General features: G+C 44.6%; 1 protein-coding gene and 1 non-coding gene across 8 annotated transcripts; both read left to right on the top strand.

Annotated features, from left to right (window-relative positions):
• The first annotated feature begins 28,223 nt into the window (after positions 1–28,223).
• On the top strand, positions 28,224–109,911 carry INO80D (INO80 complex subunit D). Of its 7 annotated transcripts, none has more exons than XM_055120521.1 (12): positions 30,192–30,221; positions 45,068–45,149; positions 48,195–48,283; positions 48,396–48,642; positions 52,080–52,819; positions 68,151–68,259; positions 78,853–79,077; positions 86,366–86,475; positions 88,595–88,728; positions 94,347–94,564; positions 95,304–95,461; positions 97,854–109,911. In XM_055120521.1, exons 4-12 carry the CDS (start codon positions 48,425–48,427, stop codon positions 99,020–99,022), a joined length of 3,081 nt encoding a protein of 1,026 aa, XP_054976496.1. In that variant the 5' UTR covers positions 30,192–30,221; positions 45,068–45,149; positions 48,195–48,283; positions 48,396–48,424; the 3' UTR covers positions 99,023–109,911. The 7 variants fall into 7 exon arrangements, with proteins under 7 accessions (XP_054976500.1, XP_054976494.1, XP_054976499.1 ...); XM_055120522.1 differs by lacking the exon at positions 30,192–30,221 and adding an exon at positions 42,284–42,328; XM_055120519.1 differs by lacking the exons at positions 30,192–30,221; positions 45,068–45,149 and adding an exon at positions 28,283–28,511.
• A 4,616-nt stretch (positions 109,912–114,527) lies between these two features.
• Positions 114,528–114,634, top strand: LOC129400421 (U6 spliceosomal RNA). Its single transcript, XR_008627664.1, has one exon. It is a non-coding gene; the product is annotated as a U6 spliceosomal RNA (small nuclear RNA).
• Positions 114,635–144,179: the final 29,545 nt, after the last annotated feature.

Below are 144,179 nucleotides of genomic sequence, written 5' to 3'. Positions count from 1 at the left end.
CCATCTATCACAGCCTTCCTGGATTCATCTCCCTCCCCTCACCCACATGGTCACAAATTATACCATGACCGCATGAATTTCCTTTCATAGGAAGAAACCTGCCTACTTCTTTGCAGCCTCCTTGGAATCCCCTTACCCCAACTTCCTTAGAAACTGAACAGGGCCAGAGAGATAGTACATAAATTATGGCCCTGGTCAAATTTCCCCAGTATCACATAAAACCCCCTAAGCATTGCCAGGAGTAGCCCCTGAGCACCTCTGGGTGTGGCCCTAACCCCACCCCATAAAAATAAAAATAGCTCAAATGTGACTCCTCCACAAAATCCCTGTTCTCTCCGGAACAGGGCATATCTCCCCGGATATCCTGCGTAGACACACCACCATTTAATAGTTTCACGGTATATTATTTCTTGTGTAACATGTGTATAGTTCTGAGCTGGTTGAAGGCAGGAGTGTTTGTTGTTTACTTCTAAACGGGTAGTCATATTTTTGGCAGGTTGGCTCTCTGAGTGTTTTCAGAAAAAAATTAGTTTTTGACACTCATTCAGTTCCCACAGCCATGATTTATGTTCTCTCTAAGAGAGAAGGGAAAAAAATTCGCACTTTCTCCCTGAAAAATGCTTGTATCTTTGAAAAAGTAGTATTTTGACAAAAACAAAACATAAAGGGTCTTAAGTTTTTGTTTATGCTTTTGGACCATAACTGTTGGTGCTCAGGAGACCATGCAGTTCTGGGGATTAAACCTGGGGCTCCATTATGTCACGCATGCGCTCAAAGTTAGGATGCCTGCTCACTAACTCATTTTATCTCAACAAGTTAGTAACTAAGTAATTTTAAACTAATGATCTTAGGTTATCTAGTTGCATTTATTGACTAGTAACTCTTACTTTATGCTGTATAACTGATTGGTCCTTCAGATAACCATGTTCTATTCTTCTAAGTTATTGATAGACACCCCATTTATGAAAATCACCTGATTAGCAATTCAGTTGAAATTATGTGGGTATTCGCATATATGCTAATAAAACTCAACTTCAAATTATATTTATTTTGAATACAGTTTAGATTATTTAGGCTATGTAACTAAATTTTCTCATTTTGACTTCTATTTAGTCTAAAACTTTCTCTCTTTTGTTTATTTTTGGGGCCACACCAGCTGTGCTCCTAGCTTTATGCTCAGTAATCACTTCTGGTGGTACTCAGGGCCAAATGGGGTGCTAAGAATAGGACTTGGGTCGGCTGCATGCAAGGAAAGTGCCTCACCATATATTATCTCACTAGCCCCATTCTTTTATATAAGGTTCATTCTTGTCCATGTTTCAAAGCCATAAAAGCCTTCGAAGACATAAATAATTTGGGGGGCAACACCCCATGTCATTTGGGGGCAACTCCTTGTGTGTGGCAGGAAGAGATTCTTGGCAGTGCTCAGAACCAAACACAGGTTTCCCACACACAAAGCATAATGACTGGCCTTCCGAACTATCTTCCTAGACTGACATAAATGGAATATTTAGGAACTTCCACATGAAAACATTTTGGAATAGAGTATTTCCAGGACTGAAATATTTCAGCACTCAAATGTGGAATTAAAGCAAACAAGGGATCCATTCTTTTTTTTTTGCTTTTTGGGTCACACTCGGCAATGCACAGGGGCCATTCCTGGCTCATGCATGCAGGAATGACCCCTGGCGGTACTCAGGGGACCATATGGGATGCTGGGATTCGAACCCGAGTCGGCCGCGTGCAAGGCAAACGCCCTACCCGCTGTGCTATCACTCCAGCCCCACAAGGGATCCATTCTTTAGGATTAAGTGTGAGTAGAAAGCACACACACACACACACACACGTGTGAATTGTTCAAGGGGCTAAGAAGTGTCAGGGACAGAACCCAGAGCCTCTCTGATGAAATCATGTGCTCTATCCTTTTGAGCTATCTCTCCAGCTACTAGAATAGATTTTCAAAAAATTTTGGACTAGGGAAATTCACTGGACTGGAATGCAGGCTTTGCGTTGCAGAAGCCCTCCCACAATACCCAATATAAATATCCCACAATACCCAATCACTGCTGGGACTGATCCTCAAGTACCAAGCCAGGAGACCTTGAGTGCCACTGGGTATGGTTCAAAACCCAAAACTTTCACCAAACTTAAGCAAAGCAATCTACCACTGGGGTGCCGGTGAGATGGCTTGAAGGGCTGGCACAGATGCTCTGCACGTGGGAGCCCTGGGCTCCATCCTGACAGTTCCCTCAGCACAAAGTACTGGGTCAACAAACACACTGTCCTTGTTCCTTAGCCCTCTCCCCAAAACTAAAACTATCAGTAGCGTTGGGGAGAAAGTTCAAGCCCAGGGTTTGATCCCCAGTACCCTATGGTCACCAAGCACCATCAGGTGTGGCCCCAAAATTTAAAAAAAAAAAGAAAAAGAAATTAATCACTAGGCAAAAAAATTTGTTTACCCGAGTTTCCTTCCAGGATTTTTCTACAAACTGGAAAAATAGTATTCATTCAGGGTGTTTTAAATAAAATGCCACACTAGGTCACCTATAAAAAAGACAGAACTTTTTTCTGTGACCTCACATGGAGATGGGAGCAGGGACCACACGAGGTCTAAAAGCACTGATGTCCTTCACAAGGGCTCTACACTCAGGAATCAGGCACTTCCCACACGCCATCTCCTGCTACCATCACATTAAGCATTACTATGACAACACGGGTGCCAGAGAGAGAGGATATATGTATACTTAATTCATGGAGCTCCAGCAACATATGAGTAGATGTTCCTCAATTATAGAAACTGAGGCTTTGTTTTTTCTTTTTGGTCATATTCGGCATTGCACAGGGGTTACTCCAGCTCTGCACTCAGGAATTACTCCTGGTGGTACTCGGGGGACCATATGGAATGTTGGGAATTGAACCTGGGTCGGCCACATGCAAGGCAAACACCCTATCCACTGTGCTATCGCTTCAGCCCTCTGAGGTCTCTTTTTTTCCAGTAGAGTGATGCAGGATGGGCAATTACAATCATTGCTTTTGAAGGCTGGGGGGTAGGGGTGGGGGGAGAGGAGCATCCCTAGCTGGGCTCAGGGAACTCTGGGCCACTGCTGGTGCTACTCCCTCAACTGAGCTGGTCAGCTCAATGCAGGACCCAACGATATAGAGATGCTTGGACTCCACAGTGCTGGGGACCACCAGGGCCGCCCTGATAGTGATCCGGGGACTCCAGGGCTATGCTGGAGATGTTTAGAGAACTATGTGGTACTGGAGTTCAAACTTGGGTGCAGGTATATGCAGAGCACTGCTATCTCCCTGTCTCCAGTCACTGCCTTATAACTGGAAAGGTGTATCTTGTTTAATAGATATATTTCTTTTTTTTTTCTTTTCGGGTCACAACCAGTGATGCACAGGGGTTACTCCTGGCTCTGCACTCAGGAATTACTCCTGGCAGTGCTGGGAGACCATATGGGATGCTGGGAATCGAACCCGGGTCGGCTGCGTGCAAGGCAAACGCCCTACCCGCTGTGCTATCACTCCAGCCCCAATAGATACATTTCTTATATAAAAATCTGTGTTGTTGGAAACTACACCCCCACCCCTAAAAAAAAAGGAGGCAAACAGGCAAAACAGGCGATTTACTGTTCTGGAGGACAAGTGAAAAAAAGAAGCTTTCGTTCATGGGAGATTAATGAAATTTATTTTTATGAAGGATTTAGATAGATGTGCAAATGAAGAAGAAAAGGTAAAATGGGACACTTATTAAAAGGATATTTTGCTTTGGCCTGATTTATGTGGATGGATTGGCTCACTAATCCAATTATATTTGTGTGGGAGGCAGAATAGTGGCTCCCAAAGCTGTTCATGTCCTAATCCCCCAACTGTGAATATGCTGCCTTACAAGGCAAAAAAGATTTGGGGGATGAGACGCAGAACTTGAGATGGGGAGATGCTTCTTCTGGGGTTTCTAGGTGGGTGCAGTGCCATCAGCTGGCTCCTGCTAAGAGCAGCTAAAAGGAGCGGAGTCAGGGAATGAAAGTCACAAAACTGGCTTTCCAGGTGCACACAGGAATCAGGAGCTCAGGAAGGCAGGGAGAAGCTAGAGGCTGGAAAACTCAAAAGGACGCACCGAGAGCCATCAGAGAAGACAATCCCTGCTGATGCCTTCGTGTGAGCCCTATCACACCATCACACTCTGACCTCTAGAAATAAAAGTGTGTTGCTTCTAGCCACTAATCTGTAAGGGTTTTATTTTTAGGGGAAGTGAAAACTAACACAACTTTTATTTGTACCTATGGATACGCTAACTCTAAGCCAACACAAAGTGAAATTCATTTCTTACACTCTTGGGTCAAATGGACAGAGTTATTTTGGGTCTAGGGAGATGGCGCCAGGGGCTGGAGTGCAGACTTTGCATGTGGGGGGGCCCTGATTCAATCCCTGTTATCTCATGATTCCTGAACACCACCAGGCTTGCACCACAGGGAAAACAGAGTTACTCCTGGCACAGTTATTTATTCTGGGGCGAGAGCAGGAAAAAATACAGGACAAATCTATAGCATGTTATCATGCCAGAATGAAATGAAGTGCTCAGAATGAATGCAGGGATGTCTGAAGGGCACACAAACTGAAAATGACCAAAAGCGGCAACGATTAGAAAACAAGGTATAGACAGACAGTCGGGTCCCGAAAGATAGCACAGCAAGGAAGGCACTTGCCTTGTGCGGGTTTGGCCCATGTTTGATCCCCGGAACCACATATGGTTCCCTGAGCCTGCCAGGAATGATCTCTGAAGAGCTAGGAATAAGTCTCAGCACAGCCAGATGTGGCCCCCAAACCAAATCAAACAGACAAAAAATTAATGGTAGTACTGGGCAATAACTCTGCAGGTAAAATTGGAGTCTGTTCCAAAAGAAGTAAATTAATAAATGGAGGAAAGGGGCTGAAGCAATAGTACAGCAGGTGGAGTATTTGCCTTGCACGTGGCCAACCTGGGTTCGATCCCTGGCATCCAATATGATCCCTTGAGCACCTCCAGGAGTAATTCCTGCGTGCAGAGTCAAAAATAACTCCTAAGCATCATCAGGTATAACCCCAAAAGCCTAAATAAATAAATAAATGGAGGAGAGTAGACAGTAGCACTGAGGAAGTCTGAAAACTAGGGGAAGGTGTTTAGTAAGCAATACAAAGTAAATTATTGTGCTAGGGGGACAGGCTTGAGAGATGGTTGGGAAAACAGAGACAATGGTGGAGGGAACGTGACAGATCCTGGTGATGGGATTCATTATAATAAATGCTTGTACAAACATCATGAAGAACTTTGTAAACCATGGTACCATGGTGTTAAAATAAAGAGTGTGTGTTTGAGGTGGGGGGGAGGGGTTCAGGGACGGGAATTGTAAGCCTGAAACCTAATCATTAATAACTTTATAATTTCACGGTAGCTAAAAAAAAAGTTTATTTTTTAAAAGTAACAAAAAAAGTAATGTAAAGTACACAGTAATACTGTAGTGGATCACAGGGGCCGGAGCAATAGCACAGCGGGTAGGGCATTTGCCTTGCACACCACCAACCCGGGTTCGATTCCCAGCATCCCATATGGTCCCCTGGGCACCACCAGGAGTAATTCCTGAGTGCAGAGCCAGGAATAACCCCTGTGCAGTACCAGGTGTGACCCAAAAAGAAAAAATACTATAGTGGCTCAGAGTGGCTGCCTTCTAAGCACATGGTCCCAAATTCAAATCCCCAGTCCCCCAACCCAGCGGGACCCTGGCAGCCCTGCTGTTTGCGGTCCCGGTCCCCAGCATGGCAAGCCGCGCTGCAGGTAGGGGTAAGCCACAACTGAAAGAGGTGAGAGTGGCGAGCCAGGGAGAAGGACTGCTGCTGGGCATGTGTGAGCACCACGGTGGCCCCCGTGCATGCTGCAACCACCAGCACCTGTGTGGCTCAACTAGGGGTACAGGCTCTGATGGGCAGTGCAAGTACCCCAACTAAAGGGGTGCAAACCTTGGGAAGTGCCATGGCCAAGCGTGTGAACACCACAACCTGATGTGCTACCCTTGGCAAAGAACCACATCGCGATGATGAAAGGAAGGGGAGGACACTTTAAAAAATTATTACAGTGAGCTGCCAGAGTGGCAGCATAGCAGGGAGGGCGCTTGCCTTGTCACAACAGCCAAGCTGGGTTCCATCCCCAGCACCCTGTATGGTTCCCCCAAACTGGCCTGGGAGTAATTCCTGAGTGTAGAGCCAGAAGCGAGCTCCGAGCATCACTGGGTGTGGCCAGAAAGGAAAAAATAGAAAGACTTTTATGTAGGGAAGGAAAAGCCTCCTGGAGATGTTCAAAACAGGCATGTACGTCTCTGTGCTGAGGATTACTTTCAGCTGCCATCAGTCTAGTTCCTGGGTATTGGCTGGAAACTTTGTTTTGGCTTTTGGGGTCATACCCCAGCACTGGTCAGGGATTATTCCTGTCTTTGTGCTCAGGGAATCACTCTTGGAAGTGCTCAGGGGCTTTATGCGATCCTGGGCATGCATGAAGAGTCCTCTACCTGCTCTACTATCTGACTCCATTGGGAACTTTTAAATCAATCCCTAGCTACAAATAAGAATGAACTCAGGATCTCAGGGTCATTCAATTAGAAAAAAAAAAAAAAAGGTAGGGGGAGAATGAACTCAAGAGATTAGGGTTGTGGCCCAGTGGTGGATGAAAACACACACACACACACACACACACACAAACACAAACACACACACACATACAAGGAAAGAGAAAGAAAAGAATTAAGATTATTACCATAAAAAAGCCATTTCTGGGGAAAAGCCTATCTATATGCAGGGCAGGCATTGAAGGCATTTACGAAGCATCTGGTCTTAGTCGCCTTACCCTCTCTGAACGCGCGCGGAGTCTGCCTCCTCTTCCCTTGAACCTAAGATTCCTATCTTACTGCTTTACTCCTGACATATTATGTCCCACTGACTTTAGAATACATGGTCATGTAGATTCTCCATACAAAGGTAAGGAAGTTTGCTTTTCTTCTGTTAATAAGTTTGATGCTAATCTGATTGCTAGACCAGTTCTAGAAGAATCCAGAGTGCAAGGAGGAAATTTTCCTCTTTTTTCTTACACAAGGAAAGTTTGAGGTAAAACAAAGTGTTTGTTTTTGTTTGTTAGTTTCTGGGCTCCTTCTATCGGTACTCAGGGTTTACTCATGGGCTCAGGGTTTATTCATGGCAGGACTCAGGTACCACAGGTAATACTGGGGATCATACCCAGGTTGGCTGCATGCAAGGAAAGTGCCTTACTCCCTGTACTATCTCTCCAGCCCCCATCTGCATATTTCATAGGATCATAACCATATATTTAAAAATTACCAATGAAAAACAGTAATTTTTCAAAAATAAATATTTTCAGTTATTATTGCTGAGACAATACTATAGTTAGTAGGGTACTTGGCTTACACTCAACTGAGCCTGGTTCAATTCCCAGCTCCACAGAGCCAGGAATAAACCCTGAGCACCACTAGGTGTGGTCCAGAAACAAAACAAACCAAAATAAGAGTTAAAATATTTAACGTTTGCTCATTTTAAATAAATAGAAACGGAAGACACCAGATTTTATTTTGTTGTTGTTCCCTTTGAGAACTTTTGATTTTTTTTTTTTTTAAACCACATGTAGCGATGCTCAGGGGCCCATAGACAGAGGTGAGAACCAGGGTCAGATATATGCATGCCAAGTGCCTTAACCTCTGTACTGTCATCTGACCCAGAAGATAGCAGTCTAACCAAGTAATTGAGGTTAATAATCATTATGTAGGGACAGGGGCTGGAGCGATAGTGCAGCCGGTAGGGTGCCTTGCATGCGGCCAATCCGGGTTAGATTCCTCCGCCCCTCTCAGAGAGCCCAGCAAGCTACCGAGAGTATCTCGTCCGCATGGCAGAGCCTGGCAAGGTATTTATGGCATATTTGATATGCCAAAACCAGTAACAACAAGTCTCACATTGGAGACATTACCGGTGCCTGCTTGAGCAAATCGGTGAGCAATGATGACAGTGATACAGTGATATAGGGACAGAGGGAAAGCTCAAGGGGCTTGTGGTCATCTCTGGTTTAATTCCTGGCATCACATGTTTCCCCCAAGCATCCCTGAGCATAAAACTGGTAGCAGCGCCTGAGCACAACCCCCAAACAAACAAAAATAATGATTGTGTCACAGGTAGAAAACCAAGATATTTTCCTCCTCCCCACCTCCCCACATTTGTGATATATATATATATATATATATATATATATATATATCAGCCAGGCAGCGAAAATGATGGCTCTCAGTTCTGCTTGTTGTGGTAACGATGGTTTATAACACTGGATGTTTTTATGTGTACTGGTTCATACCTCTTCAAACGTATGTTATCATACCACACCCACCACCAGCAAAGTGCCAATAACCTTCCACCAGTCCACTGGATTACCAGTTGGGTGCATTTTAGTCTTGTGATTAGGTTATATTACGTAGCATGATTGACTTTAAGAAACAAAGATTATTGGTTTGCGTTTGATCTAATCATAGGAGCCTTTAAATCTAGGTTTACGAGGATGCAACTTGTGTCAGGGAAGTGTGTCAGGGACTGTATGGGAGGAAATTCCTCCAGCTGCCCTTGTGGAGGCAGGGACACTTGGTGAGATCTTGAGAGCAGCGTCTGACAGGGAGGTCTGCCTGGTAACCCACGGATGGGCTGTAGAACCAAGAAAATCCCTCTCAGTCAACCACCAGAATGAGGAGGAAGCAGGCTGCCAGCTCTGGGGAGGTGGCCTCTAGTATCTTGACTTTAGCCTCATGAGACTGAGCCCGCCACACTCCACCCAGATTTCTGACCTCCCAGAACTGAGATAAGAAGTGGGTGTTGTTTTATGGCCCTCAGTTAAGGCTGCCGTAGAAAACAGCCGTTTTTCCCTATAAAGAAAACGGGCGACCAGGGGCTGGAGCAATAGTACAGCGGGTAGGGCGTTTGCCTTGCATGCAGCCGACCTGGGTTCGATTCCCAGCATCCCATATGGTCCCCTGAGTACCGCCAGGGTTAATTCCTGAGTGCAGAGCCAGGAGTAACCCCTGTGCATCGCTGGGTATGACCCCAAAAGCAAAAAAAAGAAAATAAAACAAAAAAGAAAGAAAACGGGCGACCAGTCCTAATGCGAGCAGCAGCAGCAGGAACTCTCTGGGATGACGCTCTGAAAACGAAATACTGCAGTTGAAATCTCCATGACCTCAGAGAATCACAAGACAACATTAGATAATCCCAAACTGAGACAGTCTACAAAATAACTGACCCAAGGGATCGGGCCAGGAAAGAGCAGGAGAGGCCAAGTGTATGGAGAGGGAAGGAACATGGATGGGTGAAGGGGAAACCTGCATGAAGTCTAGTTAGTCAACACTGGCAAAAAGGTGCAGCAAAAGGGGGCCCAAGACAGAATACAGCAGGTGGGGCAACTGGCTGTGTGCAGCCAACCAGGTTTCATTCCTGGTACTGCATATGGTTCCCCAAGACCTGCCAAGAGTCATCCCTGAGCAGAGAGCAGGAGGGGGGCTGAGGGGGGGCAGGGGAAGCTCTGATTTTGAACAGGCCCCCCAACAAACAAATCATGCTATAAATCATTTCTCTCTAGAACTGAGCTATTTTTTTTTTTGAGGCGGTCCAACTGAGAGGGTGCTCAGGGGCCACCTCCTGGTTCAGCTCAAAGGTCACACCCAGCTGTGTTCAGGAGGCGGCGCAGTGCCAGGGAATGAACCCCGGCTTCCTGCATGCAAAGCACATGCACAGTCCGTTGAGCCTCTCTCAAGCCCCTAGTCTATAGGGTCTTAAGCAATTCACTTGCTACAACTTGTTCTTCCAATTGTTAGGTAACAGGAAAGTTTGTAACCTGCTTAGGCTTTTTTATTGTTGTTGTTGTTGAAAAAGAAACAGCTAGGGTGCTTAATGTTTCTTTTTAGTAAATGTAATGCTACTTTCCTCTAAGAGCCCTTGGAGATAGTTTAAGCATGCAGGTGCCCTGGGTTTGGTCCCTGGCACTTCATAATCTCCCAATCATCACGAGGAGTGACTCCAGGCACAGAGCTGAGCTGAGTACAGCCCAAGTAAGCATGGCCCCCAAACAAACAAAATCCAAAAGCTTTTGGGGGAAGACCTGGTGTACGTTGGTCAGGCCTATGTTTCAGTCCTTGGCCCTTTGGTGCATTTTAGAAAACAGTGTGCTTGAATATTGTAGAGATTTTGATGCGGTTAGCATGATTAATAAGGCAAAAACCATTCATGGGTACCAAATAAAGATAAAAATTTAGGTAACTTAGTTTAAAGAGGCTCTTTTATGCTGCTGATGTTTACTTCAAATTAAAGGAATTTCTATGTAAAACTACATAGAAATTCTTTTTTGTGTAGTTTTTGCATTTAGAGCCACATTTGGTGGTGCTGATTTAGGGAGAAGGAAGTGAACCCAGGACTTCACACATGCAAGGCAGGTGCTCTACTACACAGGCACATCCTTGGCCCCCTCTCTTTTTTGACACAATCTTTTTTAACAGCTTAAAAAAAATGTACATTTTATAAGTTTCCTAACTGCATCAGGATAAAAAGAAGGAAGCCGTTACAGAAAAGAGGGAGGTAGTTGAATACACTGAACGCATGCTTTGCACACAGGAGGCCTGGGTTTGATCCCTGGCACCACAGGACCACCCAAGCACTGCCAGGAGCAACTCTTTTTTTTTTTTTTTTTTTTTTGCTTTTTGGGTCACACCCGGCAATGCACAGGGGTTATTCCTGGCTCATGCACTCAGGAATTACTCCTGGCGGTGCTCAGGGGACCATATGGGATGCTGGGATTCGAACCCGGGTAGGCCGCGTGCAAGGCAAACGCCCTACCCGCTGTGCTATCACTCCAGCCCCTGGAGCAACTCTTGAACCCAGAGGCAAGAGTAGCCATGACTGAATACTGCCAAAACAAAAACAAAAGAAAAGGAAGAGGAAAACAGGGCCAGAGAGACAGTACAGCAGGTAAGGCACTTGCCTTGCTGACCTAGTTTGATTCTCAGTAGCACATATGGTTCCCTAAGCCCTACCAAAAGTGATCCCTGAGCACAGAGCCAGGAGTAAGTCCTCAGCACTGCTGGGCATGCCTCCCCCAGATAAGACAGGCAATACATAATTCTAATAGTTTGATTCATATAAGCTAGGAACCCCCTCCCACGATGGGATATGAAAAAGAACAATTGATATGTACGGAATACTTATGGGAATTCCAAGATTGAATGGCATCCCGGGTCTCTTTCCCTAGAATTGCTTTTCTTAGTTTTGTGTCAAGAGATGTACATATCCTCTGGGGACTGGATGATAATGTATCACACCATCTAGGGGTGTTGTGAGAAGTATCCAGACTTTGTTCCTCATTCATTTGGGGTAATGCAGTTCTCTCCTTCCTCCAGCTCCCGGCAGGACTAACAGGCCTCCTCTGAGTTTAGTGCAAGCATCACGAAAGACAGAGCTGCAGGAAGCAGTTATTTGCACTGCGAGGGTCCTTCTTTCCCCATCTAAAGTCTAAGTTCTGTCAGTAGTAGATTCCTTGATTGCTCTTGCTTTCCACATTTGAAACGAGATAGGCAATGCATAAAAAACCTGAAATGATTTATGACTATGTAAATATTTATTTAGTTCTTCCCAGTTGGTCAATATTGACTCTTCTTCTCTCTATAATTTAAAGGAAACTTGTATTAGGGAAGCTATTATTACAAATCCTTTGTTCTTTTGTGCTGGAAACAACTATAGTGACAGCAAAACTCAGGGACAATGTTAGTCAATTAACAGCTAGCTGCCAAGTTACCTAGAGGAGCAGATGGTATAATTGATCATGGCTTGCAAAATGGGGGAAGGGAATGCTCAAAGAGATTTACTCAAACATGCTGGAGTTTCCACACAAAAGGCGGCAGTAAAAACCCTATTATTTTCCTCTCCTGTGTTTGCGTCTACTTTGTGTGATCATTTTATATTCAATTATTTTTTTATCTTGTAGACATTTTAATTTTACTTAATTTTGGGGGCCAGGCCACATCTGGAGGGGCTCAGGGCTTATTCCTGGCTTTGCTCTCAGAGATCACGCCTGGTGGGGGTCTGGGAACCAAATGTAGGACCAGAGATTGAACCTGGGTTAGCCATGTTAGCTGGGTTAGCAGCAAGGCTAGTGCCCTTCCTGCTGTACTCTCTCTCCACGCCCTACAGACACTTTTATAGTGTTATTAGTTATGTAATGAGCTGGCCTCACAGCTGAGCCTCTGCTGTGTCCAGGAGGCCCAACAAGTTCAATACCTTGTTCCATATGGTCCCCCAAGCACCCCCAGGACTGATCCCCAAGCCAGAGCCAGGAAGAACCCCTGAGGACTGGCAGGTGGAGTTCACACACTTCAATTCATTAGTTTTAATTTTTAAATAAAATTAAAAGCATACATCTTAATGTGTATATAGCACAATGAATGTAAAACAGACATATGCCAATAGAGAAAAAAAAATTAGATTACTGGGGCTGGAGCTAAAGCATAGTTGGTAGGGTGTTTGCCTTGCATGCGGCCGACCCGGGTACAATTCCCAGATCCCATATGGTCCGTCGAGCACTGCCAGGAGTAATTCCTGAGTGTATGAGCAGGAGTAACCCCTATGCATTGCCAGGTGTGACCCAAAAAGAAAAAAAAAAAGTAGACTACCTAACACTACTTCTAGATTTTGTTTTCCCTTATGGGCCACACCAAGAATTGTGCAGGGTCTATGTGGCAGTCTGTTATGCAAAACATGTGCCTCAGCTCTCTGAGCCATCTCCCTGACCCTACTCCCTCACGTGTTTAGTCGACTACATACAATAGTCAATTAGAGTATCATGTGTAAGGCTGACAATGACAAATGAGAGAGTTTACTCACAATCTAGGATTCTTCATGATTGGATAAAAAGTCCATGCTTGCTTCCTCAGAACCTCTCTCATCTTTATTTTTTGTTTCTGGGCCACACCCAGTGATGCTCAGGGGTTACTCCTGGCTCTGCACTCAGGAATCACTCCTGGCGGTACTTGGGGAACTATACGGGATGCTGGGGATTGAACCCAGGTCAGCCGTGTACAAGGCAAATGCCTTCCCCACTGTTCTCTCTCTCGGGCTCCAGAGCCCTTTTCATCTAACCTATTTAAAAGCCACATCTTAACTGTCCAAAAGGCCCATAAAGATTGTATGGCTCAAGGATTTAACATCTCATATATTCATTAATTCAACAAATAGCAAATGTACCTATTTTATGCAAGGCATTGTTCTAGATGTCATGTGAACAAAACAGCTGAAACAACAGAAATAGGCAAACACATACCCTGGTCTTCATGAAGCTTATAGGTTTATAAGAAGAATCTGCATAAAACAAAACATCTCTAAAGCCATAATTCTCTTTCTTGTCAGATTTCAGAGCTGGAACTACTTGCTTCTCCAATCCCCTAACCCCAGTGCCAAGCACGCCTTGAATGAGTCATAGGGACTCCTTGAATAATTAAATAGCAGAGGACTCTTTTTTAAGTACAGTAATGGATCTTTATGGTCTGTTGTGTCTGTTGGAATTTTTCAGTGTGGTTTTCAAATTTTAAATTGGGCTCTAGCCTGCTTTATTTCCCAATGTTCTTCACCACACACCTTCTGGCATACTGAAGACCCACTCGATCCATCACATGTTGTTTCTTCTACCCGTTTAAATCAAAACTTAACTGAGGGGCTGAGTGTAAACTTTGCATGCAGAGGCCAGAGGGTGGGTGCAAAGCATCACGTGGTTGCCGGAGCACCATCACAAGTGACCCCCAAGCACTGAATTACTCCCAACCGCCCCAGTCCCCCCACAAAAAAACCCAAAGGAAGCCAAACCCCCCAAAATCTAAAAAATCAGTATTGGGGGAGACTGTATGGGATAGGGTGCTTGCCTTGCCCTTGGCAGACCCAGGTTTGACCTCAAGCACTGTCAGGAGTGGCCCAATCCCTCCCCCAAACAAAAACACCCACCTTTCTATTCAGCTGACATTTTTATTTCCCTTCTCTCTTTAGTCTTTTATTTTTTTAATTTTTTAAATTGAATCGCCGTGATACACACATTTACAAAGTTGTTCATGATTGGATGTCAGTCATACAATGTTCCAATACCTGTCCCTTCACCAATGTACTTTTTTTTTTTTTTTTTTTGCTTTTTTTGGGTCACACCCAGCGATGCTCAGGGGTTACTCCTGGCTTTGCACTCAGGAATTACTTCTGGCAGTGCTTGGGGGACCACATGGGATGCCAGGGATCGAACCCGGGTCGGCCGCGTGCAAGGCAAATGCCCTACCTGCTGTGCTATCGCTCCGGCCCCACCAATGTACTTTTAATTTTTTGCCTTTTGGGTCACACCCAGCGATGCTCAGGGGTTATTAAGAATTGCTCCTGGTGGTGCTCAGGAGACCATATGGGATGCTGGGTATCGAACCTGGGTTGGCCGCGCACAAGGCAAATGCCCTACCTGCTGTCCTATTACGTAGCACCCACCAATGTACTTTTCCCACAACCAATGTCCCCAGTTTCTGTCCCACCCCAGACGCTGTCACAACACCTGCCTGCCACCTTTACTCGAAACCCTATATAGTCATGTATTTTCACAAGCAGATCAGTCCTAGAGTTCCAGGTTTTCTCTTTCTCTTGACCAGACAGACAGAGGCTTCTTAGTGCCACTGAAGCTAAACTGCATGAACAAGCCGTATTTTGATGTGTTAACAAGGGTCCCATGCTCTCATCTGCCACAAATGTATCACAGACAGACATGTTCAGTTTGTCTGCAATTCACAAGGAGAACCTTCATAGTCCAGTTGGCTTAAGCTACACTCAGTGCCACAAGTCCTAGAGGCCCAGCCAGAGGGGCAATGAAGAGAGGAAGGTCTCGGTTAACTACTGAGTCATGGAGGGATGCAACAGATCACAGCCTTTTAGCCAGGGAGCAATACAGTGGGAGGGCGCTTGCGTCACATGCAGCTGACCCGTTTGATCCCTGGCACCCCATATGGTCTCCCATACCTGCCAGGAGTGATCCCTGAACCCCACCAGACCAGATTGGACAGTTGGCAGTAGATCCTGGGATGCCATGCTGCTGTGGTCCTGAATGCCAGGTCAACCAGAGTCCCATCTGGCACTCCTAGGGGTCTCCAGGGCTATCCCTGTAGGTTCTCTGGGGACCGTGCAGTGCCAGGGACCAAACTGGGTGCCTGTGCGTGCAAAGCATGTGTTCCTGATCTCTGTGCTAGCTCCCCGGCCATAAATTTCAGCTTTTTGTTAATTTTTTCTTTTATTTCCGGGCCACATATAGTGCTGCTCAGGGGAGCATGCTGCGTCAGGGATCTCTTGTAGGCAACGCTTGCACACAAGCCCTTTGGATGGTGTCTCAGACTTCTAAAACAGTTTTCCAACTTTCTGTGCATACCTGCCATAAAAATATGCATCCATGCAGATTTAACTGAAATGTGTTTTGTGAAATAATATTCTGACCACAGTGACTTGACATATTTCCTGTCCTATACCATTCTATTCTTTTTAGTTAAGTCAAGAACTGCTAAATGGATTCATTAAGCTCTCATGCTGCACAGGCAAAGTGGATATTCTTTTTTATTTTGGGGTTTGGCACCAGAGTTGGAGGTGCACGGGAGATCATGCAGTGCCGGGAACTGAACCTGGGCATTCGACTTGCAAAGCCCGTGCTCCAGCCCTCTGAGCAATCTCCTAGGCCCAAGGTGAGGAGTCTTGCACTGCATCCCTCAGTACCCCGAATAAGATCCCTGGATACTCTATCAGAGACAAATGTTAAGGTGATGTTCTAGCTGTTTGGCACACAGCTCAGAGAATAAATTTCTGGATTTGGTATTGGCTGAGCCTCTTCTATTATTATTATTAATTATTATTATTAATTGAGGATCTCACAGGGCCTCACACTGAGAGACATCCTGCTAACCCTGAGTCACATATGTGTGTGTGTGTGTGTGTTTAAACATGATCTATATCTATATGTTTTGGGGACACACCCTCCTGTGCTCAAGGTTTACTCCTCGCTCTGTACTCAGGGTTCATGCCTGGAAGGGCTCAGGGGACCTTATGGGATGCTGGGAATAAAGTCCAAGTCACTTATATCCAACGCACCACACTACCTGCCGTTCTATCTCTCAGCACCTCAACTGTAATTTTTTTTTTTGGAGGGATGGGAAGGGGGTGTTTGAGGGCCACACCAGGCATTGCTTAGGGCTTACTCCTGGCTCTGTGCTCAGGATTACTCTTAGTGTTGCTCGAGGGACCATATGGAGTCCTAGGACTGAACCTGGGTTAGCTGTGTGCAAAACAAGGGTTTTGACCTCTGTGCTATCTCTCCAGCCCTAATTAAAGTTCTTAATTAGGTACAAACACTTTCCATGACTTCAGTGAAAAGAAACAGAAATGGACGGTTACACAGTCACTGTTGTCCTGGGTCATCTATATGATTATGTATAATCTTATCAATCATCTTCTACAAGCAACTGTGTTAAAAATGAGGGCACGCCAGGCTGGAGCGATAGTGCAATGGGTAGGGCACTTGCCTTGCATGCGGCCAACCTGGGTTCAATCCCCGCCATCCCAAATGGTCCCCCAAACCTCACTAGGAGCAACTCCTGAGTGCAGAGCCATGAGTGAGTCTTGAGCGCCACTGGGTGTGGCCCCCAAACAAAAAAATCAAAAGAGTCCTAAGAGCTGGAGTCCTAAGAGCTAGGGTACTTTCTTTGCTTCTGCAGGGGCAAGCGAGCAGGAGGCCTGAGGCTGCAGTGCTGGGCGGGAACAAGGGCTGGCTTGTAGAAGGCCAGTGCCTCACGCCTGCACTATCCATCTGGCCCCTGGTGTGCTGATCTTAACCCTGCACCCTATTTCCTAACACGGCATGTGCATGTTGAAATAATAAGCTAGTTCCAGTCCAGTAAACAGTTAGATAGAAATGCTGGCTGTGTCAAGGGCCTATTATGCATGAGATGACCCCTTTTGAACATATTTCATCATTTTTTTATGCCCCATTGTCAGAAAAGTCTTATTTTTCATACTGACATTTAGGTGCATGTATTTCTTTAGAACTGCTAATAAAGGGGCATAAATGTGTCACAATATTCTCTCCATATGTTTTCTGTATGTACCCTTCCAATATCCCAATTTATATTTAAGGGCCATACCTAGAGGTGCTCAGGGGTTATTCCTGGCTGGCTGTGATTCAAGGACTACATGTCATGGCAGTAATTTGAACTAGGGTCCCTGGGGCCTTGCAAGGCAAATGCCTTATTTTTTATTCTATGCCTTCAGCCATCTAATACATATATGTATAAATATATATATATATGAAATAGGTTGAGATAGTTTCAGCCCCAAGATCTCTAATCATTCGCTTTACTGGATAAAACTGTGTGGGTGGTCGTGCAAGAGCTATCCTGAGGGAAACTTCAGAGGGAACCAGCTACTAGATGGTTCGATTAGTCTTTCACCCCTATACCCAGGTTGGATGACCAATTTGCATGTAAGGACCACTACGAACCTCCACCAGAGTTTCCTCTGGCTTCGCCCTGCCCAGGCATAGTTCACCATCTTTTGGGTCCTAACATGTGTGCTCGTGCTCCACCTCCCTAGCGCGGCGGGCGAGACAGGCTGATGGTGCACCCTCAGTGACTGGAGAGGCCTCAGGATCCCACCTCAGCCAGGCCACTGACCCGCCCCCCCCACCACACGCGCCCCCCAGGGACACAACGGGAGGGGGAGAGGGAGTAAAGGGACGGGGACGGCTGGGACCCTCACCTTCATTGCACCATGGAGGCTTTCGGAAAAGCCCCTGACTCACACATGTGTTACTCCTTGGTCCGTGTCTCTTGCCCCTGCACCTGGCTGTCTTCACTGGGGCCCCTCGAAGGGGGTGGGTTGAGTTTCCCTCCCTGCCCTGAGCAGAGCCCCTGTGGCTGAGGACCTCCAGCCACAGCCATGCTCAAGGCCCCTCTCCACACGTTCGGACGAGCCTCACGTATGAAGGAACTGGCAGAGGAACCCAGGTGTGTGGGACCCGGGGCTGAGATCTCTAAGCCTGCTCAGATCGGGACTGGGCCTCTTCCACCCAGATCCCCCATTTTCCAGTAGCTAGGCAGTCACACCCACAAACTGCCCCCAGCACCGTGTAATCCCACCAATGGCCAACATCCAGAGACTATAACCAAGCTCCCGGTAGGAGACATCTTATAACCTAGTTCTCCCTCTCGGAGAACCTGGCAAGCTACCGAGAGTTTCCTGCCTGCATGGGAGAGCCTGGCAAGCTCCCTGTGGCGTATTCATATGCCAAAACCAGTAACAATGAGGGTCTCATTCCCCTGACCCTGAAAGAGCCTCCAATGTGGCACCGTTGGGAAGGACGAGTAAAGAGAGGCTTCTAAAATCTCAGGGCTAGGACAAATGGAGACATTACTGAGACTGCTCAAGAAAATCGCTGTTCAATGGGATGACAATATATATGAAATATATATACATATGCATATATATTTTGGTTTTGTGGGTCACACCCAACAGTGCTCAGGGATCACTCTCGGTGGGCTCGGGGAACCATATGGATTGCCGTGGATTAATAAGACCTTAAGATAGGACACCAAAATTTTAGCTAAACTTGAAATTCTTTTCTCAGACTGTCAACTATCTAGGTATTTAAAACTCTCTAGGGGAAAAATGAAAATCAATGGTCTGTACTTCTGTTTTAATGCAGCCATTAGGTCCATAATAATCACCTTCCATCTTTTCTGCATCGGCTCCAAATAGTAACTCATGCAATTAAGTCCACAGTCTTGGTAGTGTTTAGAAACAAAACAAACCAAAACAGTACTCCCTGACCTTGAGCAGTGATGCCCTTAAAATGTTCATTGGAAAGCAACCAAAAGAACAGCTGAGCTTTATATAGCACTTACTATGTGCTGGAGGCCGGTCCTGTACCTTATATGCATTAGACCATTTAATCCTCACAAACCCAGACACGATCATTAGCCCTACTTTACAAATGAGCAAAAGGAGAGAGGTTAAGTAACATAAGTTATTACAGATCACATAACTGCAGGCTCAGGGTGGTATCAAAAGGTATCAAGATAAGATTTTGTTCTTTTTGGGGGATGGAGTAGGGTGAGGGTGGTGCCCACCTGGCAGTGCCCAGAGGCAACTGCTTGTAGTGGGGGTCACTTTCTGTTGTGCTTGAGGTTTGAACCGTAAGGTTCACCAAAGTGCAAGGGACTGAACCTGGGACTTCTACATACAAAGCATGTGCACCAGCCCTTGGGGCTGTCTCCTGAGTCCAGAGACAGGATTTTGACGAGACATCAAAGGGGAGTGGGACGTAGCCCGCTGAGCTAAGGAGGGAGGATATCAAGGCAGGAAAGACCGTGGCTTGCTTCTGTGGACAAAAAGGGCATCACCCTAATGAAGACTTATCTGAAGACTTATCTGCTGCTGACCCCCACTTCACCCTGGTTTTCTCCAAGAATGAAATAAAAAAGTCAAGGAAATGGCTCAGCGGGCTGGAGCACATCTTAGTGTGCAGGGGGCTGGGTCCAATACCCATCACTGAACGGTTCCCTGCACACTGACCAGAGAGCAGTTCTTAAGCACCACCGGATATGCCCCTAAATAAAAGAATACAGATATTTACAATAGAATCATGTTGTAACCAGATATTCATGAAAGAAACACCAGAGACTGGAGAGAACAGGGGTTAAGGCACTTGCTTTGCACAGGACTGACTCGGTCCCTTAAGCCCTGCCAGGAGTGACCCCTGAGAATTGCCCAAAACTAAACCAAACAAGAGTCAAGGGCCAGGATGGTAACTCAAAGAATTTAACATACACTGAGCATAAGGAGGTCCTGCATTCAATCCCTGACACTACAACCACCCCCATCCCCAATGGGGTACTTCCTCCAAGAAAATAAAAAGGAAGGAAGGAGGGAGGGAGGGAGGAAGGGAGGGAGGGAAGAAGAAAGGCAGGCAGGCAGGCAGGAAGGAAGGAAGACAGGCAGGAAGGCAGGCAGGCAGGCAGGAAGGAAGGAAGGCAGGAAGGAAGGAAAGCAGGAAGGCAGGAAGTCAGGAAGGCAGAAAGGAATCAAGGAAGGAAGGAAGGAAGGAAGGGAGGGAGGGAGGGAGGGAGGGAGGAAGGAAGGAAGGAAGGAAGGAAGGAAGGAAGGAAGGAAGGAAGGAAGGAAGGAAGGAAGGAAGGGAGGGAGGGAAGGGAGGGAGGGAGGGAGGAGGTCAGGAGCTGGAGAGAAAGCTCAGAAGTTCAATGGGCTGCAGCCTATGATCTGCGTGAAGGATGCTGGAATTTGGTCCCTGGCACCTCATGATTCCCTGAGCACTCCTTGGTTTGCCCTCCTGCCCCCCCCCCGACCAAAATCAACAAACAAAACTCAAGAGCCAATAGATTCCTCCCTAAAGGCTAATATGGATGATGTCACCTTGGCTTCCTGCAGCACAAGAAGGGCAGTGCAAAGGCTCCAGGGATGTGCCTGGTCCCTGTTGCTGCCCGAGATCATGTGCTCCTTGAATAAAACAGAACTCTCTTGAGTTTCTGCCTTGGTATCAAGAAGTAGTAATTCCCAGGTTTGAGTGTCCCTGGGTTAGGTCTGGCCCTTGGGATTACCATGACAGGCTGATTTTGACTGTCATGAAACTATAACTGAAACCAGTGAAACGTCATAGTTAGGGACAGGAGAGATCGCTCCACAGCCTAAATGTGTTTGCTTTTAGGGGTTACAAACCCCAAGCATCAAGCCAGGCACAGGTCCAATACAAAACAAAAAAGTTAAAAAACCAAAACCAAGTACAACCCAAATAGCCCAGAAATTTCATCCTTGGTCTAAAGGTATAACATGGATGTTTGTCAAATACAGTGCCAGTTTCCACAGGACTCAGCTTAGTGGTAGAGAACATCTGTGCCTCATGGATGGGAGGCCCTGGATTCAATTCTTGGGACCATCCCCAAACCTCCTCCCCTTCTCCGAAACTCCCCCATTCCCTCCTTCTTTCAGGGCCCAGTAGCCATAATCTTTGTTTTAACAGAAACATTACCACCAACACGTTTCCAAAACAGAAATGATTCAAAAGAATTAAATTGTGTCTATGGTCATCCTGGAAGTGATTGGAAAGCTTTCTGGCAACATGCCCCCCTTACTCACACCCTTTGACCTCCTTGGGAGTTGCGGCACTAGCTCGGCCTCTTGGTATGGGTGCCATCTGCTTTGGGAAACACTGGGAAAGGCTTGGGTATGATTGGTATGATTGGGAAAGATCTCTGATTCCACAGCTCTGCCCCGCCAGCACCCCATCCACCAGCACCTCGCCCTGCCTCCAGTAAATGTGTCTAGCCATGTCTGCTGTCAGCATCTTTTTCAACACTTGGTGATTCTGTCAGCAAAGATTTGTCAGTAAAGGCATGGGCTTTATCGCTTAAAGACATGTATATACTAAAGATGAATAAATCTTTCACTTCACATCCACAATCTATGAATGAGGCTTTTTTCTTTTCTGGTGGAGAGTCCTGGCAGTGCTCCGGGCTTATTCCAGGCTTTACGCTTAGGGGTCACTCCTGCTGGCCCCAGGGGACCAGATAGGGTGCTCGGGAACGAATGCAGGTCAGCCATGTGCAAAGCAAGTGTATGACCTGCTGTACTCTCTGGCTCCTGGCTGAGAGCTTTCTTGGGGTGGGGACAGAAACAGCAGAGAAGACATAGAGACAGAGCTAAGACAACCCAGCAATGCTCAGGGGTTATTCCTAGCTCTGTACTCAGGATTACTCCTGGTGGGCTCGGCGGACCATATGGGATGCTGGGAACTGAACTCGGGTCAGCCATGTGCAAGGCACTACCTACCCACTGTACTGTCTCTCCGGCCACTAGAATGAAGGTGTCTTTTTTTTTTCTTTTTGGGTCACACCCAATGATATTCAGGGGTTCCTCCTGGCTCTGCTCTCAGGAATTACTCCCGGCGGTGCTCGGGGGACCATAAGCATTGCTAGGAATCGAACCCAGGTCGGCCGCGTGCAAGGCAAACGCCCTACCCGCTATGCTATCGCTCCAGCTCTAAATAAAGTTTTTAGGGATATAAATTATCTTCTGGGAGCTGGAGTGATAGTGCAGCAGTTAGGGTACTTGCCTTGTATATGGCCAACCAGAGTTTGACCCCTGGAACCCCACATGGTTCTTTAAGCCTGCCAGGAAAAACCCTGAACACAGAACCAGGAATAAGCCCTGAACACTGCAAGGTGTGGTCCAAAAACAAACAAAAATTAGCTTCTTACTGATTTCACTAAGGTGTTCACAATAAGACGGTTCATTTTTGCTGTCACTGCAATGCTGGGGCTGGGGGTCCAGAGTACTAGGGACCAACCCCGGGCCTCATACATGCAAGGCATGTACTATATACTGTTGGATGACATTGGGTTTGTCCTTTCAGCCTTGCCGCAGGGAACTTAGTTTACCTTAAAGAAATGTCCCTTCAGTAGGGACACAGGAAGACTGTTAATATTATGCTTTGTAACTTGGGAGTTAATTGACTCCAATAATATTTACTCCTGGGCATCTGCTTTCTTGACTCAGTTGCCCTTAGTTCCTAGTACCCCCAAAGCAGGGTCCCAACAAGGGACTGAATGAACCCAGAGCAAGCTGTGAGCTACCCTGGCATCGAAATGGGCCAGGCAAAAGTGCTACAACACTCAACTATAAGTTGAGAACATGGTCATAGACAAATGCTGTCATGATCCAAAAGTAATGACAAGACTAGGACCCTGCTGGGGTTAGGAAGACTAACCTGGCCCGAGGACTGTGGTCTGGAATATATAGTGAATGTGCTCAGGAAGAACCAAACTTTAAGTCTGATATCTCTCTTACTGCGCACATACAGAATGACATTGCTAGAAATATTTGAAGTAGATTTACTACAACTATTTAAGTGGATTACTAGCTGAGGAAAGAAGAAAGTGACACACCCTGGATGGGATCCCACCCTTAAGCAGATCTCCTAGTAATCTGGAGTAATCTCCTTAGATGAGATTTTGTTAATCTCCTGGAGAAATGGTTTTACCCCCTTTGTTGATTTGTTAATGTTCAACCCACCTTTGTGTCACCACCCTACGTGATTGCTATATAAACTTAGACTGTAAGGGGAGAAGGGGCAGAGGGAAGACAGAAGCAGCAGAGAAGACATAGAGACAGAGGTAAGACAAAAGCAAGGAGAAGAGACAGAAGCGGAGAGAAGACACAGAGGCAAGACAGAAGACACAGAAGCAGAGGCAGAGAGAGGTTGGAAGAGACCAGAGGAGAGACTACAGAGACAGAGACAGAGACAGAGAGACAGACAGAAGAGAGCACAGTGGCACACACAGAAGCAGAGCACAAGGAGGAGCCATCCCGATCCGGTCTATACACAGCGGCTTGAGAGCACTGAATGCATGCGGGGGAGGAGGGAAAGAGAGAGAGAGAGAGAGAGAGAGAGAGAGAGAGAGAGAGAGAGAGAGAGAGAGAGAGAGAGAGAGAGAGAGAACGCTGCCCCAAGAGCCCATGAACACAATACAACACACACATCACCCCCTTCCGCATGCACGTTTTTATATTTTTTACACTATACCACTGAACCACCAACTCCAGCCCTATTTTTATTGTTGGGCCACATCCAGCCTACTAGGGGCTACTTCTGTTTGGTTGTTTTTTATTTTTTTGCTTTTTGGGTCACACATGGCAATGCATAGGGGTCACTCCTGGCTCTACACTCAGGAATTACTCCTGGAGGTGCTCAGGGGGACCATATGGGATGCTAGAAATCGAACCCGGGTCGGCTGTGTGCAAGGCAAACGTCCTACCCGCTATGCTATAGCTCCAGCCCCTACTTGTGTTTTAAGGGCTGGGAATGATGGTCACGGTCACTCCTGGTGGTGCTTGGGGGACCAAACAGAGCTGGGGAACCAAGCAGGGCTGGGTCTCCTGTACACGAACCATGTGCTCCAGCCAGTTTAACTTGCCTTCTGCCCTGCCCCCAATTTTTGCAAAGTTAAAATAAGAGAAGGTAGATTAACTAAAGTTTCTAGTAATAGTAAAAATGTTAGTGTTTCCAACTAACCTTGGAAAGCCAAACAAGCTACTTATGAAATTAAGGTTTAGGAATAAATGAAAGATACTGTTGCTACAAGCAGTACACAGGTAAAAACTCTGGCATTCATGGCTGCAGGTTGCTCAGTCACATATTGATTAGTTATAAAAAAATTTAGCATAATTTTTATATAACTACAGGTAATATTTCTAATGATGCTAGTGCTTTACAATGTAAACTTCATTTTCAGGATCAAGAAGTCTTTCTGAATCACAGTGCATTGTAGCCAACAAATATGTATATTGGTTTATTTACGTTTCTCACACAAGACTAAGGCACCAGACTTCATAGTGCTGAAACAAGCCACTGGCTGCCACTATTGAACACGAGAGTTCCAAATGCTGACCCAAGTTTGCTTCTGGCCCTGAGCAGAGCACAGGAATGTGACTCCGTGGACACAAGAACACTGAGCGGAGGTGGCACCTCAGAAACTCCCTAGCAGGAGGAAGATTTGAATTCTTACTGGAAAACTCAGGGTTCTGGACAGTCTCCCTGGAAGCCAAGACAGTATCAACTGTATTTGGAAGAAGAAAACGAGAGAGAAGAAGGGAAGCAAAACAGCTCTTTGGGGGAAGAAAGTAAGTAATAGCACCAACAGAAAAGTGCCCAGCCAGGTTACCAAGATGCATTAGGTACCCAGTAACATAAACCAAACTGAGCAGTGGGAATCTTGCTGGGCAAGTAAGGTCTGATTAAGGTCAATTATGTCGTTTTGTTAACATCAATAGTCCACAGAAATTAGAGGGGCAGGTTAGCAACGTACCTGCCTATAGAAACTTAGAGATATAGTACTTGATATAAATACAATTTTTTGGTATGTTTTTTGATGACACCCTGTGAGGCTCAAGGGTTACTCCTGACTCAGTGCTCAAGGGCCATAAGGTGCCACTGATCACCCCCAGGCTTCCTGTATGTAAAGCATATGTGCTAGCATAGTAAAGTCATCTCTACAGTCCATGAATGCAATTATTCACTAAAATTAACAATGCCCAATGAAAATCATTAAGTTCACAAATTTGGTAGAATTTCATCTGACAATTCATCTTAGCTAGTGGATAAACATGGATCAGAGCCAACTTAGAGTCAAACTTTTACCAGGAGAAGGGTGCGGATGCTAAGTAAGGCTCTGCACCATAGCCCTATCCCTTGATGGAGCCATGCAGACAAGGTTTATTACTCACAGGAAGGATTTCATGAAAGGGTGCAGCAGAAGCAAACACATCTCAATTAGTTGAAAAACTCAAAAAGCATATCTATAAAAGCCATGTTAAATGGCACAAGTTGTCCAAAACATGTTTTTCGACTTGAGATCTAACTGAAGGGAAGTAATTTCCTTGTAACAATGTATTTAATCTTTCCAAGTGAAAAGAAATTGTCAAGGGACCGGAAGGACTATGGAGTTGAGGCTAAGAAACTCCGCTCCAGCTCCACTTATGGTCCCAGAGGACCATCAAGAATGAGCCCTGACCACAGAGCAGGAGGAGCCCCCAAACACCAGTGGATGGGACCCCAAATCCCAATCTTCCTACACCCCCACCCCCCAAAAGAGAAACTGTAAACAGTACATGACTTTATAACTAAAACTTTCAGCATAATAATAAGTTGATTTTACTTTAAATACCTTAGACTTTTTTTATATTAAAAAGAAAGGAGTCAAAAAAGACATACACAAAATGAAACCTATTTGGGTGCTGCCTTTACATTTGAAAGACGGGGGCCTGAGTGATAGTACAAGGGGCAGGGTACTTGCCATGCACGAGGCCCGCCCTGGTTCCATCCCCAACATTCCATCTAGTTTCAGGGCACTGTCAGGAGTAGTTCTTAAGTGCATAGCCAGGAGTAACCCACTTAGCATGGCCCCCAGACAAAACAAATTTAGATGATAAAGAGAGGGACTAGCATGAAAATAATAAATACCTGAAACATGCATTATCTGAAATCATGTTACAGTTTGGTCATATTTCAAAGGTAAAAAAAGAAACATCTCAAGGTGGCATGAGTTTTCTGAAAATTTTGTAATCTGGAAATTTTAAGTGAAAGTTAAGAATTCTGATTTTGGTTTTGTTTTCGTGGGCCACACCTGGCTGGGCTACCGATCAGTTCTGTTGAGTTTAGGGTACCATACGGGACGCCAGGGATCGAAACTGGGTATGCCAGGTACCAGGCAAGCACCCTTACTCGCTGTTCTATCTTTGCAGTTCCGTGTTCTACTGATTTAAAACATTAACATTACACATTCAATTCATTCTTGCCATGTGAGCCCAAGTGTGGCAGGAGAGTGACTTTCATTTTAAGATTCAATTTATCATTCTCTGTTGCCCATACACAACTATCCTCTGGTCATTTCCTCGAATCTTCCCTGGTTTCACACATAAACAGAAAAACATCTTGGCAAACCACTGTCCTCCAGTGAAAGTTCTATCAGTTGTTGCTAGTGGCCAGCATCCCCGTCTGACTTCACTCTGGCTGCCTCGGCTAGGCACAGAACTTGATCCCACTAATATTCTCAGATGTGCTCATTCAAATACTCATGAAACCACGGCCATGGATTAAAAAGTCATTACACCCACCAGCACACTGAAAGTTCTAAACCAACAACACTTCAACTCAAATGAAATCCTACATGTCTTAATGCTGTAACAGAAAAGAGTGGATAGCAACAAGCATCCATGGTTTCCACCGGAAAAACTAAATACATGGAAAAGATTCAGGTACATTCTTATTCTGGAATTCCCTGCATCCCAATCTGAGATGTGTATTTATTTCCTCTCTAACTTTATGGTATTTCTCTGTCTCTGTCTGCCTGCCTGCCTCTCTCTCTCTCTCTATCTCTCTGTCTACACACACACCACACTCCAAAAGTAACACTATTTTACTTCAAAACAATGTTTTTAAAGATTCAATGCCTGGGTATAATTCTTAATAAGCAAAATGACTTATACAAAAATCTAAGGCAGTCTTAAAACACGGATGCCAGTTGTGGCAGTTGTAGAGTAACCCTTCTTCCTGGGCAGACACCATAAGGAAATGAAGATTATTTCCAGAATGGTGGTCAACTGTACTCAACTTGCATTTGACCCCGCAGTCATCTGTCCTTATCTGCCCTGTGAAAAATAAACAGCTATATCATGCCTTTCTGGACACTCAGTGGGTTTTATTTACAATGCTTTAAGATAGGAGACAAAAGACATTTCTTTACAATTCTTTTTTTGGCAATCTGTTTGGAGAAGGATAGAACACATACATCCATATACAAGCAAAACATAAAAACCTCCCTACAAAAACATACAAAATAAGTAGACACATAAAGCCTCCTTAACTCCAAACTCATCAACTGACATCAGCCTGACACAGAACTTAGCTCTGCAAGGAAGAAAAGGAAAAATCAGCATCAGCCTGAAAGAAGAAAAAAAAAAAGAAAAGAAAAGTCGACCCCCCACTGTCACCAACACGGAAACCGAGGCAAAGAGAAAAAGAGCAAAATAATAATCACCGGAAAAACCTGTGTCTTGTAAAGATTTCTTCCCATCAGAAGATGCAGAAAACAGTTTTGCCCCCCTGGTGCAAATGCAAATGGTCTCGCAGGCACCCCCAAGATGCTTCCTCGCTCTCGCACCCCGCCAGGCGCCGGTGTGGACGTCCCGGCTGGACTTTTCCCCCACGACGAGAAGTCCAAGTGTGTACTTTTCTCGGGCAGGGGTGCACTTTTCCCCCCGGCCCCCCTCTCCTCTGCCTCCAAGATGGTAGGAAAGTTGTCGTTTCGGAGGGCAGAGGAGCTGCTCTCTGGTGTTATGTCCTCGCGGTGCCTGTAGTGGTGCTGTAGGAGGCTGCTGCCTCTTCTAGTGCAGCCCCGGCAGCCCTGCCTTCTTGGCTGGAGAGTATATTCAGGGATTTCCCCTTAATAATCACCGACCCCGGGAGCACTTTTGAGTTTCCAAAATAAAAATATGATCCTCACCCCTCTTGCTTGACCGGGAAAGGCTCTCGCCGGAGCCCGGGGGGAAGCAGTTTAGCCGCGGCAGCCGAGCTTCCTAGTCCATTGGCAGCGCCTCTCACTCTGATCTGTCAGCCCGGCCGAGGGAAAAGGGGGGAAGGAGGAGAGAGGAGGAAAAAAAAAAAAAAACGCAGCTGAAAGGTAAGCAGAGGCGGCCCCAGGCCCGGCCCACATCCCCGGGCTCCCGTAGGGCGGCGGGCTGGGCCGCGCAGGCAGGGCGGGCGGCGAGCGCGCTTACGTGAGGCCGGGGATTCGCCGGCCCGCGCCAGGCCCCGGGCGGAGAATGAAAGGGTGAGAGGGGCCGGCGCCCGGGGTGGCGGGGGGCCGGGGGCCTCGGGGGGCCTCGGGGGGCGCCCGCGGGCGGCCGCGGCGGGGCGGGGAGGGGAGCGCGGGGTGGCGGGCTGGGGGGGGGGTCCCGCCCGGGCGGGGGCGAGGCGGACGGCGCGGCCTGGCGCGGGCCGGGTGGGGGTGTGGGGCTGAGGGGGGTGGGGTGGGGGGGGGCCCGGGCTAGGCCGCGGGCGGGTGGGGGGGCCCGGCGGCGGCCCCGCGGGCGGCCGCCCCTCGGCCCTGCACCCCGGGTCCCCCCCTCCTCCCCCGCGGCCCCCACTCCGAGGGGCTCCGGGCGGGCCGGCGGCGCCGCGGGGCGGAATCGTGCGCGGGCCCGGAGCTTCTCCCCCGGCGGCGGAGCGCGGCCAGGCCCGGGCCTGGGAGTGGGGGGGGTGGGCGCCCAGCCCTCCCGGCCCACCGCCGTCTCGCCCACCCATTTCGGTAACACTTCAATTGATCCCCCCCCACTCTTCGCCCCCCACACCCCTAACCCCCCCCTCCGACACCCCTCCTCCCGTGCGCTCCGGGCGGCCCTGGCCGGGGCGGGGCGGGCGGCCTGGCGGGCGTGGGGTGCGGGGTGGAGGGGCGGCGTGGAGTCAGGTGCAGCCGCGGCCCGGAAAGTTTCCTTGCAGGCCCCGATTTGGGGGGGGTTGCTGCCCGCCTTTCGGGGGACGCCTCGGTCCTAGCGCTCGGGACCCCCCCCTCTTCCCCTCCACCCGAGCAGGCGCGCGAGGGGGGTGGGGTGGGGTGGGGGAGAGCACTCGGCTATTTGGAAACTCCGGGCCAGTTCCTGTCCATTGAAGGTACTCCGCCCCTGCACCCCGCGCCCGCGCCCCACCCCGCGCCCCGGCTGCAAACTCCGGCCCCCCACCCCCACCCCAGCCCCTCCAGCCTGGGGGACACCCGGCCTGCTCCTGCCGTTGGAAAAGTTTTCCAGGCTGTTTTTTTTTTTTCTCCCCTGAGCTCATTAGTTCGTGACTGGCCTTTTTGCGGTGGGAAGGGAGGAGGTACGTTCAGGTGGGATTTCTCCCGGAGAGGCTTTCCCGATCGCCTTTTTTTTTTTTTTTAAAGCCCCAACCCCAGAATCGCAGGGTGTGCTTTGCCACTTTGCCCCCCCCCTCCCGCCTCCCCTACACCCGGTTGTCACCCGGGGACTCCTGGGGAGAGGGAGGTGTGTGTGTGTAGTGGAGGGGGTCGTCTCCAGCGCCCCTCCCCCCTCTGGGCACTCCCCCCCCACACTCTGCTCCCCAGTAGGGGAATAGATGGGGGGAGCAGGGAGGAGGGAGAGGGGAGGGGGCCGGATTTCAAGAGCACTCCCACCCCGACAGAGCAGTTTCCTGTCCTGTTTGGTCATTCTCCGGTAAAAGAAACACGTGAACGGAACCCCGGGGCGGAGGGGGTGTGGAGGGACCCCGGTTGTCAGAAAGCTGGAAAGCCTTAGAAATTGGGGGGGAGGGAGGGAGGGAGGGCGAGAGGTGGGCAGGGTAGCCCTGAAACCGGGTCTCCAGTCTGAGGACCCGGCGTCTATTTTATTCTCATAATAAGGACTCTTGTATGAGACCCTAGAAATAAGGAAACCGGGTTTTTAGGGAAACTTATTCTTGCCATTACTCAGGGGGTCCCCCCCCACGGGAGGAGCCCCCAGGGAGCTGAAAGCTGCGGACTCTGGTTGGGGTATGTGCCCTCTCCCTCTGTGTATTCCTTTTTAGTTAAATTTGGGGTCCTTGAAAGTCAAACATAACTCTCTTTCTCTCTCTCTCTCTCTCTCTCTCTCTCTCTCTCTCTCTCTCTCTCTCTCTCTCTCTCTCTCTCTCTCTCTCTCTCTCCCCTCTCTCTCTCTCCCCTCTCTCTCTCTCTCTCACCCCTCTCACCTCTCACCTCTCTCTCTTTCCCTCTCCCCCGTACCCCGCCTCAGGCACACACGCGTAGAGCACTGAAAATTTCAAATCTAGGTTTCCTGATTCTCAGGGATGTTTCCTGTGGCAACACTTCCCTCCTCCCGGTTGTCCGTTTTGTGTAGTTTGGAGTGCTGGTATAGGAGCGACCTGAAATGTACTCTGTGTTCCCCACCGGTGTGCGCCTTTTTGCAGCGGTTACCTTTCCTCTCTCATGGGTTTGCTTCCTCTGTTTAAAATTTGTATTTATAGGGGGGACGGGCAGGTTTGGGCCACACCTGATCGTGCACATGGGCTATATCTGGCTCTGGTGCTTAGGAGTATGCCCCTGGCCACGCTCAGGGGAGCAACCATGTGCAGAGTTGGCTTGCACCAACAGTGGCAGCGTGCAAGGCAGGCGCCTTACCTCTTGTGCTATCTCTCCCGCCACCTCCCCGCCCACTTTCTTTTTGTAAGTGGTCCTGGGGCAGAGTGGGGGTGGCTGTTTGTCCTGCCTAGACAGCAGGCTGGAATCAGCTGGCAGAGGTGTTCTACCACCCGGACGGGACATGCTTACTGAGGAAAAAGCTGTCATTGGCAGAGCAGTGGCTAGATGACCCCAAGACTTGGTCAGTGCTAACTAATGCCCAGGGTGGAAGTGAGACTCCTTCTGTGATTCTTATTAAACTGCCTTTCTTTCCCTTTTGTTTGCCTAAAATGAAACTCCTTCTGTTTCTCCATGATATATATTCAGCTTTTAGCATTTTGCTTAAGGAAAACTTGAATTTAAAATTGTGTGGGTTTCATATAAGATGCAGATTCCATTTAATGGTGGTTTAACTTTATTGATTAATTGAAATTACTTATTGACTTGGATGTTTTCTTGTACTTGCATACCAAAAATTGTTAACTTCTATTATAGTCTGCCCTTATTTTTAGATCATATTGGATGGAAGTCATCCAAAAGCTTTGTACATTTTTTCACCCTGTCCCAAACACATACTACTTTCCTCATCGAATTGCCTTAGAGGTTACTTTATTCTGAAAGAATGGTGGCTTCGGTTTATTCTGTTCGGTTGTTTGGCAGGGGAGGGAGGGGCGTACCTGGTCTGTGCCCAGGGATCCCTTTTGGTAGGACTCGGGGGACCTTATAGGGTGTGAGGGGATCAAACCCGTTTCAGCTGCGTGCAAGGCTAGCACCCTGCATGCTGTACTATTCCTCAGGCACCTAGGTTTGTGATTCTTGAAGCCACATTTTATTTGAAAATAGTAAAAAAGACTTTCAGGGATGTTGAATTAATTGTAATCGCTAGAGGAAATTCTTTTTCACTATTACATATTTAGTTTCAAAATTAGATGTTCCTTTTAATTTGTAAGTCTGAAATCATCTAGTTTCCTTTTTTTTTTTCCTGAAAGATTCTATACAGAAATTTGTGAACAAGGCCTTCAACTATTTTTCTCAACGAACCATTTTGGTATTAATTTTAAAGAATGGAAGCTTTAGTTTAGATAGATTAAAAGATGTATTAAGTCAGAGAATCCCCCCTCCCACCCCCACCCAATTAGATGTCTTTTCAAAGAAATGCCAATTCTGGGTCTGGAGCAATAGCACAGCGGGTAGGGCGTTTGCCTTGCACGCGGCCGACCCGGGTTCGATTCCCAGCATCCCATATGGTCCCCTGAGCACCGCCAGGGGTGATTCCTGAGTGCAGAGCCAGGAGGAACCCCTGTGCATTGCCGGGTATGTCCAAAAAGCAAAAAAAAAAAAAGAAAAGAAAAGAAATGCCAATTCATTCATTCTTGGTTTTGTTTGTTTTTGTTTTTGACCACACCCAGATGCTCAGGGGTTACTCCTGGCTCTGCCCTTAGGATTTGCTCTTGAGGAACCATATGATCCATTCATTCCTATCTGAGATACTCTCTGGGCGAGCCACTCTCCTCTGTCAGATTTTGGAGCAGTAGTGCTGGCTAATGAGTCGTCACCTGTATCTGAATACAGCAAGAAAACAGTGTTCTCAGCCAGGAATCTCCCGTCAACATCCACCTGGTGGTTTTCAAACACTGAATGCGTAGGTGAAACTGGGTTGGAGGGTGCGAGTGGTCCCCAGCAAACTGGCCCCGCAGCAGACACTCCTCTGCGTGTCCAATGGGGTCAGGCCAAGTCCACTTAACTCACGCGAATGCAGCCTGCCTGTGCAGCCAACTGCAATGGAGGCTTCTTCCTGCTTCACATACAGGTTCTTCTGCAGGCCCTGGCTCCTAATAGCTGATCTTAGACAATGTTGACAATGTTCCTGGCTATTTTTGTTGTTGTTGTTGTTGTTGTTGTTGTTGTTCCTGGCTATTTTGAGACACTTGCAAAATACTCTTGAGTAAGATTGATGTAAAACCTTAGTTTTCTCTCTTCCCTCCTTGCATTGAAGATGTCAGGCTACTTCTTACTCTTTTCCAGGATGCTGGTTTTTTTATTTGGGGGGGGACAGAGAGGGAGACACAGTTGAGGGGAATGTCCTGGCTGTGTTCAGGGCCTACTCCTGGATCTGTGCTTAGAATCATTTCTGGCAGGGCTTGGACAATATTGGGGGTGCTGGGGACCAAAACCTGGTGGGCTACGTGCAAGGCAAGTGCCTTATCCTGCTGTACGATCTCTCTGGCCCCATGTTTGTTTTTTAAAACAGCTTTTAGATTAAATTTTTCTTGTAGCATGGAACCTGCAGTCAGCTACATTAGGACTGGACTTTGGGGTTGATGAGCACTCTTGGAATAGTCACTTTACTCAGTCTCTTTTATTTCTTTATCTATGAAATGGAAGAAATCCTTTTTTTTTTTCTTTTTAAATTGTGGGAGGACCAGGCACACTTGCAGGTACCATCCAGGACCTCCCACTGTAGGGTGTATGCTCTACCTTTAGGCCTCGGAGCGGAGCAGAAAGAAACCTTTCTGATTTAAGGATTGAATGAGCTAGCTTAGTGCTTGGCTCATAGTAGATGTCCTAGTCTACACATACTTTACTCTCAACACTATCTAAATGCCATTTGTCTTATCTGTTCCCTCCCTCCCTCCCCCCTCCCTCCTTTCCTCCCTCCCTCCCTCCTCCCTCCCTCCCTCCTTCCTTCCTTCCTTCCTTCCTTCCTTCCTTCCTTCCTCCCTCCCTCCCTCCCTCCCTCCCTCCCTCCCTCCCTCACACCTGGCAGTGCTCAGGGCTATGTTGGCCTTATCCAGAATAAGGGGAGTGCTCAGAGTAATCCTGTCCATACTTGGGGAACCACAGGGGCAGGGATTCGAACTAGCATTGGTCACATGCAAGACAGGTACGTAACCTCTTGTACTCCAGCCACTGCTTGCTCTTTTTTTCTAACTAACAGTAAAATGTGCTCATATTGAACTATTCAGGAGATAACCTTTGTTAACACTCTGTTGTGTTGTGTTTCCATGTGTGACTATATGTGCAGGCACTAGACAAAATCTTCCCTTTAATTGTAGTTAATTCATTTTGTATTGATCAAAAGCTTTAGTCCTGGGGCCAGGGAGAATATATGTTTTCCTTTAAAAAGTTTTAATGTTCTCCATGTGACATTTTCCAACCTGAATGAGTTCCTGGCTTGGTGTATATTTTTAATACTATTAAGCATTTGAGTACAGATTGAGTATTATAATTACCTTCATGATACAAGTAAATAACTTTTGTTCCTGTGAGAAATTAGCAGTTATCTATAGAAAGTTGTAGCAACCTGGATTTCGATCTAGTCTCTGCTGTTGAATTCTGTAAAAGGACAAATGTAAAGGAGTTGGAGCTAACCTACGGGCAAAGACAGTCACTCTCTTTTACCTCTAACTCCTTCCCTTCAACTTTTTGTTTTGTTTTTGGATCACACTCAAGCAGTGTTCAGGACATATTCCCTGCCCTATGCTCAGGGGTCACTCCTGGTGTGACTTGGAGGACCACATATGGTTCTGGGAATTGTACCTGGGGTCAGCTGCAAGCCAGCCTTACCTGCTGTACTATTGTACTATCACTCTGGACCCAAACTCTTGAAGTTAACAATCTGAGTGTGTGTGTGTGTGTGTGTGTGTGTATACGTGTGTGTACGTGTGTGTACGTGTGTGCATGCGCACACGCATAGGAAAGAACTGAGCTGTCTGTGCCTTTGGTGGGCTCACCTGAGTCAGGAAGATGTCTTCCCAATGAATCTGTTAGAGTCACTAATACTTTGTTGTTTCTTTTATTTAACTGATAAAACTTCCTGTGTTCCTGGGTTTTTTTCAAAATTACTTTTATTTTTTTTAACTAAGATGCCAGTCTTGTATTACAAAGACGCATTTTTCTCTGTCCTTGAAGAGTTTATACTCTAGTATAGTGTAAAAAATGTTTTTTAAACAAAAGAGAAAAAAATATTTTTTAAAAAGTTGCCGACACTTATTTACTAATTGAATGACAAGGGTTAGATAAGCCTCAAGAAAGGAGATCTATTTATTGTGGCTTAGGGGCAAGCCTTAAAGTGTGGGTTTTTCTGGGGGGAATTCTGCCTTAGAGGAAGGAAAGACTGAAAAAAAGTATTCCCAGAGGTAGGATCTATTCTGTAATGGATAATGATAAATTTTGGGGGAGTAGAACTAAACTAGGGGACGAAGAGAGCTACCTGGCTACATCCTAAAGAGTTTGGATGCCTTGTTCATCTCGGGGACTCTGAGACCATTGGCCAAGCCAGTTCCTAGCACTTGAGAGGACTTGAGTTGTATCCAAGAGTGAAAGAAAGGAGTTAAGACTAGAAGGCGGTTAGCAGGACCGGAGTCAGACCACAGAGGCTGCTTCTGAGAAGAGTTGGAAGGGTTCAGCTGGGGGTGGACAGCCATGGTGGTGGGGAAAGGCTGGTAGAGAGGCTGGTCTTTGAGGTACGGTAGTGTGCTTAGGTTGGCCAAAGGTAAATTGGAAATCATCCTTATAGAAATGAATAGTAGAAGTAAAAAAAAAAAAATGGCCGAGTCAGTGCTTATCTTTTTTTTTTCTCTTTAAAACCTGGCCCTTTTGTCCATCCATTCATCCATCCTTCCTTCTTCCTTCCTTCCTTCCTTCCTTCCTTCCTTCCTTCCTTCCTTCCTTCCTTCCTTCCTTCCTTCCTTCCTTCCTTCCTTCCTTCTTTCCCTCCCCCTCCCTCCCTCCCTCCCTCCCTCCTTTCCTTCCTTCTTTCTTTATTTCCTTCCATGGGCCTTTCTCCAGAAAAATCCACTTATGTATGCATGTTCACAATTTTGTATATTTGGTTGGAAGCCAGGAATAATGACCTCTGTAGTCTTAGGAGCTATAGAGTAGAAATTAAAATGAAAGTCTCTAGTGGAATGTTTTGACTCATCCTTTTTGTATATTTATGTGACTTAATCACTGCTATTTCATAGATGCAAACAGCTATTTATAATAACTTGCTCAAGGTCACGCATTTTGTACTTCAGTTAAAATGAATTACTAACAAGGAAACTTAATGGAAGAATTTGAAAATTTATTTCTTAACAAATTGGAATAGCTGTAAACCTTAGGGTGGATTTATTTATTAAATCACAATGGCTTGCTGGGACCGGTCTCAATCAGATATCTTTTTATATAAGCAAAGTTTGCCTAAGTCTTGCCTCTGGCCCACCCCTTCAGCCCATTTCATCTTGCAGTTCTGTAAAGTAAGATTAAATCTATCTAGGGACTCACTGACATTTGAATATTGAGACTAGAAAAATCAGCCAATGGCTAAGTGGACAGAAAGGAGAGATTATTCACAAAGAAAAAGTGGTTAGCATGTCAGATGCTACAGAAGAAGTCAAGATAAAGATAAAAAAGTGGATGTGAAATTTAGCAACAAAAAGAACATGAGTTTAAGGTTTTAAAAAGAACCTTGAGGACTGTAGCTGCAACTTAGATTTTCTTCTTGCCCTGCCATAGTTTCTGTAACAATTGTAAATGATACGGATAGGAATTCAGAGGGCACTTCATGTAAAGGAGCGTTAACTGGTGCTAATGGTGCTATACAACGAATCAAACACTATTCATTCTGCAAGTATTTTTCTTGACAAGAGCATCGTTATATAGATACTATAGAGTGGAGAGTTTTTAAATATGGATTATAGGAAATAGTTCTCAATGGGGTTATGTTATCTTCTTGCGAAGACAGTGGCAGGGACTGACTATGAATTACAAATCTCCACTAGCAGCTGGAGATTTTGTCTAGCAGATTCTAGACTAAAATTATGAGACCAGTGAGTGACTATTGCTGCTTCTAATAGCAATTCATAATAGGGACACTGAGCTGGGAAGTATGCTAAGCACGTTTCATGAAATATCTAATTTAATTCATCAAAGGACTCAGTGAAGTACATACTACTACAGTCCTCTCTTGACTGATGGGAAAACTGTAACCTAAATAACTTGCCCAAAATCATACACTTAAGGAGTAATTAGCAGAACTAGAGTGAGCACCTTCTTTGTTGCAGGAGCCAACACCCTCAGTTGTTACATAAAAATATTCTTACTTTTCTAATAAAGTAAGGAACTCAGCAAGCATAAAGTAATTTTAGTTTAAATGCATAATGCAGGCTTCTTTGTTTAGTTTGGGCACAGCATTGGCTAATAACAAATTTTTTATTTTTTGCTCTTTGGGTCATACCCGGCAATGCACAGGGGTTACTTCTGGCTCATGCACTCAGGAATTACCCCTGGTGGTGCTCAGGGGACCATATGGGATGCTGGGAATCAACCCAGGTCAGCCATGTGCAAGGCAAACGCCCTACCCATTGTGCTATTGCTCCAGCCCCAGCATTGGCACATAAGAGACATCCAAGAAGCATTATTTATTAGTCTTAAGATATTCTAAATTGAACCTCAGTTATCCTAAATATTTATATGTGGGGATAATAGATCATTTTTGTCACTGATTTTTTTTTTCTTCAAATCACACTGACAGTTTTCATCATTTCATAACTGATAATCTAATGTTACTGCTTTTCACATTGTTAATGAAGGATTTTAGGGTATTCTGTTTATTTTCGTTTGGGGGCCATACCTGGCAGTGCTCATGGTTTACTCTGGTTCTCTGCTTGGGATCAGTCCTGGCAGTGCTCAGGGGACCACATGTGCCAGGGATTGAACCCAGGTCACCCACATGCAAGGCAAGTGCCCTACCCACTATAGTAGTGTCTCTCTGGCCCCAGATTTTTTTTAAATTTATTTCATTATATTTTAGTATCTTGTTACATTTGGGGGCTTAATGAAGTAGAGTTAAAACTTATTTCAAGACTAGAGAGATGATTCAGTGAGTTATAGCACATGCGTTGCATATAAAAGCCCAGGTTCTATCCTGCCATCGCGCTTCAAAGGAGTGACCCAAGCAGTGTGCTGGGAGTAGCCCCTGAGTATTGCCTATTGTGGCCCCAAACCCACTTATTTCAGAAAACGCTATAAAGGATGAGAAAGTACCAAGTATTGAACCTCGGTCCCATGCACGCAAGGCTTATGCTTTGCCAGTGAGCCACTTTCTCAGCCCCAAGGGAAAGTTTTTTCCTAATACTTGAACATGTGTGACTATGGGATAAGTAAGTATTCTTAATTTGCATTGACTGTGTTGAAAAGTAACATTCTGAGAAAATAGGTTCATGCTGGCTAGGAGAGAATAGTAGGTATGTTGTAGGTCTAGCCTCTTTAAAGGTGGTGGAATATAAAGTTACAGATGGTAATTAGGGGGAAATGCTGTGGCAGTGAAATGAACATGCTTCTGAAACATGAGAATCAAAAGAACAGTAATGACATACAGAGATTCCACATGGAGGTGATAGAGCAGCGGTCCCAAAGAGAATAATGTTCACATTCTTGTCAAATTGGTTTTTATAGTTGCTGTTGGAAGACAAAGCGTGTTGGTTGCTTTTGTTACAATCTTTCCTTCCTGACTTTTCTCCCTGTTCGTGTCATATTCTCCTTACTTGAAAGAAGAAGCTATGCAAATGGATTGTTTTATTTCCCAGTTAAAGCCAGTATACAGTATCAAGGAGGATTTAAAAGAAGATTTTGCCACTTGTGCATATTTCCTACTCTTGAATTCCAGTATATGGTTATATTTACTGTGGAAATATTCTTTCTATGAGACTGTTCTCAGAGATAGTTATTTTTGCATTTTTTTTTAACTTTTTGAGTAATGAGTGTATATCCTGCTGTTGCTCTGAAGTGCTTAATTACTTGCATTCTCTTTGAGAGAGCATAGATCTGTATATATAAATTTAGTTATCTGGACAGCTGAATATAATGTTTGATAAAATTATTAATAACTTTAGTCTGATTAAGGTTTTCTTTTGAAGAAGGGCTTGATGGTCACACCCAGAGCAGTGTCCAGGGGCAGCTCCTGACTCTGTGCTCAGGAGTGACCTCTGGCAGTGCTCTGGATGCTAGGGATTTGAACTGGGGTCAGCTGCATGCAAGGCAAGCACCTTATCTTCTGTATTATCATTCTGGTTTAGATTTATTTTTATTTATTTATTAGCTTTTTGGGTCACACCCAGCGATGCTCAGGGCTCGGCACTCAGGAATTACTCCTGGAGGTTCCTAGGGGATCATATGGGATGCCTAGATGGAACCAGGTCCCGTGCAAGGCAGGCATCCTGTCCGCTGTACTATTGCTCTGCCCCCAACTTTTTTTTTTAAAGAAATTATACAGTTTATTGTATAATAAAGGCACAGTTTAGGTATTGCCTTTCTTCATGAATTAGAAAGTGAGATAATTAAATCTTACGGTCTATGTAATTAAGATTATGTGAATTTTACTTATATATATTTTTTCTTTATAACTTACAATGAATCTAACAGTAAAGGCATGTGAACCTCACCTTAGAAGAGGTTCAGGATAAAGAATTTGACAAGTGGTGGTTAGATATAAAGAGTGAAACAAATGTACAGATTTTCTTAGTGCTTCATGATTTCTTTAATTAAAAAAGGTAAAGCTTATGAACATAGAGTAGACAAGTTAAATTTTTGTTTCCATGATATAATGACATTGGTTTTGATATTTGCAATACTCAGAATGAAGTTAGATTTTGAAGCAGAAGGCCATTTGCACTCAGCATGCTTTCTTACTATACCTTAAAAAGGTGAGTGACTACATCAGGATGTTTCTAGTATAACTATAAAGATTAGGTTGAACTTTCATTTATAATTTATTATTATTATTATTATTATTGGGAGGGTAAGATTTCTGAGCCACACCCAGCTGAGCTTAAGACTTACTTTGGCTCTGTGCTCAGGGATCACTCCTGGCAGGGTTCAAGGGACCTTATGGAGTGATGGAGAGTGAATCTGTGTTATTCAGATGCAAGGCAAGCACCTGATCTGCTGTACTATCTCTCCAGCAGTTGAACTTTTAAAAAGGGATTTGAGGGGCTGGAGAGATAGGACAATGGGTAAGGCACTTGACTTGTAAGCAGGGAACCAGGGCTCAATTCTTGGTGCACCATATAGCCACCCTGAGCCTGCCAGAAGTAAGCCCTGAGCACTGCTGGTATGTGCCACCCTGCCCCCCAAATAAAAACCCAGAAGAAAAAGGGGTGATGGATTTGGAAATGAAAAACAGTTGGTTACTTGTAGGGTAACATTAGCCTCAGATTGTTTAGGTTTATTGGGTTACTCTCATCACAGTGCTCCCATTGCCCTGTGTTTATTTGTAACTCTTTGTGTTCTGTTGACTTGTAAATACTGTTTTTCTCTTCTCCTTGAGTCCTTTGCCTAGTTTATTCAGAGCCATGTCATTTTGTATGGACACAGAAGAGATGCATTAAGCTTATAGAATTGCTCTCCTGGGGCCATCTCGATCTCAGAGTACAGTGCTCAGGCCAGATTAGTTTTTCCTATCCCTAGCAGGATCCCAGTCTCCTCGTTACTTTTGAATCATGACAACATTTGTCCATGATCAAGCTCTTAACTTAAAGTTAAGAATTAGGCACTTTGGCCAGGCCCATCTCGATGCCAGGGTAGTTACTCAAAAAGAAAATGCAAAGAATTATATGAAGTTGGCAACTATATGTAGAAAATTAAGGTGGATGAGAAGTTGTTTAAAAGATGTTGAAATTAAACACCTTTTTGTAATGGCGTAGAAGTGATTATCAACACCTTTGATATCTTGTGGCAAGTGGCAAAATAAGACTGTTAGATGGATTAATGAATTCGGAGAGTTCGAAGGAAATAAGATAGACAGATTTAATAAATTCATTCTCTCTCCCTCTTTCCTTTCCTCCCCCAGTCCCCCCCCCCGCACCCCAGTACAGGGCTGGGAGTATAGTACCCCTGCTTCCCCGCTGACCCCCAGCTCCAAGCATAGTGTGTACGACCACCTGAAATAATAAAATAGAAGCTAAACATGGTAGCTGATCTTTGGGTGAATGCAGTAAACTTTAGGTAGGCAGACAACCCCAGGAATTAAGTCATTGCTGCAGAAGCTAATCATGCAGCCAGCATCTATTTGTTGAACATTTATTAACTGCTGAGGTCTGTGCTAGGTCTTGGAAAACAGGAAAGTTGTTTGTCTGGAGCTTATTTCCTAGGAGGGGGACTGCAGAAAAGTGGGCAGTTAAAGTGGATGACAAAGGCCCACTGGGGAGGTGCAGAGCAAAGAGGAGGAGGAGGAGGAGCAGGTGTCCGCCCATGGAGAGCCCAGTGTGCTCTGGATGGGGGGGAGCATGGCCCAGGGCAGGGGGCACATAGGGCAGCCACCTGCTGATTTACTCTGGACTGCTCTAACTTACTTGGCTTATTACCCTTCTCAGAAAATTAGTCGCTCCGCACCCCTGGAAATCTGCCTTCTGTTTGTTCCCCCACAATCGCACCTGAAGCTACTCTAAGCCCACCTCTCCCAGGAGCAGCTGCTTTAAGTAGCAGGAGCAGCGGGTCCTAGACTTGGTGGCACCACAGGAACCCACGGGGGTTGAGAGCCTCCGACTGTTCACATCCTTTCCTTCCAGTTCATTTCCTTTCTACTTTATCATTTTCAAGAGACAAAAATTTTGTCTCTTGCTATTATATCTCAACTGGGGAAAATGATGGTCTTTTCTTTCGTGTTTAATAAAGACATACATAGAAGCTAAAGTCATTGTATTTGACAGTGAAAGTGAAGGGAATCGAATTTCATCACTTCCTTAACAGCCTGTTGATTCTTTAGAATGAAAATAGGAAAGCTGGGGCTGGGGATGTGGCTAGTGATTCAGCACTTGCCTTGCTTGCATGAGTGGAGTCCTGGGTCTGGCTCTCAACACTTCATACTCCCCTAGCATAGCCAGGTATGCTCCCCCCCCCAAAAAAAAAAATGGAAAAGAATTACAAAAGTATTATGTTCATTGTGAAAATGACTTATTTGCTTTATAGCTTTTTGTTTGTTTTGATTTTTAAGTCACACCCAACAGTGCTCAGGATTACTTGTCTGCACGTGGGGATCATTCCTGGGACAGCCCAGGGAACCTATAGGTGCTGTGCTGGGGATCACTGTGCAAGGCAAGCACCCTACCCACTGTGCTGTCCCTCTAACCTCATTGCTTTATGTTTTTATTTGTTTTGTTTGGGGGAGATATGACTGTATAATTTTAAAAGGCTTTTCCTGATTAACGATGACAGAGTACTGACATCTCTGTTTTCTCTCAGTTAGCTACATTTAGAGAATTTAGCTAAAATTTAAAACTTCTTCGTGTAAAGACCTCTTGAGCGATAATCAATAATCATTTCCCAGAAACTTTCTGTGCAAGTGAAAATGATGAGTAGTTCGTTTGTGACGGTGGAAGGTGGTGTGTGGACTGGGGCTGGTGACATGGCTCCTCCGACACAGGACCTTAGGGGATGATTCAAAAACTCAAGAAATAAATGACAAACAGCAGGAAGAAGAGTGAGCTGAAAGGATCGGGGTATACATTTTTGTTTTGTTTTCTTGGGGGGGTCATACCCAGCGATGCTCAGAGGTTACTCCTGGCTCTGTGCTCAGGAATCATGACTGATGGTGCTCTGGGGACCATATGGGATGTCGGGAATCGGACGTGGGTCAGCTGCTTGCAGAGCGAGGGCCCTACTCACTGTACCATAGCTCCATCCTGCAGGGTATAAAATCAAAGAGAAAAATGTTGTCATTCCAGAACAGAGTCTTCCAAGTTGCACATATGTATAACAGCTGAGTATAGTAGAGGTAGGTTTGAGCAGTTTGAGCAGTTCAAAATGAAAAAGGTAAAATTTAAAACTAGAGAGAGTGACAAGGAAAACAGTGAATTATTATTAAGATTATTTGCAGGTTATTATTAATAGTTATTAATAGTAATTTGAATTTAATGATTGATGCTTATTAATTAAAATAAAATTGTAAATCCATCACTAAGTAATTTTTTGTAAATCTAGCACTAAATAAATCAGGTTATTATTATAATTATTATCCGACCCTGCTTTTAAAAATTTTTTTTTATTGAATATTCATGAGATAGACCATTATGAAGCTGCTCATGGTTGGGTTTTAGTCATACAACGATCCAACACCCATCCCTCCACCAATGTACATTTCCCACCACCAATGTCCCTTTTTCCTTCCCACTATCCCCCAACATCCCATCCCTACCCCCAGCCTCCTTCTGTGGCAGGTACTTTTCTTCTTTCTCTCTCTCTCCTTTTCCTTTTGTGCATCATGTTTAGCAGTATAGCTACTAAGAGATTATTGTATTTGTTCAGGACATTCAGTATTTTTATTGGGACAGTAAGGCTGGAGTAACTTTTAACTGGATGGCAGCTTTGGGGTGTGGATATGACTGTCAAGGCTTCCAGAAGTACAGGGAGGTGGGGGGGGGAGCTAGCTCATCTCAACCCCAAGAAGGCCTGGAGATTTCAGTCACAACACCCACATATCCGAATTTTGAGCAGACGGACCTCAGTTAGGTCCGTCCTGAGATGGTGGAATCAGGCTAGGGGTAGTGGCAATTTTGGCAATGGCAGCAAGTGGCTGCTGGGGCTCTGCTTGGGTGGGCACCAGGCTAACCTGTGCCTCTTCGATTTACCCTGGTGTTCTCAGCCTTTTGTGGGTCTGAGATTAACTGCAACTTTTGATCTCTTTTGAGATTTATTTATAGGTCTCTGAAGCAAAGCCGATAAATGAGCTTGCATAGCTGAGCCAGAGGTGTTTTGTGGGCATGACTCCCACATACCTGACTTTTGACTGTTTAATTTCTAAGGAAATTTGTTCCCAAGTTGTTGGGTTCCGGCCAGAGGCACAGCGACAATTTTGGGGTTTCAGGAAGCCTGAAGGCACTGTCAGGCTGCTGATGCACTTGCCCCACAGGTACAGGTTGATCTACTGCTGGCACTGTACCCTCTCCACTGATCTCATTTAAATCCCAGATACCAAATCTAGTCCCCCAAAACTGCCAAGAAGCAAGGAACCAGGAATAGCCCCTAGCATACTGGGTCGTGATATACAGACTATCTGTATCATTAGGGGGACTAGGCCATACCCGCCCCCCTGCCCATGGAATCACTCTCTTTGGAATCACTCCTGATAATGCTTGGGGGACCTTGCAGTGCCTGAGGTAGTACTCGAGGCTCCAGCATGCAGTGCACGTATCCCAGTCCCTTGAGCTCTCTCCACAGCCTTTTAGTTTTTAAATATAAAAATTTATGTTGGTGGGGCTGTAGCAATAGTACAGTGGATAGGGCATTTACCTTGCATGTGGCCAGCCCAGATTTGATCCCTGAACCCCATATCATATCCCTGAATGCAGAGCCAGGAAAAAGCTGTAAACACCTCTGAATGTGACCCAAAATCAAAAACCAAAAAAAAAAAAGTTGTTAGGGCAAGATGGGGGGAAATTGACTGGTCTTGCTGGCCTTGATTACAGAAATTAGTAGGGAAAAAAGGGTATGATTCAAGGAATTTTCTGTTCAGGCAAACTACAGTTTAATGTTACCAACTTGATGTATTTATTTCCAACAGAAAGACCATGCTTTAGTTCCTACAAGTCAATCCTTGTGGGGATGGGAAGGGAGATGACTATGTTATATAATTGATGAGCTGAAAGCCAAATTAAAAGGGTTAATGCTTAATATTGAATAAAGTTTAGTGTAGAACAACCCTGGAATGTTATAAACTGTGGTAATATAAGAACATAGTGCTTAGAAAAATGGAATATGTTTTTAATGTGAGATCAACTACAGTAATGCTAACTATATTAATTTTTGTATTATGAGGCTAGACTAGTTCTTTGAAGAAATTCAACTGTCTTTCCAAGTTTTTGTGACTATCTCACACACATGAATATATAGAACACTCATTCATAAAGACACACTCTGTTCCCACTTATGCTTTTTTTTTTTTGAAGGTTATAGATTTACTTCAACTTAATTCATCAGAGATTGATATTTGCCAGGTTGATATTGCACAGGCCAGAGATAGTCTAAAAGTGAAATAGCGGAGGTTGACTTTGAAGCATTTCCTCTCCTGAACAGTCCTCCGGGGCAACTAAATTTAAGAATTTGGTGTAGCCATTTTTCCTTAAATCCTACCGAGTGCTCTTATTTTTGTTTCACATTGTTGTGCCACTAGATTTACTTAGTAATGAATATTGTTTTTATTAGCTAAGTTAATATTTCAGGTCTGTTTGTTTTTGTACTAGAGTAAGCGAAATGTGTTTCAAGAGCAACATAGAGGCTGGGGAGATAGTAGAAGAGGCAGAGCGTTTGCCTGGCACATATGAGGTCTGTGCATCATTTGCCCTCTCCCTTCGCTTCCCGACACCCCCCAGAACTGCACGGTGTGCCTTCTGTTTGGAAAATGGACGGGAGGCCGGGGAGGTGGCTCAAGGTGTGAGAGCACATGCTTTGCATGTGGGAACCCCAAGTTAACTCATGGTCCCCCAAGTTAACTCATGGTCATCCAACAGCCCAGAAGTGGCCCAAGACAAAAACAAAAACAGGAGAGAAATGCAATATTCTACCCCCTTTATCCTGGAAAGGTTAGAACGTAGGAGAATTAGAAATTGACATCTATGAATAGTAACTTCTCTTTGTTCCACTGCTTTACTGGGCATCATTCCTAGTGCGCTGCACACTCCCTAGCTTTTGCTTTTGTTTATTTTGGAGCCACACCCAGCTGCTTTCAGGGCTTACTCCCAGCTTTGTGCTCAGGGATCATCCTGGTGGTGATTGGGGGGATGGGGTGGGGATGACCATATGTGGTGGTAGGGATCAAACCTGGTCAGCCACATGCAAGGCAAGCACCCTGCCGACTGCGCTATCTTTCTGGCCTGCTCTGTAGCTTTTGACCCTCAAAGCTTCTTGATGTAAACATATCACTGTGGCGTATTCAATATGCCAAATACAGTAACAATGATAAATCCATTCCCCTGAATGGTAACCCTGAAAGAGCCTCCAATGCGGCACCACTGGGAAGAATGAGTAAAGAGAGGCTGCCAAAATCTCAGGGCTAGGACGAATGGAGATGTTACTGGTGCCTGCTCGAGCAAATTGATGATCTACGGGATGACAGTGATACAGTGATAGCTGCGATTATTGTTGTTGTGATTATTTTTCGTTTGGTGGTTACCTCTGGCAGTGCTTGGGTTCTCGCTCCCAGAAGCGCTTGCATAAAAAAGTGCTCAGCTCTTGAAGGTGTCTCCCTGGCCCCATAGCTGCTGTGCTTCACAGGTGAGAAACTGGAGATGCAGAGAGGTTAAGTGATGGGCTAAAGGCGGAGCCGTGAGTGGCTGATTTCAATCTGGGTCCCTCAAGCATTAATGGATCTTGTCATTCACTGCTGTGAGGAACTTCATACTCGCTTTGGTAAAAGACAGTTTTTCTTGTGTTTTTCTGGAGCTAGTATCCACACTGTTCCATCAGCATTCAGGATGCCTTTTGAGGTATGAAGGAAGGTGGGTAGTGATCAACTCACTGCCAGGCTGCCTTTACACATTAATCTTTTTAGTTTTATTGTCGACCTCATGTGTTATAGTATATACATCTTAGTCTTGACCTTTCGTGTATAGAGTCTACATGTAGTGAATACTGTGTGGTACCTTCCCCTTCTACTTTTTAATTAAACCTCCGAAGGTGCATAAACCATGGTTCTTACCCTGCTTTGTAAGGGAGCTCCATGTGACATAGAACATGGCTCTGGATGCTGGGCATGTGGTTAGGTGACTGCTTTTAGACTTGGGTAACTTTAGTCTGGATGGGTCGATGTAGAGTAATAAGAGAGGGGGGACAGGACCTTTCTCTGGCCGGGGAGATAACCTCAACAGCATGTGGTGGCAGTGTGGTGCTGAGGCTCAAACCCAGGTACGAGTTTTGTCATTAGAGCCAAATCCTCAGCCAAAAAAATGACTTGTTTTGTTTCATTGGTGGGCTGCAGGGAACACACTGGGCCATGCTTCGGAGCCATTCCTCAGTGCTCAGGAGTGATCCTGGGTGGTGCTGGAGGAATAATATTTGGGGATTGGAACTAGGGTGGACTGTATGCAAGTTAAATACCTGTTCATTTGCTGTTGTGTTCTCTACAGCCCACAAAGGAAACAAAGCAATCATTTTTTGGACTAGGGATTTGGCTCTAATGGAATAAGCCATTAGAAAATGACTTATTTTATTTTGTTTTGGGGTCACCCCCAGAGACGCTCAGTGCTTACTCCTGTCTTGGCACTCAGGGATCACTCCCAGTAGGCTTGGGGGGACCATAAGGGATGCCAGGGATTGAGCCTGGGTCAGCCACATGCAAAGCAACTACCCTACCCATTGTACTGTCACTCTGGCCCCTGAAGATGATTTTTTAAAAACAAGAATTTGTTCTTTAAAACTTTCCCCCCAAATTTTCTGGAAGCATTTGTGACAAAATTTTTAAATATTTTGCTGCCATTGAAAAGAATAGAATTTTCGGGCTGGAGAGAGTACAGTGGGTAAGGCTCTTACCTTGCATATGGCTGCCCTGAGCTTGATCACCAGCACTACATATGGTATATAGTTCCGCAAGCACTGCCAGAGGGAAGGGGGCAGGGGGAGAGAGAGAGAGAGGGGGAGAGAGAGAGAGAGAGAGAGGGGGAGAGAGAGAGAGAGAGAGAGAGAGAGAGAGAGAGAGAGAGAGAGAGAGAGAGAGAGAGAGAGAGAGAGAGAGAGAGAGAATGAGAATTTAGAGTGGTAGAATACTTGCACTGCAGATGTGAGACCCGAGTTTGAACCCCAGCACGACACATACAGAAAGTGTAGACTTTCTTAAGGAAATTCTAGGGCTGCCCTTCTTTCCCGTGGCATTGTAAAGGGAGTTGGGTTCTAACAGTACATATACCATGCCCCTACCAGTAATGAAATGAAAAGATGTGCCACCTTACGATATCCATTTGGTGAGGAGCCCTGCTGCTTTGAGGTATTCTTAACATTTAACTAACGTAGAAGTTATCTGTCGCGGGCCCGAGAGATGATAGCTTGGATAAGGGAGAAGGCACAAGCCTTGCGTGCACCTGACGGAGGTTAGCTTCCTGGCACTCCCTAGCCTCCCAACCCTGCCAGAGTAAGCCCTGAATACTAATGGGTGTGGTCTCCCCCCTCAAAAATGTCGCTTCCATTTGGAGGGGTAAAGTCACTTACTATATTATGCTGCTTATTTCCTTCTTGAATCCAGTTTTGGGGTGTTGCCTTACAGTGAATGTGTGGTGCCCTTGGGAAGGGGCGAAGGGGGACATCCCAGTATTTTGATTCCCAGGTAAGCCAGCTTTGCTAATTTCTGTTTGTTAACTAGGCCTTTTGATATTTTTGTAGACAGTCTGCCTCATCTTGATCTTCAGCATTCCAAACTGGTACTCTTGGGTTCTCTTAACATTGCTATGGTGCCGAAGATTTAAAATCAGGTATGGCTGGGGGGCCAGAAGTCCCTCAGTGAAATTCTCAGCTTGAATCTGCTTTCTGTTCTCTGATTTATCATTTGGGTTTCTTTTCTTTTTCTTGTGCTGATCTTTTTAGCTGATGTTCACAAGGAATAGAGTCACGTGATGTATGAAGGGAAACATATACACTTCTCTGAGGTTGACAATAAGCCCTTGTGCTCATATAGCCCCAAACTGTGCAAGCAGCGGCGACTCAACGGCTACGCCTTCTGTATCAGACACGTTCTGGAGGACAAGACTGCCCCCTTCAAGCAATGTGAATATGTGGCCAAGTATAACAGCCAACGCTGCACCAACCCCATCCCCAAATCAGAGGATCGTAGGTAAGAACTTACTGCTAAAGGAAAACAGGCTTTGATTCCCTTAGCTGCCTATGTAAGTAATTCCCCTCTTCTTTTGATACAGTGAGTTTGAATGTTGAGCTCGGGAGGTAATTAATTACAGGGTGGGTAGGGGGGGTGGGATGAGGAATGCTTCTGTAGATGGGCTGTGGCAGCCTATACAATGTATAAAGAAAGGAGTAGTAAGTTTGGGGAATTGTTTAAGAAGCGTAAGTGTCTTTTTGTTGTTTAATACACTTTCGAGAATTATTGTAAAAATTTCTTTCTTTAAATTTTTGCTATAAGTCTTAGCATTGAGATACTTGGTTTTCAGCTTCTCTGCTTAAGTTTGTAATTTGTCTCAATGAGAGAAACTTTAGGAAGTAGTTAGGTATCATGAATAATAATGGTTTTGGAATTTTAAAAATGTATTTGGAGGAGAGCAAAGGTTATATGTATATACTTAGTGAAAAAGATTATTTCAAAGATTGTCTCCCTGAATCAGAAGACTTCTAAGCAGTGTTTGACTTTCATACTTTTGATTCTTTTGTTAAAAAATAATTCCATATAGAGTCTACTTACTCTAATTTAGAACCTAGTTTCACAGTAAGATTCAGTTTTATTACTAGAATTGTGAATTTATGCTATGTTGAATAAAAAAGCAGATTTTTTTGTTTTTGTTTTTGGGCCACTTCCTGCTGTATTCAGGGCTTACTCCTGGCTCTGTGCTCAGGGATTTCTCCTAGCAGACTCAAGGGACCATTTGGGGTATTGGGGGTTGAACCTAGATCAGCTGCGTGCAAGGCAAATACCTTATGTATGTGCTGTATTATCTCACTATCCCCCAAAGAAGAGATATTTTAAAAGAAAGTAAAGAAGAAATCTTAGGGTGATTTTATAGCATTCATTTGGGGTTAAATTCTTACTGTGTTTCCATTTAATCTCCTTTTCATGTCTCTTTTTCACCATTTCTCCAGCAACCGTATAGATTTTGGTTAAACATTGCTTGCTTTCTCCAAAGTTTTAAGTATTTTTTTTTATTTAGAAAATTTTAACATTTTTACTTCTGTCTTTGAATATGTATATGAAACTTATACATAAGCAGATGTTACCTACATAAATTGGCTGAAAGGAATCATGCATTTTATATGTCATGTTGAACGATTTTTTACACTTTCATGGTGAAATAAATAATTTATGTTGATAGAGTTGCTACGAAAATGAGTTTAGTATAATGTAATTTGGGAATACTCACTTAGCATTTCTAATGAGCACGTACGGCCTCAAATTACAATACCTGAAAGGTAGAAACAGCTGCTTAGTGAGGCAAGAAATAAAATTTTAATCTCAGATGAGAAAAAGACCAGTGTATTATGCTAAATATTTGTCCAGTTGGTTTTAGCAGACTGGAAATGGTAATTACTTAGTCCTGTTTTTTTTTTTTTTAAATTTGAATTCTGGGTAAACTTGGATTATTCCTTTTTTTAAAAAAAAAATTTCAACCCCCATTATAAACACAACTATAATTTTTGGTTTTTGTTTTGATTTTGGGGCTGTTTCTGATAGTATTCTTGGTGGTGCTTGGGGGACCATGCTGGCATGGGGATTGAACCCAGACTTCCCATAGGCGAAGCACATGCTTAGTTCCAGCCCCTCTATAATAATAATTTAAATTTAGTTTATTGTAGTTTGTCAACCTGGATTTTTTTTTATTTCAACTGAAGCAAGTATTATCATAATATTTCACAGCAAGAAATAAAATAAGAGTTACTCTGGGTATCTCGTTTGTTTGGTTTTGTGCTTTGGATCATACCCAGCTATGCTTAGGGCTTTCTCCTGGCTCTGTGCTCAGGGATCACCCCTGGCTGAGTTGGGGGACCATATGGGGTGCCAGGGGATCAAACCTGGGGCTCCTTCATATAAAGCATGCACCCTTGCTCTTTGAGCCATCTCTTTGATCCCTGTAGTGTTTTAAAAATAGCATCTATATTATAAAAGTAACTTGCTCCTTATTGATGGCTAATGAGTTTCCATGAGCATTGTTTTAAGCCTTTCTCCTTCCTTCTTTCCTTCCTTCCTTCCTTCCTTCCTTCCTTCCTTCCTTCCTTCCTTCCTTCCTTCCTTCCTTCCTTCCTTCCTTCCTTCCCTTTTTTAATAGTTTTTGGGCCAAACTCAGCAGTGCTCAGGGGTTACTCCTGGCTGTACTTGGGGGACCATATGAGATGCCAGAGATTAAGCCCAGGACCGTCATGTGCATGTGAATGCCCACCCCACTGTTCTGTCACTTTAGTCCCTCTTTATTCTTTTGGGACCACACTTGGCTGTGCTTAGAGCTCACTCCTGGATCTGCACCCAGGTGTCACTCTAGTTGGCTTTGTGGGTAGCTTACATGGTGCTAAGGTTTGAACCTGGGTAGGGCACATGCAAGAAAAATGCCTTTTCTATGCACTCTCTTTCCAGCCCTTGATGATGATGATGATGATGATGATGATGATGATGATGATGATGATGATGATGATGATGATGATTATTTTTAAGGTCACTTTTCAGTTCTTACTACTTTCCAAATGGATTGTCTGGGGCAGGTTTTTTGTTTGTTTTTTTGTTTTTTTTAAATTTCTGCAAGCTTAGTTTTCTCATTTGAAGTACATTTAATTTATTTATTTTGGTTTTGGGCCATACCCAGGAGTGCTTACTCCTGGCTTTGTGCTCGGTGATCTCTCCTGGTGGGCTCAGGGAACCATATGGAGTACTGGGGGTTGAACCATGGTCAGCCATATGCAAAGCAAGCGCCCTGTCTATTGTACTGTCACTCCAGCTTCACTGAAGATATTTAGTAAATGCCTGCCTACAGGTAGGCATAATCTGTATGCTGATAGCTCATCATCGAGAGATTCCTTTTTATCTATAATTTCTAGTTTTTATCAGTTTGTTTCTCTTTTCTGTAACTTTCTCCTCCTTCCCTCACTGACAGAAGACATTTACTATTATTAAGGGTTATGTGTAAGATCTTTCTGTAGCCAAAATGCTTCAAAGGCATTGGAAAAGACCCTCTTCCAATCTGCCCCCCCACCAAGAGAATTTTAAGTGACCCTTGAGATGGGTGAGGAATTACTTTGTATATGCTACGAATAGAGAAAAAGTTGTGTAAGGAAGCATTGGCTGGTCTGTTACCCCGGGCCACTAGGAAATTGGATGGTTTGCCTCAATACACAGAGAATTCACCTATTTGCTGTGGCAAATCGCTCAGTCTTTGAGGATTACTTGAGAGTAGAGGGAGTCGCATCTATTAAGCCCACAAACAACCAAAGTTACATCAGTCATCCATTTTTAGCATCTTGGGACTCTTATTTTACATAGTTCTGCATGCTGTTCTTCCTGCTATGTGCTGCGACCATTTTCTCACGCATGTGTGTGTGTGTGTGTGTGTGTTTTCAAAGGTACTGCAGCAGCCACTTGCAGGTACTCGGCTTTATCCCGAAAAAAGAGAGGAAGAAAAAGAATGATCCGATAGAGGAGGTGAAGGTCAGGCACCAGATGGATACCATGGCCTTCAGCCTGACGGTGCCCACGTTAGCCTTGAAGATGCCCAACGGACTGGATGGGATGTCCCTCTCTCCACCGGGGGCCAGGGTCCCCCTCCACTACCTGGACACCGAGTTGGAGGACCCCTTTGCTTTCAACGAGGAAGACGATGACCTGAAGAAAGGGGCAACCGTGAGGAAGAAGCTGCAGAGCAAGCTGGCCCAGAATCGGCAGCGCCAGCGAGAGACTGAGATTTTGAAAGTCCGGCAAGAGCACTTTAGTCCCCCTCCTGCACCTTCGCAGCCGCCGCCGCAGCACGCCCACCTGTCACCATTGTCCACTTCTCTTAAACCTCCAGCACCGCCGCAGGGTTTAGTCTGCAAGTCACCTCAACCTCAGAACACCAGCCTACCAATGCAGGGAGTGGCCCCCACCACACACACTATAGCACAAGCAAGGCAGTGGCCTCACAAGAGGCCGCTGCCCCTCCTGCCATCCAGTCGGGCTCCTGTCGGGGACCCGCCCCGGACTGACCGGATCCTGATGAAAGCCACCGCCTTCTCGCCCCACTTCTCTTGTATAAGTCGACTGCAGAGACTGGTGAAACTGTGCACCCAAAAGCATCAGCTGGACACCGACCTGTTTCCCCACTTGGGTGAGTCGCTGCACTTTTACTGTCACCGTGGTGACTTTGGGCACGGGGCTTGATGCTTAATACTGCAACCGAGACAATAAGGGTGGAAGAGCTCCCAGGACAGAGCGGTCCCATTAAGGGTCCTTGTTTCCATAGACCACCTTAGAGGACATGTAATGTTGGAGGGATAATGTAATGGGTGATGAATAAGAATGCAGAAGTAGGAAGTAGGAATTCAGAATTCCCATCAGAGCTCCTTTTAGTAGTAGCAGCAGTATATACATGCATATATATTTTGTGGAGGGGAGGGGAGTGTGTATTTGTGCTCTGCCTGGCATTAGTCAGGACTTACCCCTCGCTTTGTGCTCAGAGGTCACTTCTGGCAGTGCTCCGAGGATCCTGGATGGTGCTGGGGTCTAGATCAGGGTCTGCCTCCAACAAGGCCAGTGTCTGAACCCCTGTACTGTCTCTCCAGCCTCCCCAGTGGCATTTTCTACATATGTTATCTTCTTTGGAACAGTAATAGCATTGTTAATAAATGCTTAGTAATAAAAACTTCATTATTTTTTCTTTCAATTCCCAGTGAATCTAATACCCCATTTTAACGAAGGACTTCAGTGGGGAAAAAGTAGGGGGTGGAATTATAGTATAGTGGGTAAAGTGCTTGCCTTGCATACAGCCAGTCCCTGTTCAGTCCCCACTACTGCACATTTGTAGGGTCCCTGGAGTCCAGTCAGGCGTGATCCTTGAGCATAGCCGGTTATAACCCAAAAGTAAAACATGGAGAAATGCAGCTAAGAACTTGAATGGAATCCTGTGACAGTCTTTCCTTCTGTCTTGCTTGAGAAAATCTCCCTGATGCCTATTAACTGTTTTATTTTTAAAAATTAAATTTTATTATGGGTTTTGTTTTGGGGCTCAGCACTCCTGGCTCTGCACTTAGGGGTCACTCCTGGCAGTGGGGGACCATGTGGGGGGGTGCCAATGACCAAATATGGGTTGGCCATGTACAAGACAAGTGCCTTACCCTCTGTACTATCTCTTAACTGCTGATTCCTTTAAACATTTATTTGGGGATAGAAAGAGAACTCAGTGGCCTCTAGCACTGAGCACCACCAGGAGCCACCCCTGAGCACTGAGCTGAAAATAGTCCCTAAGCAATGTAGGGTGTGGCCAGAAAACATAAAACAAACATTTTTTTTAATATCCCCTCAGGGCTGGAACGATAGCACAGTGGTAGGCGTTTGCCTTGCACACAGCCGACCCAGGTTCAATTCCTCCATCCCTCTCAGAGAGCCCGGCAAGCTACCGAGAGTATCCCGCCTGCACGGCAGAGCCTGGCAAGCTCCCCGTGGCGTACTGGATATGCCAAAAACAGTAACAACAAGTCTCACAATGGAGATGTTACTGCTGCCCGCTCGAGCAAATCAATGAACAATGGGACAACAGTGCTACAGTGCTAATATCCCCTCCACTCTTTGTTGTTGCTATGTCAGGGAGTAGGAACTGGGCTGTGGTTTGCTGAGGGTCACACAGGCCTTAAGGCTCTGAGGATCCCAGCAAGTTGATTGCATGCAAAGATGCAGGTGGTACTAGGGAGCCAACCCTCTCAGCCTCACACCTACGTGCCAGGCACTCTGCCACTCAGCCATGTCTCCATGCCCCTGGCTCTATTTATTTTATTTATTTTTTAAAACTGTTATTAAAGCACCATGGTTTACAGAGTTACTCATCACTGGGTTTTAGACATATGATGTTCCAGCACCAGTGTCTCTTTCCCTCTACCAGGGTTCCTGGCTTCCCTCCCGTGAGAATGGAGCATTACAAAATTGTTCATGATTGCGTTTCAGTCATACAGTGTTCCAACACTCATCCCTTCACCAGTGTGATTTCCCAGGACCAGTGTCCCCAGTTTCCCTTTCTCCGGTTCAAGTCACCTCTCTCTCTCTCTCTCCCCCCCCCTCTCTCTTTCCCCCCCTTTCTCTCTCTCTCCCCCCCCTCTCTCTCTTTCTCTCTCTCTCTCTCCCCCCCTCTCTCTCTCTGTCTGTCTCTTTCTCTGTCTCTGTCTCTGTCTCTCTCTCTCTCTCTCTCTCTCTCTCATTTAGGCATTATGGTTTGCAATACAGATGCTGAGAGGTTATCATGTATATCCCTTTACCTGCTTTCAACATTCTGTTCTAGTCCAGAGTGATCATTTCCAACTAATATTGTCACAATGGATTCTCCTCTATTGTTTGTTGGTTTTTGTTTTGGGCCCACACCTGGCGGTGTTCAGGGATTACTCTCCTGGCGGTGCTCAGGGTATCATATGGGGTTCTGGGGATTGAATCTGGGTTGGCCACACGCAAAGTGAATGCTTCACCCTCTGTACTATCACTGTAGCTGCCTCCACACCTCTGCCCATGCCTGTCACCTTGATAAGCATCTTTTTAACTTTGGCTTATTTAGTTAGTTTTATTTTTAATTTTCATCAAGGGCTGCTCCAGTGGTGCTCACACATAAGGAACATGTCCCCCTCTACCTGATTGTTTTCTTTTTGATCATCTAAACCTTTTATTCATTTTTAACTTTTTAACTTATTCTTATCTTGGGGCGCCATACTTGGTGGTGCTCAGGGAACCATGCAGTGCTGGGGATAACCCTCTGGCCTCCTGCATGTAAAACATATGCCCAGTCCTTAGAGCTATCTTTCCGCCTCTGGAACTTATTTATTTGTTTAGCTTTTGGGCTACTCTCAGTGGTGCTCAGGTCTTACTGCTGGCTCTGCACTCACGGATCATGCCTGGTGGGACTCTGGAGACCATTTGAGGTGCCAGGGATTAAACCCAAGTTGGCTGTGTGCAAGGCAAGCACCCTGTCCATTGTACTGTTGCTCTGGCCCCTGACCCTAGAATTTATTCTTGCATGTGGTATGGGTTATAATTGTAATTTTAGGAAGAATTATTTGCGTGACCTAACAATATAAGCGTGGGCAGTGTTGTGAATAGTGGAAGAAGTATAAATGGTCAGCTAATGAAAACTTCAACCCCCATAGCAGATGGGCAAACACAAATTAAAGTAACAATGAATTACCATCAGATTGGCAAAGTTATATAAAAATTGATGAGGCGCTCATAAATTGTTTTGAGCATTGTGATAGTGTTAACTAATTAAAAGCATACATTGCCTTCAAAATCATGTTTGGACATTATCCTCGGATGAAATAAATACATCAGACAGACTGAACATGTGTTCACAAATGTTTATTGCAGTCTTGCTTGCAATACCAAAAATACACAGCCAGTGACTTGGGTGCTGCCTCTGGGAATCTCCTGCGGTCTCAGGGTCACAGATAGCAGGGCCCCTAGACTTAAACAGGAGAGCTGCCTGGATATGCTTGGGGGCCTATGGCACACTGCGGATTTGAACTCATGACCATATGCTTGCAAAGGAGACATTCTAAGCCTCTGCATCACCAGGTTATGAGAGGGCTTTTTTTTTTCTTTTCTTTTTTTTTTTTTAAAGTAATTGTGAATGTTCTATTTGAGTCTGCACCAAAATTTGACAATTGATATTTCTTTTTTTGTTTGATTTTTGGGCCACACCTAGTTAGTGACAGTCAGAGATCACTCCTGGTGGTGCTTGGGGCACCATATGTAGTGTCAGGAATTGAACCCGGGTTGGTCTTCTGCAAGGGAAACAAGCACCTTTTCCCTTTTACTATTTCTCTGATCCTGACTAGTGGTACTTGCTTAAGGATTAGTGACACCACAGCTTAATGTACAAGTACCATAACCAGGCACCTCTGTGACCCCATTTATCACAGTAACAATGAAGAGAGTGGGGGTAGAGAAACAGATTTAGTGACAGTGTGAGCTCTGAAACCACATCCAGGAACTTGGTATATTTTACATCCAAATCCTTCCTTCCTTCCTTCCTTCCTTCCTTCCTTCCTTCCTTCCTTCCTTCCTTCCTTCCTTCCTTCCTTCCTTCCTTCCTTCCTTCCTTCCTTCCTTCCATCCCTCCCTTCCCTCTCTCCTTCCCTCCCTCCCTCTTCCATCCTCCTCCATCCCTCTATTTTCTCCTTCCCTCCCTCCCTCCTCCATCCCTCTCTTCCTCTTTCATGGTTCTGTGCTTGGGGATCACTTCTGGCTAGGGTTATATGGTGTCAGGAATTGAACCCAGGTCAGCCACATACAAGGCAGGTGCCTTACCTGCTGTACTGTCTCTACTACCCCCAAATCCATTCTGTTTTTTTTTTTTTTTGTACTTACTTAGAATGACCCTTTTACTTGCAGTGAATGATCTTATATCATCAGGTGTTGGACACTGGAAAATGTTGGCTTATTGAGTTACACTGAATCTTCAAATGATAAAATGTAGCATACACATAAACATTTTGAAGGGGTCTAGATGACACACAGCAGTGCTCTGGGGCTATTCCTGTCTCTGTGCTTAGGAGTGACTCCTGGTGGGGATTGAACTGGGGTTAGTGAGATGCAAGATGAGAGCCTTAACCCCTGTGCAATTTCTCTTGTCCCTTAAAAAAAAAAATCTGTTTGGACTATACCTGATTAGTGATCAGTGGTTACTCATGGCTCTTTGCTCAGGGGTTCCTTTCGACAGTGTTGGGGGACCGTGCAGTGTCAGGTATCAAACTGGGGTTAGCTGTATGCAAAACAGGTGTCTTAATTCCTATACTTTCTCTAGCCCTTACTATAACCTTGCATTATAACACTGTATTTATGTGTACCTCATTGAAAATCCACCTAAGTATATATATTACATAGCTTTTTTTTTTTTTCTTTTTGGGTCACACCCGGCGATGCACAGAGGTTACTCCTGGCTCATGCACTCAGGAATTACTCCTGGCGATGCCCAGGGACCATATGGGATGCTGGGAACTGAATCCGGGTCGGCTGCGTGCAAGGCAAATGCCCTACCTGCTGTGCTATCATTCCAGCCCCCGCATTTTTGTTTGTTTTGTTTTGGGGTTATACTTGTGGTGCTCAAGGGCTATTCCTAGCTTTTCTCCTAGGCAGAGGACCATGCAGTGTGAGGGCCCGAACCCAGGCCTGCCACATGCACCTGACCTGTTGAGTTTCCCTTTCTGGCTCTGCTTTGCTTCTTTATATACAGCCTGTGAGTGTGTACTCCTTTATCTTCACTGGAAGTGCCGTTTTATCTTTCATATAATTGTGCCCATTTTTCCTGCTTCCTTTTTTCAACACTCCCAGTGATTGAATGTAAATGCCTTAAAGTTCATTTTTGTCTATTTAGTTTGTCCGCTTGTGTTCTCTGTATACCACACACGAATGAAATTATACTCATGTTTGTCTTTCTCTGTTGGTCACTATGCCTGAGACCATCTAGGCCCAGCCATGTCATTGCAAATGGCAGGATCTAATCTGTAATTTGTTTCTTGGTCACACCCAGCAGTACTCATGACCTACTCCTTGCTCAGTGCTCAGGGGGCACTTTTGGCAGTGTCTAGAGAACCAAGCCAGTAACCGCACCTCAGTCCTTAGACATGCAGAGAAAGTGCTCTCCCACCGGCTTGCCTCTCCAGCCCTAATGTTTGTTCTGTAGCTGATTAGCTTCCTGTTATTGATAGATGCCTCTTTGTTCATTCATTAGCCAGTGGCCACTTGGGTTGTTAACAGTTCTATTCTACATCTTGTTACAAGTTACATGCATCCCTTCAAATTAAGTTCCCTGTATGTTTCAGTTAATGTCCAGGAGGAGGATAACTGGATCTTACAGGGTTTTTGTTCCAAATCTCCGGGTCATTTCCATGCTGCTTTCCATAGCAGCAGTGCGGGTTTCCATCCCGCCAGCACTCTGAGGCCCCCTTCCCTCCGTATCCTCTCCCACACTTGTTTACTGTCTTCCGTATGACAGCCATTCTCCCAGGTACTAGGTGATAGCTCATTTTGGTTTTGATTTGTGTTTTCCTAATAATAAGACGAGGAGTGTCTTTTCATGTGTGGCCACCTATATGTACCCTCTGGTGGAAATTTCTACTCAGATCCACTCCCTATTTTCCATTTTGTTTTTATTTTTTGTGGAGGAGGGTCACACCCAACTGTACTCAGGGCTTACTCCTGGCTCTGCACTCAGGAATCACTCCTGGCGGTGCTCGGAGGACCCTTATGGGGTGCTGGGGATCAAGCCCAGGGTGGCCACATGCATGGCAAACACCCTACCTGCTATATTATCACTCCACCTTATTCGATTTATCCATTTGCAAGTTGGCATTTTTTTATGCTTGAGTTTTATGAGTTCTTTGTGTGTTTGGGATAGTAACCTCTTGTTGAACATATATTGTACAGATGTCCCATTCAGTACAGTGTCTGTGGGGGGGGGGGGGATTGTTGTTGTTGTTTCGTTTGGGCGGGGTTTCTTTTTTCAATTTTGGGACTACACCTGACAGTGCTTGGGGCTTCCTCCTGACTCTGCACTCAGAGGTCACTCCTGGTAGGATGGGGGGGGGGGGACCACATGTGGTGCCGGGGAGTGAAGCTGGGTTGGCCATATACAAGGCAAGTGCCTTACCTGTTGTCCTGTCTGTCCAGCTCTGGTTTTTTTGGTTTTTTTGTTTTTGTTTTTGTTTTTGGGGGGGGTCACACCTGGTGTTGCTCAGGGCTTATTCTTGGCTCTGCACACAGGGGTCACTCCTGGTGGTGCTCAGCGGACTATATGGGGTGTGGGGGTTGAATCCGGTTGGCCATGTGCAAGGCAAATGCTCTGCTAACCTACCTGCTATACTAACACTGGTCCCAACTCCAGTTCTTGAAGTAAAATAGTTTGATTTAGGAAATATGAAAGAAGGGGCGGAGGGGAGTCCTATAAGAGGAAAAAAGAGCTGCCGGAGGAAAAGGAACCACAACGGGATGGCTTAAATAAATCATTTTTACTTAATTAGTAAAAAAGAAAAAATCCTGCAAGAGATTTTGATGAGATTTTGAAGAGAAATGATGTACCCCAGCTGGGATACTGGCAAGTGCACCTGTCGGTTTTTTTCCTTGATTTTCTTTTTGACTGGGGAAGTGGGTTGGGGGAGGAGATATGTGGGTGGGGAGGGGGTGGGGGGAAGAATACAAGTTTCTTTTTGTGTGCAGGCCTCCCAAGTGAGGCTCGGAGCACCTGGGGGAAACTTTTCATGCTATTTGACCTGGCTGTGTGGGTCTGGTTGTTTACTGCTTGAGCACAGCAATGCAGTCCTCTTGCTCTGGTGGTGCTTCCGGGAGCTTCCGGATTCTATGCAGTGGCCGGTAGTGCCAGTGCAGGGATCAGACTTGGGGCCCTAAGCCTGCCCGGCGTGTGTGCCAGCCTCTTGAGCCATCCCTGGCCTGAATGCTAGATACGTAGGCAGTGCTTCGGTAGTTTGCTTCTGTTTCCCATATCAGTGGAATTGAATCTCCGAGCACTTCTCTACATTGACGTCAGGTTATGCATCTCCTATGTTTTCTTGTATGTTTGTTAAGGACTCAGAAAAATGTTGACATATTTCACCATATAAAATATAGAAGGTATGTGCTTTAACATTAACAGCAATCTCAACAGTAAAAAAAAAAAAAAACCACAAAAAAACTGGCCATTGGGAAGTTGTCATCATGCTATCAGCAGTGAAATCAAGTTTTCCCAAAATGGAGGTTTCAAGTGAAAATCTGGATTTCTATCATTAGCAACCAATAGTACCCACTAGTGGGGTGGAGGTGCGTGTTCGGGCCACACCCAGCAGTACTCCCGCCAGTGCTCCATGGGCCTGTGTTGCTGGGGGAGGAGAGCAGAGCAGCCGCGGGCCGGGCAGCTGCCTTAGCGCCTGTGCTCACTCTCCAGCCCTGGAAACTTCAGTTGTTTAAAAAAAAAAAGACTATTTATTTTATTGTTACCCCCCACCTTCCCTTTCTGTTGACGCTGTTGTTGTTGCAGTGGCCGGGGCTTGCCCACGCGCCTGGCTGTGCCGCGTGTCCGTTTGTTTTCTCAGCTGCGGTTCTCACTGGGGGTTGCGTATCAGGTTGCGGAGCGCGCACGCTGGTGGTGCTTCTCAACCGGGTTTGCGCTTCTCTTCTCACCGGGGTTTGCGCTGCGTTGGTTAAGGGGCTCGCAGTCAGGTTGAGGCAATCGGTCATGTTTGCGGCGCCCTCCTCATCACCTGATGGCCCAGACAGAACAGCTGCATGCCTCGTGCTCCACGCACGCGGGGCAGTGGAGATCTGGAGCATATATAAATGTGTGTGTGTGTGTGTGTGTGTGTGTGTGTGTGTGTGTGTATACACACATATGTTTTCTTTTTAATCCTTTCAGGGTGGACATTTTAATCATCTTTTTGGGGGGGATGGTTGGGTATACCTGGCTGTGCTCAAGGCTTACTCCTGTCTCTGCTCTCAGGAGTTAACTCCTGGCAGTGCCGGGGACCATATGGATATGGGATGCCAGGGTAAGCCACATGCACACATGCAGAGTAAATACCCTACTCGTTAACTATCTCTTCGGCCCCTATTTTGGAACTCCTTATGTGTGGATTTTGAGACAGAGACTTGTTTTCCTGTAAGATATGTAGTGGTTATTTATTTATTTGTTTATTTTGGCTGGAACAATAGCATAGCATAGCATAGCATAGCGGGTAGGGCATTTGCCTTGCATGCGGCCCACCCAGGTTTAATTCCTCCACCCCTCTCTGAGAGCCTGGCAAACTACCAAGAGTATCCCGCCTGCACGGCAGAGCCTGGCAAGCTGCCCGTGGCGTATTGGATATGCCAAAAACAGTAACAACAAGTCTCACAATGGAGACATTACTGGTGCCTGCTAGAGCTAATCGATGAGCAACGGGATGACAGTGACAGTGATTGATTTTGTCTTTTTGGGGTCACCTCTGGTGATGCTCAGGGATTACTTCTGGCTCTGCACTCAGAAACTACTCCTGCCAGTGTTCAGAGGAACTAGGATGCCAGGGATCGAACCCGGTTCTTTCACATGCAAGGCAAACGCTCTCCCTACTAGACTATCATTCTAGCCTCAAAATATATAGTGTTGAGGGCCATTTACCTATCATTTTAAGCAGACTGAATTTTTTTTTTTAATTAAAACACCATGAGAACAGTTACAAAGCGTTCAGGTTTAAGTCTCAGTCATACAATGATCAAACACCCATCCCTTCACCAGTGCACAAGTTCCACCACCAAGAACCCCAGTGTACCCCCCTCTCACCCCCCACCCTGCCTGTGTGGCAGATGATTTTCACTTTACTCTCTCTTTACTTTGATTACATTCAGTTTTCGACAGAAAACCCACTATTATTATTTGGAATTTCCCTCCAACAATCAGACCTGCCGAAAGGCATCATTAGATAATTTGTTTTCTATTGCTGATAATGAAGAGCATATGATGTCGCACAGCCGCAACAGCGGCCGCACAGTTTTGGAATTCTGGTATTTTAGTAATTAAGTTCCGAGGTATTTCTGCCAGCAGCTGCTGCATTCCGAGATTGGTTTGTGTGCCTCTGGGATCGTGGCCATTCAGGAGTGGAGGAGCTGTTCATGGGTGGCTGCTTGGGGTCTCCTTTGGGCGAGGAGCAGGGCCGGTTCCGCCCTCCCCCCCACTCAGCCGCCCATCGCAAGATTTCCCACATGCCCTGTCACATCTCTCTATCCAATTGTCTCTGAAAGGTGGCAGTCCCCATGCTGCCGCAAAGGGGAAAAGGCCGAGGGACAAAGACCCTTCCCCTCCCAGGGTGGCATGGGGCCATAGCTTAGCTCACAGTCCAGAAGCATTTCTGTCAGCAGCCGCTGTGTTCCAAGATTGGTTTGTGTGCCTCTGGGATCATGGCTGTTCAGGGGTGGAGGAGTCATTTCTGAGTGTTTTTTTGTATATCAGGAAAGGTCGCACGGCTGCGTAAGTGGCTGCGTGGTTTGGAGAAGTAGTCCTGGTCCCCACATGCCGGAGCCACGTTCGTAGAAGCACATGATCTCCAGGATTCCATTTGGAGAAGGCGGGGAGACTGCACCTGCTCCATCTGGGGCACCCCGGTATTATCAGCTCAGTTTGGGGTCCGGAGCATTCCCCAGTGTGGGGGCCCCCTGGCTAGGATTTTTTTTAAGTATTATCTAATTTTTTTTTTAATTAAGCTTTCAGGGAACCCATTAAAAAAAAAAAAGATTATCTTGAAGAAACCAGACATCATAATGTACTATTTTGACCAAGCATATTCTTGGTTCCTGGCAGCAAAAGAATACTTAAAGAAAAATGTAGTCTTGTAATTAGCTTTTGCAGTCTTGTTGGGACTGGTTATCTCAGTTAGGTACATTAACACTCGTGATAATGACCCTGGGATCAAAGGTTTGCTTTATTAGACAGTTAATTTCACAACAGGAAAAGGTCTTGCATTTTACATTCTTTCCTTTAGATCTTGACTTTTTTGGAGAAAGTATAGGTCTCTTAGAAACAATTATTTCTATAGAAGCAATAAAAGATAAATCATGCTCTATATTTTTATTTTATTAATATATATGTGCATATATATTTATGCCGTGCTGGGAATCAAACTCAGGGCTTTATACATGCAAGGCAAATCCTGTACTGCTGAACTGTTTCCCCGCTCCTTGCTGTAATTTCTTTTTCTTCTTTGTTTAGGGGCCGTGCTTAACGGTGCTGGGGGTGACTTCTGACGTGTTGCTCTGGCCTTGCTCCTGGCCGTGCTGGGGCCAGAACTGGGGGTAGGCCTGCTGTGCTAGGATCTTGCCCTTTGACTGTATTATTTTTATTTTTTGAAGTCAGATCATTTCATTCAAAGGAGAAGGAGAAAAGATAATGAGTTTAAAGAAAACACTGGCTGCTCCAGAGGCAAGAGCCCTCGAAGTGAAAGAAAATTATTATATACCTACCTCAGATTTGGATAGGACTCCTTCCAAAGTGGACTGCTTGCTCTGCTTTTTAAAGTTGTCTTGGATGTCACTTTGTATTTGATTTTTTTGTTTGTTTGTATTGTTTTGGGGTCACACCCGGCTCAGGGATTACTCCTGGCTCTGCACTCAGGAACTATTCCTGGTGGTGCTCTGGGGACTGACCATAAGGGATGCCTGGGATCAAGCCCTGGTTGACCACATGCAAGGCAAGTGCCCTACCCACTGTATTATTGCTCTGGCTTCTTTTTGTATTTTTGTATTTGAAAGACCTCACCTTTCAGCATTCTGAAGTTGAAATGTTGTTTGGTTTGCATTTTGTTTTATTTAACAAATGCATTTTTGTTTTTAAATTTTTATACTTTGTTATTGTTTCTTTGCTTTTTTTGGGGGGGTCACACCTGCCGTGTTTAGGGGCTACTCCCAGCTCTGTGCTCGGGGATCATTCCAGGGGACCAGGTGGTGCCAGGGATAAAACTCTCAGCCTTCCACAGTGCAAAGAATGTGCTCAGCTTGTTGAGCCTCCTCGTCAGCCTCTGATTTTGTGGTTTTGACTGGTTTGATTTGGGGCACTACCTGGAGACACTCAGGGCTTACTCCTGGCCCTGTGCCTAGGGATCATTTCCTGCTGGGACTCGGGGACGATACGGGGTGCCAGGAGCTGAACCCAGGTTCAACTGAGCCTGCCTGGAGGTGCTCAGGGAACCATATGTGGTGCAGGTGGGGTGAAGGGGTATGAGTGAACTATGGTCAGCTTTGTGCAAAGAGACAGTGTCTCTCTCATCCCTAATTTAAAAAAAATTTTTTTTTTTTTTTTTGGTTTGGAGGCCATACCTGGCAGTGCTCAGGGCTTACTCCTGGCTCTGTCCTGAGGGATCATTCCTTGATTCCATATGAGGTGCCGGTCTTTATTTGAGACCTGCCTTTTTCAGTCATCATCTGGAACCAGATTTTGTTTGCTTGTTTGGGGGCCATACACCAGTGTCTGGAGCTGCTCTTAGCATGGTGCCAAAGCTGTGGGTAGTGCCCAGGGGACCAGAGAACTGGATTTGAAGTATGTTTATGCCACTAGTGACAGTGTGTTGCTTAATTTTAAGTGTTTATAATTTCCATTTCAATTAACTTTTCCTTAATTTCCTTACATGGTACATGCATGTATCACTGTCACTGTCATCCCATTGCTCATCGATTTGCTCGAGCGGGCACCAGTAAATGTCTCCATTGTGAGACTTGTTGTTACTGTTTTTGGCATATCGAATATGGGTAGCTTGCCAGGCCCTGCCGTGCGGGCGAGATACTCTCGGTAGTTTGCCGGGCTCTCCAAGAGGGGCGGAGGAATTGAACCCAGGTTGGCTGTGTGCAAGGCAAACGCCCTACCCGCTGTGCTATCGCTCCAACCCACGTGCATGTATACTCATTCAAATTATAGAAGAAAATATTTGAATTCCCTTTTAATATAACTGGTGATGACGGTGGTCTTTTGATTTTTTTTAAGTCTCAAGCAGGAATGCATAGAAAACTAGTCCTCAAGGTATCTAAAATTTCACAGTATGGGAGTCAGAGTGATAGAAGGTGGGGAGGGCGTTTGTCTTGCACGTAGCCAAGCTGGGTTTGATCCCTGGCATCCCAGATAGTCTCACAAGTGCCACCAGGAGAAATTCCTGAGCGCTGAGCCAGGAATAACCCCTGAGCATTGCTGGGTGTGACCCAAAATGCCAAAAAAAAAAAAAAAATTAAAAGTTTAAAAAAATAAATAAAACTTAGCAGTATGTTAAAATTCTGTAGTTACACACCTCATGTATTTATAAAAATTATCTGATTATTTCCTGTTTTAAGGCCACATGTGTGCTCGGGGCTGCCTCTTTGCATTTTGCTCAGAGATCACTTCTGACTGTGCCCAGACATTGTATGTGGTGCCAGGGAGGGAACCTGGTGGGGCTGTGGCAGGGCAAGTGTCCTTAACTGCTGTATTATCACTCCAGCCAATTGCATTTTAAACTGTGCAAGGTCAGTATTTATTGAAATCTTTTCAAGGAGCCAGAGAGATAGTATAGGGTTCAGACCTAGTTCTATCCCTAGTCCCACGTGGTCCCCTGAGCATAGAGCCTGGAGTAGTCCCTGAGCACTGTGAAGGGTGACTTCCTCCCACCCACCCAGATATATTATCAAGATATATATATATATATTTTTAAATGTAAGTGCTTTTCCTCCGTCCCCTTCCCTTTGTTGCAGTGACCCCTGTGTGGGGTTCACACTCTTGGTTGTATATGCTGAGGGCTGTCCATTCGGGTGGCATGCTCGCACACTTCAGTTGTTGTACTAAGGCACACTGGGTGGTGCTCTCCGGAGGTTGCGTTTGTTGCAGTTGTGGTGCTCATACCCGGGAGGATGGCAGACGTGTTGGGGGTGCTACAGGTCAAGCTCAACATGTGGGGTGGTGCTGGGGTCAAACTTGCAGCCTCATACCTACAAGGTATGTGCCTTCCCACTGGGCTATCTAGCCAGGCCCCTAAGATAGAAAGCCCCTAAAAGGGCATAAAAAGAAAAACCCCAACAGGCGTCCTGGAGGGGAGCAGGTGAGACCCCTCCTCACTCCAGGGGACCCAGCCGCTGAAAACCTCTAGAGCTCAACCACTGCCATGCTCATGGTGCTCTGTGCATGCTCCGGCTGGGCTGCACCCACGGGTGAACCTATTCCTGGACTGCACTGCCGCATTTGTGGCCACGCAACAACTCATACCTCACACCACTCATACTCCAAGAGTACCGTACCACATTTGACGGAGTTTAAATTAGGAGGGGGGGCTGGAGCGATAGCACAGCAGATAGGGCGTTTGCCTTTCACACGGCTGACCTGGGTTCGATTCCCAGCATCCCATATGGTCCCCTGAGCATCGCCAGGAGTGACCCAAAAAGAAAAAAAAAAGTATGAGACAACCAATCTCAGAGGGAAATATTTTTTTACAGATATAAATATATATATATATATATACACACACGTATGTATACATATATATATGTGAGCACTAAGCACACAAGGTTCAACCTTTAACAACATGTTAGTGATTTCTTATAGAAGAGTTTAATGGCCCCTGAGTGAAATACAACAATCTTCACACTTTCTCCTCTAAGGAAACTTTTGTAGCATTTTCAGTAGTTTTTCATATCAGAGAATAGAAAATAAATTATTTCAGTTCTGCTGTGGGGCAGGGGTTGGTTCAGGATGGAAACATCTGAAGTATGGTGGTGGGAAGGTGTAATGGTGGTGGGATGGGTGTTTGAATATTAAATGTAATCAAATATTGTGAACTACTTTATAAAATTAAAAAAAATTTAAATGAAAAAAAAGAAACCCCAACAAAAGCCTTTATATTGTAGCTCATAATTGTGTAATGATTAAAACTTATAGCAGAAACAAAAAAAAATATTGTTCCTATAATATTTCTCTACTTTTCCCTTTGGGCTTCTTTTTTTTGCGGGGGTGGGGGTCACACCCAGTAGTGCTATAGGGTTTACTCCTGGGTTGGTGCTTGAGGGGGAACCATAGGGAGACTGGGGATCAAAGGCAGGGCTTCCAGCATGCAAAGCAGCCGCTTCAGCCCTCTGAGCCCTCTCCTGGCCCCCAAACTTGTTTTTCAAGATGGAGCACAAAACACGCCAGCTATTGGTGAGAAGAGTTAAAAGAAAGCCCAGGCCCTATTCAGAACAGAACATGGCTTTCCTAGCCCTCTTTCTTCCCCAGAGGACAAACAAGAGGGCGCGGCCTGGCAGTGGAGAGAGGCCTCCCTACACTTCCCCCCCGGCCCTCTTCCCGGGAGTTTGGGGTGACTTCATGGCCCCCCGGCCCTCTTTCCGGGAGTATGGGGTGACTCCATGAGCCCTGGCTGGTGGCTTGTAGGAACAAACATATGAGCCTCCCTCCACCGTCTTCAGATGTTTTATTTTATTATTTTATTCTGGGGGGGCTAGGCGGTGTTTTGATCCATACCTGGCAATGCTTTGGCATTGCTCCTGGCTCTGCACTCAGGAATTACTCCTGGCACACCTCGGGGGACCATAGATGGGATGCCGGGAATCGAGCCTAGTTGGCTGCAAGCAAAAAAGCAAAGTGCTCTACCCACTGTACCGTCTCTACAGCCCCTACATATTTCATACTTTTATGACATTATTTTAGCATGCAATATTTTGATGCTTAAAATTTGGGGGTGTGTGGGGGAGGGAGAGACAGGAACATTATTGCTTTCTTTGTGTGGTTTTTAATCCATTCATGATGTATCTGATGAAGTTCACCCTGCAATACAGCTGTTTTGCTATCGGATCACTCACTGGTGAATACTGAGGGAGGGGTATACCCATGCTGTGGTAGGACTTGCTGTAGGCGTTGAGTTATGTATTCTGGGTAGCTTTTGAGCTGTATTTTGGCTAAAAGTGCATTTTTTCTAACACGTGTTCTTCTTGATCTGCCCCAGGGCTGGACTGGTCTGAAGAGAGTGGGGAGGAACTGGAGGACTCAGAGCAGACCTCACCCTACCAGGTTGCGTGGTCCATCCGAGAAACGCTCAGATATGAAAGAAACATGTGAGTCTTTTCTTTGGTTTTGTTCTTTTGATCTATGGATCTCTCTCTCTCTCTCTCTCTCTCTCTCTCTCTCTCTCTCTCTCTCTCTCTCTCTCTCTCTCTCTCTCTCTCTTTCTCTCTCTCTCTCTCTCTCTCTCTGGAGAAATAGGTGGAATGTAGTACATTTTTTGAGGAAAGCTACTCTTCTTTTAATGAAGGTGACATTCGTTACAACTGTTATGAGTTTTCTATAGTTTTTTACTTCAGCAACTGTATGTATCACACCACACTCATCAGCAAATGTTCAGTCATTTTCCACTGACAACCAGTTAACTCCCCTTACTTGTTCTAACCTTGTCCCCCCTTGCCTTCCGGTAAACATCCAGCTGTTGTTAGATTGAAGGGTTTGCTTTGTTTTAGTTGTGCTTGTGCTTGTGCGTGCGTGTGTGTGTGTGTGTGTGTGTGTGTGTGTGTGAGAGAGAGAGAGAGAGAGAGAGAGAGAGAGAGAGAGAGAGAGAGAGAGAGAGAGAGAGAGAGAGAGAGAGAGGGGCTGACTAGAACAGAGTGAGAGGTAAGAGTTGCCTTTTCCCCCAAAATGAGTGAGCCACAGGGTACTTGCCTTTCTCCTTCTAATTTCATGCAGCCTAATTCACTTAAGGTCTTCCATGTTACCACAAATTGTAAAAGTTCATCTTTTTTTGAAAAGGAGTGTCGGGCCACACTTGACTTTGTTTGGGGCTTACTCCTGTCTCAGTGCTTAGAATTGCTCAGTGCTACATGGGGGAACCATGTGGTGCCAGGGATCAAACCCTCGGCCCACCATGCAAAGCACTTCAGCCCTTTGAGCTGTCTGCCCAACCCAAGATTATATCTTTTATGGCTGGAGTATAATTCCGTTATGTTTATATATCACATCTGCACCACCTGTCATGGGGCAGTGTTGGACAGTTTCTGCAGTGTCTTTTAATTTCCTGAGGTCAGCACTGTTCTCCATAGGGGCCACACCAGTTTCCATTCCACCAATAAATAGTGCATGAGGTTACATTTTCTCCATTTCCTTGCCAACACTTCCTGCTTCTTGACTTATTTCCAAACATGTATTTAATTTTTAAAAAGTGTAAAGGTGTGAATTACTAGTAAGTCATATTTTTCAATAAATGTTTTAAAATAAATACTCAAAACAATTTCAAGGGAGGGAGGCAATTTTGGGCTCATACCTGGCTGAACTCAGGGGCTTACTCCTGGTCTGTGCTTAGGGATCATTCCTGGTGGATCTTTTGAGGCTCATATCAGAGCCGTGGATCAAACCTGGGTTGGCTTCGTGCAAGGCAAACACCTTTCCTGTGGTCCGATCTCTGTGGCCCCACATATTAATATTTTGGGGTTTTTATTTTGGGCCACCCCTGTTGGTGCTCAGGAGTGTTTGAACTCTCTGCTTTGGAGTGCTACATCTGGCAGTGCTCCGGGGACCATGAGGTACTAGAGATCAAACCCAGGGAGGGACCTCCTACATGTGAAACATGGATGCAGCCTCTTGGAATTCTCTCCAGCGCCATATTTTGTTATTTTACCCTTTGCCCCACTCCCCTTGTTGTAGTAATATTTTGATGGGTGGGAGTTGCACAAACTTGCAGCTCTTCTCTTTACTGGGGGCTGAGGTACTCACCAGGTGCTCACCAGGTGTGCTCGCTCTTTAGTCGTAGCATACATGGGGGTGTTGTGGTGCTCGTATTTGTGTTCACCAGGGCTCAAACTTCCTGGCAGTGCAGTTGGAAATTACTTGTGGCACCCAGGGTCACAGGATCAGCACATAACGGTGGCACCGGGCAGGGAACTCAGGACCAAATGCTTGGCAGATACAGATTCCAAGACACTGAGTCACCCTTCTGGGCCCCCAAGTCTTTATTTTCTTCAACTCCACTCCAGTCCATTTTTCTGGACGAATTGGATTTTGTACCTTTCTCATTTATTGCTGAAGGGATCAATTATAATAGAGGAGCCGGAGAGATAGTACAACGGGCAGGGCCCTTGCCTTGCACATGGCCAACCCAGGTTCAGTCCCTTGCACCACATACAGCCCCCTAAGCCTCACCAGGCATGATCCTTGAGTGCAGAACCAGGAGTAAGCCCGGAGCACCAGATTGGTGTGGCACGGAAAAACAAAAAAATATAATTTAGAATGGAAAGGGGCCATAAACTTTTGATTTAGTTTCCTTATTTAACAGGAGAGAAAACCCTGTTGATAAAGGATCTGTCAGTCATTCCAGGGCTACTGGGAGTCCCACTGTTTGATCTCTCCATGTCTCGTAGCCCCTTCCCAGCTGGAAATAGTGTTTTATTTTCATCTCTATCTTCCGCAGGATTGAGCAGTTCTTTAATATTCCTAATGCACCAAAAATGCTTTTAAAAATAATTACATTAAAGGTTCTGATACCTATCTTTTAGAAAGTTATTTACTTATAGCCTTCTTCAGTGTTTTTTGAATGTCTTGGGAATGTAATTGCTTTTCTAAGGTCTGTAGAAGGTTAATGCATAGTGCCCCTTCGGTGTTAGTGAGAAAGCTAATTTTCTTTTTTTTAAAAATCAGTTGCCTACTCTTCTAGACTGGCAGTGTGACAGTGCTGGATAGATCTTGTTCTTCAGGGCCCAAAGATGACGGACAGACTCAATTATTCCTACTTTTACAATATTGTGACTTAAGCAGTATTTTGTAAAATTGAAGGGAGATTAACTATATGCCCTAGGTTGACTCCTAAAAGTTTATAGTACCCCGTACCATTGTACATTCTAGGGTATGGTTTTTCCATTTATAGACCTTAAAATGTGGTTTATTTGTTTCCTCGAGGTCATATTAGGCTTAGAAATTGATTCACAAGTCTACTTTGTAAATCAAAATGCCTATGTATGGTAACAAATAGAATCATCAAATAGTACAAATGATCACTGAGCAAATAAAAAAATTGTTTGGTGACAAAATTAGAATAAGAATTGGTGAGATTTATTTGTAGCCAGTGAAGTATGATGGCCTAATGATGTATCTCTTTCCTCTCTCGGAATTTACCTCCCCAATAGTTGTCTCTCCCTTCCATACTATGTAATATTTGTTCTCTCTCTGAAGTTCTACTTTATTTGTCATTTAATACTATTTTCTTATCTTGATGCATTTTTCCCTCCTTTCAGCTAAAGTATAGTTGAGCTTAAGCTATTTTATTTTATTTTATTTTATTTTTAAATTTTATTTTATTGAATCACCATGTGGAAAATTACAATGCTTTCAGGCTTAAGTCTTAGTCATACAATGCTGAAAAAACCATCCCTTCACCAGTGCCCATATCCCACCACCGAAGACAAAAAAAAAAAAAACAAAACCACAGTACACCTCCCATCCCGCCCACCCCCACATCCCCCCGCCTTGTAACTGATAAATTTCACTTTACTTTCTACTTACTTTGGTTACATTCAATATTTCAACACAAACCTCACCATTATTATTAGGAGTACCCCACTAGAGTCAGACCTGTTGTGAAGAGAAATGAGGTCGCGCGGCCGCAGTAGCGGCCGCACGGTTTTGTATTTCTGCACTTTAACAACTAAGTCCAGGGAGATTTCTTCTGTATATTCGATCATTGCAAGCTTGTAAACCCCATCTGTGGTCGTCAAAATATGGCGGCCCCCACGCCCTTCATCCCCGGGAAGGGACAGGCAAGAGAGAGAAATACCTTTCCCCTCCCGGGCTGGCATGGGTTGCAGCTTAGTTCTCTGGCAGGAAACAATCTGCTAGGAGCAGTCCATGTTGTAGTTGGTTCAGCTGGGTCTGGATTCACGCGGGTGCAGCTGCGGAGGAGCCACACACGCATGCGGCCCCCGGGGTCACATCTCGGCAGCGGTCGAGCTTAAGCTATTTTAGTTGTAAGTACTAACAGTAATGCTTCCTAATGAGATATTCCTATCAGCTTAATGGGATTGTTTGGGTTAATTTTCTAATTTTTTTTAATGTGTTAATACAAATAAATGCTAGCACCATACTTGCTACATGGAAATAATAAGTGATGACTTCTATTTTAATTTTTAAGAAGGCTTGCTCAATATTGGGAGAATTTGCTATTCATTAGAAGTAATGTATGTTTCATTTCTGCTTCCTATATCCAGTTTCTTTTTTTTTCTTTTTTGCTTTTTTGGGTCACACCCAGCGATGCACAGGGGTCACTCCTGGTTCATGCACTCAGGAATCACCCCTGGCAGTGCTCAGGGAACCATATGGGCTGCTGGGATTCGAACCCGAGTCGGCCGCATGCAAGGCAAACGCCCTACCCGCTGTGCTATCACTCCAGCCCCCTATATCCAGTTTCTAAAGTATGTGTTTTGTTATTTAGGATTGTGGCTGCTTATTTTTTTTTTTTTCATCTTTGTACCATTTGACTTTGCCAATTTGTTTTCTTGTTGACTACCATGGTTGATTGCTTTCCTGGGTTTTCTTTCCTGTCAGTATAGCCAGTATATTTTTCTCCTTTTTTGTTTCAACAAGTAATTACTCATCTCCTAGCTATCACTTGAATCTTGTCCCCTTCATTCTTCTCTCTTCATTCATTCATTTACTCACTCAGGCATCCTTTTTGATTGAACTCTTGTTATGCCCCAGCCATCAAGCACTTGATTCTTTCTTCATTTGGGTGGAGCTGGGATTGAATTGCTTTATCAGCCCTTTGGCACTACAGCCAGTGTCTGTTACTGTGCTGGAACCTCTCTCTGTTTCTTAAGCTAACAATACAACAACCTTATTCCATTTCCTACTTGTAGTTTACTCTCCTGTAGTTTTTTTGTTCGGGAACCATACCTGGCAGTGCTCAGGACTTACTCCTGCTCTCAGGGATCACTAATGGCAGTGCTCAAGGGACCACATGGGATGCCAGGGATTGAACCCTGGTCTGCTGTGTGCATGGCAAGTGCCCTACCCATTGTATTTGGTCTCCGGCCCTGACTATCCTTTATTGTACCTTATCTATTGTGCATAAGTATCACAGAAAGGGGAGCTGTAGAAAATTGGCCTGACGTCACCTGTCCATTTTATCTTCAAGAAGATTTTGTCATTAACATTTTTTCAGTGAGTTAATTGGGTTTTGCGGGGGCGGGAATGGAAGCTGAGAATGCTTTGATCACTGTTTTTTTCTCCCTCAACGAATCTTTTCATGAGTTTTCTTGTACAATCAGGATTGTGCTTCAAGTATTAGAAGAAAGTTTGGCCAGTTTTCTTGTTTTTTTTTTATTTTTTTATTTTTTGTTTTTTTGTTTTGTTTTGTTTTGTTTTTTTTTTTGGTTTAGTTATAGATGCCCGTGTCACAGAATCTCTCAGGCTTTTGTACCTGTGCCTCTCATAGCAGAAACAAGCTTATATCTTAAAAATATTACTAAGAAGCAGTTATTTGAAAAGAAAAAGTTATTTCTCCCACTAACGCCTCAACTTTTCAAATTTCTAGTGGTGTCTTTGATAGAAAAAAAGTTCTTAATTTTTGTGGGTGTTTTTGTTTGTTTTGTGGCCACACTTATCTCCTGGTGGTGCTCAGAGGGGCCATATGTGGTGCCTGAGATTTGAACCAGGGTCAGTAGGATGCATTCAGCCCCTGTTCTTTCTTTCCAACCCAAGTTTTCTTTCCTTCCTTTCTTTTTTTCTTTTAATTTTCCCATTTGGGGGCTTGTGGGACATACTCTGCAATGCTCAGGGCTCACTCCTGGCTCTGTATTCAGGAACCACTCCTGGCAATGCTTAGGGGACTATTTGGGATGCCAGGGATCAAATTTAGGTTGGCTGCATGCAAGGTGAACACCTTACCTGCCGCACTGTCACTTTGCACCCCCCCTCCAAGTTTTCTTTTTAAAGAATCAGCTTTTAATTTCATATGTTCTCGTTATTTTATTTATAAAATTTAATTTCTGTCCTTTGTTATTTCTTTAGAGTTTGTGTTGACTCTATTTACTTTTGTTTTGCTTTTGTCTGGGGGTCACACCTAGTGGTACTCAGGGAGTACTGCCAGACTCTGCTCAGGGATCATTCCTGGTGGTGCTGAGGAACCTGTATGTGGTCGCAGGGATCAAGTCCTACTTCCTGAATTTGAAGCATGTGCTCTAGCCCTTTGAGCTGTGTCCCCTGTTATTTTATTAGAGTTTTTTTTTAAGGTGATGGCTTAAGCTAAACCTAAGGTTAAGCTTAACCTGAAGTATTTTTGTTTGTTTGTTTATTCGTTTTGGTTTTTAGGTTACACCCAGTAATGCTCAGGGCTTACTTCTGACTCTATGCTCAGGAATTACTCCTGGCAGCACTTGGGGGACCTTGTAAGATGCTAAGGGTCAAACCCACGTTGGCCACTTGGAAGGCCCTAACCTCTATACTATCTAACCCCCAAGTTTGAGGTTTTTTTTAAACCAATTAAATCTGACCTTTTTTTCCTAACATAGATACTTGTTACATTATATCCCTATATAAGCATCAGTTTATTTGTTTGTTTGTTTGTTTACTTAGTTTGGGTCACACCTGGTGATGCACAGGAGCTACTCCTGGCTCTGCACTCAGGAATCACCGCTGGTGGTGCTCAGGGGACCATATGGGATGCTGGGAATCAAACCAGTGTCGGCTGCATTTAAGGCAAACGCCCTACCCGCTGTGCTATTGCTCCAGCCCCTATAAGCATCAGTTTATTAGCTGCACCTTACAATTTTGACATGACATGTTTTTGTGTTTTCAGTTTGTACGTGTTTTATTTTGGAGCAATTCCTGGTAGTGCTTCAGGGGCCTGGGGACCATGTGCAGTGTCAGGGATGAAACCCTGGTAGGCTACAAGCAAGGGAAATATTCTACCTCCTGTACTCTCTCTCCAGCCCCTAATTTTGTCTTTGTTTGGGGCCACACCTGGTGGTGCTCAGGGGTAATTCCTGGCTCTTACTCGGCAATAACCCCCGGTGGTGTTTAGGGGTCCAACTGTGGTGCTGGGATTTGAACCAGGGTTGGCTAAATGCAAGGCTAGTGCTTTAACTTCTGTACTGTCTTTGCCCCTTATTTTTTTTCAATTATTCTATGGGTTACTTAAAAATGATTTTTAATACTTGTTTCCAAAGATTTCATAATTTTCAAAGTATCTATTGGTTTCTAATTTAGATCTACAGCGATGGGTCCAGAGAAATAGTACAGCTGACAGGGTGCTTGCCTTTCATGGGACTGACTTGGGCTCATTCCCACACCACATATGATCCCCTGAGCCCTGCCAAGAGTGACTGCTGAGCACAGACCCAGGAGCAAGCAGCTGAGCACTGCTGAGTGTGGCCCCAAATCCAAATTAAATGAATATATAGATAAATACATCCACAGTGATCATACAACATTTCAATTTTATCATGTTCTGAATATATTAGGTCACGTTAAATAGTGTTTTTCAAGTCTTCTATGTCTTTTTTGATTGTTCTGCTTGTCCTGTCAGTTATCTAGAAGACGATTCTGAAATCACCACTTGTAAAGATTTTTCTTTTTAGTCCAGTCTATTTAAGGTCAGACACTTTCTAGATATTAAATGCATAAACATTTAATATTGTTCTGTTAATAGTGTTCATTAAAAATCACTATCTCAGCAATAGTATTTGCTCTAACACCTTATTTTATGTGACATTAATACAGATACCTCCGCTTTTTAAGAAGAAACTTCAGGATGCATTTTGATTTATTTTTAACTTGTAAAGTTTTAGACCACATGATTTACAGTTATGTTCCGATAGTGTTTCATGCCCACAGTGCTCCTGCAGCACCACCACCAGAGTCCCCTCACCCCCTCTTTCCTTAGCCCCTGCCCCCACCCCGACTCCCATTTCTGTAGTTCTGTAGATCAGTTCTCAGATTCTGCTTCAGCTTTCTTTTGATTTCTGTTAACTTGATCTTTTCAGTCATTTCACTTTTAACCTATTTCCATCTTAAAGTGAGCTTTGTTTTGTTTTGTTTTGTTTTGTTTTGTTTTGTTTTGTTTTTGAAGTGGCAGCTCATAGTTGGTTCTGCTCCAGCAGCTGTCTCTGTTATTTGGATTGCCCAGATCCTGTTGATCTGTCTCTTCAGCCATGCTCTCATTTGTCGTGTTTTTAAGAGGGGGCAGCAGTTGGGTAGGACGACTTGGGCCATGCCTGGTGGCACTAGTGGGCTATTTATAGGCTCTGTATTTAGGAGTATGACCCCTGGTAGTATGATCATACAATCCCCTGAGCCAGTGCCCTGGGGGTTTGAATGACAGTTGGCCACATGTAAGGAGCTTTATATTTATTTCCTAAATATAGGAACCTTTATTCCTGTAGTATCTCTCCAGTCCAGCCCCGTGCCTTTATTTTAATTTGTGTGGGGCTTTTTGTTTGTTTGCTTAGGTTTTGGCCACAGCCACACCTGGCAGTGCCCAGGCTTACTCCTGGTTCTGTGCTCAGGAATCACTCCTGGTGGGACTTGGGGGACCATCCAGGGTGCCTGCGATAGAACCTGGGTCAGCCGAGTGCAAGGCGAGTGCCTGTCCTCTTCTGTATTATCACCCCTCATGCCTTCATGCCTTTGTGTTTTTTTTTTAAGATAATTATGCTGACATGAAACCCTTTTCTTTCAGGTGGGGGGTGAAGGGGACACTCCTGGCAGTTCTTAGGGCTTACTCTTTTTTTTTTTTGCCTTTTGGGTCACACCTGGTGATGCACAGGGGTTATTCCTGGCTCTGCACTCAGGAATTACCCCTGGCAGTGCTCAGGGGACCATATGGGATGCTGGGAATTGAACCCGGGTTGGCCGCGTGCAAGGCAAACGCCCTACCCGCTGTGCTATCGCTCCGGCCCCCAGGACTTAGTCTTGACTGGGGGATCCCTCCCGGGAGTGTTCAAAGGGCCACCTGTGGTGCTGGGGATGGAACAGGGGCTGGTTGTGTGCCTTTCTATCTCTGACTGTCCTTTCAGGGCTTTTTGTTTGTCTGTTTTAAATTTGTGTGTTTTTCCCCCTAGTCTAAAGATTTTAGGCAAATGCTGAAAATAAAACTTCTTTATCCTCAGCTAATTTGCCAGTACCATCAATCTCTTCTCCTCTGCTACCTATTTCTTTTAATCTGAATTAAATGTGGTGGTAGTTTACTTGATAGAAACACAGAGAAAGCTTCTTTTCCAGCCAGAAGTTATCACTCCCTTCCTCTCTGTGGACTTACAGGTGCAGGTGAAGTTCCATTACTTAAGTTTTGGGTTTTGTTTGTTTGTTTGTTTGTTTTAAATTTTTAAACTTTATGTTAGGCACCTGATTTACAGTATTGTCCATGGTAGGATTTTAAGCATACAGTGTTCTAACATCACATCTCCACCCAGGTGTCCTCTTAATTGCCCTTTCCTCGATTTCCCTCTTTTTATTTCTCAATCAATAGCTTTTTTGCATTATTTCCAAGGGGAGGTCTGCTGCTCTCTTTGAATTACTTGATTCTTGGCATATGTGTATCTTGTCTAAATTTCATTGCAAGCTCCTTGAAACATTTGTTTGTCCTCTAATAGTAATTGGCAATATAGACAGAATAAATGATGACTGTAGAATAAGTGAAAACTGAAATGAAGAGGCTTCAGTAAAGGTTTTTAAGTTAGTAGAAGCTATCCTAAAAAGAATCCAGTGCTTGGGACAGATGCCATATAGAAGCTTCCAGAATCTACTGGAAGGGCTGTTCTGATAGAAACACTTGGGCTATTCTGATAGAAGCACTTGGGCTATTCTGACAGAAACACTTGAGCAAGAAAAACCAAGCAACGATCTGCAGAAAAGTACCTGTGTTCTGTAATGGCACATGGTTGCCGTTGACTTGTTGTAATAGAAGAGAAATAAAGTAAATAACACAGGTCTGTTTTCAAGGAGACTAAAAACTATTCCTCACAGTGCAAAGTGAAGTCCCAGTTGGTCCAGATGAAAGTGCCTTGTAGAACTGCACGGCTGGCATTTTCTTGTTGATCCTCAATGAGCCCTTCCCGTTCTGTATTGTAGTAGCCAAACTCAAGTTTCTGTATACATATACAGATACACAAGATATGTTACGTAGGATATTTCATGTCGTTATAAAAGATAACATGCTGTAGCATGAATGTGATATCTACAGTCAAAGTGGTGAGACTTGGGGTAGTGGAAACAGTCCATCTGACAGTTCAGTCAACCCTTCAGTAACCCTCCCTGTGGGTCATACCAAAAATAGAGCAGTTGGATCTATCTTTTATGAAATTATGCCGAGTGTCTCCTCATAACTGCCATGTCATTTGCTTGGACATTTTTATAAGAAAAGGAAAAGAAACTGTATTCTCCCCAAGAATCCCATGTCACTCAAAATGTAGAAGACACTGATACATTCTGTGTCTAATTATGACTGGCTAAGGTTACGCTGCTGCTTCTGTTTTTTTTTTTTTTTTTAAGGTTAAAATGTGTCTGTCGCCTAATTGTTGAAATATTGGGCTTTTCACGCCACTGGAATTCTCTGTCTTTAATTTTGCCTAAGTGTGTTCTCACGTTGCCGCCACCACCCTTCCTTGCCCACTTTTCTCTTTCCAAAGTGATCCTGAGTTGTAAGAAGTGTTTCACTTCTCTCCTTGCATTTGCAGGTCAGATGATGACGATACAGAGAGTAGGAGCTCCAGGGTGACCCAACTTTGCACTTACTTTCAGCAGAAATACAAGCACCTCTGCCGCCTGGAGCGGGCAGAGTCTCGTCAAAAGAAATGCCGGCACACGTTTCGGAAAGCATTGCTGCAGGCGGCCAGTAGGGAGCCTGAGTGTGCCGGGCAGCTGATCCAAGAGCTGCAGAGGGCTGCGTGCAGTCAAACCAGGTGAGAGTCCCCTGCCACCGGCTGTTCACAAGACCCTCTCTCCACCTCCTTCTGCCGTCTTTTAAGAGAATAGTTGAGACACAGCGGACAGTGTGCATTTAAGCATTGTAGTTTGCTTTTGTTCAAGTGAAGTTCTCTAATAGTAGCAACAACAACAACAACAACAAAAAATAACTGCCACAAACTGATGGTAAAATTAAGATATTCTACTTTTGCCAATACTCATACTGCTATTAGTTTTCAATTTGATTAACATTTATTCAATGAAGATTTGACAGTGTTGTCTGTCTTTGAGCAACGACCATGCTGAGGATGGGAGATGGCTCAGAGGGATGGATCGCAGGGCTTGCTTTGGGAGGTATGGGCACTCTGCCCAGCACTGCATGGTCCCCTGAGCATTGCCAGGATACACACCCAACTACACAACTGAACACAGTTCCTGAACACTACTAGATGTGGTCCCAAAACTTTACTGAACACCTTTATTGCAAACCTTTATTGCAAACCACTGAACACCTTTATTGCAAACCACAACAGCTAATTAGAGAGAGAGAACAGAAGGGAATGCCTTGCCACAGTGGCAGGGTGGGGTGGGGGGGAGATGGGATTGGGGAGGGTGGGAGGGACGCTGGGTTTACGGGTGGTGGAGAATGGGCACTGGTGAAGGGATGGGTTCCCGAACTTTGTATGAGGGAAGTATAAGCACAAAAGTCTATAAATCTGTAACTGTACCCTCACGGTGATAAAAAAAAAAAAAAAAAAAAATAAAAAAAAAATCACTATAAAATGTATTAGAAAGAAAAATTATTTATTTATTTATTTGGTTTGGGGGCCATATCTGGCAATGTTCAGGGCTTATTCCTGGCTCTGTGCTCAGGGATCACTCAGGCATCTCATCCAGCAGTGCTCAGGACTTACTCCTGGCTCGGCTCGGGAATCACTTCTGGTGGGCTTGGTGGACCGTATTGGGTGCTGGAGGTCAAACCCGGGTTGGCTCTTTGCAAGGCAATTACCTTCCCTGCTGTATCAACTCTTTAGCCCCAAATAACATGACATTTATAAGCACTGTACTTTTTGTTTTGATTTGTTTGGGAGCTGCACCCAGCAGTGCTTAGGAGTTACTCCCGGCTCTGCTGAGGGGTCCCTTCTTACAGTACCTGGGGGGCTGTGTGCTGCTGGAGCTCAAACCCAGACTCCCTCAGATCCTTGAACTATTTCTCAGGCCTCTAATAGTTGAAATATGTGTGTGTATGTATATATATATATATATATATATATATATATATATTTTGCTTTTTGGGTTACACCTGGTGATACACAGGGGTTACTCCTGGCTTTGCACTCAGGAATTACTCCTGGTGGTGCTCAAGAGGCCATATGGGATGCTGGGAATCAAACCCAGGTCAGCCACTTGCTAACTATACTATCGCTATAGCCCGACATGTATTTTTAACAAAAAGTAGTCTTTTCTGTTTTTTAATTTTCTATTATTATTATTTTTTTTTAGCATTAAACATTGTCTTTCTAGGTGTCTGAATAGACAGTATTATGGGCAGGGAGCTTGCTTTGCAAGTGGCCAACACAGATTCAATTCCCACTTCCCCAGTGGTCCCCTGAACCCTGTTACGAGTGATCCCAGAACTCAGAGCCAGGAGTTAGCCCTCAGCACTGCCTGATATGGCTCAAAAACCAAATATTCATTTTTTTTGCTAGTACATTTTATATTAATACTTGCATCATCCCACCTATTACATGTACAAAGTATTTTGTCGCACTGAGGTATTTCAGGGGAGAAAGGAAATCATGTGTTTTTATAATACAGATACTTGTTTGTCGTGCAAAATTTAGAAAAATAAAGAAGTGGCGAAATCAATATGATGACACCAAAACAAAACAAGCACTATGAACATTTTGAATCTAGTCCTTTTCTTGTGGGGTGTGTGTTGATGTGCCTAAATCTTCAGTGAACCATGTGTTTATATTAAAAACAAACAGCTGGAGGGGCTGGAGTGATAGCATAGCGGGTAGGGCGTTTGCCTTGCACGCGTCCAACCCGGGTTCAAATCCCAGCATCCCCTATGGTCCCCTGAGCACCACCAGGAATAATTCCTGAGTGCAGAGCCAAGAGTAACCCCTGTGCATCGCCGGGTGTGACCCAAAAAGAAAAAAGAAAACAGCTGGAGGGCCAGAGAGAGAGTCTAGGGGTTAAGACACTTGCCTTGCATGCTGCTGACCTTGGTTTGAATCCTTAGCACCACATCTGGTCCCCCAAGCCCTGACAGGAGTAAACTATGTGATCCCAAAACAACAACAACAACAAAAACTTGAGATTATGCTATATGTATTTTTAACATTTTCTGTTTATTTTCATTTAACATTGAATTATGACCATATGCTCACATTAATTCTTTGAAGGGCTTTATACTGGAGAGGTTGGTTTAAGACTTTTTCTATTTTATATATGTATTTAGGTAAAGCTTGAGCTATACTATTGAAGTTATGTCTAGTTCCTTTTTCTTTTTTATTGAATTTTACTTGGCTTATAGTACTATAAAATATCAGGAGTTCTAGGTCTGTAAGACTCACAGCACCCACCACTATGTTGGGGTTCCACTGGACTGTCAAAATGACCCCTCTGCCCGCTCCTCTAGCCCCGCCCCTTCCCTCAGGAACCGCTGTGCTTTTCACAGTCTGTCACTTTCATTTTGCCAATTTTTGTCGATTTTTTTTCCCCTTTAAAAATATCGTAGCTGGTACCAGAGAGACAGTACAGTGGGTAAGGCACTCGCCTTGCATGTGTCTAACCTAGGTTCTAGATTCGATCCCTAACACCACAGATATGGTCCCCCAAGCACCAAGCACCGCCAGGCATAAACCCTGAGCACAATTGGGTGTGGCCCCAAAACCAAAACATATTTATCTATAAATAAAAAAATAAATAATATGTGTAGAGATATATCTGTATATATACACCTCTCTCCCCTCTCCAATGTGTGTGTGTGTGAGAAAGAGAGACAGAGACAGAGAGAGAGAGACAGAGAGAGAGAGAGAGAGAGAGAGAGAGTCATCTATGTTCTTAAAGAATGCTTTTTAAAACATAATTTGCCATTTTTGTTTGTTTGTTTTGGGGCCACAACCTGTGGTGCTCAGGGGTATGACTGGCTCCGTGCTCGGGGATCACTCGTGCTGGGGCCAGGGGCAGGGCAACCATCAGTGATTCCAGGAATTCAGATCAGGCTGCAGCGGTCACAACCACGTACCAGGCAAGTCCTTAACCTTTGTACTGCCTGTTTGGTCTCGAGCCTGTTGCTTTCCATACCATTTCATTGAGGGAAAGACCCATGTATTGAAATTGTAATATTTTCTGATAGTTTGATAAGAAATACTGATGTATTGCCATTTGGGAAGTTTGTGTATCTAGGTATTGAAAATTTAAATAGAATCATAATTAGACTATGTACTTATTGAAATTATTTTAAAATGCAACTATATACTCTAAGCTAAATCACATGGAATTCAGTTACATATGTTTTTGAGCAGTAGCAATTACCATTTAGTTTGAACTAAACCATATAATTAAAGCTTTAAATTGAATAAAACATTTCTAAAACATCTCTTTTTAACTAAGAAAGACTTTCTGGTGTTGGACCATATCCTGAGACAGCAAGCAGCGATCCCTGGCTCTGTGCTCAGGGGTCACTCCTGGCAGGGCTTACCGGACTGTATGTGGTGCTGGGGATTGAATCAGAGTCGGCTGTGTGCAAGACAAATGTCTGACCTGCTCTACTGTCTCTCCAAGAAAGTAGTTTAAAAGGCTTAGTTCTGTATCGAGTTTATTTCATATTTTTTGCTTACATTTTTAAAAATGACAACCTTAAGTGTGAATGTATTTATGTGTGAGAAGTTTATACTCCTAAATATTAGCAGTGGTATCTCTAGACACTGGAATTAATGGTAAATTAAAAGTCAAAATAAGAGGGTTGGGATGTAGCTCAGCAGTACAGCATTCATAGTCAAAATAATTTTCTGTCTGTAAGTCTAATGTTTTTGTTTGTTTTGGGGTCATACCCAGCTGTGCTCAGGGGTTACTCCTGACTCTGCCCTCCGGGGTCACTCCTGGGGGTGCTTGGGTGAGCATTTGCAGTGCTGGGAACTGAATTTGGGTCAGACGCATTTAAAGCAAACAGCTTACCTGCTATACTATCTCTCCAGCCTGTAATTCTAACTTTTTATGATAAACCGAGTCACTTGAGGAAAAAGGAGTTTAAACAAACATAGCACTGTAGCACTGTTGACCCATTGTTCATTGATTTGCTCGAGTGGGCACCAGTAACATCTCCATTGTGAGACTTGTTGAAACTGTTTTGGGCATATAGAATACACCATGGGTAGCTTGCCAGGCTCTGCTGTGTGGGCGGGACACTCTTAGTCGCTTGCCGGGCTCTCCGAGAGGGATGGAGGAATTGAACCCAGGTTGGCTGCGTGCAAGGCAAACACCCTACCCGATGTGCTATCGCTCCAGTCCTAAACAAACATAAGTAAAAAATAAACTTGTGCTTTGAGGTTATTAGTCGTATTTCTTGTGTTACTTTTTAAATTTCATTTTAGTTCTGTTTATTTAGTTTTTATTATATTTCCTATAAGAAAGTAACTAGTAATAGTACAGTGGGTAGGGCATTTGCCTTGCACAAAGCAGACCTAAGTTCAATCCCAGCACCACACATGGCCTATAAGCACCACCAGGAGTGACCCCTAAACCCAGAGCAAGGAGTAAACCCTGAACACTGCCCAGTATAGCCCAAGTACCTTCATCCCCCTGCTCTTACCACCACGACTGTCCCCCCTCTTAAAAAAAACAAACAAACACAGGAAGCAACATATTTGGGCCAGATAATGCAGGGGTTAAGACACTCACCTTCCATGCAATCAATCCCAATTTGATTCCTGGAAGCACGTGGTACCTCAAGCACGAAGCCTGCAGTGATTTCTGAGCACCGAGCCAGGAGTAGCTCCTAAGTATAGCTGTGCCCCCGCCCCAAAAGAGAAAGACACTTATGGCCAGGGAAATGATTCAAAGGGTAAAGTAGGCTGGAGATGTGAGATGATCAATACTGCGTGATCCCCCGAGAGCTGCAGGACATAGCCCCCGAATATTACCAGGGTGTGGCCCAAAAGCCAGAAAAAGAAACCCGATTTTCAACTTGGTATCTCAAAAACAGACAAGCATTCTCCCTGGGGGCATGTTGTGTGAAACTGTGCATCAGCTGTACTGTACGCAATGGCAAAAGCCTGCGGTGACCAGGCTCAGCTTTGGAGCCTGGTTCCTTTCCTAGGGAGGGGACAGTGTCTGTGGCACAGAGCCTGGAGGTCGCAGCTTCCTTACTTAGGGACTGAGAGACGGTGTCAGCTACCCCAGTTCTCTGTGTTTATTGTGCTGTGTACTCAGCTTCATTGTAGAGTTTTATCTTTATTATAATGCCTGTCCTTCACGCTAGACAATAATTTCTGTGAGGGCAGAAACAGTGCACAGTTTGTTCTTAAATCTCCAGTATCTCCAGTATCTTAAATCTCCAGTATCTTAAATCTCCAATATCTAATTATTTAACAATAATTAGGTAGAATGGATAATTAAAGGTCCATCCCCGACCCATTGAAAGAATTCACTCAGTTTGACACAGGCTTTAAAACAGTGCTATCTAATATTTAAGCCAGATCCTACTTCTGGTTCTTTTATTTGCATTTTTGCTATTGTTGGAATTGAACCCAAGGGCTCCCAGCTGTGAGGCATGTGCTGAATCCTGAGCTACATCCACAGCTATTATGCTTTTAAGTGTATAAATTTCGGTTGAAGCTTTAGTTTTGTCCACCTGAAGCATTGTATACATCGTATACATTGAGTACACCATGGTGTTATGTTTTTGTAGAAGATGTAAGAAGCTATACTACTCAGTGTGGGGCCGTACACAGTTTGGTGTCGTGTCTTTAGAAATAGAAAATTATGTATGATTTTTAATAGAATTATGCTTCTTTAGAACAGGTATCAGGTCACCTTTAGTTTAAAAAAATTACAGTGATCTGGGAAAACAGTTCAAAGGCGGGAGTCCGTGAGTTTGATCCCTCGCCCAGCACATACCCCAGGCACTGTACTGCTACAGGTGAGGAAGCGACTCTTCAGCTGGTCTAAAGTATTAAGTCAAAGGTAGAGCTGAGATTCACAGCCAGATCTGCCTTATCCAGACTCGTTACTTTCTCTACTGCATCTCTACGGAAGAGAAGGATCCAGAATATCACTTAGGGGGCTGGAGCGATAGCACAGCGAGTAGGGCGTTTGCCTTGCACTCGGCCGACCCGGGTTCGAATCCCAGCATCCCATATGGTCCCCTGAGCACTGCCAGGGGTGATTCCTGAGTGCATGAGCCAGGAGTGACCCCTGTGCATCGCCGGGTGTGACCCAAAAAAAGCAAAAAAAAAACAAAAAACAGAATATCACTTAGATAACAACAGGTTAGGACTGGAGAGATAGTATAGGGGTTAAGGGGCTTACCTTGTATCCAACCAATCCTGGTTTGAATCTCTGGCACTACATATGGCCTCCTGAGTACCATCAGGGGTCACTCCTGAGTCAGGAATAGCCCCTGAGCACCATTGAATGTATCCTAAACCCCCTTTCCAAGAAAACCGAGGAAGCAAAAAATGTAGACCTCTGACAATGTAAATATAATCAAAACCAAGATCTTGAGGCCAGAGCTATAGCCTGTAGGGCACATGCCTTAGATGCTTAGAACTCATTCCAATCCCTGGCAGCACCCCATATGGTCCCCTGAGGCCACCAGGAGTAATCCCTGAGCACAGAACAGGAGTAAGCCCTGAGCACCATCAGATGTGATCCACAGAAGCAAAATGAGAAGTCAGAACCTCTTAACCGTTACAGTTTTTAATTTTGTTAGTAGCTAGGGTAGTACCTGAAGTGGTGCTTATAATTCACATTCCGTTTTTGTTTAGGAGCCGCCCCAGCAGTGCTCAGGGCCTACCAATGGCTCTGCACTTGGGAATTGTTCCTAGTGCATTCTGGAGACCAAACCTGGGTGCTGGGGATCGAACCCTGGGTGGCCGCTTGCAAGGCAAATGCTCTGCCCCCTGTACTTCTCTCTCCAGCCCTCACATTCCATTTTATTTTGTGATTATATATAGGTAGAGCTTTGTTGTTGCATTGTAGTAACATGTTGAAAAACTGTCCTGCATTTTTAGAGCATTTACTTAAAATTAACTGTATTTTCTCCTTTTTTAGCATAAGCCGGACCAAGCTGAGGGAGGTGGAACCAGCAGCGTGCAGTGGAACGGGGAAGGGCGAACAGTGCACTAACAAGGCCCTGCCATTCACCAGACATTGTTTCCAACGTATCCTCTTGTCTAAATTGAGTGCTCATTGAGAAAGTAGGGAGCACCTGCTGGACATTATATTCTTTCATTCTCTCATTCTCTCTCTCTCTCTCTCTTTCTCTCTTTCCTGTGTTTTGTTCTTGTCTTTCTTTTTATTTATTTTTTGATCCAAATACCTAACAGTGCTCAGAGGCTAAAGTACTTAATGGTTGAGACTATGGGTGCCGGAAAATGTGGGTGAGGGTGACATAAGGCTGATATCCATCCTCGTCCTCTTTTTTGGTCTAGGGCCTCCCTGTGCAGGGCAAGTGCTCTCCCACTGAGCTACACCCCTGTTCCTGAACGATGCTCCAATTTTAATAATGAAGTTTGTATTTTTATTTATTTATTTATTTATTTATTTATTTGGGCTGGAGCGATAGCACAGCGGTTGGGTGTTCGCCTTTCACGCGGCCGACCCGAGTTCAATTCCTCCACCCCTCTCGGAGAGCCCAGCAAGCTGCCGAGAGTATCGATCCCGCATGGCAGAGCCTGGCAAGCTACCTTTGCGTATTGGATATACCAAAAACAGTAACAATAAGTCTTACAATGAAAGATGTTACTGGTGCCTGGTCAAACAAATCGATGAGCAACGGGATGACAGTGACATTTATTTATTTAATTTATTTAGTTTTGTTTGTTTTTTTGGGTCATCCCTAGCAGTGCTTGGGGCTTAGTCCTGGCTCTGCACTCAGGAATTATCCCTGGCAGTGCTCAGGGAATCATACGCGATGTCGGGGATCAAACCCGGGTCAGCCACGTGCAAGGCAAGCGCCCACCTGCTGTGCTATTGCTCTGGCCCCTGAACTTTAAATTTTAAAATAATTTTTCATAAGTTTAAACTTGGTGTTTGAAATGTGAAATTGAAAAAAAAAAAAAGATCAGAATCTGCGTGGTTGGTTTTGGGGCCACTCCTGGTGATGCTGGGGTTACTCCTGGTTTTGTGCTCTGGGTTGCTCTCTTCCGTATGCAGGAAACCTGTGATGCAGGGATCAAACAAACCCAGGCCTCCTGCATGCAGCGCCTGTGCTGAGTTCTGTTGAGCTGGGTCCCAGTCCTTGGAGTTGCATACTTGCCCCCGTACTAAGCTGGCAGTAACTCCTGAGCATCATCATGCGTGCCTTCCCCCGCCCCCCCAGCTAAATTTACATAAATGAGGTTTGTTTTGTTTATTGATTTATTTTTAATTGTTGTGGTTGGGTTTTTGTGGTCTGCACCCAGTAGGGCCTCAGTGGCTGCACCTGTGCTCTGGGCTTCCAAGTCGTTCCTGGCAGTGGTTTGGATGCAGCCCAGGTCCCACACGCAGAGCTTGTGCTCCAGCCCTTAAGCTCTCTCCTCACTCCCAGAAAAGGGATTTTTTTTCTTTTCTTTTCTTTTCTTTTCTTTTAATAATCATAATTTTCCTTGATCAGTATCATTCGCAAAAGTTTGCTGTAGTAGAAAGTTGACTTTAAAATTTACTGTTGTGGAGCCTGTAGCAGTTAGGACGTTCAGATGGGAATATGACCCTGCCTCTGGAGATAACAGACCTCAGAAGGGCCCTGAAGGAGACTCCTGCTGGCAGCCAGGGAAGCTCCTTCAGAAGCTCCTTCTGATAAATGATGGTGACAGATCCACTTATTACTGTGCCCCCATATCAGTAATTGGTTTGGCGCTTCAGCCTTAATGGATAATACAACTTACAAAATACAGGTGAGGGGAGAAGCAAATCATATATATATATATATATATATATATATATATATATATATATCACTCCAGCCCCACATATATATATATATGTGTGGGGCTGGAGCGATAGCACAGCGGTTGGGCGTTCGCCTTTCACGCGGCTGACCCGAGTTCAATTCCTCCGCCCCTCTCAGAGAGCCCGGTAAACTACCGAGAGTATCAAGCCCGCTCGGCAGAGCCTGGCAAGCTACCCGTGTGTATTGGAAATGCCAAAAACAGTAACAATAAGTCTCTCAATGAGAGACGTTACTGGTGCCTGCTCGAACAAATTGATGCGCAACGGGATGACCGTGACAGTGATATATATGAAAATTAGAAAATTCCATAGAATGCTCAGTGTCTTTTATCCCTAACTTCAAATGAACAGATATCCTCTTGAACCGCTCTCAGCAGCTCTTCTCCAGTTGCACGGCCAGGTTTGCAGACGGACAGCAATGCTCTGTGCCGGTGTTTGACATTACACACCAGACCCCTCTGTGTGAAGAACATGCCAAAAAAATGGTAAGTTCAGAGCCTGTTCTCTGCACCAGATGTAGCCAAGGTCACTGGGCAGTATTTTGTGACTGTGTCAACCAGGTGTCTGTCCATCACTGAGACAAGTTTAGAAAACTGGTATTTATTGATCTGTTGTATTTTACTCAACAGAATGTTGACGTGGCTTTGTATTCTCATGTTTTAAACAAATGCTATCCTACAAGATATTTATTAGTTAAATTTGTACATTTTGTTTATTATCTATCCTATTCTTTACCTGATTTCTCCAAAAGATAGTTTCTCTTATAAAAGGTAGATTTACCCACCTCTTTCTTTGCTTTTATTTTGCTAGGGTTTTTTTTTTTTATGTCTTAATAAAATTCTGTGTGTGTCTTGAATATTTCATAAGCTTTTGGCCAGCAGCTAAAACTTATAATTCTGTTGAGTTTTATTTTTGCTTTAGTTGATAATTGCTCTAATATTCTAAGTTCTGATTAATTCAGAGTAATTTGGAGGAGAGAGAAGTCTGAACTAGTGTAGTTTAGTTTGGACTGAGGTGAAGGGTCCAAAGTAGTGCTCAGGGGACCCAGGTGATACCTAGCTCCTGTTGTGTGGCCCTGATGGTTCAGTGCTTAAGCCCATGCAATGATGGAGACCACCAGGGCCAGATCCAACAGTGCTCAGGGAACCATGTGGTGCCAGGGACTGAACTCCTGGCCTAGTGTACACATGTATTTCAGCTCTTCAAGCTATCTCTCCCCAATGCTTTTTTTGTTTTTGGTAATTTTTATTGAAGTAACATTGGGTTTTTGCTTCTTTAGCATTATATGCTGCAGTCAGGTTTGCAGGGTTATAATTTAACATCTCTAGATACTATTGCGATCATGATTAAAAGTCTAGTTTCTGGCCAGAGAGATTAACAGGTTAAGCACATGCTTCTCATGAGGGAGTCCCAGGTTGGACACACCGAATTGTCCCCCAAGAACCTCTGGGAGTAGCCCCTAAACATCACCAAGTATGGCCCAAAAGCCCAAACCAAACCAAAGTCTAGTTTCTATCATTCTGCAGGCATTGGACCTCTTTAGCCCAGTTTTCCCACACTAATACCCCTTCCCTGCTTATAGCCACTGTTCTTTTCTTACGTCTAAGACTTTCTGTGTGTTCATTTTGTTTCTTTATCATCCTACATATGAGTAAAATAAAATCATACTTGTCTTTCTTCATTCCGTTATTCCATCCATGTCCTCACAAATAACAAGATTTTATTTTTTAGAAAGCTACATAGTACTGCCTCCCTTGTATTCAGGTACTGATTAGCGTTGTATAAGTATACAGGATAAATATTTTTGAAAGTCTCATCTTAGGAAAATGGCCCTGGCAAGGTTCCTTAATGGAGTGAAATGAAGGGATTGTGTTTTTAATTTTTAAACTTTTCTTCTGTATTTTTGGGTCACACCCAGAAATACTCAGAGATTATTTCTGGTGGTGCTCTGGGAAGTAATTAAACCTGGTACAAGACAATTGTCTTACCTGCAGTCCTATTTCTTTGGCCCCTACTGGAAACAGTTTGAATGAACTTTACTGTGTGTAGAAAGACATTTGAAAGGATGGAAGGGGCCTTTTGCATCAAATATCTGACAATGTTAGGAATAAGGGTGAGCTAGCTCCCCACATCCCAGCACTCGCCAAGCTCCCCACATCCTAGCAGGCCGTTCCGTTTACCTGTGATTACTCACAAGGTTGGTCATGTTCCTGGATCCCATCCATCATTCAACAGTATCAGACCAAAAAATAAGTATCGCATTTGGAATTAGCAAAGTCCCATCAATCTAGTAGTCACCAGAATGATGATTCTGTTGAAATAATCGGATTTCAGATCTGTTGAAAGGCCAAAAAAGGCTACAAGGTGACCAGTATGGTTTGCTGCCCGTTAGCCTCCATTCTTAGGGTTGGAATATCCTCTAGGTTTTTATATGTACATACATGTACATAAATATAAAAATATGTCCCTCGCAGAGAGCCTGCAAGCTACCAAGAGTATTCCACCTGCACAGCAGAGCCTGGCAAGCTCCTCGTGGTATATTTGGTATGCCAAAAGCAGTAACAACAAGTCTCACATTGGAGACGTTTCTGGTGCCCGCTCAAGCAAATCGATGAACAACGGGATGACAGTGCTACAGTGCTACATAGTACCAAAAAAAAAAAAAAGCTTCGTAGTGCTGGGGTTGGAACAATAGTACAGTGGGTAGGGCGTTTGCCTTGCACGCAGCCAACCCAGGTTCGGTCCCTGGCATCCCATATGGTCTCCCAGCACTGCCAGGAGTAATTCCTGAGTGCAGAGCCAACCCCTGAGCATCGCTGGGTGTGACCTAAAAAGCAAAAAATATAAGCTGTATAGTACTGTGTGTCGAGACATCATGTCTTCTTTATTTTCTCATCCCTTGGCAATCAATTTGTTTCCAGATCTTGGCGATTATAAATAATACTGAAGTGAATATAGGGGTGCATGTACCTCTTCAAATTACTGTTTGCTTCTTTTTTGAATGAATACCCAGCAGTGGAATAGCTGGGTCATAGATTTCTAGTCTTAATGTTTTGAAGACATGCTGTTTTCCATAGACTACACTCTTTTATTCCCACCAACAGTGTGAGAATTCTCTCTATAGCATCATCAATACCTGTTATTTCTTCTCTTTTTGATAATAGTCACTCTCACTGGTTTTAGTGCTATATTATGGTGGTTTTGATTTGATTTTACTGATGAGAGATTATATATATCATTACTTGTGCCTCTTGGAACTGTGTATCTTATAGTCATTTTAAATTGGTGCATTTTGGGGGCTGGAGAGATAGCTCAGAGAGGTGAAGTACATACTTCACATATTCAGGACCCCAAGTTCAGTCCCATACGCAGCCCACCCTTGCCACACCCCCTGCCACCCCGCACTGCTGCTGGATGTAGCTCTCTGTGTTCCCTGGGTACCACAGGCCTCTAGTAAAATAAAGAAATAGGTGTTTCTGTTCGAGAATGTAGGTCAGTGATAAGGTTCAGGTTTCACATGTATGTGACTCTGAGTTTGATCTGCAACTCTGATAAATAAATAGAATAAATAAATAGAATAAATGTGTTTTTATTGTTTTTATACCTCAGATACTTACTGAGTCATTCTACTATTTGTCTATTATTGTTCTGCAGACCGTAAGTGCAAAAAACAGCAAGTAAGACAATGTTTACCCCTTGTAAACATTTAATAATTCCAGACATGTGTCAGAGTGAAAAAATAGCCTACAGATCAGGACTTGGTAGCATAAGGTTGAAATTCTAGCACAGTGCTCAGGGTATATGTATAAAGATTCAGCTAACAACTCTTACCTAAATACATTTCTATATGACATATGTATATATGTGTATATATGTATATATATATATGACTTTACATGTCATATAGAAATGTATTTAGTTAAGGGTTATTAACTGAATCTTTCAAATTAAAGGCAACATTAGTTGTAAGAAGCACTTTGTTTCATGCACCTCCAGGTATATTTTCTGAGATTTTAAGCTAGAATGCAGTTTTGTCTGCTTTGTGGTTTTTTTCCTTTCTCTTATAGTGTTGCTGTGTAATTGGGGAGAAAAAAAGGAATTGTAGTCAGATCTTCAATAATGAATATTTGCTTCACTAATATCAATTTTATGCTCCACTTCTCATCGTGTTTGTGCATATACTAGTTTATCTTCCCAATGCAATCCCAACAATGCACATACCTTTATCCAGACAATACCTGTTCAGAGAGCTACAACCAATTTTTAGCAAGTGTAAGCAGTGCCAATACAATGACCATCTTCTGTCCACCATCATTATTAATTCTCCCCAGTTGCATAGATATTAAAATGTGCATCTGGAGTTAGGAAATACAGCATTTAGGTTTAAAGATACTGCCTGAAGAAAGCTAAGTATATTTCCTGTTCCTTATTGTCCTTCTTCCTTTGTCTACTCAGACAGTTGGAGCAGTTTTTATTAATTTGTTTTTTCTTTTTCCCATAGTCTTCTCTTTTTGCCTTATCTTTCCAGCCCTTAAAATTACTGGAGAGAATTTCACTGTGTTGTAATTTCCAAACCTCTGTCTTTATCCTTTTTCATTCCTGTGAGCCAAAAAGTTTTCTCCAGACAGTTCATATTTTGAACACTATGTAAGCCATGCTAATTCTTTTTTTTTTTTAATTTTATTTATTTATTTATTTATTTAGGCTTTTTGGGTCACACCCAGCAATGCACAGGGGACCATATGGGGTGCTGGGAATCGAAGCCAGGGCGACTGCGTGCAAGGCAAAAGCTGTGCTATCGCTCCAGTCCCCTCCATGCTAATTCTTTAACTTTTCTTTTAAATCTATTTTATTCTGCTGTTGTTCTTTATTCTAATTGTATCATCCATCTAATAATCACCCAAATGAGAAACCCTAGAGTTTTATATTCCTTTCACCTCTCAACATTCAAAAGGCTATCAAATCTTGATATTTCTATCTCAACAGGCCTTTGCTTTTTCATTCCTACTGTCTTTGCCTGTAAGTCATTTTTCTCATATTGACTATTGAAATAGCCCTATGTTTTACTGCCTCCACTTACCATTTATCCGTTAGCATTGCTAACCAAGGTACTTAATCCTTTTAAAACATTTTTTTCATGGTACTTCTCTCATCAAAAAGCTTTTCCCATTGCCTATAAAATAAAATTTAAGATCCTGAATGGGATAGTTATAGTCATACACGATGTGGTCTTAAACATCTTTGTAGCTAACTTTTATATTTATTCCCTATTAAACAAAAGATTCGACTATGCTAATTTTTTGTCTTGTTTGTGCAATTTCTTTTAGCCTAGAGTGATTATCCCCTTTATCCCAATCATTTAGAATGCTACTTATCTTTTAATCCCACAAAACAAGATAATTGATTGTGCATGGGTAAACAGAGAGTATTTGTATCATGATTGCCCAATTTTCATTTGTATATTCTCACATTTTTCTCAGAGAAGAGTAAATTCTTTGAGAGCTCAAGTTAAAATTTAAAACTTTTATGACCCATGTCTTCAAAGGTGGGTCATTAATTATGTGACATTAACTCTTTCAAATTGAAATAAATATTTGTTCATATAGGTATCGTTGCATGTACATGTTTAGACACATAGTATGTTTGTGCATTATATAGGGAATGAAGAGATAAATTTTAGGCATTGGATGTAGCTCTGTGTAGAGTGAATACCTTGTCTGTATGATGCTCTGGGTTTGTTCCCTGGCACCGCCAGAAGGGAGAGTCAAAGGATAATTACCAGCTGGTTTTGCTTTAAATGAGGAATATGAACAACTGAAGCAAGTGGACTGTGTCAAAACTACGGGAAAAGAGTTAGATGGAAAGGAGTTAGAGGAATGGGTGCTGGCCATAGAAGGAGTGAGTAGAGGGTCTCGTTGGTTGTGGAGTGGCACTGGACCTTGGGTGGTAGTAGTGGTGAGAATTCTATAAAGGTGTGAAGTGAAACTCTAAACCTCCAAAATATTGTAAGCCAACAATAAGAGATTTGTATTTAAATACGTGTTAGAATCTTCTTTTTGAAAAGAAAAAATCAGTTAAAAACACTCATTTATTCATTCCAAAGGATAATTTCTTGAGAGGAGACAGCTCCCGTAAAGTTCAGCACCAGCAGCAGAGGAAACCCAGGAAAAAAACCAAGCCTCCTGCACTTACCAAAAAACACAAGAAGAAGAGAAGGCGTGGACCTCGTCGACCCCAAAAACCCATCCCCCCTGCTGTCCCCCAGGGCAACCTCAGCATGCCCACCAGCGTCTCACTGCCAGTGGAGGCCTCTCAGATCCGGTCAGTAACGGCCCCAGAACTTGCCTTTCCTCTACCTGTTCTGAGGGTTCTCTAGACATCTAGCTCTACCAGCTTGGCTGGAGCTCGAACCAGGCTACAGAAGCCACTTGGTGGGTCAGCCGAGGCCATTTAGTTCCTAGTACAGATTTTACCCTAATACCTAACTCGGTTAGATCTGTGAAAGCACTTGATTATATCAAAAAGAGCAGGTGCGAAAATGAAGAATTTAATTGTATACTCTCAGAATGTTCTATTTTAAATATACTTCATATACATGTACGTATGTGTGCATCTTCCGCCACAGATATATCAGCAGAAATCTGTTGCATTATAATTTTGGCAGGAGTACGCATATTCATTTTGATCAAATGAATGAAGTTCTGTTCAACTAAAGTTTTGTGTGCTTACTTAAAAATAATTATTAATGGGCATATTTGAAATTCTGCTAGAATGCATTAAGACCACTTGATTAGCCGAATTGTAGTTCCTTCTACAAATCTAAGGTGAGACCCTCACCAATAAGGAGTTGTCCTCCCTTCGTGCCTGGGGAAAGGTCGCGGGCAGAGTGGCCAGAAGGTGTACATCCTTCTTGCTGCGGTCAGATTTCCTTTGCATAGAATAGGGAGGGAGATTTTTGGGAGTTAGAGTTTCCCAGCTTTCTCTTTGGTGTGCTGGTCCTGGGGGGTGTCGTAGTGATGGTGCAGGGGAAGTGGGGGAGTCACCGTGTCCTCTTCCCCAGGAGCCCGTCCACGCCAGAGCTGAGTGCTGATGAGTTGCCGGATGACATTGCCAACGAGATCACTGACATTCCACATGACTTGGAACTGAACCAGGAGGACTTCTCGGATGTCCTGCCACGGCTCCCTGATGACCTACAAGTGTTTGATTTTTTTGAAGGTAGGGTCAATGTTTTTATCCGAGACACCCGGATTTTGAAATGAGGTTTGTTTTTTCAAATTTTTTAATTTTTTTTTTTTATTTCTAATACCATGATTAATGGTTTCTCATGGACATAATTCCAACACCACATGCATCACCCATCAGCATACCCATCTCCCTCCCCTGAGGAACCCGACCCCTTCCCACCCCCCCACCCCCAACTCAATTGTGTGGATCAGTTCACTCATTATGTTGCCTTTAGATCTTTTTTGCTACCTCGCTGTGTATCTTTAAGTCCCAGATATAAGAGAGATCATTTTGTTTCTGTTCCTTTCATTTTGACCAATTTTAGTCAGCATGATATCCTCTGCTTCCGTCCATGTTACTGTAAATTGCATGATTCTGCATAATATTCCATTAAGTTTTTAAGAAGGAAACTAGTTGTCATTTTTGAAATGTGTTTGCAACATCCCTCTTCATAAGTTAAGATTTTTCACTTTAGTTAGAAAGTATAGCACTGCTCAAACTAGTTTAGGGGTTAGGTTTAGGGTTTTCCTCTCCTTCTCAGAAGGGAAGAAGGTCTAACATCCCAAAGGCTATATAGATCAATTAACAGTGAAACTTCTTTGAGTAATTTTAGCTTTTATTTATTTTAAAGAGAATTTAAAAAAATTCTTACTTCCAGGGGTTGGAGCTACAGTATGGCAAGTAGGGTGCTTGTCTTATATAAGGTCAATCCAGGTTCAATCTCCAGCATCCCATTATGGTCCCTCAAGCATCACCAGGAGTAAATCCTGAGCATCTCTGGGTGTGAACAGAAATCATTTCCATTTTACGCATGCAAGCCCGGTTTCTCCATCTCTGCCAAATCAAGTAGTCTCTTGGGAGTAGCTCTTTGATTATCTCAGACTTAAAAGCCTCTATCCCCTCGGAAGGCCTCCAGCTCTCCTCCCTAAGAGGAATGTGGAGAGAGACTATATGCAGCCATGGCACGGGGGCAGCTGGAAACGCTGGCCTTAGACTAGGGTAGCCCATACTTGCTCGCCCTGGACCCTGCACACTGTGTGCTGAGCAAAGGACACTTTGAAAGTCGAATTTACTGGAGTCACTCAGGACTTGTCCTAATTTTTGTCGTCATGGTGGTGGTAGTGGTTCTGCAGACTGCACCCAGCAGTATCGGTGATGTGAGGGATGCTGGGGTCGAACCCAGGGTCTCACATATGCAAAGCATGTCCTGTCCCACTCAGACACATCCCTGACCCTATGCTTGTTTTTTTGTGTGTGTTGTTGTTTTTGTTGTTGTTGCTTGTTTATTTGATCAAACTTGGGTTGGCAGGCAAGAGCCACTGCACTATCGCTCCCGCCCCTCTAACCTATGCTTGTCCTGATTTTAACACCTCATCTTGTACTTCTCTAAAAAGTACATATTTCCAAATCCAACCAGTGTTTTAGTGGGTTTAAACAAAATTGTTTTTACTCTTAGAATGTCCCTTCCCTTCCCTTCCCTTCCCTTCCCTTCCCTCCCCTTCCCTTCCCTCCCCTTCCCTTCCCTTCCCTTCCCTTCCCTTCCCTTCCCTTCCCTTCCCTTCCCTTCCCTTCCCTTCCCTTCACTTCCCTTCCCTTCCCTTCCCTTCCCTCCCCTCCCCTCCCCTCCCCTCCCCTCCCCTCCCTTCTCCTCCCCTCCTTGCCCCTTACTCCTCTCCTCTTCTGATCCCTCCCCTCTCCTCCCTTTTGTGCCAGAGATTGAATCCAGAGCCTCACACATACAAGGTCAGTCCTGTATCACTGAACCACATCCCTGAACCATAAAATTTTTTTAAAAAAATGAAATCAGCCCATGGACATCTGTTTTCTAAAAATTAGGAATGGGAGAAGAATGAGCCGGAAAGGGTTAGAGAGCAGCTCAGAAGCGTTTGCCAGGTAACCTGTGAGCTGAGTGGAGTATCTGTCCAGGCCTTCCACAGTGGCCCCTGCTGCCGGAGCAGGGGGACCCAGGGGGATTTCTCTCCTCTGGCTCCTCTGAAAAATGAACTGACAGGTTTTGGGGTTGCCAGTTCAGTGACTCCAGGCGGCAGCTCATGTAATCCCATAGTCACTGGTTCAAACTGTAATTCTATAGTTCAAACTGGTGGGCCCCTAACACTTTGACAGGGGTGGGGGGCGGAATTTGCCAACACTGGGATACACCAGCATTAGCAGCCTGGGGACAGTGTGGCATCTCGGCGCTGTCCTGCAGACCAACATTCCGCATTTCCCTTTCCGTCCTGTCCTTCCCCGCCACTTCCCCCCCTCTCCCCCAGACTCTCTTCCCACAGAAAGCTGTGCAGGGTCATTCCAGCGGGTGATCTCTGCGCGGTGGGACGGGTGCATGCCCCACTGACTTGTCCCTCCGTGCCTTGTGTCCACTCAGGAAAGAACGGAGACCTCATCCCGACCACCGAAGAGGCCGAGGAACTCGAACGGGCCTTGCAGGCCGTCAGCTCCCTCGAGTGCCTGAGCACCATCGGGGTGCTGACCCAGTCCGACGGCGTGCCGGTGCAGGAGCTGTCCGAGAGAGGGATCGGGGTGTTCTCCGGCGGCACCGGGGCGTCGGGAATCCCGTCCTTGAGCCGGGAAGTCAACACGGACCTCGGGGAGCTGTTGAACGGGCGCATGGTCCCCGACAATTTCTCCAGCCTCGAGCTGGACGAGAACCTCCTGCGTTCGGCCACCTTGTCCAACCCACCTCCCCCCCTGGCAGGGCAGATCCAGGGGCAGTTCTCTGCCCCCGCCAACGTCGGCCTTACTTCTGCCACTCTGATCAGCCAGAGTGCGCTCGGGGAGCGAGCCTTCCCGGGACAGTTCCCCGGACTCCACGACGGCAGCCATGCCTCCCAGAGGCCACTCCCTGCCCCGCTGCTGAGCAAGGCAGACGACCTAATCACCTCACGACAGCAATACAGCAGTGATCACTCCCACTCCTCGCCCCCCGGAAGCCATTACGACAGCGAGCACGTGCCGTCCCCCTACAGCGACCACATCACCTCTCCCCACACGGCCTCGTTCTCGGGGGACTCCATGGCAGCTACCTTCTCAGCCGAGATGCCCATCATGGCGCCGCACCTGCTCCCCGCCCCGCTCGAGGTGCCCCTGGCCGGGGTGGTGAACCCCAGGACTCACTGGGGCAGCCTGCCCGTCAGCCTGGGCGACGCCTCCCCCTTCAGCAACCTCCTGGGCGCCGACGGGCACCTCCTCTCCACCTCCCTCTCCACGCCCCCCACCACGTCGTCGAACTCAGAGACCACACAGCCTGCCTTCGCCACCGCGACCCCCAGCAGCTCCAGCGTGCTGCCGGGCCTGCCGCAGACCAGCTTCAGTGGCATGGGGCCGTCCGCCGAACTCCTGGCCTCCACCTCGCCCAAGCAGCAGCTCCCGCAGTTCAGCGCCGCCTTCGGCCACCAGCTGAGCGCGCACAGTGGCATCCCCAAGGACCTGCAGCCCAGCCACAGCTCGATAGCCCCTCCTACAGGCTTCACAGTAACAGGTGCCACAGCTACGAGTACCAATAACGCGTCCTCCCCCTTCACCTCCCCCAACTGAGCGCGTCTGTGTGTCGCAGGCAGGTGGGGAGCCTGGCGTTTTCTTTTTTTTAAAAAAAACCTTCCTTTCCTCCTCGGTATCACTCCCCCTCCCCTCCCCCCGTCCCATCCCCACTTCCTCCTTTTCCTAAAGAAGAATTTTCAAACTAGCAGATGGGGACTCGAGGGGAACCCCCCTTTTTCCAGTGAAACAAGTCGCTCCCCCCCCACCTCCGTCCCCTCCCCGCAGTGGACCTTGCTGCAGTGTTCACGTGTGCCCCTGTGCACTGGTGCTCATTCCCTCCCCGCAGGGTCACTGCGCCCCCACCCCACCCCACCCCACCCCCCGTGGTCTCCTTAGTGGCTCAGCACAGTGACTGGATAGAAGTGATTTTTTAGCAGCAAGTCTTAGAAGTGGAAGATACCTCAGATTACCAGTGCCCTTTACTATTTCCTAGAGTTCAGATCAACGCTTTCCCATTCTGTGGCCAGATGACTTGACCTAGGTGGTTCTAGATAGAACGCTGCCCTTCGCAGATGGTGCCCCGGAGAGGCAGCCCGAGGCTCCGGCTTAGCCCCCCCAGCCCCCCGCCGCCGCCGCCGCCGCCGCCGTCCCCACACGAGGCCAGGACTCCATTCCTAATTGTGATCATGTTTCATTAAAAAAGGAAAAAGACTGTCCTTTGACCGCCGGTGTGTGTGTATGTGTGTGCCCACACGTGTGTGTTTGTGCAGGGCAGGGAGCAGCGGGTGTCCCGTTTGATGGTCTTCCTTCCCGCGTTTCCCGGCCTCCCACCGCACGGAAAGGTTGGCCGTGCCCTCCCGCCCTGTAGCCGAGCCTCCCGCGGAGAGAGGGGGCTCGGTCGGGTCCGGAGAAGAGAGGGAGAGGGTCTCCACCACGTCAGTCAGCCGGAGGGGAAACGGAGCCGAGAGCTCAATTCCTGGCAGTGCCATGGGGGCGGGGGTGAGGGCAGGGGGTGGGGCTCAGTGCCACGGGGGGCGGGGCGCAGCGAGGTGGGGGTGCAGCAGTGGCAGGGTGGCTGAGACTCAGACCTGACTGTCATCTCGCCCTTTCAGACGTGCGTTTAAAGGTTTCCCAGTCCCCTGTCATGCAGTCCCTTCACAAAATGTCATGGGTCACGGAGTTGACATGAAAGCGGGATGGGGCCCGTGGATTTGGAAAGACGGGGTCTGTGAACTCCCTGATCCATCTTTTGCTTTTTTTTTTTTTTTTTATGTTTACAGTAGTGATTCTTTGGTAAGACTTGTAAGCTGTTGACGACACTTGTAGGATCAGTGTGCCCGTGGTGAAGTGATGTGTCAGATCTGAAGGATACACCTTTGAAAGTTTCTTTTAAAGCAGAATATAGAAATTAGATATAAGTTTTACTCACCTCTCAGTACTCTTTAAAACAATCTAGGGACTTGGGCTTATGTTTGGAGATTTTTTTTTTTATTTGAAATACCAGGACGTTAGGGTTAAAAATCATAGGGGGTAGTTTAGTAAGTTGGTGACTCTGAGACGAATATGTGTGGTTTCTTTTTTAACCTGCCTTCTCCCGTCCTCCCTTCTCTCTGCCACAAGGCGGAACTAGATTTTAAAGGCATCTGTGCTCGCTTCTGCTGAGAAGTTTCACTGTTCCCCGAGGTATCATTGGCTATTTATACCCGAGTCTAGTCTAATTTACATATATATATTTTAAAAGATGAGTAGAGAGAACATATCTATTAATGATGTGATATAATAATTCATTTGTCAGGGAATATTTGATCTTAATTCCTTTTCAATAGGTAAAGATTTGGATGTATTTTCCTACTTCCTATATGTAATATTCTCTTTATGCCATGCTAATTCTTACCTTCTTTTGAAAGCTTTTCCTTCTCTGCTTTTTAGAAGAATGATTGATCAGCAGGCATTATGCAGATCCCACGTGCCTGAGGTCATGGAGGGCAAGTGTCACATGACTGTATGAAATCATTATCTGCCCTATTTTGTATTTATTAAAGTTTCTTTTTGTGGGCCAAAAATATGTGTAATATATTTAGTTTTTTTCTTTTTAAAATCATGATAGTTGATTGGAAGATTCATTTTAAATAGCTTTGCCTTGTTTGCAGATTGAGAAATTAAGTTATAAGTTATGTCACAAATCAAAATTATATTTGGTGTCACCTTAAATTTTTTTTTTCTGAATGGTGAGAAGAAATAATTTGAATATTTCTCACTTGTGAGCCTATGTTAGTAAACTGTTTTATTTTAATGTACTGTAACAAGATGATTCTGAGTAGTTACCTCTGCTCAAAAGTGTCATTTAGCTCTCTAAACCCTCCACATCTCAGTATAATTACCACTAGAAACTATCCATTCCTAGCGATTTGATGTTGTCTCCATTGTGTGCTAATTAAAGGTTGTAGCAGAGCAACACATGGACTGTCAATTTGAACTTCGCTGGCTGTTTGTCCTGCACAGTGGCTGCTTAAAATTCTTCAGTTATCCAAACTGAGTTTGCAGTAAGTTGCACATTTTATTTGCAAATTTCTGTTTTTATGTGCATTTAAAAGCCCTTTTCTGCTTTCTAGTAAGGAGGCATGAAATGATCAGGAATGTTGCCAGTTATAGCTTCACACCAAAAATGCTGAGTAAATTCGTTTTGTTTAGATGCCCACACGATGTAGCTGAAGAAAGGGCACCCTTAGGAAGTATCTGCATCGGTCTAAGGAGTTAGCAAAAAAAAAAAAAGTTCCCTCCCATTTAGTCTACTTCAAAATAAATCTTGAGCATGCAGTTGGCATGGCTCTTGCTGTTTCTTGTGAGTCCCTTTCTGGAAGAGAGAGGAGAAAGAACGCCTGTGACCCCAGAGATATCCATTACTCTTTTCTTCTAGCTAAGTGCTTCTACCCTTATTAGTTGTAGGCTTTGCTACTGATATTTCAAGAAAGGAGTGTTCTTATTTTTTTTACTCCAGATATATAAACATCAGTGTCTCTTAAAAGAATACTTATGCTATCATAAGGCAATACCAAAATTAAAAACAAACATTATATAAGGTTCTAATTAGGTGAAAAGTAGCTTTTTTCCAGTATTAAACTCATGAGATATAGTGGCAAAGACGCTTCAAACTCTATTTCTGTAGTTCTTTGGGACCATTTTAAGGCCAGTTAGATTGTGTTAATGTGATTTTATTTACCAAGTGGCTGCAGTTAATGGATACATTCTGTGCTCTGAAATTTGAATTCCATTCTAATGTATGTTATTCACTGCTGTGATCTATAGCATTTGAAGAAAAGATGTGTTTTCTCTCCTTTTCTCCTTTACTCTCTGCATAATAGTTAATATTATTTTAATTAAAGTACTTAAGACATTGTTTTTCTCTGTAAAAAGAGCTTAGCAATTTGCACATCTGGGTAGGTTATATAGCTAGTAAACAATCCACAATAGTAAATAGCAATTACACTTAACCCACCAAGTGACAGACTATGCAATGGAAAATTTTTCTAATTACCGTCACATAGCTTATACAGCAAAGGGTGATTTTTCTCTAGTAACCTACCGCGTGAGATAGAACTGCTTTATAAATGACTTCCTGAGCAATTTCATGTTGGCAGGCTATGTGGTGTGTCTGGTGTCCCTCCATGAAAAGATTATAACTTCATGAGAAGCAACTAGAAGGTTTGGAGATCAGGTTGAAAATGATGGGTTTCCCCCTTTCTCCTCCCTTTCTCTTAAAATTTAAAGATAAAATTCTTTATCTTTACCAAGTAATTATTTTTAAGATTTATTTTCTACAGAAACCCAATCTCTCCGCCACAAGTTAAGAATCAGCATTTTCTGTGATGAGCAAACTCTTAAGTCTTTTCATTGTCTGAGCTAAATCTCACCCAGTGTTCCTAGGCCCGAGCCAGAGACTTCTCTGATCAGAAGGAAGTAACGTCTGCTCTGCGCAGGTACCTGCCGGGGGAGGCTGTTGCTCTTCTCCAGGTGTTATGGATAGGTATTTTAAGAACATGAGGATATTAATGACACTAGTTATTTAACAGGTTTGAAATTCATTAGAAAAATGTAGGTGTCCACTTTCCAGTTTCTTCATCCTTAGTTTTAGCCTTTTAAAATTTTATGAAAAAGTAGAGTAAAATTTTTATTAACCTCTATTTTATAATCTGGCACATAGAAAATAACGTAAAGGTCTTCTAAGTCAGCATTTCTCAGCTGGGGTCCATGTGGTCTCCCAGGATATTTCAGGTGAAAACCATCCATCTAAATGAGGGGCCCCCTGGAAGGATAAGGGGGCCATAGGAAGGAGACACAGTTGGAATGGGGCCATGATCAGGAGAAGTTTGAGGAACACTGCTCTGAATGATCAACAGAACTCTGCAGTTTATTGAGGCGATTTTTGAAGGGTTCCTTAAAAAAAAAAAATGCAGTCATACTGAAAAATCTTTATTTGCATCTCTTTCATCACTAATCTCTACTAGAATTTTTTTCCCTGATGAGAAATACATTTCTTAGTTTGCAGGAGAGGAGGGTTGGGGGTAGGGGAGACCTAAGGGGGCCATACACACACACTAACTTTCTTTTGAGTTTCGTAAGCTTTCCAGTATCATATTCTGGCGGGAACCAAAATCTGTATTGAGTAGATTAACCTTTCGAATACTATCTCTCAAACACCAATGAAGAACACATTTGGTATTTGTTAAGCATTTCCCCCCTTGACCAGTGAGTTAGGGACACATCACGACATAATCAATATTATGTTTTCCTTACAAAACAGAACACACACGCACACACAAAACGAGTCGCGTTAATGTGAAACTTGTGGGTCCAGCTTCGCCTTATTTCTGAATGGATAAATCGGCTCCTCGGGCCCGCGTGTCTGTTGCGGTAGCTTCCCTGTCAGCACTGTGAGACGGAGCTGAGGAAAGGCAGGTTGGCTCTTCCCAGAGGCATGTGGCGGGCCCGGGTGGGAGTCTTGGCTGTATCTGGGGGGCCCCCCCAGGGAAGCTCTGCCCGGTGCGGGCAGCTCAGCGGCCACGGCTGAGGTGTGCGGCATGCCCACACAGAGGCCTCGCCTTCCCCGCGTCGGCTTTGGGTTGTGTGTGTGTGTGAGATATGTGATGTGTGTGTGTGTTTGTGTGTGTGTACGTTTGTTTTAAACTGGGGACCACTGAAGTGAGCTCTATACGCACCCAAAGTTCCCCTGAGGAAAAGAAAAGAAAAGGAAAGCAAAGCTCCACAGGCGGTGCCGCAGGGCCCAGGCGCCCAACAGGGGTGCGAGGCCGCGACTGACGGGAGGTTGGGGACCTGGAGGGGGCGGGTCAGTTCCTCTCCGCAGTGATCGTGCTTTTCACTGTGTCGTGTCGAGTATGTCTCAGGGATTCCTTGTGGAAATTAGGGCAGTTTTTAGAAATAAGCAAACTAGTTTTAAGAGAAACTAAAGGTGACTCCACTGAAGAGAGCGCAAGGAAGAGGAAAACCATATTCGGTTGCGCGGCCCACAGCGTCTTGCTCACGACTCTCCCGTTTCTCCCTCACGCTCTCCTCTCAGCTTCAGCAGGCAGCCTCCTTTCCCATCACGCACAGCTTTAAGACTTTTTATTTAAAAGAAAAAAAAATCTCCTTCCCCGACGAGCTTTCAGAATACTTATTGTAGATTTTAAGAGAAAAAGGTATATTAATTTATGCTATTAACATCACCTCATAAATTATAAGTTTTATACTAAAGCTGTATTGAGTGTAATGAATTATGTTGCCTATGTGTTTAATAGCTGAAAAATTATATATGAGCTTTTTCTTTTCTTTTTTTTTTCTTTCTTTTTTTTTTTTTTTTTTGGACAAAACGAACTAGTGAAGCACCTTTTTACACTGGATCTCTGCCGTGTCAAGGTGTATAGCTTTCCTTTGCTACCTTGCAGATAATATAAAATAAAAAGGATATCTTGGGGCCTCAAAATGTAGAACACCTTTAAACCGTGTATTACTGCTCAACTGTTGAGAATCATGTTTCTTTAGTCAATGATCTGTGGTTTACACTTATGATGGCTAGAAGCTTAGTTACAGGGTAAATAGAAATACATAAATCAAGTAAAATTCCCAACTACTATAGCTGGAATTTGTAAACTAAGTTTTTAAGACCTCTTTTATTTCCTATGGATTTATTCTTTACAGTTTAATCTGTAAGTTGGGACATAAAATAGAGAAAATAATAAATCTAGATGTTCTTCTCAGTGTCTTATTCAGGAACTTTTTATCCCTCCTCACTAAGGAATTCCCACTGTGACTTAAATAGAGAATTAAATTGCTTGTGTGCATGTAGATGTCTGTGGTTTTACACACATGCAAAACTATACATTGGGGGCACTTGTGTGAGAGATGAATGTGTGCTTAGATGAAAATAGAGAAAGGTAACAGAATGTATTGTAAAAAGTATGATTTATTTCATTGAGGATATTGGACTTTTTTTCATTGTCTCTGTTGTATAGATGCTCTAAACTTTTCATTATTTTATCTTGTGCTAAAAGGCTAGGTCTAATATCATGTGCATCTTATTTTACCCTTTTGATTAACTTATATTCTGCTTTGCTTTAACAATGGTATGAGAAACAGTCGGTTCTAATATCAACTTCTCTCACTTTTGAACATAAGTATGGGAGAGACAGACAAACCCAGATAAGAGCAGTGTTTATCTATTGGGGTGATGGGACCAGAGATCAACTGAACCTTTATTTAAATGTTAATAATAAATTTATTCATACTCTGAGTTAGAAAATAATTGTTGACATGTCTTTTTTGGGTGAGGTTAAGAAAATGTATAGGCCTTTTTATAAAGAATGCAATTTTTGGATGGGAGTGCTTTGTTCGAACAGTTTGTGGGATCATATATTTTACCATTCATCTTCCAAAGTTGGAATAATTTCACTTATTTCTAAAAAAAATTTTTTTAATTACTCCATTGTATTACATATGAAGTTAGAATGGCCTTCAACTGATATTACTACATTCCTGTATTTTGAGTTCTAAGTTGTCATTTTTGCTGTACATTCATTTCTGGAGTCTGGTGGTCGAAAATAGTCAAAACAGTTTAACAATTTGGTATTAAGTGCTTTGAACACATTTATTTTTAATATAAAAATGTGTGTTGAAAATATATCAAAACAACGTATGATAATACACCCAAAATTTGTAGTTGTTTTTCAAACCTTGTTAATCTTAGATACAGCCCACACCTTAGGGAAGCTTTATATATTGTTCTTTTTTACAGTTGTGTTTTTGCGGCATCTCCCAGTTTCACTCACTCTTGCTTTATAGTTTTTTAAAAATCTGCATATTTCTTGTACATATGCATGCAAATGAAAGAAGGGAGTTTGTATTGGTGCCATTTCTCCCTTCAGTTAGTGGTTAATGGGATTTGCTAGAATAAATTCCCCCTGATTGAAGGGTGAAAATAGACCCTTTTGTGTATATCTGTACAGAGATGTGTATATGAGATGTGGTGGCACTTTGCTGAATGTGAACTTGCCTTGTCAATGGAAAGATTGAGAAGTATTATGTTTATTTATACATTTGTATAAATCTATATATACACGTATGTATATGTGTGTGTATAGATAAAGCTATATACATATATTTCCCTAAAAATGTGTGTGTATAATAGGTAAACAGCCTCTGTTAAGCAAGATTATATGTCTTTGGATTATTCTGTAAAGCAAAAGGAGGTTACAGTCTAGAGTATATCATCAGAGCATACTAAAATGGAAGTCCTTTGGATTATAGTCTTGTTTATGGTTATTATATATTAATTCCTGTCAAAACTACTCTTGCCAACTCTACTGCTCTTCATCTTTTCTGCCTTCTAACTCAGTCTTATCATTTAAAAAATCACACTTCATCATGTTTCTACCCAGGTTTTTTTTTTTTATTACCTTCACAGTTGTTTCTTTTAAAGGTCTTTATCTAGAAGTTTTTTAGAAGATTTAAGTTTTGGTAACATTTTTCCATAGTAATTTGAGAAATTGGTCATGCACCTATCTCAGAAACCAACAAAAAGCCAACACTTAAACAAAGGTAATTTGAAAATTCTACCTTGATAATTTTGGGATATGCTACTTGAAAAAGGTGATTAAGGTTTTATGATATTGGTGTAAGGTTTATTTCATTTATTGTCACTAATTCACCTTTTAAGATATTTGGCTACTCTGTGGTTCAATCATATATTTACCATTTTCATATTAATGGAAACTTACAAAAATCACACATAAGCCTCTTGAATTTTATTACTCATTGTACTCATGATGAAATGGCTTTAATGAATTCTTTCCTCTCTTTTGATTTTCTCACATCTGCGACATTCTGTTTTAACTTTGCTGCAGCTCTCTAGAAAACTTGCATCCTTATATATTGTGCCTTTAAAGCTCTTATGCACACACAGAAAAAGTGTATTTATACATGTTGAAGCATGTGTACATATACTTTCGTATATACTCACACAGTATGTCTCTAGTATATATTGTGGGAGTGGATATATAGATATTCAAAGGCAATGAAATGTTGCTCTCGAGATATATATGTATATAAATAGTGTTGATATACTGTATATACACATGTATATGTATGAGTTTTAAATGGCAATCTTTTACATTTAGCAAATTGCTGCCCCTACTGGAATATTGTCACTACAGTGGCAGTTGTATGTAATGATTTTTAAAGTACATTATCAAAAATTATTTAAAAGAACATTTAGAAGTGTCATCTGAAGACATCACATATTATTTATTTATCTTCCTTTTCCCTTTATTTTTATTTGTTTTTGTTTCCTTTTTAATGGAGAGGGAGACTGTCATTTTAATAATACCATCTGTTCCATGGGAGTAAGAACGAGCTGAAGATTCATTTGGGGAACCTTACCCGTTCCCCCTTTCTTTGAAATGGAGATGTGTACCACAAGCCAGCCTGTTTATTTCAGTTCTAAAGTAATCCGAACATTTCCATTAGTGTCTGTCATCTACCATCTCCTAGATCAACTTAATTCACCAATTTGCCTCTTTCTTTCATTAATAAATAATGATCATTGAGATCATTTTGCCTGGGGGAAGTTAACTACTCTCTAGCTGCAGGGAAATATATCTATCACCTTATTGTTATACTGCCTTGTTCAGAATTCAAGTTTGAGAGAAGGCAGCTCTCTCAGTGAAGCTGTCTTATGCATGTTTTGCTTTCATTGAGTTAATGCTCTTCCCAGACTGTTCTCTTCAAAGAATTCCAAGCTTGCATATTTACTTAATTAACATAGATTTAACTCTTATTCCCCAACAACTGCAGGTACTTTTATTGAGTATATCAATTTGACACACTGAATGAAAGAATTTTAAGAAAAACACTGTTCACTTTTATGTTGTGATGAGTTAGTTGGCAGCAAGATTACATTTCAAGATGTACCTTACAGAGAGAGGAAAGTAGATAGACAATCCTAAATGTTAAGATGGTGTTTCAAATGACAGTTAAGGAAGAGTAGCCCTAAAGAGTAAAATAGAAAAGTTGGGGTTTAAATTATTTCAGAGTAGCTTAGCTAGAACTTGATATCAGAAACAGCCTTTAACTGAAAACCTCTTGGCAGTTGAGTGGTACTAACTAGAGTACTGAAGTGTAGGTTGATACCAAGTTGCAGTGGGAAATCAAAGGTGAGGCAGCTTGTTTGAAAGCAGTAATTGTCAGGCTGCACAGTTTTTTAAAAAATAACTGCACGGTAGCAAGGAAGGCTAGCAGTTCTCTAAGCCCTTCTTTTTTCAGTGTTCTCATTCACCTTGGCACACAAGTATGTTTAATAGGCTATATGTCAAAAATATTTACAACTTTAAAAAAAGGCTTAAAGGGAACTTACAAACTGAGAATCTTCTCTGTATTCGTGGTCATGGCTAGAAACTTTGGTGCACAAAAGCTAGGAGCCTCTGGTTTCTGCAGACTATAGGGGTAAGAAGACAATGGAGGGGCGGTTTGGTAAGCACCCCAGTTCTGCAAGAAAGGCATAAATGATGTCAGGTGAGGTATAGTTGCTGGGGGAGGCCACACTTTGGGATGTGAAGGGCTTTTAGTTTGTAATTTCCCTTTAAATAAGAAGAAATGGCTCACATTTTCCATATATATCTCAATGAATGTACTGTATTACTGTTTTAAAAATTTGATGAAATAATAATGGATTGGTCTCCTTTTGTTATCTGGTCCTTGTTTAATTTGTTTAAGGGTTTTTGTATACAAAAGTTTACATTTTTATGTATATTTTTCTTGTGTAAAAACTGATGTAATATGTGTATAAAACACTGTATGTATTATCTGTATATAGTGTGACAAAATGATTTTTCTTTCTTTTGGATGTATTAATAAATCTTGCTGTGAAGTAGCCCTGTTTTTTGTATACTTTATTTTGGATGTTGATGAAAGCTACTAATCCAGGGTAGATATTTCCCCTTTTGTTATTTAAATAGGATAAATCCTTACATATATATCTTATGTTTTATTAAGAACTGTGTTTAATCATAGTTTGTTATGGTTATTTTGATAATGATGTTATTTGTAATGGTGGTGGGTTAATGCTATCCAGGGTGACTTTAATATGGTATCCAACTTTGAGAACCAACCAAAAGTTGCACTTGAAATTGTTCTATTCTGTAATGGATATCTTATAAGCCAGTTTCTATTTTATCTAATCAAAAGTTTAGAAAAAAAAAAGAAAAAAAGCATATACAACAAACCATTTTCTTTAAAACATTACCAAGTGCTTACCTTGTGACTTCTTGGAATTGAGTTGTTCTTTCTTTTTTTAATATAGATTGGAAGTTTCCATTTCCTGTGCTGTCTTTTGTTGCTGATGGGTTTTGTGCTACAAATACGGGCCAAGACAAGATTTGCAATAAAATTAGTAATCATCTGAGCACACATTCTTTTTATAAAGATAAACTTTTTGTGGGGGAGATGGTATTTCAATTTGTTTTGTTTGGTCCCTAATCAAGGGATAGTTAAGATACTTCTGAAAAACTGTACTTTGCTTTTCTAAAAGAAATCAACATTTTGCCGGCTGGGAAGAAAGCTCAAAGGGCTGGAACACATACTTTGCACATACTTTGCATTCTAGAGCCCTGGGTAAGGATTCAACCCCCAGTACTGCATGATCAAGTACCAAGCATTGTCAGGAGCAACTCCCAAACACTGAGTTGGGCATAACCCCCAGGCATCACTGACTGTCACCCTAAAAACAAAAAGATGAATCTAGACTGGATTCTACATTTGAAAGCCTGCCATATAGTAGGAGGGACTGGAGCGATAGCCCAGCAGGTAGGGCATTTACCTTGCACACGGCTAACCCGGGTTTGATTCCTCCATCCCTCTTGGGGAGTCTGGCAGGCTACGGAGAGTATCCCTACCACACGGCAGAGGCTGGCAAGCTACCCAGGTCGTATTCTATATGCCAAAACCAGTAACAAGTCTCCCAATGGAGACGTTACTGGTGCCCGCTCAAGCAAATCGATGAACAGCGGGATGGCAGTACTACAGTGCAGTGCAGGGTAGGAGAAAGTATGCAAAACTGTCCAAAAAAAGCAATTGTGAGAATGCTTACAAGAGGATAAGTTCATGTCAGGAATCATCTCTATGATTTCCAGCCAAAGAAGAGACAATCTCATGGCAGAGAGCACTTAAAACTGGTATTAATAAGTAGACAGTATATAGACCTTCAGAAGTGGAGAAAGTATTTGAATGGAGAAGCAGTTGGTATTCAGGATGCCTTATAATTTGTATAAGGAACCGGAGCAATGGAGTGACGAGTGTAATGCATAGAGGAGCTTGGGATAGGCTGGAATAGCTGATATGCTCAAGAGCATGATTGTGACAGGCTGCAGGGCATTGTGAACTCGGGAACACTGGCAACACTGGCAGCAGAGTTTGGGAGATGAGGTTTGTAAGTACAGATGTGAGGCAGAAGGAGGCTCCTCAACAGGTTAGTTAAACAACCTCAAAACTCAGCAAACAGGTCAAGTAAACAGTAAACAGGTAAAGGAGAGAGTCAAAGAGATTTGGAAACAGGACCCAGAGATGAAATTAGAGGTTGAAGCAGATGCTCCCCACGTGTGAGGCCTAGGTTTGATCCTCCACCCCGACCCCCACTCTTACCCCACACGAAAGAGAGCAGGAGCAAGGGAAAGGTTTCACCCAGGGTTCTTCGGAGAATAATATCAGCTGTAGAAGGGAGGGGTGGAACCGACTCCCCACACAGTGGCTCTCAGGAAGCTGATGAGTTCTAGATTATAATGCACAGTGTTACATTGGAAGCAAGGACATCCGGGTCAAAATGCAAAGAGATGGTTATTGAAAAGAAGCTCAAACTGATGATACCCCGGATTGTGTACGACAGCTGATGGTTGGAACCAACTACATCATTTAGAAGAAAAAAGACAAATTTTACAGAGCAGTTCACTGTAATCTGCTATTTTATTTATAAGCCCTGGGCTCCCCGTGTTGGATCCTTCTGCTGTTTGGTAAGACGTTGACCTCCCTGGGGAAGAACCTCGTAGGTCTGTCTGCAACTCTGATGGCTCTCACATGTCAATCTCCTACTGCTTCCTGGGGGCCTCCACCTCCACATTTGCCCACCCCTATAAATTCAAGTCATCTAAATCCATACTTAGCATTTCCCCATGGGGTGGGGGGAATGGGCACACTCAGCAGATCTTGGGAGACACTCCTGGTGTTGATCAGGGGACCATTTGGTGCCAAGGATCAAATTTGGGCCTCCCACATGCAGAACATGCATCCAACCTTTACAATCTCCCTACCCATAAATCAATCCATCAGAAATATGCTTTTACCCTGATACAATTTAAAACTCCATAATCTGTTACACTTCAATTTCATTTCATTAATTTAACATTTTTCTTTCTTTGTTTTTCATTGGAGTGCCAGGAACCAAACCCAGGACCTTGCATATGCAAGGCAAGGGCTCTACCTTTTTAACCAGCTCTCACTTAGATTTGGGGGTGAGGGGGAGAGCATGTGGCTTGGGGGCGACTCCTGGAAGTGCTCGGGGTTTACTTCTGGCCCTGTGCTCAGGAGTCACTCCTGGAAATGCTTAGAGAACCTAATGCAGTGTAGAGACTGGACCTGAGGTCAGCTGCACACAAGGCCATGCCTTGACTTCTGTACTAGCTTGAATTTCACTTGGATTTTTAGTTCTTGTTCTTTTGCTCACTCATTCATTCAGCAAATAGAAAGGCTCCCTTCTCCATGCTGGAATCTTCTGTCAATTCCCAGCAATCTATCATTGGGTGACTAGATTACACATTTCCCAACTACTCTCCTGCTTCTCTCTTTCCTCAAATCCTTGGCATGTACTTTTGCCACACTGGCTTTCTAAAGGTTCTCCAAAGTTCACCAAGACTTGTTTATGATGCTGGGCCTGAACCCCTTGATACAAATTCCTTCCTTTCTCCATTGGAAGGTCCCCACATAGCTTGGGTGTCTAGGCTCCCCATAAACCTATTGGAACCAAACCCACTGTGTGACCACCAGGGAGGTCTCTTCAGGGCTTCTCTGATCTGGGTGGTCTGACCTGGGTGCCCAGGAAGCCTTCCTTCTCAGAGAAATCCTTACTCACTCTCCATAGTAGCACTTACTTCTCACAAACTGTAGCACTGTCACTGTCATCCCGTTGTTCATCGATTTGCTCGAGCAGGCACCAGTAACATCTCCATTGTGAGATGTGTTACTGTTTTTTATTTTTTTTGGGGGGGGATATCAAATACACTGCGGGTAGCTTGCCAGACTCTGCCATGCGGGCGGGATACTCTAGGTAGCTTGCCAGGCTCTCCGAGAGGGACGGAGGAATCGAACCCGGGTCGGCCGCATGCAAGGCAAATGCCCTACCCACTATGCTATCACTCCAGCCCTCTCACAAACTAAATGTAGAATATTTCCCTATCTGGAGAGGTGGAGGTTCTGGGTCATACCTGGTGATACCCAAGGGCTACTTCCTGTTCAGTGTTCAGGGGTTGTGCCTGGCAGTGCTTGGGGGATCAGGTGGTGCTGGACTTCCTGCTTGCAAGGTCTGTGTCCCAGTCTGCTGAGTCTGGTGCCTGTCTCCCTAACTTTTATCTTTCTCTGTCCTGTGCCTCTTTAACACCTGCCATACTGAGAAAGGATCACTATATTTCTCAACAAGTAGGGAAGGGATGGGAGAGGAATATGATGTGTCTTTTTATTTGTTTCTATTTTATTATTAATTTAAATTAATTTTTTAATTTTAGAGCAATACCAGAGATGATCAGGAGCTACTCCCAGCTCTGTCCTCAGGGGTCACTCCTTTCTGTGCTCAAGCAGTGCCAGGAACTGAACGTGGGAATCCTGTGTGCAAAGCATGTGCTCCAACCCATGGAGCTTTCTCTTTGGCCCAAAAGAAATAAGTCAATCCACTTATTATTATTTTATGTATTTAATAGGCGGTCTCCCCAGCGGTGGTCAGGAGGCTCCAGGGCCACTCCTGTGATGCTTGACCCACCAGGCCAGATTGCTTGCCTGTGCTTAAGTTGTGTTTGCACACATGTTAACGGCACTTGTACTCAACCAGTTGTGGTGATCTTGCACTTTCTCTTTGTAATACTTGCTGGGGGTCTCCATGGTGCTCACATGCATTCATTTTGGGGGGATGTAGATTTGGGGGCAATGCATGGTTCTCTGGGCCTACTCCCGGCTTTGTGCTTGAGTGTCACCTCATCATGTAACTGCCAGGAATGATCCTTGAGCACAGAGCCAGGAGTAAGCCTTGAGCTCCTGGCAGTGCTTAGCATACAAGATGCAGGGCTTGAACTCTTGTTAACGCCACACAAGGCAAGCACCTTAACACTTGTACTATCTCTTTAGTCCAATTTTAAAAAATCAATTAGAATTTTAAATGTTACAGCATTTGGCCTGGAGGGTAGGGTGTTTGCCTTGCATGTGGCCGACCTGGGTTCGATTCCTCCACCCCTCTCGGAGAGCCTGGCTAGCTACCAAGAGTATCTCGCCTACATGGCAGAGCCTGGCAAGCTACCCGATGTGCCAAAAATAGCAACAACAAATCTCACAATGCAGACGTTACTTGTGACCGCTCGAGCAAATCAACAAGCAATGGGATGACGGTGTGTGATCATAGCATTTAAATGTTATTATAGCACGGAAGAGCCTGGCAAGCTCCCCGTGACGTATTCGATATGCCAAATACAGTAACAATAACAGGTCTCATTCCCCTTACCCTGAAAAGAGCCTCCAATAGTTGGGGAAAATGAGTAAGAAGAGGTTGCTAAAATCTCAGGGCTGGGATAAATGGAGACATTACTGGCGCCCACTTGAGTAAATCGATGAACAACGGGATGAGAGTGACAAAGTGATACAGTGAATATAGCATAGGAAATATGGTTCTAACAGTGCTACTGTTCATGATATTGGTGTACAAAGTTACTACACCACCATACTTATTTTACTGAAGCCACATTAGTTTATAACATTGTAAGTTTCAGTGCTCGCTTGGGCAGCACATATACTAAAATTGGAACGATACAGAGAAGATTAGCATGGCCCTTGTGCAAGAATGACACGCAAATTTGTGAAGCATTCCATATTTTTGGACTGCTTCATGAGCGGAGGGGAGAAGGCAGATGGACTAGAGAAGGGATCACTAAGAAAATGATGGCTGGAGGAACCAATTGGGATGGGAGATGCACGCCGAAAGTAGATAATGGACCAAACATGATGACTTCTCAGTGTCTGTGTTGCAAGCTATAATGCCCAAAAGTAGAGTGAGAGTATGGGGAATATTGTCTGCCTTAGAGGCAGGGGGAAGGTGAGAAAGGTGGGGTATACCCGGGATATTGGTGGTGGGGAATGTGCACTGGTGGAGGGATGGGTGTTTGATCATTGTGAGATTTTAACCCAAACATGAAAGCTTATAACTATCTCACGGTGATTCAATAAAATTAAAAAAATTAAAAAAAAACATTGTAAGTTTTAGGTGTTTATCATAATTTGAAATCTGTATGTTCTACATGATAATCACCAAAAAAGGTCACCCATCTCACTGTAAATTGACCTTCATTTATCTGCCTTCAAAAATGAAAGTGTATTTACCCTTCTATCCCACCAGAGTGTCTGTCTCTTTGTAGAGCATTAAGACCATCTGAATTCTGTCAAAATAGAGAGCCCCATATTATGGTGCAAGCTCTTCAAACGCACACTGATGTAACAACGCAGAGTAGTTTTGTTGAATATTTTGTTAATTAACCTTTCAAATTATTTGTTCTAAAGAGCCTCAACCAGGTGACTGGAGAGATAGAACAGCAGGTAAAGTGCTTGTCTTGCACACGACTGAGCCCAATTTGATCCCTGGCATCACATAGGGTCCCCCCCAAGTCAGGAGTGATCCCTGAGCGCAGAGCCAGGAATGAGCCCTGCGCACCACCAGGTATTGCTCCAAGTCAAGCAACACAATTTGAACCCAGGCCAATTCAAAGAGCTCAAGTGAAGGCCTTGCCTGAGTGAGCCCCAGATCCACTTGGTCTGGACCTGTGTGCCACCAGGGGCAGACTGTTCCTTTAGGTAATGTCCAAAAGCTCCTTGGCCAAGGAGGAGCCATGTCAGACCAGCACTCTGCTCTGACTGCCCTGGCCCACTCGCCAGGGACTGGCCCAACGGGCACGCCTCTCCTTGTGCCTGTTTTCACTGACTTAGCAGCTCATTGCTCCTCTCTTTCCAAGCCTGTCCCAAGAGTTACTTGAAGTCCTTTGTGGGGTAGGAGACTAGCTCCAGCTTGGTGACCTGGCCATCTGTGCCGTTTTCCACATGGTCCTGTGCTGATCTCAGACCTGGAAGTCTCTGATGAGATGGACATGGGCCTCTCCAGACTTCCTGGGAAGCCATCTGGAGACAATTTTTCAGTGTCTACTTGGCTTCAGAGGAGACACTGTATTTCACTGCTTATTCAGTGTCACTGGGTTATCGAGATGGCTTGTTTTAAAGTAATTCCCTGGGTAGTAGGTGGGAGACGTGGTTCCCCTCAAATAACTATTTGTCCTGGGTAATTTGTAAAAGTTGCAGGTCACCTGACCCCTGGCTTTCTCCATAATGATGTAGATGAGGGGTGAAGTGAGGAGCAAGGAAGAGTTATATGGCTTCCGTAAGAGGTGCCGCCTCCTTCTTGCTCCATCCATCTCAGTCTCTGGGAAAGTTCCTAGCAGGATTTGGACTGGTCAGGTGGGCCAGGAGCACCTTCTCACCATGGACTGCAGAATCCCACCAGCCCAGGGAGGCATCTAGAAGCCACATCTGAAGTTCACTTGATCTATATGGCATGGTAATTGGTTCCCACCTCCTGGGTTCTGAGGCAGCAGTGGCTGGGGTGAGAAATTGCTCTTTGCAGGAAAAGGAAAAGTAATTTCTAATCTTTTCTTAGGTTTTTCAAGACGGTTGCTTCCCCTTGCAGAAAGGAATTTTAGGAACGAGATGAATGGTTAACGAAAATGCCTATATTTATTCAGGAAATATTTATTTATTAAAAATAAATAATATTTAAATAAATATAAATAAAATATTTAGACATTTCATAATATAAAGAAAATATTTAGACAAATCACTACAAATGATATTAATAGCATAAAATTAATAAAATATTGATAATATGGTGTTATTGATATTCAAACCTAAATATTTATTTATAAAAATTTTATTCAGGAAATATGAGGAGAGAGAAAGAGAGAGAAATGCATTCAAGAGAGGTTGTGGGCTTCTCCACAGGGGAGAACAGAGAGTGTGAATCCCAGAATATGGAATGCACCCCTCTTTCTTGCCTTTGAAAAATTTGTTGTATGGGTATTTTTTCCCCCTCCATTGCTTCTGTGGATTAGAGTATGCTGCTATGATGTCAAAGGTGCTGGGGACTTTGGTGATTTGTCATGCTCTGATGAAAACCTTTCATTTCTGTTGGAGCTTCTCCTCTCAAGAGATCCAGCCTCTAAGTTGATTCTGGCAACCTTCATTTCTGCCTCTCAGTGGGTTTCTGTCATTCATACTTTTTTTGGGCTGGAGCCAGAGCAACTTTAAGCCACATTACCAAGCTCCCTATCTCCATCCTTTCACCCATCCCTGCCATTTACCTGCTTGCTTCACGAACTGCACAACTTTACCTTAAGATTCACATAAGGTCACACCCCACTGCTTTGCAAAGATATTTGCCATATGAGGTTGGAGAGATAGTACAGAGGTTAAGTCTTGCATGTGTCGTGCACTAGTTCCATCCCCGGCACCACCTCTGGTCCCCTGTTCCCCGCCAGGAGTGATCCCTAAGCACAGAGCCAGGAGTAAGCCTTGTGCATTGCCAGGGGTAGCCCCCAAACCCAAAATAAAATTATGTCTGTGTGTGGCGGCGGGGGGGGGGAGGGTGTCTCAAATTCTAGTTTCACATATGCATTGAGATGCAGTGGGCATGTTTCCAAGCAGGGATGAGAATGAGTATTCAAGAAGTGTGGCCCACAAATGCCAGAAAATTATGAAACTTAGCTGCAGACCGTGAAACTGCCTCCCTGAAGTACAGGACTATCTCAGTGCTATCTCTGCAGCTAAGAGCAACCCATCAGCCTCATGGTCATGTGTGGTCATCTCTGTTTCTGGTGCTGTCCCATGGGACAAAGGCCACAGGAACTGGCCTGCTGGCTCACTTTCCTTTTGTTGCTATGCGAACACTAGCCTGTTTAAGGTAACAGCTCCTTGTTCCCTAGTGGCTGACTCTTCTCTGCTTGACATGTGGCAGCTACCTATGGACATGCTGTATCTGTGCCTGCCCTCTTCCCAGTTCCTTCACAGAGAAGCTTCGAGAAAGCACAAATGATACAGAATAAACTGCACTGAAGAGTGCTTTCTCAAAAGGTAGCTTATACTGAAAGAGTACTTTCTTGTATTTGGGGGTAGGCACCTCCAGAGCTCAGGGACTATACCTGGCTCAGTGTCCCAGGAGTCACTTATGGCCTGGCAAGGGACATAAGCAGTGCCAAACCTGGACTCTTGTCTGTAAAGCATGTCGTTCAGCCCACTAAAACATATTTGGCCTCTCAGGTTGTAGTTTTTAGGCACTTTTCTGTTGCAGTGGTTTCCCCCACATAGGAATTGCAACTGACTCATTTTTTGGACACGGCTTCCTTGGGAGAAACTTGTAACCCATTCACTGTTTGGCAGAGGGGAAATGCTAGGATTCGTTTTAGAACCATTAAGGATGTTTGTCAGAATTATAGCCTTGGAGCCTAAGTCCATCAATTATTCACGGGCTAATTATGTGTTCAGCTTATTATCAAGCTCCTTCAGTCTCCTAATTCTTCCTGGGGCTACTTGTCTCACAGACCTTTCACGCTGAATGAACACATGTGCCACTATAAGGGGAAAGGGAATGAAGGAAAGTCAGCCTGTGTTGAGGCTTCACAGGTTATTATTGAATAGAGAGGAGGAGGCGTGGGGGTCAGAGAGACAGTACACCAGGTAGGACACACACTTGTTTTGCATGTGGCTGACCCAGGTTCAATCCCTGACACCATGTATGGTCTCCAGAGCCCTGCCCTTAGTGATCCCTGAGCACAGAATCATGAGGAAGCACTGAGTACTGCCGGATGTGGCCCCCCAACAAGAAACAAAGGTTTCTGGCCTCAATTGATGCCATAGAAAGGATGGGAGTTGGAACATTCTATGACTGAAACCCAATCATGAACAATTTTGTAGCTGTGTATCTCACTTCGATTCAATAAAAACAAACAAATAAATATCCATAACTGGGGGTGACGGAAATTTTTTTAAAAACTTAAAAAAATAAGTTTTAAAAATTGGTTTCATAGTACTAGTACTGCCACTGGTATTATTTTTAATAATAATTTATAGTGCACAATACTCCATTGGGCTGGAGCGATAGTGCAGCAGGTAGGGCATTCGTCTTGCATGCCCCCGACCTGGGTGCGATTCCTCCGCCCCTCTCGGAGAGCCTGGCAAGCTACCGGGAGTATCTTACCCGCACAGCAAGCCTGGCAAGCTACCTGTAGCATATTTGCTATGCCAAAAACAGTAACAAGTCTCACAATGGAGACGTTACTGGTGCCTGCTCAAGCAAATCGGGATGACAGTGACAGTGACAATACTCCATTGCAAGACTTAAAGGGGTATCTGAGTCAAAAGGGTCATTTCTAAGTGGGGAATGCAAGCCTTACCCTTTGCAACACTCCTGTCCATTCCGTGACTGGACATCTCTAGTATAGACAGCAGAGTGTGGCCCGAAACAAACAAACAGCAAACAAGAGAAACACCTGAAAAATCTATTGAAATGGAGTTGCTTATGCTAAGCCTCACATCATTTATTAAGATGAAGGAACCAGGTGCAGTTACCAACAGGCCTTTTTAATCTGCTGTAATTTCTTTCTTCCTGCTGCCTTCTACCTGTTCTCTACAGCTCCTTCACGCTGCAGGATGGGATGCTGCCCATTTCAGAAGTCGTCGAAGGCCAAGAAGCATATGCTTAATTGAATTTTTTAAAAAAAAATTTAACCAATGTTTGAAATGGACAAATTGGCTGTGTGTTATCTTTGAATTCCTTCCTCCCTCCCTCCCTCCCTCCCTCCCTCCCTCCCTCCCTCCCTTCCTTCCTTCCTTCCTTCCTTCCTTCCTTCCTTCCTTCCTTCCTCCCTCCCTCCCTCCCTCCCTCCCTCCCTCCCTCCCTCCCTCCCTCCCTCCCTCCCTCCCTTCCTTCCTTCCTTCCTTCCTTCCTTCCTTCCTTCCTTCCTTCCTTCCTTCCTTCCTTCCTTCCTTCCTTCCTGCTACAACAAATGGCACTTGATGGGGGACACAGGATAGAATTTAAAACATGTGCTTTATCACCTAAGTCATGTTCAAGCTCTGAGCATCCTGGCTCTGCACTCAGGAATTGCTTCTGTTTTGAAACTTTGTTTAAATGCCATGGTTTATGCAGTTGTTTCAGGTATTCAGTGTTTCAACATCAGTCCCACCACCGGTGTGACTTTCCCACCACCAATGTCTCCAGTTTCCCACCCCACCCCATCCCCCAGTCTGCCCCTTTAGCAAGCACAAAATAATTTACTTTATATTGCTTGTTACAATATATATCTCACAAGGGGGTTACTGAAGTAATTGAGGATTTACTGAGCTATTAGGTGTTAGTTGAGCCTTCTGTTTTATTGCTTTTGCTCATTAAGCTTAGTGGGCTTCTGTGCAACTTTCCCCATCTAATTTGTTGTGTTCCTATTAGGCTGTCAGTTCTGTGAAATTTAGAAATATCCAAACTTCATGTACGAAACCACACTCTCCCGGAGCTGCGGAACTGGGAGATTAGTCATGGAGCTGGGCCACGTCTATGGCTGTGGAAGTTGGCCGAGGGTGAAGCGTTGAGCCTTCCAGCAGGGTGGGACTTGGCCGATCGCTATCCTGAGAAGATTCCAGAGATCTCAGCCTGGAGACAGGGCCCACCAGGGACAACTCAGCTGTGTTATCTCCAAGTTTATTTTTTTGTTTTGCTTTAAAGTAAGGGTTAGACCTAATGGTGCTTGCTGGGGTCCACAGGATGGAATTTAAAACATCTACTGGATCATCACATTTGCACTCTGAGCACCCAGTGATGCTCAGGGGCCACTCCTGCCTCTGCACTCAGGAATTGCTCCTGGTGATGCCTGGGGGACCATATGGGTTGCTGGGGACCGATCTCAGGTTGGGTGCATGCAAAGCAAGTGCCTTGGCCATAGCCATGCCTCTGGATCCCACACCAGCCTGTTTCATTCTGGGCAACCCGGAGGTGGGGTGGGTAGGTCCCTCCTCACTCCAAATAATCAGCTCTGGCAGCAAAAAACCTCCAGAACTCAACCATTGCCATGCTCATGGCTTCTCTCCTCATGCTTGGGTGGAGCCTCACCCACAAGTGAACCTATTCCTGGACCACGTGGCCACAAATGCGGCCACACCACCTCATACCTCACCACTAATATTCCAAGAGTAGTGCACCACATTTGATGGGGTTTAAAGTAGAAGGCAACCAATCTTAGGGGGAAATATATTTTTACAGATATATATGTATGTGTATATATGTGTGTATATACATACATATATATATGAGTACACAAGGCTCAAATATTTAACAACATATTAGAAGGGTTTAGTGGGTCCTGGGTGAAACACAAAAATCTTCACACACTTTTCTTTAAGAAAACTTTTGGATCATCTTCAGTGGTTTATTCATAACAAACAATATAAAATAAATTATTTCTGCTTTGGGACAGGGGTTGAGTTTAGGATGGAAACATCTAAAATATGGTGATGGTAAGGTGTAATGGTGGTGGGATTGGTGTTCGAATATTAAATGTAATTAAATATTGTGAACTACTTTATAAAAATAATGGTACTGTGTAGCATTGTCATCCCATTGTTCATCAATTTGCTGGAGCAGGCACCAGTAACATCTGCATTGTGAGACTTATTACTGTTTTTGGTAGATTGAATACACCATGGGTAGCTTACCAGGCTCTGCCGTGCGGGCGGGATACTCTCGGTAGCTTGCCGGGCTCTCCAAAAGGGATGGAGGAATCGAATCCGGGTTGGCCATGTGCAAGGCAAAAGCCCTACCCACTGTGCTATTGCTCCAGTCCATAAAAATAATATTTTTTTAAAAAATCCTAGTTAAAGCAAATACCTTTCCTGTTTGACTATCTCTCCAGCCTGAGTATTATTTTTCTTTTTGACCCACCCCAATTTTTAAAAAATGGTATCTCTATCTTTCCTCTGCCACACATAAAAGCATAAGAATGACAGGATTTTTGAAGAGAAGGGACCACCGGGATGACTCTATGGGTTGAGCACAAACTTTCTCCAGTGCCTCAGGGTCCCTTAAGCACTGCCAGGAGCAACTTCTGAGCACAGCACAAGGACTAGTTCCTGCACACCAATAGGTATGACTCAAAATTAAAACCTAATAAATACTTGAAAAAATCTAAAAAGGAAAAACTTTTTTGGTGAAGAGGTAAAGTGCTTAGCCAGCAGAAACTGTGGCACTTGCCCTGGATGCAGCCCTCCAGAGTTCAAGCTCCAGTACCATAGATGGTCCCCCAAGCACTGCCAGGAGTGATCCCTGAGCACAAAAACCGGGATCACTGAGACCTCAGCACATCTATATGTGGCTCCAAGCACTACCCCTCCTACAAAAAGTGTTTATTGCTGAGTAGAGTTAGGGTGACATCTTTACCTGAATTCCCCTCACTTTGGTCCCCCTGGACTATTCACAGTTCTCAAAAGTGAAACTTTTTAGATTTCTGCCCGAGGTTCATTGTGCTGGCTTGCTCTCAACGTGGACCCTTGGTCTATAGATTCCGTTCCTTGTCTCAATCCTAGAACTCTTCCCTTTACCTTCTTTGGATCTTTATTCAATTGGTACCCTCCCAAGAAGGTCTGCTCTCATGATCTGTTTTTTTTTTCCCTTGAGGGGAGGGCATACCCAGTAGTCCTACTCCTAACTCTGTGCTCAGGGCTCATTCCAGGCTGTGCTTGGGGAAACCATATGTGGTGCTGAAGACTAAAACAGAGTTGGTTGAGTTCAGGGCTTACCCTGCCCACTGTATTATTTCTTTGGCCTTTGCCCTCATGATCTAAATTAAAAATGCCAACTTCCTCTAGCTTGCTACATGCTCCCTGACTGATCTTTTCTCCTTATCACTCACTGCTAGTCATGTTCTATATATTTTACTAATTCCTTCTTCAGAAGATAAGTGATAGAACAGCAAAGGGTTTGTTCCTCTTGTTCACTCCTATATTCCAGTGTCTGGCACAGAATACTCACTGAGTGGGTGAATGAATGCCAAACAATTTATCATTGGTCCTTTTCTGCTATGAACACTGCCATAGTTTGTATTTATGTACATTAAGCTCTACTGTATTGTACTATAAAAACACATGTTTGTATAGAAGAATTAGGAAATGTAGCTGGGCAAAAAGACAAAAATGACCACAATACCTTCCTCCCTCAATAACTTCCATGACACAGTAGTGTGCATTCTTTTAGATTTTTCTCTCTGTATATGTATACATACATGTATTTTTTTAATGGGATTCTACTATACATATGGTTTTTAAATCTGTCCTTTAATGATTTAACATATGGGAAAAATCATTTTGTGACAATAAATCTACATTTCCTTTATCATTTTTAAATGGCTGCATAATAATCAATTGTTTGGATTTATTACAATTCATGTAACTAATCCTCTTTCTGGACAATTAAAATACTGGTCTCAAGTTGATATACGGGCTCTGGCAGGCTTGAACAGGAAGGGATCTAGGACAAGCAAAGCAGAACAGCTGGCTTCAATTATTTAAGGAATAAGGATGACATGTATTTTGTGTTGTTTTGGAAAATAGAACTCGAATTAGTGGATGAACATGAAGTGAATGTAAATTTCAAGTTGACAGAAATAACTTGGTGATATTCCTTAAGAATGAAAGTGGCTTTCTCTTTCTTCTCTCTCCCCCTTCTGCCATGGCAGAAGTGGCCCTCATGCGTACAAAGCATGTCGTCTACCACAAAGCCACATGCCTGGTCCCGGAAAAGGATGTCCTACTGATGCACTGAACTTTGCCAACACTTTCCAGGAAAGGGCCGGAGTCCTAGTTTCTGAAAGAAGGGACTTTGTTTGCTTTGGGGCCACACCTGGTGAGACTCAGGCTCGCTTCTGACTGTGCTCAGAGATCACCCTAGTGAGGTGATCTCTCAGGGGGTAGTGGGGGCCCATATGGGATGCTGAGAGTCAAACCCAGGTCATCCTCGGGTAAGGCATGTGCTCTAGCCTCTACACAATCGCTCCAGTCCCTGAAAGAAGGAAACGTGAAGGCTACAGTCCTGGCAGAGATTTCCCTTAGCACCTTTGTGCAGGAGTCCATTGAACTCTCAGGGCTGGTTTTAGGCAACTAAACTTTGTCTTGAGAGCCTCATCCTGTCACTAGGCAGGAAAAAGTCCTCATTTTCCTTTCTTCACCCCTGCTTATGCCTCCCTCACCACTACCACCATTGTGTGTGTGTGCATGTGCATGTGCATGTGCATGTGCGTATGCCTGCATGCATGCGTGTGTGTGTGTGTGTGTGTGTGTGTGTGTGTGTGTGTGTGTGTTCTCAGGAATTTTATCCAGGTCTCAGGCCTGGAAGGCAAGTGCTTTGAGACTCAGCTCTGCTGTGGAGCCACATCCTGCACATCCCTATCCCTATCTCTTCCTGGACCCCCACCACCCCACCCCTCCTACCCCACGACCCTGTTTCTTGAAGTGCCAGGGATCAGACCTAAGGCCTGACACTTGCAAGGCAAGTGCTCTGTGGATAAGTTACACCTCTGGGTTGTTTTTTTTTTGTTTTTTTTTTTTTGCTTTTTTTGGTCACACCTGGCGATGCTCAGGGGTTACTCCTGGCTCTGCACTCAGGAATTACCCCTGGCAGTGCTCAGAGGACCATATGGGATGCTGGGAATCAAACCCGGGTGGGCCGCATGCGAGGCAAACACCCTACCTGCTGTACTATATCTCCAGCCCCTCTGGGTTTCTTTCCCCGTTTAAAAAAAAATTTTTTTTTTTGGAGGGGAGGGCATAGGGATCTAATTTCAAGCCACAGGGTTGGTGCCTCTGGCTGTGGTCTGAGGTGTGAAGCCAGCATCACTCTGTCCCTGCGGTGAGGGGGGTGGGGATGGAATGTGGCTGAGGCTGCCCCTCCCTCCTGCTCGTTATATTCTCCTTCCTCTTTCCACTCCTCATGCCCTCCCTATTCTGGGAAGACCTCAAAAGACTAGAGATTTCTGCTGTCTCTCTTTCTGAGTCTCCCTGGCCTCCCAGGAGACATCCTCCCCCACCAATTAGAATGAATAGAGAATATTCTTTTTGTCTTTTGCCTTTATTCTTTAAAATTATTTTTATTAAATTAATTCTTTGACACGAAAGAATTTTTTTGAATGGTAAAGGTCCCGTGATGTACATAGTTATTCATAGTTGAGTTTCAGGTGTGCAATGTTCCAATTGGACGGTTCCACCTCCAGTGCTGACTGCCGTCCGCCAATGTCCTCAGTTTCCCAACACCCCCCCCCCCCCCGCCACAGTCTGCCTCCTGGAAGGTGTATTTTTATCTGTTTCTAAATTTCATTTTGGAACTTTCTTTTCTTTCCTTTCTTTTTGAGTCATATCCGGTGATGCTCAGGGGTTACTCCTGGTTCTGAACTCAGGAATTTCTCCTGGCAGTGCTCGGGGGACTGTATGGAATGCCAGTGATTGAACCCAGGTCAGTGCATGCAAGGTAAACACCCTCTACCTGCTGTACTCTCGATTCGGTCCCCTGGGTTTGGTTTTGTTTGGGGGCCACACCCAGTGGTGAGCAGGAATTGCGTCTGCAATCAGGAATCACTCCTGGTGGTGCTCGGGAATTCATATGGGGTGCTGAGGATCAAACCCAGGTTGACTGTATACAAGGCAAACCCCCTACCTGCTGTACTGTACTATCTCTCCAACCCTTTATCTTTTTCTGGAAAAAAAATGTAGGCACCATGGTTTACAAAGCTGTTAAAAATAATGTTTTGTTTCAGCTCCAACCCACTACAAGTTCCAGTGTCCCTCCGCCAAAAACTAAAAGTTCCTTCCCATCCTCTCTCCTCCTCCTTAACAAACTCATTAACATTTTTTAACTTATTATAGTTTGGGTCACACGCTTATACAAATGTTACATGTATGAATGGTGTCTCCCCCACACACTCTGCCTTTGTGCAGGGAGCACACCTAGTGGTGTTTGAGGATTGTTCCAAGCAAAGCTCAGGGTACTCTGAGGAATGTTGAGGATCAAATCCAGGTTGGGTACATACTAGCTGTAGTATCCCTCCAGTCCCTATGTTTTTTTTTTTTGGAGGGTGTGAGTGGGGATTAGCACCACACTCAGAGGTACTCAGAACCTCTTCCCAACTCTCTGTTCAGCAGTGACTCCTGCCAATGTTCCAGCGACCATAAGTGACGCCAGGAATTCCAACCAGAGCTAGACAAATGCAAGGCAAGCGCCTTTATATCCTGCACTATCTCTCTGACCAAGACTCAGTTTTGTTGTTATTTTGTTTTTCTGTGATTTTGGGGCAATACCCGGTGACGCTCAGAGGTTACTTCTGGTTCTGCACTCAGGAATTACTCCTGGCAGAGCTCAGGGGACCAGATGGGATGCCAGGGATTGAACTTTGGTAAGCTGCATGCAAGGCAAACACCCTACCCACTGTACTATCCCTCTAGCCCCTCACGATTCTGTTTTGATGTACATAGTTACCTCACCTCTCCATCACCAAGATGTCTGAGACCCTTGACCGATGCCTTTATGATTTCTCCCATCTGCCTCCTGTCCCCCACCCCTTGGCATTCTCAGTTCTATAACTCAGGGCCAAGGGGTTGCCATCATTTGCTACCTTCCGTTCCTTGACCCATTACTCTCTAGAGCACAGGTAAGTGAGAGCATCTATTAGAGGAGAATATTGCTGAGGAGAATAATTCTACTTCGTGTTGGTCACTGGTGATGTGGCTGGCCAGACACTACAGAGTCACTGAGGACAGTCTTCAAGCTGAGCATTCCTGTGCCACAGCCACAGTTCATACCCCTGAACCACGGCCAGCTGGAACTGAGCTGTGCCGTCTGTGTAAATTAGGGAGGAGATGCCAAACACCCAACTGTCACTGTCACTGTCATCCCGTTGCTCATCGATTTGTTCGAGTGGGCACCAGTAACATCTCTCATTGAGAGACTTATTGTTACTGTTTTTGGCATATCCAATACGCACTGGTAGCTTGCCAGGCTCTGCCGTGCAGGCAAGATACTCTCGGTAGCTTGCCGGGCTCTCCGAGAGGGGCGGAGGAATCGAACATGGGTCGGCCGTGTGAAAGGCGACCACCCTACCTCTGTGCTATCGCTCCAGCCGATATGAAAAACCCAACACCCAACATGAAAAAAAAATACCCCCCTGCATGAAACACCTAAATAAAGTCTCATAAGAGTTACATATTATAATATTGTGAATGATTGGATTCCATAAAATGAGGAACCGCAATTAATTTCAGGGGCCTGGAGATGTGGCTTTGTGGTGGCTGCATGCCTGGCAGATGTGGGGCCCTGGGTTTGAGCTTTGACTCTGCTCCACATCCACATTGATATAAAATGTCTAATTTCTCCCTCACAACCCCCCTCCACCCAATCTGTACAGTCAGAAAAAAAATTAATTGGCTAAACATAATTTTATCTGTTTTTTATGTAGCTGCCACAAAAGTCAAAACTATGTGTTCAGCTGGCCTCTTGGTTTGCTTTCATTGCTACTGCGTAGCATATTCTTAGAATCTTGTTCCTAGAAGGGTGATTACTGTATCGGCAACATCAACCTTTCTGAAAGCTTGTTAGAAGTGCCAAATCCCAGAGCCCGCCCTGCCTAAGGAATCAGGATCCTCATCATCCGTAAGTCTACGGGGGTTTCAGGTACACATTCGTGTACAAGGGCTTCCTGCTGGTTTACCAGCTCCACAGGCTAGCAGGAAAGCCTTTCCTGAGGCCCTCTGCACTGCGGCAGGCTCAACAGTTGCATAAAAGGCGGTTCAAAGGGGGCAGCTGCTGCTGCTTCTCTCTCTCTCTCTCTCTCTCTCTCTCTCTCTCTCTCTCTCTCTCTCTCCCTGCCTCCTTCCTTCCCTCCCTTCCTCCCTCCTCTATCCCTATTCAGGGATGTTAAGACCAAGTTTGACTCTCAGACTGGGGAGAGCAGGCAGAGTGGTAGGTGACAAGAGCTCAGGAGAGAAGGATGAAGTCCTTTGTGCTCTCAAGTTAATGGTTAACATATCAGGGAAAAAGGAGTAGTGGAGAGAGCAAACTTTAGTTTCTGGCTTTGTGTGTGTGTGTGTGTGTGTGTGTGTGTGTGTGTGTAAATTTGCTGGCCTTGATTTAATTGTCCTCCTATTCCAGAAAACACTGGGCCGAGATTGGGCCCTTTCACCCTAAGTCCCGTGAACTAGGAGTGGGAGCCAAGAAGATCAAGTCTGAGAGTTTCCTGTGGGGCTGGCTTGCCTCCTCTCTCTGGATTAGTGAGCTTTGCCACTAAGAGTCACAGAAACATAATATTATGGATTAGTGTATTCCCCACTACCACCCCCCGCCACAACTTACAAATAAAGCCTATTACCCTTTTCTTTGGATTTGTGTTTTAATAGTAGCAATGATTAAATGAAATAGAATTTGCAACAACTTTATGGAATTTTCCCCCCATTCATTTAGTTCCTGTAATAAACTTCCCTGGACTGGATAGCTCTAGTATTTTTCCTCATTCAGGAAGTTGAACTTAAAGATCAGGGTGTCAGGGTTGAGTTCTGGTGGAACCTATAAGAGGGTCTCCTCTGTGCAGAGGACAGAGAAGGGTAGCAAACTCTCTCCTCACTCTTTTTGGCGTGTTTGTAGTGCTGGGGATGGAACTCAGGACTTCACATATGTGAGGCATGAGCTCTACCATTGAGTCGCACCTTTCATCCCGCTGCCCCTTTTTTACTAAGGCACCCAGGATAGGACCTCCTAAGATGGTTAGAACAGCGGCCAGAGGGATAGGACGTGGGTTGAGACACTTTCCTTGCTTGTGGATGACCTTGGGTCCGTCTCAGCACCAAGAGTGGTTCCTGAGCCAGAACCAGGAGTAAACTCCGAGGCTAGTCAGGTGTGGCTATCAAAGCAAACAAAAAAATATTTTGAACAGTCCTTTTAGCAAGATGTATCACTTTGGCACGCTTATATTTTCAAGCTGTGATTGGTCAAGCCTATTACTGAGTCTTACTCATAGTCAGGATTTTCACTAGAAGTGCACTTTCCATCGGACAACCCTGATCTTGACAGGACAAGCATCTCACCTTATCTTCATGTGCGGAGGGGTCCTTGCCTGGTCCTGGCAGCCTCCCATCAGCAGCCGTTTAAAACTCCTGTCCTATTCCTTAACAGACTACAGACTTCCTTTCACCCACTGACTTTAGAACCTTAACTGATAAAGGTTCTTCATACATCACTCTATCACTGTCACTGTCATCCCATTGCTCATCGATTTGCTTGAGCAGGCACCAGTAACCTCTCCATTGTGAGACTTGTTACTGTTTTGGGCATATGACATTAAAATGCACTGTTAATCCCATGAATCTAATGTTAATTTTATAATTTTATAGCTGAACCAGCTGGAGAGTAACCCAGAGGTGTGTGTGTGTGTGTGTGTGTGTGTGTGTGTGTGTGTGTGTGTGTGTGTGTGTGTAGTTGAGGCAACTTCCTTGCCACCCTTTGGCACTAATCTCATTTACTAATTGTCTCCAAAGGCCTCACTGAGGGCAGAGTGTCAACATACTATTTTGGAGAGATGAGGAAGAAAGCAAACATTTAGTCTATAATATTCAATCCATAATACTGAGATATAATTTACATGCCAACATGGGACCAGAGAGAGAGAGAGAGAAAGAGAGAGAGAGAGAGAGAGAGAGAGAGAGAGAGAGAGAGAGAGAGAGAGAGAGAGAGTATAATGGGTAAGACACGTGCCTTGTAAAGGGTTTGTATGTTGCTGATGAAAGTTCAATTCCTGATACCACCAGGGGTCACCGACCAGGGGTCACTTCTGAGCAGAGCACAGAGCCAGGAATTGCCTTAGTGCTTCAGGGGGCTGCCCTCTGCCCGCCATTATAATTTACATGCAATATAAATCAGCCATTTTAAGTGTACAATTGGAGTAGAATTTTTATAAGAAATAACTAGAGAAATAATGACATTTTTCTCAGACTGCCTGTATTAGGTTCAATCTTATACAGCTGGGCATGTGTTTACACCATATTAGTGACTCAGCCTTACCTCTGAAAAGCCATGTCAAAATTAAGAGCCAGGAGACAGTTTCCCAGAGAAATTTCAAGTTGGCCTGCACGCATCACATATTTCATGTCTGTTTCAAAGTAAAATTAGCTTGCAAGATGTTCCCATACCCATACCTGATCCTATCATCTTTCTAAATAACTCTTCATATATATTTATATATATATATTTTGCTTTTTGGGTCACACCCGATGATGCACAGGGGTCACTCCTGGCTCTACACTCAGGAACCACCCCTGGTGGTGCTCAGGGGACCATATGGGACGCTGGGAATTGAACCTGGGTTGGCCGCGTGCAAGGCAAACGCCCTACCCGCTGTGCTATCGCTCCAGCCCCATAACTCTTCATATTATAGTGCATTTCATACCTGAAAATGATTTTTTTCATCCTATAAATGCATCTAATCGACTTTTTCTGGTTTGTTTTGTTTTGGGATCACACCCCTCAGCACTCAGGGCTTACTTCTGCCCCTGGGCTTACTCCCAGAAGTGCTCAGAGGACCATATATGGTGCAGGGGTATCAAACCAGGGTTGGCTGAATGCAAGGGCAGTGACTTAACCCTCTGTACTATCTCTCTTGTCCATAATACATTTTTAGGGCTTGTTTTTAGGCCACAGTGTCAGTGCTCAGGGATTCTCGTGGCTTTGTGCTGAGGAATCACTCATGGAGTGTCCTGGGGACCATATGGGGTACCTAGGTTTAGACATGGGTCAGCCGCGTGCACAGCAAGTACCCTACCTGCTGTACTATCTCTCTGGGTGCCCATAACGAATGTTTTCTGATAAAAGCATTTTTTAGTATTTTGAGAAAAGAAATAAAGGGTCCTGTGAAAGTATTAAATATGGGTATTTTTCTGTGCACATTGAGGATTTCCATAAGAAAAGAAAAGGAAATCCATGCAATGAAAACAGAGACACAGATGGAGAAATGAGTAACAAGGACAAGATGTGCAGCGGACCAACAGTTGCTCCTGCCCAACCAGCTCTTGGGCTGATGGTGAAACATGTGTATTGACTCTATATAACTTCCTATGTTCTATTTCTTCATAAGATAATGGAGAAATTCACGTGTGAGAGATAGAAATGAATATCATAAGTACACCCCCTTTAAAATTGTTTTAAATTTTATTTTCATAAAATTGGTCACAATAATTATTACATTCAATATTTCAACACCAATCCCACCACCATTTCAGTTTCTCACCACCATTATTTTGAAGTTTCCCACCTCACTCAAGCCTGCCCCACAGATAGATGCTACAAAATTTATTTTGTATTGCTTGTTATGAATAGTATGAAATGTCTGTAAGGGTCTATCTCACAGTGATTCAACAAAGAGGCAAAAAAAAAAAGAAAAACAAATAATAGATGGTGCATGGCCACTAAAGTGGCCGCACACTCCTAAGATTCTATAATTTTAAATAATTGGGGTCATCTCTGCAGAGAGCCTTTTGGTGAGATTCATTTGTGACTCTCTGGATCATGACCATTAATGTGCTTAAATGATGCCCTGTGGCAATTCGTGGGTGTGACAGCCAGGGAAAGGGTGGCCCAGTCCTGACCCCTTGAGGCCTGGCCTTTTCAGTCACTGGTCCAGTGTATCTGGGTTTTTCAGCGCATTTTTTTCTCTTGTGTGTGCGGGGGAAGGGGGTGTTGGACAGGATGAGCCTGTGAAGATCAGCCATGGGTGGCTAGTATGCCCCTTTCTGCTGGTTAATTTTCGGGGTCAGGTTGCTAACAGGAAATGGAACTGGAGAGCTAAGGGGCTGTTGGTCAGGGATGTGGGATCTGGGTGTCACATCACAGAGAAATGACTTCTTGGAGATCCTTGTGCAAGGAGGGTAAGTACAGCATCTCAGCACCAGAAGTCCTGTCACATCTTTTGTTCACCAGCTTCACATTCACCCTGTGCCACCAGAAAACCTATTTCTCCCCCTTCGGCAGTGGGAATTGCCAGGAAGTGGCAGCAATGGTGGCTCAGGGGAGATTTAAAGTGGCAAAGACGGGGCGGGGGGGCCGAGGGGGGGAGTCCAAACGGCCCAAAACCTCAGAGGTGACTGATGTAACTCAGGGCTACGGGAGCAAGGAAGAGACAGTAGAAGTAGCAGCAGAATATGGTCATAACAGTGGGCTCTCTCACCCTAGCCCCCCCCTCGAAAAAATCCTCTCCCACAAAGAGCAAGCGCAGGCCCTAGGAGACCCCTGCTTATACGGGTTCTAACTCCTTTGCCCTCCAATTGATTGGCCCTCAACCTCTGGGTAAGGGACTGTAGCACTGTCATCCCACTATTCATCGATTTGCTCAAGCGGGCACCAGTAACGTCTCCATTGTGAGACTTGCTGCTACTGTTTTTGGCGTATCGAATATGCCATGGGTAATTTGCCAGGCTCTGCCGTGTGGGCGGGATACTCTCGGTAGCTTGCAGTGATCTCTGAAAGGGATGGAGGAATCAAACCCGGGTCGGCCACGTGCAAGGCGAATGCCCTGACCCACTGTGCTGTAGTAATACTTATGAAATAGAAAAATAGAAACAGAAATAGAAAACTGAGGGTAAATGGCCAATTGTGAATATGAAAGGAGCCAGAAAAGTACTGTTTGCCCTCCAAAGGGAGAAGTGTGGAAGCTGTCTTAGCCACCCATTTTGGCAGGTCCCTGAGAGTGCGCATCCCGCTAGAAATCAGTTTCCACGGCCCCAAAGCGAGCACCAGCAGGACATTTTGATGAATAGGTAAGTCCTTCTCTCTTCACCCTCACTACAGTAGCACCCAGTGGAGCCTGAGGTAGCTATTTCCTGGCTCTGAACTTGGGAGCCACTCCTGGTGGGCTTGGGAGGATTATGTACTGCCAGGATTTATTTGAGGGCATCCTGCATGCAAAGCCTGTGCTTAGCTTTTTGATATATTTCTTTGGTTCGTGTGTGTGTGTGTGTGTGTGTGTGTATGTGTGTGCGTGTGTGCACGCACGCGTATGTGTTCTCTATTTAGTTACAAATCTTGTTATCGCTCATTTACTTATTAAAGTTTTGTTTGTTTGGATGGCCACACTGGTTCTGCTCAGGACTTACTCTGGCTCTGTGCCCAGGGTTTATGGGTTCACGCTTGAACAGTGCTTGGGCACCATATAGGGTACCAAGGATTGGGTGCAAGGCAAGCACCCAACACACTTCACCATTTCTTCAGCCCCTCATTAATTTAGTTTTGAGGTGGGAGGACAACCCCAGCTGTGCTCAGGAGCCTGAGAGGAGGGGTGTGTGAGGGGGGAGATAGCATGTGTGATACTCAGCAGGTACTCTGGGCCTGACAGGTTAGTGATGAGGTGCTGCTGTACTCGGAGAGGTACTGGGGGCCACTGGGGCTCTATCCAGAAGTGTAAGGGAGCCATGCAATGCCAGGGCTGGAATAGGAGGTGATGGAGTGTGTGTTCCAGTGTTCTGAGCTATCTCTCCAGCTCGAGACGTTGGTCCATGACAGGATGTTATGTTCTCTCTCTGTCTCTCTGTCTCTTTTTCTGTCTCTCTGTCTCTTTCTCTGTCTCTCTGTCCCTGTCTCTCTGTCTCTCTCTGTCTCTGTCTCTCTGTCCCTCTCTCTCTCTCTCTCTTTCTCTCTCTCTCTCACACACACACCTACCTTTAGGCAGAAGAAAGAGAAAATGAAGGAGAGGAAAAGCAAGGTCAGTGCTGTGGCATCCTCTCTCTTCACCTTAGCGGATCCTCTAGTCTAGAGCTGCTGAAGCAGGAAGTTCTGTGAGGTGAGGTGAGGTGAGGTGAGGTGGGGTGAGGTGAGGTAGGGTGGGGTGAGGTGAGGTGAGGTGCAGTGCCACCCTGGGCCTGGATGTCTGACCCACTCTGCTTCACCTCCTCAGCCTCTCCTCTAGTCATCTTAAGTGGAGGCCCCACCTTCCCGGGGCATTCCGAACAGGCCTCCCCTTTGGCAAGCAAATTCCTTCAAACTGAGGACAATCAGGGCCTGGCAGGCAAGTGAGAAGCTTGAGGCCACTTTCTTTTTTTTTTTTAATTTTTTTATTGAGTCACCATGTGGAAAGTTACAAAGTTTTCAGGTTTAAGTCTCAGTTATACAATGCTCGAACACCCATCCCTTCACCAGTGCACATATTCCACCACCAAGAATCGCATTATAGCTCCACCCCGTCCCCCCACACCCCTAGCCCTCCCCACCACCCTTAGCCCCCCTTGCCTGTGTAACTGATAAATTTCACTTTACTTTCACTTTGATTGCATTCAATATTTCAACAAAACTCACTATTATTGTTTGGAGAGTTTCCCCCCCCCCCTAAAGTCAGACCTGCTGAAAAGGAAGCATTTGACAATTTGTTTTCCATTGCTGAGAACGAAGAGGTATGAGGTCGAGTGACCACACCTAGTGGAGGCCACTTTCTTAACTAGACCTCTGAGAATGAAAACCGGGGTTAGGATTTTCACCAGAGATCACCTTTTCCTTAAAGGTGCAGGGTGACACAGCATCTAGAAGACCCACCCCCACACCCCCTCTGCAGCCTGGAAGCCCTCTTTCTCTTTCTGTGAAGCCCGAGGTCCCTATCCCACTCTGTAGCTTGGGGTATAGACCCTCATTTTGTATCACCGCCCCCCACCCTAAGGCGATTCTCCATTGTGTGGACTCACGTGAGTCCTTTTCCCTTAATGCATCCATCTGGCTCCTGTTCAACTGATCACTGGCGCAGCAGAGGGGAGCCCAGCGGGGCAGGGGGAGTCACCTTCCATCCCTTTCCATCCCTGCCTTCCCATTTGCTTACCCTCATCCCTCTCTCTTTCTTCCCTTTGTTGTTTGTTGTTGTGGCCCAAGGCGGGGGGCAGGGGGTGGCACACTTGGCATGTTTAGCAGTGGTGCATGAGTGAGTGGAGAGGGGAAGGGGTCATCTGTGAGATTGTGGCGGGAACACACCTTCCAGCGATGCTCACTGAGGCTGGGTTCCTTTGCTCGTGGTGCTTGCTCACATCTCTCTGGGCTCCCACTCTGGGGTGGGGCCTGCTCGTCTTGTCGGTGGTGCTCTCCAGGGACCAAGGCACGCTCAGCTTTTTTGCATTGTGGTGCTCACCAGGGTCACTCCCCTTTTCATGGTGCTCGCACACACCTCTCAGTGGCACCAAGGATGGAGCCAGGCTTACTCTAACAAGCTGCTAGGACTGTGCGCGGTGCATGGGGGAACTCTGTATTTGAACTCATGAGCAGGTGCTTACTAGTTAAGTTTCTCTAAGCCACTATGCTGTTCTTCCAGGCCTTATCCCTGCTCTTTTCTTTCTTTTTTTCCCTCCTGCCTTCTCATCCCTGCACTTTCTTACCTGATTATTGCAAAGTAAGTAAGTGCGGGCAGATTTGGGGCACCGAGCCTCGGGTCAGATATCCCACGAAGCTCTCTTGAAAAAAAAAAAAGTGAATGATCTTTTTTGACCCTCACAGTGTGGGCTGGGAAAAGCTTTAACTTTAAAAGCAGGTGTCAAATAGAAAAAAAAATCTTCACAAAAGCAGACAGAAGAAACTTCCCTTTGAAAGCTTTCTGGAGAGCCTGACTGTACTGGGTCTCCGAGGGAAAAGCTGGGGACCGAGGGGTGCTCCCCCACCCCCATTTGCCATTTGGGTCAAATGCTCCTTTATTTCTCACCTCTCCAGCCTGTCCCCTCTGGAAAACTGCTCTGAATGAAGGTTTGTTGCTTTCTTTTTCCCTCCAGCTCGGCCTTTGAAGCTGATCATTGTAGAAAAGACGGGGACCTGGAGAGGGAAGGGAAGGTGTCCGTGGAGCTTTTGTAGAGATTCAGAGAGTCCCTTTCACAAATAACACAAATTAATTTATTTTCCCTTTCATTTCTAATGAGTCAAACCCAGGGAACCCTTTGCTACCTGATGTTTACCATTTTGAGTCAAAGAGATTTGCTTTGTGGCTTTTGTGAATCTTCCCTGAGAACCCCTTGGAGCTTCATTTCCACGGCAATCAATACAGGCATGTATAATTATGGCCATGCTTGACAAGGACAAAGCTTCCATTGGCACATTTAGACCCAATAAGGAACAGCCTGCTGTGCCTTCAGCCGTCATGGCTTTATACTATGCTTCTAAATGGGTGGCTTTACCTTATTCTTGAAAAGAAGATGCCTTCAATTAAAAAAAAAATTCTCTTAGGTGTAACCTCATAAATGACAACTCCATTCAGTAGCTTGGTAGGAACGGTTTTAGCAAAAAGGAAAGTAATTGTAAGATTACATTTAAATATACACTTTTCTGCGTTTTCCTTTCAACATCATTTTGTATTTCATTCCTTCCCACCTTTACCTTCTTAACACTTCAATGTCTCCAATAACATAAACCCAGTGGGTCACAGACATCTTCACGCCCGTGTGTTGGTATACACACATACAAGTGTGCAAGTGTTTGTTAGCTTGCAGTTCTGCAAATACCCAGGAGGCCCCAGGAGTCCTCCTGGAAAAAAGGGCTGGAACCATGGAAATGCTCTTCACTTTGACATTTGCAGTGTTCACCTGGGCCTCCCCTGCAGGGAAGGCTCCCCTCTAGCTTCTTTAATCCCCCTGGAGGATGTCATTTCAATGATTATTCGGGGAAAATTGTAGCTGGAAGAAAGGACAGGATGGAGTATTCAGGATTGGGTTTCTCTCTTGGGGGAGGGAGGTGGGTTAATGTTTTTCTTTGGCAATAAATGTTGATTTTTAGAATTTAAGTCGCTATTGCTTAGTGGTAACTCTCAGAAGTTAATACCAACAATTGTGTGAACTCCTAAGTATTTTCTCCATTTCCTGGTCCTGATCTCTTTCAGTATCAAGACTTTAGTATTTTCCTTTCTTTTCATTCTCATTTTTTGGGCCAGAATGTACTGAAGGATCACTCCTGGCAGGCTTGGGGGACCGGATGCAGTATCAGGGATCAAACCTGTGTTGGTTGCTCACAAGAAAAAAAAACACCCCACCTGCTGTACCACTGTTCCAGTCCCAGAGCTTTCGTGTTTCATTCTTGTGACTTCCTCTTCCCTCCCTTCAAGTACAAGTATGGGTATGTATTTTGACACCGCGAATCCTTGTGGACTTCAGACAAAAGTGATTCATGTTAGCAATCTCAAAATGGGTTTATTCAGAAGCAAATCGCAGAAAAGAGGACAGATTTGGGGAAAATGCTAGTCCCTAGCGCGCCCCTGAACCCAAGGTTAACAAGCAACTCCCTGACTTCTGGAGGATCCTTGCCCCGTCTCACCTCCTCCAAGAACTAGGCATGCTGGGTCCTGCAGATTGCTGGCTTATGCACAACTTGGAAACCTCTTTCGAATTCCCTTCTTCATTTTTTCCCCTGCTTTTTGGGTCACACCCGGCAATGCACAGGGGTTACTCCTGGCTTTGCACTCAGGAATTACTCCTGGCAGTGCTCAGGGGACTATATGGGATGCTGGGAATCAAACCCGGGTCGGCCACATGCAAGGCAAACGCCCTACCCACTGTGCTATCGCTCCAGCCCCTCCCTTCTTCATTTAAGTAGGGTTCCTGTTTATGGACATTCACATTATCTAACACGTATTTTGCTAGGTCATTTACCTCTGGATCAACAGCTTGTTTCCTTTTTGTGTCTTCCCAGCTTCCTTCTCTTTCTCCATCCAACCTTTCCACCAAGCTCAACTTTTGGATTCAACAGCCTGAGATTTAAATTCCAGCCTCTGTACCTATAACAATGGTGCTCCACTAGTTATTTTTCCCCATGAAACTTCAATTTCTTTTTTGTTGATACCAAATGATAATCCTGGGGGTCTGAGTTTGGTCCACACACAGGTGTCTTTTATTTGCCCTGCATAACGTGTTCTGGATATTTAATAACAAGACAACTTTTAAATAAATATACATACATATTATGTATAAAACTTTGTGCATACGTTTATTATTTGGGCACAGGGTAATATTCTATTACTCTGGGTTCTTCTTGAACTGAAGAGGCAAACAAATCAACACCAGGCAGATTAAGAGAGGAAAAGATCAGATTTAATTACAGAGGCATGGAAAATTTATGAGGCCACAAATCCTAAGCAAATGGGACAACCTGGGGATTTATATCCTGTGCTAAGAAATGGGTTAGGAGCCTGGGGCATGAGGAGAGTGGAGGGTTCTCACACGACGAGCAAGGAAGGGATGAGCTCATACAATAAAACTGATTCTTTAGTTATTGTGATGCCTTAGGACAGGTGTCTCCAATGAAAAGGGTTATTTCTGGAGATTTCCCCAAATCAAGGTAATCTGCATTCTGTAAAGGAATAGTAACAGTTTCTTGTGAGTTCTATAGTTTATTTTAATTCCACATACTAGGTGGTGTTTTTTTTTTTAATTCAAAAAGCCTATTTGGAGGGATCTATAGAGACCATACAGAGCTAAGGTGCTTGCCTTGCGTGTGGCTAAACTTGGTTTACTTTTCTTTAATACGTAGTCTTCTGAATGCTGCCCAGAGCAATCCAGAGGAGCACCACAGAGCTGGGAGTAGCCTGCTGAGTGTAACCCCGGAGCTGCGGCCAACTCCATCCCCAAATAAACCACCCACAATCTGGGAGTCAAACTCTCTCTCTCTCTCTCTTTCTCTCTCTCTCTCTCTCTCTGTATATATATATATATATAGATAGATAGATAGATAGATAGATAGATAGATAGATAGATAGATAAATAGATAGATACACACACACACTGTAGCACTGTTGTCCCGTTCATTGATTTGCTTGAGGAGGCACCAGTAACGTCTCCATTGTGAGACTTGTTGTTACTGTTTTTGGCATATGGAATATGCCACGGGTAGCTTGCCAGGCTCTGCCGTGTGGGCGGAATATTCTCGGTAGCTTGCTGGGCTCTCCAAGAGGGATGGAGGAGTCGAACCTGGGGTCGGCTGCGTGCAAGGCAAATGCCTTACCCGCTGTGCTATCGCTCCAGTCCATATACATACATACATACATACATACATACATACATACATAAGTGACTGTTACACACATACACACACCATCTTTATAATTTTATCTTTTCTAGCTTTTTCTTTTTTAACTTTTCTAGCTTCTCTAAAAATCTTCCAGTCTGGTGGCTCTCACTTCCCTGTGTGGCAGCAGTCAGACTGAGCTGTCCCGTTATGTATGTGGTCTTTGGAACACCCCTGTGGTCCGTCAATATTTTAGTTACCATCAGTTTCATTTCCTCAAGTTGTTTGGGTGACACATGGAGCTCAGCTCTTCGCTCACTCCTCTCTGCACTGGGCTCTGAATCCCCAAGGGAAAGGATGACAGGAGGACAGGAGAAGACCCCTGTGTTCCTAAGTGCCTACCCAACCTACGGGGCACCTCCAGGTCAGGCCTTTGCTCACATCCCTCCCTGCCTCCCTCCCTCAGCACTTTGCAAAGGAGACAGCCTCTCTTCCTGAGCTAATGAGGTTCAGGGTGCATAACCCTTCCTGGGGCCATTTCCTCTCCTCCTTGCCTCCCAGAATCAGCCTCAACTCTGCCTGGTGCCTGGGTCTCCACTGAGGCGTATTTCAGGCATTTACTTGTCAGCTTTCTTTCCCTAGTCACAGTTGAGGAGTGTGGGCATATTGGCAGTCCTCGGGGACTACTTCCAGCTCTGTACTTGGGGGTTGCTCCTGGCAGTGCTCAGGGGCTATGCAGTGCTGGGGATAGAACCAGGACTTCCCACATGCAAAGTGTGCACTCAGTCTCTTGAGCTATCGCTTCAGGCCTCCTTTCCGCAATCCCCAAGCCCTGCATTTTCCATTCTTGAGTGGGAGTAGAGGCAAGACAAGATTCCATCTCCTTTTTGGATCTCAAACTTCTGACACTGAACACACTCTCTGGTATTGAGTTACGGGCTGGGTAAATATTTGTTGAGTTGAATTGTATTCCTTCGAGAAATTCAATTTTCTATTTTTCATATTACCACTTGTGAAAGAAACACATGAAGGAAACTACTTTTGCAAGGTGGAAGAGCTCCTTGAAAGGAAGAGAACAGGTTAAAAAAAAATTTTTTTTATGATCTTCACTTTATTCTCTCTATACTTTGATTACATTCAAAATTTAAATAGAGAACTCACTATTATTGTTTGGAATTTCCCCCAACAATCAGGCCTGCTGAAAAGGCATCATTTAATAATTTCTTTTCATTGCTGAGAATGAAGACTCTATGAGCTCGCGGCTGCACGGTTTTGGATTTCTGATATTTTAGCTCAGTTCACAGTCCCAATGCATTGCTGTAAGAAGCCACTCTGGGTGCCAAAATGGGTCAGAAGACCTCTGGAATCAAAGTCTTTAGGAGCAGAGGGTCCTTTTCGCGCTCAGCAGCTCCGGATTTATCTGGGCCGAGGGCGTGCCGGTAACGCCCACTTACCATGATTCTAACAGGTTAGAATTTCTAATGCACAGCTCTCACTATGCCTGGAACATCACTGGACTACAATAAACGGAAGGAAGGAAGGAAGGAAGGAAGGAAGGAAGGAAGGAAGGAAGGAAGGAAGGAAGGAAGGAAGGAAGGAAGGAAGGAAGGAAGGAAGGAAGGAAGGAAGGAAGGAAGGAAGTGTTTGTTTAGGGCTTTGGGCCACACCTGGCAGCTTACTCCTGGCTCTGCACTCAGAGATCACTCCTGGTGGGCTTGGGGGACTGTGGGTCACCACGTGCAAGGCAAATGCCCTACCCACTATACTATTTCTCTGGCCCCATGAATATTTATAGGAAAGGCTGTACCCCAAGTCTCTTTATTACCCCATCTATATACAAGGATGGTTGGTCAACATTAAAACACAATGAATCTTGCATGGGATGTGAGTTGGAATTCTTAAGAACATCACGATCACGATCATGAAATCCTGTTGATCGTCTGATCGTCGAGTGGCTCAAGCGGTCTCAGTAACCTCTACATTCGTCCTATCCCTGAGGTTTTAGAAACCTCTCTCTACTCTGCCTCCCCAATGATGCTGCATTGGAGGCTCTTTCAGGGTCAGGGGAATGAGATTCAGCTGGTTACTGACTTTGGCATATGGATACACCATGGGAAGCTTGTGAGGCTGTCCCATGTGGCAGGAAGCTCTAAGTAACTTACAAGTTTCTCCCAGAAGGAAAAGTAGGTTATAAGATATCGCGCAGCTGCAAAGTGGCTGCTTGCTTCTGGGAGCTTGCTTTTAAGTCTCTGGATGTTGGCCGTTGATGGGATTACACACACCTGAGTTCCTCTGCCGGTACCTCCATGAGTAAGGCCTGCCTGAACGTGTGGAGAGGGGCCTCGAGCATGGCTGTAGCTAGGTTCCGGTGGTTTTCAGCCGCCAGGAGCTCTGCTCGGGGTGGGGAGGGAAGCTGGAGCCCATCCCCTCTGAGGGAGCCCAAGGAAGACAGCCAGGCGTGTGGGCAAGAGACTCTCTGTGTAGTATCTTAAGAATATAGTGATATTTATCATTAATTAAGATGTTGCAGTCTATCCTCCCCCACCCCAAGGTTGTTCTTTCTGTCTCTGGTCTTAGAAACTGATAGGCTTAAGCACTGTATTCTCTGTGTTGGGTCCAAACATCCACTTCCACAACTCTGCTCCTTTTGTCTTGTGAGTTCTCTTCCTCTCTCCTTGAAGTCGCAGCCCCCTATCTCATTCCTTAGCTAAGGATAAATACACAAATTTGGACCCTATTTAGTTTAGAATTTACATCCAGGTAGATTTTCCATACAAGTGTAGTTAGGTACAACTTTTTCTTCTAATTGAAATTCTTCTTCACCCAAAGAAGAACCGGGAAGGATTTCTCCTCTCTCCCTCCCCTGCAATGAGTGAGGAAGGAAGTGGGGCACTCTCAAGGGATGAAGTCAATAGATCATGTCAAGTTTGGAATAAGAGTATCTGCTGTCTTTGTTTGACGTCCTATACCTTTGTTCAGGAAAGTCTTCTCTCTTTTATCGCCTTTTCAAGCTTTCACCTCATTCAATCTTGTCCTCTAAAAATGAGCATTGCGTTCTAATCAAATGCCCATCAAAGATAAAATATCCACATCCTGGCCAATGGCCAGTCCCCCAGCCGTTCGCCTGAGGAGCTGCTTAGGACCAGATGGTGCATCCACCTGGAAGAGAAACAGTGAAGTCAAAGCTAAATATTGGGGTAGAGGGATTCTCTTTCTAAAAGTTCCCAGGATACACATGTACTTTTTCATAGTTGTTTTGGTGTCAAAGCCTGTGGTTTCTGGAGGAAAGTGGAAGTCCATCTAGCGAGCATAGATCTGCAGGCCAGCGACACCCTGGAAGGAGTTTCATCCCCGCCACCTTCCCTGTCCCTTTGTTTTACTGGTGTCCTAATGACCAGCACTTGGTGGGGAACAGGGCATATGTTTGGATTTGGTCACCGTTCCACGGTTCCACATCCCAGGTATTGGACTGAACCCTCACCTGCAGAGGGACAGGCAGACTTGCTAGCAGCCTCCCCTGACCTTTGCTGAGTCTGCATCTCCCCATCAGGGACCCAGACATGCTTAGCATGAATCAGTGAACTCCCGCATTTACGTTTCTGCTCATTCTCACAGCTCCCTTAAATGTTAACTGAGTATTTGGTTTTCTGGATTCTGATACTTTGTCCTATGGGGCCTCACTGACCCTCCCAGGGCTAGCCAGCTCTTAGAGAAATCAAGGACTTCGCTTTGTGAGTCTGACTTACAAACAAACAAGGGCCAACCGACAGTCACAAACCCCTCCTTTATTACATGCAGGACTACCCGAGCCTCTATCCCCCTTGCCTTTTCATCATGGGGCCAAGCACCCCTTCCTTCCCAGAACTGCGCATTTCACTCCAAGGGGTCCCTCCTCTCCCTCTCATAAAAGCCTTGTAGACTCTTGCCCCTGACCCCTGTTTCTGCCTCCTCTCTAACTAATGTGGGGCCTTTTGAGAGTCATGTGTAATGAATGACATTTTCTTTCTTTCTTTCTTTCTTTCTTTCTTTCTTTCTTTCTTTCTTTCTTTCTTTCTTTCTTTCTTTCTTTCTTTCTTTCTTTCTTTCTTTCTTTCTTTCTTTCTTTCTTTCTTTCTTTCTTTCTTTCTTTCTTTCTTTCTTTCTTTCTTTCTTTCTTTCTTTCTTTCTTTCATTGAGTCACCATGAGCTACCATTGCAAAGAGTTCACATTTGAGCTTCAGTCATACAATGATCAAACACCCATCCCTCCACAAGTGCACATTTTCTACCACCAATGTCCCCAGTATCTGTTCCCCACATCCCACCCCTCCCCCTGCCTCTATGGCAGACAATTTTCCCCATACTTTCTCTCTACTTTGGGTCATTATGATTTGCAACACAGCTACAAAGAGGCTATCATGTTTTGTCTTTTATTTACTTTCAGCACATCTCCCATCCCGATCGATCCTTCCAACCATCATTGACTTAGTGATCCCTTCTCTATTCCAGCTGACTTCTCCCGCAGCTTGTGAGACAGGCTTCCAACTATGGAGCAATATTCCTGGCCCTGTCTCTACTGTCCTTGGGTGTCAGTCTCATCTTATGTTATTTTATAATGAATGACATTTTCAATGGCAGCCAGCACCTGGTCTCTGGGTCTCTCCCTCCAAATAGTAGTCAAACCTAGTCACATCTCTTACCCCGACTCAGGGCCGGATTTTAAATTTCTGGTGTGATCTGACAATTAGTGCCAGGCCTCTTCATCCCCCAAAGTGTCACGCTGGTATATTGAACCCGCCTCCTTGCAGCAGCTTGATTCTCTGTAAAACCAGGCAACTAACACCTCTTGCTTTATTTTTAGCATTGGATATCGCTCATCAAATTGTTTTTCTCACTAGCTTTGTATAAAGATTTTTATTTTACTTAATTTTTTTTTTTTACCATTTTTAGCTTCCGTTGAGAAATTGTTTTTTTTTTTAAAAAAGGCAGATCATGCAAAGTAGTTTTTGAGATAACATCTGTGCGGCTAAAGAGAGGAGGCAATGGTGTGCTTTTTGATCTAATTTGGGAAGGGATGCCTGGTGTTCTTGCAAAAGCACCTATCTACAAACAATCCCAGTTCAGCAAAAGCTTTGGAAAGCATTTAACAAATCCTTTTTTAAAAATGCATACACTGCAATTTACAAAGTTGTTGATAATAGGGTTTTGGGCATAAAATATTCCCAATTCCAGTCACATCACCAGTGACACATCCCTCCACCAGTGAACCAGGTTCCCTCTCACCTCCAACCTGTCTCCTTGATAGATTCATTCTTATGTTTAATTATTATAGTT

The sequence above is a fragment of the Sorex araneus genome, chromosome X, assembly GCF_027595985.1.
Source record: "Sorex araneus isolate mSorAra2 chromosome X, mSorAra2.pri, whole genome shotgun sequence".
In the NCBI taxonomy this organism is placed as follows: domain Eukaryota; kingdom Metazoa; phylum Chordata; class Mammalia; order Eulipotyphla; family Soricidae; genus Sorex; species Sorex araneus.
Note: the sequence above shows the minus strand (reverse complement) of the source record. Positions and strands in the feature narration are given on the sequence as shown.

Excerpts from the sequence above, each read along its gene's own strand:
- INO80D (XM_055120525.1), top strand. The coding sequence starts at position 48,425 with ATGTATGAAGGGAAACATATACACTTCTCTGAGGTTGACAATAAGCCC. Across the intron at positions 68,260-78,852 it reads CTCAGATATGAAAGAAACAT|GTCAGATGATGACGATACAG; the intron begins GTGAGTCTTTTC and ends TTGCATTTGCAG. Across the intron at positions 88,729-94,346 it reads AAGAACATGCCAAAAAAATG|GATAATTTCTTGAGAGGAGA; the intron begins GTAAGTTCAGAG and ends TTCATTCCAAAG.